The 112,967-nt window shown below is 24.7% G+C and overlaps 5 protein-coding genes across 6 annotated transcripts; 4 read left to right on the top strand and 1 right to left on the bottom strand.

Moving 5' to 3' along the window:
• Nucleotides 1–14,762: 14,762 nt before the first annotated feature.
• On the top strand, nt 14,763–18,869 carry LOC145838125 (uncharacterized). Its single transcript, XM_082945675.1, has 6 exons — nt 14,763–14,814; nt 15,426–15,587; nt 16,205–16,313; nt 17,293–17,685; nt 17,877–18,094; nt 18,775–18,869. The coding sequence occupies exons 2-6, from the start codon at nt 15,530–15,532 to the stop codon at nt 18,867–18,869; spliced, it is 873 nt and encodes a 290-aa protein (XP_082801801.1). The 5' UTR covers nt 14,763–14,814; nt 15,426–15,529.
• Nucleotides 18,870–32,235: 13,366 nt separating this feature from the next.
• LOC145848496 (high affinity cationic amino acid transporter 1-like) lies at nt 32,236–50,074 on the top strand. The gene is made up of 13 exons (XM_082953926.1): nt 32,236–32,372; nt 32,791–32,910; nt 33,016–33,144; nt 36,793–36,948; nt 37,900–38,004; nt 42,917–43,090; nt 43,736–43,958; nt 44,410–44,546; nt 45,777–45,905; nt 46,081–46,224; nt 47,469–47,629; nt 47,741–47,849; nt 49,269–50,074. Exons 1-13 carry the CDS (start codon nt 32,273–32,275, stop codon nt 49,436–49,438), a joined length of 1,857 nt encoding a protein of 618 aa, XP_082810052.1. The 5' UTR covers nt 32,236–32,272; the 3' UTR covers nt 49,439–50,074.
• Nucleotides 50,075–56,431: 6,357 nt separating this feature from the next.
• On the bottom strand, nt 56,432–70,716 carry LOC145838115 (uncharacterized). The gene is made up of 6 exons (XM_082945664.1): nt 70,701–70,716; nt 68,637–68,770; nt 66,867–67,011; nt 64,375–64,519; nt 59,670–59,852; nt 56,432–56,669 (listed from the first exon to the last, which is right to left on the bottom strand). Exons 1-6 carry the CDS (start codon nt 70,714–70,716, stop codon nt 56,432–56,434), a joined length of 861 nt encoding a protein of 286 aa, XP_082801790.1.
• A 7,147-nt stretch (nt 70,717–77,863) lies between these two features.
• Nucleotides 77,864–90,636, top strand: LOC145830410 (THO complex subunit 3-like). The gene is made up of 7 exons (XM_082938265.1): nt 77,864–78,076; nt 82,960–83,116; nt 83,185–83,312; nt 88,090–88,166; nt 88,770–88,931; nt 89,794–89,911; nt 90,172–90,636. Exons 1-7 carry the CDS (start codon nt 77,897–77,899, stop codon nt 90,310–90,312), a joined length of 963 nt encoding a protein of 320 aa, XP_082794391.1. The 5' UTR covers nt 77,864–77,896; the 3' UTR covers nt 90,313–90,636.
• A 7,605-nt stretch (nt 90,637–98,241) lies between these two features.
• LOC145832247 (uncharacterized) lies at nt 98,242–111,262 on the top strand. 2 transcript variants are annotated; one of them, XM_082939599.1, is made up of 16 exons: nt 98,242–98,370; nt 99,009–99,102; nt 99,232–99,254; nt 99,516–99,665; nt 99,829–99,959; nt 101,737–101,974; nt 102,398–102,476; nt 103,401–103,455; nt 103,686–103,754; nt 105,080–105,209; nt 106,295–106,500; nt 106,778–106,917; nt 107,025–107,096; nt 108,227–108,312; nt 109,096–109,282; nt 109,500–111,261. In XM_082939599.1, exons 1-16 carry the CDS (start codon nt 98,266–98,268, stop codon nt 110,489–110,491), a joined length of 2,757 nt encoding a protein of 918 aa, XP_082795725.1. In that variant the 5' UTR covers nt 98,242–98,265; the 3' UTR covers nt 110,492–111,261. The 2 variants fall into 2 exon arrangements, with proteins under 2 accessions (XP_082795725.1, XP_082795793.1); XM_082939667.1 differs by lacking the exon at nt 103,686–103,754 and having other exon boundaries at nt 109,500–111,262.
• The last annotated feature ends 1,705 nt before the right edge of the window (nt 111,263–112,967 follow it).

Raw genomic sequence — 112,967 nt, 5'->3', positions numbered from 1 at the left:
TTCTTGCACAAACCGGTGTTATTTCTAGAGTAGTGAAGAGGTAGCTGCAAGGCTAAATAAAATTTAATGATCATTTTAAAATCAATTAAAATCAAGTTCTTGAACTATATTTGTTATATAAAATAACAAAATATTCCAATAGAATCAACTAAATCTATCCTGAGATTTTAAAGAACCTTGAAACTATCTGACTTTTTGATAAAAAACAAAACTATTTTGAGTCAGTCTGAGTTCAAAAACAAATTCAAATTATCTTGAGTATGTTGAGTGAGAGACAACTCTAAAAAAAAATTAAAATGTATGAACTATAAGACAGTTTTGTTAGAATATAAAAATTTCAAATAATATTGAAATGTAGTCATTTTTGTCGATAGTCACCAGTACAAAACAATTTTTTTTCATTTTATATTTTCTTATAATTTTATAAAACTACTTAATAAGCATATGTTTTTTTGGTTTAATATCATTTCTAACTTGCTATCATTTCTAACCTGATCACTTCTAACCCGTTCATTTCTAACCCGATCACTTCTAACCCGATCACTTCTAACCCAATCATTTTTAATCCAATCATTTCTAACCTGATCATATCTAACATGACAATTATTAACTCGATTTGTATTAATATAACCTAAACATAAAATTCTAAAAAACTGTTTTTTTTAAATCGAATTTGGAAAATATAAACTATTATCAGAATTGTCACTTTTTAAATTAAAAAAACTGTCCTGATTCAAACTGAGCTTATTAAATTCTTTAAAAAAATAATTCTTTAAAATATAAAAATAAAGTTCAACAAAATAGGTTATATAACAACAAATATTTCAACTAAATCTCATTTAAAATCAACAAAAATTGTATTTGGATTTTTGAAAAATCTTAAAACACTCCCTAAGTTTTTAAAAATGTTCAAAATACCCTGAGTTATCCTGTGTGTGTGCAGGGTTGCCAAATGTTTTTGGCAAATTTGTTCCAGGTTTCCAAATTTCTTCCAGGTTTTTAAAATTACATATTTTTGGGTCTATCTTTAGTTTAAAGTTAAGTTTAAGGTAATAAACTGTATTAAGGGCATAGGGGGTTTAAACACTGTTTCACAATTTGATCTTATTTTATAAAGTTTTTACTAAGATACAAGATGCTTTTTACTGTTTAAAAATATTAAAAATAGTTTTTGAGATATAGCCGATCAAAGTCAGAGGCAACAATAGGTTTCTTAAGGGAGGCACAAACTAAAGCTGCAAATAAATAGAAATCACTAAAAATATATCTTCTCCTAGGGGTAAGGAGTACTAGGGTGATGTTTGCTTGACTTATGAGTACATTTGATTCCGATTTGTTTTTTCTTCATTAAGAAGGGTCTGAAAAAGAAATTTAAAAATTCAAAAAAAAAAGTTTGTGCCCAAAAAACTAATTTCACCCCCAAAAATAACAGTATCATAGTAAAGTGGGGTTGCCAGAGAAAAAGAATTCTTAAGAAATGATTATTTTAGATTAAAGATTTCATGGTTGAGTAATTTTTGTCAATAATTATTAAGGGCAACAATAGTAAAAGGTCTATAAGTTTATAAAGTGATAGTGAACAAGAACTCTACAAATTAAAATTAAATTGTAAAAAAATATATAAATCTTATGGCCTCAATAAGGATGGAAAGAAATAAAAAGTATATAAAATTAATTTTGGTTTTTGAAGTCAGTGATTTTAACTATAAAATAGGTAGTTGAGGGTCTTAATAACTTTGAAAACAGTAAGATTGAGACATCTCACCAAAACATATACAAAAATCATTCAAACACACTATATAATTTCTAATACAACAAACTTTGTTGAACACAAACTATCTATCTCAACAACCGTAAAAAAAAAATTGAGAACACTTATAACTATGATCATTTATAAGTATGGTATTCTTGCGTTGAAAAAGACCTTTTGGTGATTGAGCTATAAACCACTAATTTCAGAGTTGCCACTCTTTGAGTGAAAAAAGACTATCCTGAGTGGCCAAAAACTGTACTTGGTTACCCAAGGTTTTTTTCTAAACATAAAAAAATCAATTTTCTAAAATCAATAAAAATATAGTTATTCAAAAAATTGGTTATAAAATAGTAACATATGGTAAATAAATCTCATTTTAAATCTAGAAAAAAAAATGGCTTGAGATATTAAGAAATTAAAAAATTATCCTGAGTTTGTTAAAAAAACTAAACTAACTTAAGTCATCATGAGTTTATTTTTTAATTTTAAACTAGCCTTAGTTATTATGATATTTTCAAAAAATACAAATTGTCTTGAGTTAGGCCTTGCAACCCTGTCATTTGTTTCATTATTTTTAGCTATACACTGGGTTGCCAAAAATTTTTTGAACATTTATTCCAGGTTTTCAAAATCTTTTCAGGTTTTTTTAAAGTACAAGTTTTTTTTTTGATCTTTTTAAGTACAAATTTGTATTTTCTAAATACTATATAAACATTGAAAAAATACTGCAATGCTACTTAAAATGGGTTTTTGATAAATAAAACTTTCTTTTGTACATATTAAAATTATACTTATTATAAAACACAATTAAAGAAGCATTACAGTATATTATCAATATTACAATATTATTTCAAAGACACACAGTAAATTTTTCCAAAGTTATGTGTCATCAAGAGTTATTTAATTTTGAAAATATAGCTTTTTGTTTATTCTATTTTTGGTTAGTTAAAGGTTAATGTTAATAGGGAACACAAAATAACACACTTGCTATTGCCTAGAAAATGTTAATTGTTGCAAAGGTCTTTTTACCTTAAAAAAATTACAATTCAACCAATCTTTACACAACACACAACTAAAACAATCACTTTTTTTTTTTTATGGTAAAAAAACATCAGGTCTCAAACTCTACCCCTTGCAACAATAAACATTTTCTGGGGAATATTTAATAGAACTTGGAATTCTATTTACAAGTTGAAATTAAATATATATGTTGTCAATATACTTTTATGCAGCAAGAAAAACTACAGAAAATTGATTTACAAAACTTAGTATGTTCTGTGAAAAGTTAAAGAACTTTTAAATTCTGTCATGTAATACATTTAAACAACAAATAGTTGTAGTAATAGAAGAAAACTTTGTTATAATTTAAACAACTAATTTATTTTTACAACTTTACTTGTTTACTCATTTATTTTTACTTGTTTATCTATTTATCTTTTAAACTGTTGTATTTTTTTATTAAAACAAAGTAATTTAGAGTGTAAAATATTATCTAAGCAAAACTAAAAAATAAGTTTGTATGATTTCAGCTACAGGTACTCCCCCAGATCTAATATCATTCTTTAGTATTGACTAGACTAGAATAAGGTCAGCCGGTAGTCATATATAAGCCTATTTTACTTAAAAAAATTGCTCGCGGGCCACTTATATAAAAAATTTTCTATACAGGTATTTTTAATTTAACATAATTGAAGTAAAATTAAATACTTAATTACTATCCCAAACCAAAAATTAGTAAAAGAAATATTAATAGAGCACTAGTAAACATTAATTAATAATAAATAATGATAAGTTTATTTAACACAAATGAAAAAAAAAAGCAAAACTCTCAAAAAATAAAGATTTAAATACTTGGTGTACAAAAATACTTCTTTAATACACCATTGACAGCAGAAAAAACAGTTTTTAACAATCAAAACAAAAACTCTAGAAAAGCTCACAATAAAGAATTGAGAAATATACAAAGAACAAAAATAAATAGTTAAAATACGACTTTTAATATAATAACTAAGTTGCGGGAGTAAAACAGTACTGACTACTAACTACTGTTAAGTAAAAACTAATGAAAAAGAATATTCATATATATATATAAACGGTTAACAAATTATAAACAAAAATCTAAATGTAGATTCCAACAGTTACAAACCATGCGCTTAATAAACTTTAATATCAAAAAAAAATAATAGTAGATTAAAATTTTTTTTTTATAATCCTTAAAAATAACTATTAAAAAATTACTTAATGCCAAAAAAAATCTTTGATTACAGACAAAGAATAGAAGACATGTAATAATTTTATAAATTTGATTATAAGAAAAAAAAAACTAAAATAGACTAAAATAATTTAGATTATAGGTTTTATAAGCAAGTACAGCTATAATTAAATAATTTTTTACTTTAATAACTTTACATGACTAAAATAGAAATATATTTGAAAACAATACCTGTCTAAAAACAAAATATTAACCATAGTAAATTAGTTTTAATTATAGACCAATAGGTTTGAATAATTAAGTTTAAAACTAAACATTAAAAATAAATCTGCTTTAAACTATCAGTGTTGCAACAATAAATAACTATCTAAACAAAAAAGTAGTAAAAATATCATAGAAATAAAATGATTATCAAAAACTAATAATAATTTTACTTAAGATAAATAACACAAAAAATGTGTATTTGAATCTATACTTAAAAGTTTAATTATAGTTATTAATAAAATACCACTTGCAACTTAACAAAATATTTTTTTATATCGATTAATTGCTAAGTTAAAAGTGGTATTTGAAAACAATAAAATTACTTTAGTCAGACCACAAAACTAATGTTTAATGTTTTCAAATTTAACTATAAACCTTATCTTATCAGTAATCTCAGAAAAAATTCAACTAGTAAATTTTTCATTAGTTTTATATATAGTAAACATACATATGTTTAGAAATTTAAACTCAAACATAAACTTGTTTATTTCCTAAAATAAAACTGTAACATTTAAAAACTATGCTCAGCATAAAAAAAACTAAACCTTATTTAAAGCTATAAATTTTAAAAGTTTAGATAATAAATATCCAATTTTAACAATTCAACTATAACCAAAAAACATTGTAAACAGACACAAAGAACTTTTGTAACATTTAGTTTTCTTTCTAAAAAATAAGTTAACTTATTATTTATTTTACACTTTCTTGGTATTATCAGTCTATTTTTTAGTGTTTACGTTTTTTTATTAAAAAATCTGGAGCTTAATAACTTTATTTAATTATAATAAATGCTAGCTATTTATAAAATTCTATACTAACAAACAAAAAAACTATATAGAACATAAAATAAATTTTACAACCCAGATTCTAGACTCAACCAATGGCATTAAAACCCAATTAGTACACTTAAAAATCACTATTTTCAGGTATATAATAAGTAATTATACACTTCATATAGATATAAAAAAGTTATCCTTGTTCATCTTATTTATATTTCGTTTAACTATCTGATAAATTAATAAATAGTCCTTAAGTTTAACCTAAAAATTCTGAGATAGCTTTAGTTTTTTGTATTAATAGGTAGCTCTGTTAATAGCCTACAACTTTGATACTATATTTTTTTAAATGATAAAATCACGCTCAAAATATTTAGTGCTAGGACCTGGTGCACGAAGAACCTTTCGGTTATCGAGTCGTACACCACGGATACCTTTTAATGTCTTGTCCATGATATCCTGAATATCTTGTCCAGGATGTTTTGTCCAGGATGATAAGCTAGTGATTTATGAACATATTGATATTTAAATCTTGGTAATAATTTTTCTTAATGAGTACGTTGTTAAATAGTATTGTATTTTATTTATACTTTTAAAAACGAAACCTAAAACTAACTAATAGAAAATTATTTTAAACTAGTGCATATAAATATCCAAATCGTAATTAAATAAGTTTTGAACTTTAATATTTTTTGTTATTCTAAAGCTACTAGCACTTTTGTTAAAATTTTTGTTATAAATGAAGCCTTTTTTTAATTATTCTTTTAAACAGAAAACATTCTAAAATTTCGTGTTTTAAACTTTTCATTGTATTTTTCAATGTATAATTGTCATTGAACATATTTAAGGATAATGGTTTAAAAAATTAACATAAAAAAGTACATAAGCTACGCTTGTTTAGACTTTGCAATTCTTTTTTTTGTCTAAATTGTATATTATTTGAGTTTGTTTTGAATTTCAAAATATAAAAATTAAATGCATAAATTACTAAATATGTACTTTAAGCAGAAAAAAATGAAGCAAGTTTTCAAAACGACATAAATAAATTACTTTAAACTGGTGCTTTAAACAAAAGTAAATTACTTTTTAATTGTTAAACTTCTATATTTTGTCATTAATAACTTTTGATAAAATTTTCGGAAATTAAGAATATATAAGAGTCAATGAAGGCATTTTATTTATAAATAAAGCTTTGCATAAAATTAATTATAAAATAAAATCAAGCTATCCAGTAAAATTTAAAAATTATAAACATAACACATTTGCATAAGGTGAGGTTTTAATTTATATATGTTTTACAAACAATGTTATAATTATGTTGGGGACGGGTCAATTAACACAAAGGCACTTCTGCACGTGTCATCTCTCTTATACTTTAAGTTATATTTTATATAAAACTGCAAGATAATTAAACAAACACACAATTAACATTTAGATAAGTATTAATGATAAACTAAAATTACATAAAAAATAACAAAATTTGTAGTGTAATAACAAAAGAAGCGCCGTAACTAACTGACTTCGTGTAAAGATTTGACTCTTTTACATTTATAAACAACTACCAAATTACTTTATATCTAAAGATAGTTATTATTAAGTATGTTGATAAATTTCTAATGACAGTGATTTATATTTGATCAAGGTTTCCCAAACTAAACTTCTAAACGACCGTGTCAGTAATTAAGGAAATAAGTGTACCTATTTATTAGATATCCAACCTTTAATAGTTAACTACCCATTTTCTTTTTTACCGCCTGACAAATTAACACCCTTGATAGCCAAAATCTTTGTATTGCCCCCCACTTCACAATTAACCTTGGTCTTGATTGTAACAATTAGTTTTATAACTTCACCATACTTTAAACTAAAAAAATTATTTTAAGGATAAAATTTATTTTATGTAAGTAAATTTTCTAAATCCTTGATTTAACTACTTCATAAAACACTGTATATTGAACAAAACGAAGCGCTCAAAAAGTTTTGTCTAATCACCTGGTGTACTATAAAAACTTTCGGTTGTCATACTCAACGAATACAGTTTAATGTCTTGTCAAGGACGGAATAAGTTCATGACTGTTTCTATCAACCAAAAAGATTATCAAAAAGTAAAGCTGACAGCATGTTAGCTAACAACTATGTATAATTCTTTTGATATAGAAACTATTGTATTACACAATTTAAATGCTTTTTTATTCTGTGTCTGTTTAAACAGTTTATTTCGTTAGAGCAGGGGTCGGCAGTGAGTTGGTGCTCGCGGGCCAAATTTCAAGGTAGTTTCAGTGACATTTAAATAATCTTTTAGTTTTAGTCACACCAGAAAAAGTTTTACTTTTATCTATTTTATTGCTTCAAATGACTTTTAGCTACACATAGAATGCCTGTTTAAATAAAAAATATTTATCGGAATAACATTTACCTTGACCAATATATTAAGTCTTAACAATTTCTGTTTTTTTCTTAAACACTAAATAATCTAAACTTAATATATAAATTTTTATTTACAACCTAGATCTCTATAAAAACCGAGCTTGAAAAACATTTATAGGTCACTTTTATATGTTTTTTAAATTAATTATTAAGCACTTTTTCATGTATTAAAAAATACTAACTTTTAAAATAATTTTGTGTTTTAAATAGTTTGCACTCTTTAGAAAATTCAGTAATTAGTTAACTAAATAAAGTTAATGGGTAGCTGTCAAATTTAAAAGAGTAAATTTGAAATATAAGACGAGCTATAAGAATTTAAAAACTTTAGTTTAGAGTTATTGTGAGAAATAAATAAATCGCTTAAGTCAATTTTAACAAGGCACATGACTAACTTCAGTAACTGCAAACTGATCAGAAAAAAATGCTAAGGCAAGTTATAAATTTGTGGAATTTAAAATATATTATAGTTCAGACCAACACAGTGAATTGAACAAAACGTACATCATAAGTTTAATTTGCCACTCTTTAAAGCAAAACAGCCAGCCTAAGTGACAAAAAACTAGTTTAATATTTTAGTAAACAAAAAGCAATTCAAGCCAAAAACTGAAAAATGACTTTATTGGCCTTTGATTTGAAGTCTTCAAATAGTCATAGTCTGAGTGTGTAGCAACTTTTAGCTTGGATTTGAAATATTTTGATTAACAATGTACAAACTTAATAAATTTACCATCCCTTAATCTAGTTTGTATTAAATAGGTAGTTCCAAAAAACAGCATATGTGTATAGTTGTTTTAGCTGCAACGCATAAAAATTAACTTAGTTTGCCAAAAACATTGTTTAAAAAATGAAGAAATATACCTACCAATAACTGTTTTGATTTTTGTCATATATATTGTTTAAAATGTGTCTGGATCTGGACACACTTAGATATTACATGTAGAAACAACAATATTATAAAACTTTATCCTGATGTATGACTCGATAACCGAAAGGTTTTTTCGCACACCAGGTCCTTGGACCAATTTTTTGGGCGGTTTTTTTTCGTTCATATATAAAGTATCAAAAAAAAAGTGGTTTAAAATATGAGCATCTTTGTAGATTGGTGTGCATAGGAATTAATTTAAAGTGCAAAGAAAACTTCTAAAAATTCAAAATGTATCAAAACCAAAATAAAGTAAACTTTATTTCTCATTATTATGTTGTTTTAAATGTTTTTGTGCACACTAAAATATAATATCTAATAATAAAACATCTACAAAAGAAACTTAGGTATAAAATCATGTAAAAAAAACACGTACACCGTAAAGAAATGATATTTTAGTTAATTGCTGTGTATTACATTACTTTTGTACAACATTGAAAACATTCGCATTTAGTTTATTTACTAAATAGGTATTATATAACTAACTTAATAAATCCAATCATTCTTTACACTCTTTTTTCAGATAATAACTTGCTGTTGTAAGAAGAAAGTTATTATGAAACTGAGAAAAAACCCTTAGGGAATGCTAATATGTCTTTTTCACATTTTTAAGCTAAAAAGCTGAAGTCTTTTAATTGCTTTAAAACCTTATACAGGGACATAAAACGAAGTTAATCAAATGAAACCAAATTAGTTTAACTTTGAAAATATTTTTGCTCAGCCGGCCACATTTACATGCTCGCGGGCCCAAAATCTTCTTTCGCGGGCCGCATTTTGCACGCGAGCCGCAGTTTGTCGAGCCCTGTGTTAGGTTATAGTTTCTAGGTAATTGTAGTTATTAATAATTGTAAAGATTTAGTAGCTCAAAAGTAAAAAAATGTTTTTTTGTATGAACTTATATTTCAATGTTTACACTTTTCTTAATTTAAAAAAAGAATTTATAGCAGCTTAATACGCATGACTTTATTAATTTAGCAGTTTTATTCTACTTTTCAAACTTTTTGATTTTACTTTAAGTTATATGTCTTACTTTGTTTTGTTATTTATTCTTGTTCTTTAAAGAAAGTTTAAATTTCTAATAATAAAAAATTTTTCTACTAAGTTTAAAACATTTAAAGTAAATAAGTAGTGTGTAGTTTGATAATCATGATTCATGATGTTTTTCTATACATCATGTCCTTTAACTTTACTTTGAGTATTTTTTATCGTGTTCAACAAAAAACAAAGCTTTAAAAAATATATAATTATTTTATTTATAGAGTACGAATTTATTTGCTTTGACTATTATAACTTCAAGTTTTTTTTAACAAAAACGTAACTTTAGTTCATGTACTTAAAAATTTATATTTGCTGTTGTCTTAAAGCACTCAAATAAAAAAAACTTGTTTACATTTAAATTTAGGCTTACTTAATAATATAAATACATTAGTAGTTCAAGATAAGTTTATTAACCATTATAGCCTTTATCAAACTTTTAAATTCTAAATTTTATTCAAAATGCTTAAACATTTTATAAGAAGTAAAAGTGATTTCGACTAAGTTTTCCCTGTATATTTATTTGGTTAGAATACTAAATTTTGTTTTTAAAAAGTTCTGAAAAGTTTTAATGTATTTTAATAAGTAATTTCGCTTATCGAGTGGTGTACGATTCGATAACCGAAAGGTTCCTTTGTACACCAGATCCTTAGATCACACTTTTTGAGCACTTTTTTTATCGTTAAATAAACAATATTAATGCAACTTGAATTATTTAAACAATTAAATACTAGTTTTATTATTATTAAATTATTAAATAAATTCCTTAAAGATTATTCTTTTTTTTTTGTTTTACTGCATATAGATCTTGAAAATTTTTAGAACTACTGGCTCAATCTGATACAAAAATAAATTTTTATTACCAACGTCTAAGTTATTAAAAATATAACTTTTCTTTTAATAGTTGAAACGACTCTGAATTATTCTTTTTTTATTGTTAATAAGTTTTTATAACTAATTAAAATTTATTTCACGATGTAATGTTCTGATTAATAACAATATCTTAGCTAGTGTTTGTATAAAAAAAGAGTATCAGTTTGTTTATTAATAAAAACTCAAGTTTAACTTAACATTAAACTAAATATATTTATATTGGTTTAATACTCACTAATACACTGATAAAAAACTTTAGTGTTTGTTTTACTGTGTTAAAACAGTTTATACATCAACAATGAATGTTTTTAGAAGTATTTATAAATATATATTATCTCATAGTCCTAAAGAATATTTGCTTAAATAGGTAAACATCTAAAAAAAATAAAATTGACTTATTTTATGCTTAAATTTAAAAAAGGTATTTTCATTCAAATTTTTAGTTTAGTTCAAAACAAAATATTATGTTTCGCTAGCATTATTTCGTTATTTGTATTTAGAAAAAAATACTATTGTTAGTTATATACTTATAACATAAAAAAGAATCTTACTTAAATATGTTTATAGATTAATCTACTCAAGTTATGCATATATATTTTTATTTATTTAACAAACTAAATAGTTTATAATTTTTATTCTATTGTCAAGAGTTTTTAAATCATCATAAGAACTGACGAGCTATTTGAGCGAAACTTAGTTTGCCAGATTAACTTTTGAAAATCCTTTTTTTTCTTCATAAAATAAAGACCCCAAATATTTTCTTCAAAAGCTAAACGTATAATACTAGTCGAGTAATTCAATTTATTTTGTATTGAATCTTTAACAATTTTATTGTTGTATATATTTTTTATCAAATTACAAATAAATACAAGCTATTAAGTAACGATATTTAAGTAAACTATTTGAAAAGACACGTGTATAAAGTAACGTTTTATGTAACTATCTAGTTATACTGTAGGCACAAAATAAAGAAAAAATAAAAATATTAAAAAGTGTTGTACAATTAAAACTTTTAGGTTCAGCACCAAGTATACAACTACAACCGGAAGTAAGAATGTTGATTCATCAGTAAAACTAAGTCTAGCGATAAACAAAAACACATGTTTTTGTAAATTAGAATTATGTTTACGAGTTTTTTGTTTAATGCATTTCTAGAGGTAAATTTTACTCATAATATTGTTTAACACCACAACAACTTTAGTAGAATGAGTTTGTTTCTATATAAGCTTTTTTTTTCTACAATGTGATACAGTTAATAAGAACAAAAATGTAAAAATATTTCAGTAAAGTAGTACAATTAACAAACATTTTAAGTTTTTATTAGTATCCTACTTTAGTCAACAAAAGTCTTGAAAAATACTGTTGATGGGCGTGGGTTGCAGTTCAATGTAAATTGATTACTGTTTTACAAGTATTATCTTTTTAGTTTTCAACCTTTAATTACTATTACATCTAACATATACTTGAATTTAGTTTTTCAAAGTAAATATATTGATATTTTAGACAAATATTAAAAATTTTAAAAGCATTATCTTGAAAAAGCTTAAAAGTAGTTTCAACAACTGAAAAACTTTTTTTGTTGTAATTGCTAACTCTTTCCTTTATCAGTTTTTATATATTTAGTAAAAAGTTCCAATAGGACTGGAGCCTTACCTTTTTGTTCAGAAAAAAAAGTTTAAGTTATAACATTATATAGTTTTCATATAAACATAATAAATTTTTTCGACGTTACTAAAACGTAAAGTAGTGTTTACTAAAAAAATTATAATAAACTCTTTTTAGTTGAACCGCTAAAATAATTTTTTGGTTTCTTAAAAAATATTAATTGATAAACTATTAATACGTTTTAAACTTATAAGTAAAGTATTTACTTTTTTAGAAAGAACAGATAAACTAAATTTGTTCTGTTCCATATTTGTCTTTAGTATTTATAAAAATGTGAAATGGTTTCAATATTTCGACTCCCAAATTTAAGAACTAAACTACTAAGCTAAATATTTATTGAAGTGATTTTATTGTATCTTACCGGATATTGAGTCTTTAAAAACTTATAATGTGGTAAAAAAATTTCACTTAAATTTTAGTATGAAAAATTGTTTAGATACCTTACCAACCAATAGTACATTGTCAAAGTTTATGACGTTAAAAAAGGTTTACTCGTATAAAATATAAAAATGTAACTTGTTTCACATAAACAGGTTAAGTATAAATATTCAGGTTTAAAACTTTTAGTGTAATACTCCTAACTTACGAGTTTTTTTTAAGGGTACTTAAAATAAATTAATATAAAAATTACATTCGAAACAAAAGTCTGTTTTTTAAAGTTAACTTATCATTTTTTTATATATTATAGAACAACAAAACTAATTGAGTTATTTTTAGTTTTATTTTATAAGTCGAAACTTTTTGTTTATTTTCTATTTGTTCTGATATTACAATTCCCATTCTACAAAGTTTACAAGTCTAATTCTAGTCGTGTATTAAATTATAATTTAGTAGTTTTTTTTTAAATACTTCAAGTATAAATTTGATAAAAAATTTTAAATCAATTACTTAGCTATTCTGTTTTTTAGTTTTGTTTCGACTTAAAGTATTTTTAAATATTTTACTTTCTTTTGTTAAGAGTTAATTTTATAAGACGCCGTAAATTTTTAAACCAGACAAATATTTAATTTAAGTTTCTAACTTAAATTTAAAATTAGTAAATAGCTAAGACTTATATACTAATTTAATTTTTCATTTATCCTTATGTTTTTGTTGTTATATGTATAACTTTTGAGTTAACTAGTGTTTTGTGTCGGCGTCTAGCTAATGATTTTAATTTTTTGTAGTAGAAAAAAAAAACATTTTTAACTTAACAGCATTTAAAAAATAATATATAAAATTATTTAATGATTTGTACAATACTTTTTACGATAGTTTAATCTCAAAGGCTAACATTATCAAGTTAATTAACTTTTTTTTTCCATATGAAATTGTTAAAACAGTTGATGTCAAACAGTTTCAATAAGTAAAAAATAACACATTTAACATTAGTAAGTAGCAAGTATGAATGACTGTTTCTTACAAATTACAGTTACAATTAGTAATAGTGAAGTGAACAATAATATTAATGTAATCAATTTCATCAAATCAACTAAACATTTGTAAAAGAAAAACTAAATAATAATAAGATCTAAACTGCATCGTACGACCATCATTAACAGTCCACGCGACATTTTGCAACCTGATTTCTTTCTAATCAGGGAGTTACGATAAACCACTGTTTAAGTCTAACCAAGCTGTCTTTACTACATTAGTACTGAAGCATCCGTTTTTGGGTACAGTCAAAAAGTGGACGCAAATAAAATGTTCATAACTTAACGTCTTAGACAAATAAAGGTCGTACAATGTCGCGAGGATTGTTGTTAATGGTCGTACGGTGCAATTTAGTGCTTAATGTATAGAAAAAAAACATGTCAAGCTTTGCTGACCATAGCCAAACTAGCGCTACTATTTATTTTTTAATACAAGTAACAATGTACTATTACAGAGAAATAGACCAAAGGGTTTAAAAATTATACACTTTACTTTTTTATATGATAAAAATTTATTTTTAAAGCGTTATCATGAAGTATTGAAATTTCAAAATATATTTATTATATATTTTAAATATATCATTACAGTAGCGTTTTAGTTAACAAGTCTAAATTTTATAAATACTTTATTTATTTACAAAATGAATTTCTTCCAAATAAAACTTTAATAAGGGGAATGTTATTAACTTGTTTTCAAAGTATATTTTAAAAAGACTGAACTAATATGATTTTATAGAGAAAACGTAAACTGTTTATGACTTTTACAAAAAGTAATTCTATAAACTATTAAAAGCAAAAGGATTTTTTTTTCTAAAAGTTTTACAAAAAAAAAATTTGTATAATTCATTATAAAATGCAGTTGTCAAATAAATTTAAAAAGTGTTTCATTACGTTTATATAGGTTTGAAAGTATGTAAAAATTAGTATTAAAAATGATTATTTTTTTATTACAAACAAAAGTAGTATTAAAAAATAATAAAAAATTCCAATAATGAAAAGTTACAATTTGGCATGTATTACAAAGTTTTATATCGTTTTAAAAAGTTTTGCGTGATTTTTTTTTAATTTTAAAGTTTATTTGTTAAAAACTTACTCAAAGTGTTTAATAAAAATTGCTTACAGAAAAAAAATAATGAAAACATTCATGATTAGTTTTTTAAGCATAAATCATCATAAAATATCATATTATTAAAACTTAAACGTGCAAGCTTAGTCATATATTACACAAACATAATAATCAAACATATGCGTTAATTTGAAGTCAGTTTACATTTGTAAAGCGAAGTTACTTGTGGTATAAGCTATAAATAAATGCTAAAAGTCTAAAAAGTAAATTTTTTAAAGTATATGTGTATGAAGTGTTAACAATTTATTTTTTTCTGCAGCCGTGTAAAACTAAAAAAACATGCCGAGAAGACTTTCATTGACTTTTTTGTTTGCCTTTTTTAGTCTAGTACTGAAAACAAATGCCCAAGGTAAAACAATTAGTTTTATTAGCAAGACTAATCAAATAAAGAGTAAAACTTAATTGAAACGTAATACTAGCTAAATTTAGTTCTAACTGTTCAATTAGAACATCTTTTTGTTTTTACAATACTTATTTTATTTAAAAAGTTTTGTTGTCTGTGACAATTTTTGTAAGTATTTTAATTTTTGTAATAATTCATTCAATGAATACTAACAATTTGTGATTAAAATTTAATAGTAGTTTCAGACAAAACTAAACTCATATTTTTACTTTTTTAAAACGGTTGACTCAACTTTATAACATAGAACTAATTTTATGTAGTCGGACTGAATATCCGTCTAATCTTTGGATTTTTTTTGTAAACTATTTACTAAATCATTTTTAATTTAATTTATTTTTATAAATTGATTGTGTTGATAAAAATAAAAGAACTATAATTTTTTAAATTGTTAAATTGTATACAAAACAAAACTACTTTAAGTAAACAAATGGTACATATTTTTTCATAAGTTTTAACTTTAATGCTTTCAAAAAAGACTATTTAAGTCAAAGATATGTGTATTACACTATTAAAAAAAACTATTTTGGTAATCACAACTAAAATATCTGTAAATGCAGTAGGTAATGCCTCAACAGCCGCAAATGACATCTCAACAGCTGCAAATGACATCTCAACAGCCTCAAATGACATCTCAACAGACGCAAACAATAATTCTACAGATATGGACGACAAAAAGAAACCAATGTGTAAAGCTTTTGAAGATACAAATACTTTAGCGGGTTAGAAGCGCTTTAACTTTTAAAACTACATTTTAGAGTTAAAAAACTTCTTTTTAATATTGTTGTTATTATTGGAGTTTATTAAGCGAAGATGGACTCGGGCAAAGTTTTGATATTGAAATATTTACAAAATTTAAGTTTAGTAACAATGTTTAGTTGTATCGAAATAGTTTAATATATTTGCCTATAAATAGTCTATTTAGTTTAGAATACCTATCTAATTAATATTCATAAAAACAGTTTTATGATAAAAATCCTTTATAATAAAAACCAAATATTGATGATACGTTTACTCAATAAAAGAATTAGTAAATGTTAACTAAAATTTTTTCTTAGTTATGACTTATTGTAAAATCAAAAGTAACTTTTATAGAATAATATAAAGTTACGTTTTTACCTTAACTATATAATCGAGTACAAGTTAAGATATTTTTTTCAAAATAAATAGAAAAGTTAAAACGCTCAAATGTATATATACGATACAAACCAAAAATTGAAAGTACTTTGCCCGCTTTTCAGCATTTATAAACTTAATAATTAATACTTTTTTTTCTAAATAAAAACAATATTTGTAGATTTTAATTCAAAGGTTTACAAACTTAATAAAAAAAAAACAGAACTACAAGTGTTCCCAAGATGTAATGCAGAACAATTATCTGAAAAGATACTTAATACTCTAAGACGTTATTTTAATGCCTATCCGTTTGATGAACCTAAAATTTGCAGGTATGTAGAATAAAATAAAAAATTAAAAAATACTTTGTCATACAACTGGCCTTTAGTAATATGAAGAGATTTAACGTAAAATTGAAACATTTACTCATGGTATATTTCAAGAAAAGTTAAATTTGATTCAGAAAGGTTAAAAATAGACGAAAGGCTCAACATTGGCATTTTTAAAAATAATTAAAAAAAAAGAAAAGTTAAGCTTAGTTTTTTTAGGTTTAAAAGTGGTTTTTACTTATTTAACATTTGATAAAGTTGCTTATGTTTAAAAATGTTTGCAGTAGAGTAAAAAAAACTTGAAGTTATGCTCATACAAAATTTAAAATGTAAAGTTAAACTAACAGCTTAGAATAATTTAAAGTAAACATTTATAGCAGTGTAATTTTTTTTTTAATTAGCCTCGTGTAAAATGTAAAACTAAGTTTAGTGAATGTTGATTTTATTTTTAACAGTTATCATTGTACCTAATATTATATCTAAAAAGTATGTGTTTCAGACTATTACAAATATGTATATCGAAAACTTTTGTATTTACTTTTAGGATATTCAATTTAAAATGAAAAATGTGTTACTTAAAAAAAAAACTTACACTTAAAGAAAAATAATTAAGAGTTTTTATACAGTTAACATGTATGTCTTTTTCAACTTATTTGGACCATTATATTTGCATTAGAGACGTAAATACTGACTTGTAAGAAAGCTCGTAGTTTCCTTAAAAACTTGAGCACATTTTAAGTAAAAGTGAAAAAAAAAGTCTTTAACTACTAAAAAAAACCGTTTAGATCAAAAACCAACCCTGTTAATAAAAACATTGTGTATAATATCACTACATTAAACTTTTAGTCAATCCAATAACAGCTTAAAAAATTTCAAAAACTGTTTTTTTTATTAGCTTTATTTACTTGATATAAATTCTATACATAAAAAAAACAATTACGATACATTTAAAGCCTTATTTTAACTTTTTCAATTTACGCAGGAATGAAACCAGAAAACTTCTTCCTGAATTAGTGACCGATCTTTCAAGATGTTTAGTCGGTCCATGTAACGAAACGTTGTTTGACACCATCGTCAAAGAAGCCTTGGACCCTGAAGATTACGACGCCATTAAAATGTTAACTTATCCTCAAATACGGGCATTGCTTTTACCGGTCACTCGTGACATAACGGAAACCGTGATTGAGCCTCTTTTAAGTTCATTTTGCGTCGCTCGCGGTAAAAAGCCCCTTTTTCTTCTGCTGACCCCAGACGACTACACTTCAGAACAGTTCGCACAAGAATTTCTTCACCTCATTGAACAATTTGTAGATATTATATTTGATCGTGTAGTTGATGTTGATGACATGGTTCAGATAGACCCAGAAAAGTGCAAGTAATTAACTTTTATGACTTTTTGTTCTTTGTTGAAATTAAAGTTATGCGATGTTTTAGTACATTAAATTTTTATTCTTAAAAGGTACAGTTATTTAATCATTTATGAATCTGGCTGGTATATTTCATTGTTATAATTGTTTGTTCAAATAAAAAATAAATAAAAACAAATTTTTTAATTAATTTTATCAGCGAGTACTCGGACATGATAGAAGATGCCATCAGCAACCTTCCGCAGGCGTTCGGCACCCTAAGCAGTTTTGGTGCTTTCAGTACTTTGGACTCAAAAGCTACAAATGCAATGTTGGATATACTGCAGCAAGCACCAAAAACTATTGGTGAACAGCTAGCATCCGATAAAAAACTAAACGAAACTCTGTGCGCAAAAAGATCATCATTTCAATCAGCACGTTAGAATTTCTTTAAAATTTTGTTTACTTATTAAAACAGCATTTTTTAAGTGCTTTTAATAAAATAGTAAAGTTAGAAAAACCTAAAGGCACATTTGATTAAAGTTATTATTATTTACTTTTAAAAGTTAAATCGAATGGTTTAAAACAAACTGTTGTAACTATGAGGAGTTTATCTTACAGAAGCTATAGTTTATTTTTGGTTAAGGTCAACAAGACCTTTTGAATTTCAAGTTGAAGCTTTGAAAAAATATAGAAGTTATTTTCAGTTTCAGTTATAATCAGTTTTGTAACAACTTAAATGAAATAGTTTTATAAAATTAAGAATAGAAATGCAATTACGTCTTAAGTTTGATTTCAAATCATTTACTGTATATTTCAAACTTAAATTATTGTATAATAAAGTAACCTTTAATTTTCTATTTAAGTTATCTAAACGAACATTTATTTGTACCAGTAAAGATACGTAATACAGCATACTATCTATCTGCATTCTATAGTGGTTTAATATAATAAAACATTAGTTAAATCTATAACTTTAGATTGATAACAATTTTTTTTTGTTCTCATATAAACAAACTAATTAAAGAAATAAACACGATCTACGTAGTAAGTTAAATTTTCTAACAAAAAAAAAGAATTACTTAAAAGTTGTATTTGATTGATTATTTTATCAACAGAAAATATGGCAGAAATTTACAGCACTTCGATGAAAATGACTGCTTTTAGCGGAATAACCATGATTTCAGCACTTGTAGGATTTTATATGTTTTAAAATTTGTAAAAACTTGTTTTTAAATTTCAAAAACTATCGAGCTAATTTCTGATAAAAATTAAAATACTTTTTTTAAACAATTATACTTTAATGAGGTTTCAGCATTTGAGAAAACAGCTTATTAAATACATAAGTTCATAGTTTAACTAATTTGTTTTGTTGAAAATATACAACTATATCACGACTTTTAAAGTAAAAAAAAAATAGATCAAACAATTCAATAAAATACAACAGTTATCTAGTCTGAGATCTATGATTAAAGTTGAAATATTACTCAATTACTAAAAATGAATCATTCTTTTCAATAGAATCTTTACTTTCAAACTCCGATAAGTTATTAGTGAATTAAGTTTTGTACAGTTTATATTAATACTTTAATAGCTAGAAAAATACTTTAACAAAAACTTGTACTGTTACAGCTTAATTATTTTAATAGTTTATATATTTAAATTGTAACGCCAAGTTCTTATATATTAAAGAGAGAAAGAACCTCTGTGTTCTGTAGCAAAAAAGAATTTTTTTTAAATGTTTAAAGAATTAAAACAATTTTAAATATACATTATTGTTTTTTACATGTATTAAAGTGATCAATAATTATTAATAAATTTTAGTATACTTAATGTTCCTTTATTAAAAACTAATTTTAATTAAAAAATATTTGTCAATACAACAAAAATATGGTTTTATTTATAAAAAACAAGAAAATAAATCAAAAATAAACTTTTTAACAAAAAGTACTTTTATAAACTTTTATATGCAATTTTTAAACATAAACTTGTTTTGGTTAAATATAGGACACAAGATAAATCTTTTAAAAGCTTATTATAAAACTATTCAAATAATAGTAAGGCAAGCATAAAAACAGTCAAATGAAAACTTAAAAAGTTTATCAGGCATACTCTGGAATTCGGTGATTTTCATATTAAAAACTTTTTTAAATATGAGGTTTTTTTAAATTTATTAAACGATAACGCAAAAAAGCAATATTAAAAAAGATAGAAGTTTTTCATTACGATGAAACTATGCTTTGCTGCAGTGTTTTCAAGAGGAAAAAAAATCTTGGAGTATAAGGCAAAACTAAACACTATCAATTATTCGTTAACAGTTTTTTTTTTGAGCAAAAATTACTTTTTGTTTATCTTTACTTAAATTGTTTCGACAGTAGAATAAAAGTAAAAAAAAGCTGAAACTAAATTAGCAAACAAAGAAAATAATTAAGGAATCGAACATTTTCTTTGTTTTCATATGTTTTTAAAGTCTGATTTACTATAATAAAGTATCCAATATTAATAAAAAGTAAGATCAACTTTTTCTAATATGTATGAAAAATTTTTACATCGCGGAAGGTGTGTTAAAATTTTGAAATCATACATAGTAAGTAATAGAATAAACACATTTTTATTTATTTTTTTTTACTCTAGAATATTTATACAAAAAAAAAAAAAAAAAATCAATCTATCAGAAAAGACTCTTTATTAGCAATTCGATGTTTAATTTTTTATGAAACAGTTAGTAGAAAAATGTGCCGTAGACTAGTAATACTTAATAAGCTGTTTGAAAAATATAGTTTTTTAAACAATGTTAAAATAAAATATTGTAATTTTTAGACTAGTCGTACATTTTTAACTTATAATAATCTAATTTAATTTTTAGTTAAAAAAAAGTTTTTACATCTTAATAAAAGTTTATAAGCTTTAATAATTTTTTTTATTACTATCTATCTGCGCAGTTTTTTTTTTCAATATATTACTCTAAATTAATTTTTTGCCAAGTATCATTTAAGTCTGTTTTGAAAAACATTTTTTACTATTTTCAATTTAATTTAAAGTAAGTCACAAAGTACAAGCTTTTTCTTACTACGAGGAGTACAGTTTTACATGCAGGTAATTTTTTAGAAAACACTTAAAGAATAAAAAAGATACAACTGGTAATAAATAAAAAGTATGCATAAATTTTTACAACTTGGTTATAAATATTATTAAACTTAAAACTTGGATTCAAAATAAAGAATTGCAATTAATGAAATAAATGCATATGTAAATAGTTTATTGAGCGACTCAAAATATTTGGTCCTAGAACCTGGTGCACAAATAACCTTCCGGTTATCGAAAGTAAATAGACCGCACATTACTGCGTAGTTTAGGGTGAAAAATATAGAAAGTTATTTTTTTTGTACACGTTCAATTACATAAAGTGTATATTATTGATTGAAAAGTGAAAAAAATACTACAACTAAAAATAAGACTATTATCACTTTTAAACAGAAGAAACAACATAGATACATTATTACATCCTTGTTATTTTTTTACAGTTTAACACACATAGGGAGGTAAGTATACACCGGTTTAAGTGATGACTAAAAACGAGATAACTTTAGAAATTTTTCAATAAAAGTTTTTGTTTAGGTGCTCACGGTAATATCTTGTTCTGGACTAGACATTAAAAGGTATCCGTGGTGTACGACTCGATAATCGAAACGTTCTTTGTGCACCAGGTCCTAGGACCAAATATTTTGCGCGTTTTTTTATCGTTCAGTAAACTATAGTTTATAAAAAATGGATTACTAATTTAAGTAATGTATTATTTTAAAAGTGTATATTTGAAATTTTGTAATATTTTTGCTAGTTTATATTTGAAGTAATTAATGTTTTATGATTGTTATTAGTAAAAAAATTTATCATTATAATAAAAGTTTACCATTATAATAAATATGAAATAGAACTATTCCTATGATACAAATTTGTAATTGTTTGTACAAAAAAGTTTTTGCTTAAATTGAAAAAGTTGTTTCTTGTATAATCAAAATTTAAAAACTTATTTTCTTTTTTTTTATGTATGCTTTCTTTAGATGTTGTAATAGATTTTGTAAAGTTGAAACATAAATATCAAAAAAATCACTTAATATTATATAATTTTTTTAGATTAAAAAAGCGCATTATATTTTTTACAATGCAATATTCACACTAAAATCTCACTGTAAACGAATATAAAAAAATAATTAAATTTGTCTAAGTTAATTAATAAAAATATTTTTATTAAAGATTAAAAAAGAAGCTCATTTGAATATTTTTTTAATATATGGTTCGAGAACTAAGAAAACATAATAGGGTCTATAAGTGTTTCTTAGCTCTCGCACCATATTTTTAGAAAAAGATAACAAAAATGATTTTTAATATTTAGAAATGGTTAACAAAAAATCGTTATCAGTCAGCAAATTTGAAAAAAAAAAGACTAAGCAAGAAAGATCCTAATTAAAGACCAAAATTGAAAAAAAGGCTTATATCTCAAAAAAAAAAAAGTGTTTTATAAAAAACAAAGACACTTACTTATAAAGTTAATTCACTATTGAATATTAAAAATAGTAAAAAAAAAGTACTTTTTTAGATATGCTTCGCGGACTAAATAAGCCAAAATTTCCAACTTATTCTGTGAGCTCTAGCTCTAGCACCGACCCAATATATTGTTTATTGAACGATAAAAAAGTGCTCAAAAAGTTTGGTCTAAGGACCTGGTGTACAAAGGAACCTTTCGATTATCGAGTTGTACACCACATGCTTATAAAGTTTCATACGAGCTCTAACATTTAGTTTTTAGTAATAAAACAAAAAGTTAAACGAAATGGAAAATGAAAGAAAATATACAATAAACCCGAACTCAAAAAACATTATTTATTTAAGCTGTACCATTAAGTTTTAAACTAAGAATTTTTTGTGTTTTTAAAACTTTAAGTTAAAAAAAACTACTCAAATTTCCTTTTAGTTTAGAATGATTGTGTTAAGGTAACTTAGTTTTTTGTTTGTACACAATTACTAGCATCTATTTAAAATAACATAAAAATAAATATTGTAACTTCATTGAGATGAAAAAATGTTTAATGTAATATTTTATGATTTGTTATTTTTATCAAACTCCTACAGGTTCAAGAAACATTTTATACTTAATTTTGAACAGGTTTGGTGGATGATTCCAAGTTGTTTTTTTGTGTACTTTAAACTTTCTTAAGTTTAAGTGTTCAATTATTTAAAAAACTTTATTGAACATTTTACACAAAAAAAAAACAATACTTTATATAAAATGATCATTAATTGTCTTATGAAAACAATAAGTAATATATGTTTATAAAGAGTTAACATGTTTACTTACCACATCGAGTTGTTAATTTTCCAGTTTTGTTTTAAAATAATTGGACTATAAGGCTAAGAAATTATATATATATATATATATATATAATGCCAACCATAAAAAATCCTTTAAAGGTGGTGTATACGAAAATGAAACTGAGCTTTCGAAGTATGTTTGCGGCCGTAAGCGCAAAAACATTGATTTTAAATTAACTTGGGAGGTGATAACAAGAGCACAGCCAATAGCAGATGGTAACAACCCTGTTTGTAGGCTGTACTTAAAAGAATCTACAGCCGTTATGTATGCGTTAAAAAAGGAAGGTTGTTTAAATAAGAGGAGCGAATTTATACCGTCTTGTCGACATATGAAAAAGCTCCTATTAAAATACAACAAGTTTTGAAGTATTTTATAGTCAATTAACTGTTGTTTTCGTTATTTTTGGTTGTTTGATTAGTTAGATGGTAGATCGATTTTTGTACTGAATATTTGCAATGTACAATGTTCAATTATTACGTCATATTGTTTTTGTTTTTTTGTAAACTTGTGCATATTTGTTTACCAAAGTGCTTTTTATTTTAAATTTGAACTGGCTGAAGATTAGAGACAATCTTCTTTGTCTTAATGAAACATATATTCCAGAATTTTTAAAATCGCCATTTCAATAAATTATATATATATATATATATATATATATATACAAATGACTTTATAGTAGAAGCATTATATGAGCGGTTCTCAACCTTTTTTTTTATATTTTAGCCTTTTATGGAAGGTAATTACCAAGTTTATCTCAAAAGAAGACTTAGTAAGTTTTGAAAAAAAAAAATAACCTTAACCTTATTAAATATCTAAAATGTTGTAAAATATTTAAAGGTTTACTACAGTTATAAAAAATGTTTTTACTAACTTTTAAATTAAATATATAATTATTAAACATTTAAAACTTAATGTAAATTTACCCCAGGTTAAGAATCGCGTGAACGGGTCTAATATGCAAGAAGACATTTTTGCACGAAGGGACACTTTTACACAAAGACTTTTTTGCACGATGGAACATTTTTGCACGAAGACAATTTTGCACGAAGAGCCATTTTTACTCGTTAGTAAAAAAATTTAATAAAAAAAAAGATTAATTAATAAAATAAAACAAAAAATAAAGTTACCCACCGAGGGTAAGGGGTAACAGTGACTGTAAAAATAAAAATTAACAAAAAAAAAACTAGAAAAAGGTTAAGAAGTAATAAACTATTAAAAAAACGAAACAAAAAACGTTACCGAACAAGGGTAAGGGTTAGGGGTAACAGTGATAGGAAAAAAACTAATAAAAATTACTCAACAAAAAAAAAATGAAAAATTAATTATAAAAATATAATTATAAAAAAACAAAATTAAAAAATAATTATCGAATGAGGGTAAGGGTTAGTAGGGGAATAGTGATAGTAAAAAAATAAAATAAAAATAAATGTTATATTTTTCTCACAGTGCAAAAGTGTCTGCGTGCAAAAGCGTCTTCGTGCATATTAGACTTCTACCCGTATTTAACATACATGTATATGAGGCGCTTATAAAATAGCGACCTTTGAATTTTAGCTGGAAATATTTAAATAAGGCAAATATCACAAAAACGGGTAGCGTTAAATTTGCTCGAGGGGACAAAATTGCACGAAGATACTTTTGCACGAAAAAACTTTTGCACGAGCAGAAAATTTTTCACGGAGAGATTTTCGCACGGGTTAAATTTCTTTATTTTATTTTTATTTTACATTTTTTTTTCTTATTATCACTGTTACCCATAACCCTTACCCTCGGTCGGTAACTTAAAATTTTTATTTATTTTTATTTTTTTTTCTATCACAGTTACCCCTAACCCTTACCCTTGGTCGGTAGCTTTTTGTTTTCATTATTTTTTTTATTTTATTTAATAACTTTTACTAGTTATTTTTTTACTTTTACTATCACAGTTACCCCTAACCTTTACCCTCGGTCAGTAACTTATTTTTTAGTTTTTTTTCTGTTTTGTTATATAAATTTTTTTCTTTTTTTTTTTTACTCGCGTGCAAAATTAACTCTTGGTGCAAAATTGTCTTCGTGCAATTTTGTTCCCTCGTGCAATTTTGTGCCCTCGTGCAAAAGTATATTCGTGCAATTTTGTGCACTCGTGCAATTTTGTTCTTGTGCAATTTAGTCCACTCGTGCTATCTAGGAACCTTGTGAAATTTTGACCCGTTCCCCACAAAACACCCTGTGCAAAATTGAAGATAATCTCATGTTTTGTGTACGTATTTTTTCAAGGTTTTTAATTAATGCTTCGAAAAAGCTGACTAGCTAAGTTTAACTGATTTCCTGGATCCTGTGCGACACCTGAAAAATAATCCATATCATTATTTAGAATTAAATCCGGATCCAACCGGACCCTAATTTTACAGACACAGTTGATAACTATACTTAATATATCGTTTTAGTTCCTTCCAGTTTTTAATTAAGTTAGTTTTTAATTACTTAGAAAAATTTTTAGTGTTGTAATGCTATTGGAATTTTATCCTTTTCGAGAAAGCGTATTTGTATAAAAACTCACGCTACGCTCGAACTAGGCTTTTAGATTTGGCTGCGTAGCAGTTATCTTTAAGCCATTGCGGCTTTTCGCTGCACTTAGCTTATGAATGGTTTCGATCTTGTTTAAGCGAATTTAGTTCGCTTTTGTATTGCTTTATTGGTTTAGTTTAAACGAACACTTAGTTTTCAGCTTCTTTGATTCATGTACTTAAGTCTTTTAAAAGAATAGATAATTCTATTTACGTTTATTGTACGTAAATTAGTTTTATGTTGTACAGTATTTTTATCATCTTTTCGTTTCGCAATTTTATTGTAAATACATTTGATCACCAAAGACTCGAATTACGTTAAGTAGTATAAGTAATTCATTTATTAAACCTTTAGTAAATGGTAAGTAAATCATATAAGTTTATTTATCAAATAAAGTTCAAACATTAGCTTAAGTAACTATCAATGATACCGTTGTATTAGCTCATCAAGTCAGTAAATGCCAAGTCCGCGTTTAAACTTAGTAACAACGTCGTGTGACCGGTTCAGTGTAAAGGTGTTAAAACCTCTTTTGCGCTTTATCAGATGACAAAAAATAATTTTAGACTACATTTATCAGAGTTTAAAAATAGGAAAACTTTAACTTTTTTATAAATAAAGTCTCATACATTACACCATCTACTGTATAAATTTATTTTCTGAAGCTGGTAATTTGTACGAGCAAAAGTGTATTAGGTTACTCCCAAAGACCAGTGAAAAGCTTTTATTTTTCTACCACAAATTAAAAAAACTTGACACTTTTTTTAGTTTAAGATTGTAGAGAAACTTTTTGCAATTTTAGATCGTTTTATATATTTAAAAAGTGGTTAAAGTTAATATCCTTTTTTTTTCTGAAAAAAACTAAATGCTAGCTTTAATGTGAAAGATTTTTATTACAATTTTATGTTGTTTATATTTTGGGATTTCACTATAGTTGATAGTTTTATAGCTTGATACTATATTTCTTAATTATAATAAGTTCATGTTAGTATTAGCAGTTCTTTGTCTTATGTTTTTAAACAGTTGCAAAAGTTAATGTTCTATTTCGTTTTTTGTTATAGTAAAAGCTTAGTTTTAAAATGAAGATAAAAAGTTATAGCTTTTTTGTATTTCGTTTTCTATTTTAAGCGCTTACTAAGTCGAAAGTTCATTTTTTTCTTTAAGAGCATACCAAAACTAAAAATACATTTTTTGTAACTTTAGCTTGAAGAAATTTATCAAAAACGTTTAACTGAGGTCTTATGTATATACCTCGAGTTTTTTTCTTCTTAGCATAAGGTATGTTTACTTTACGTTTTTAAAATAAAGTGTTTTAACAATGTCAAATAACAATTATTCTATTTATTAACACATGAAAAATATTCTTTAAACTTCTTTTTCTAAATTAGTAGGGATATAATATTGAAATGCTACAAGTAAAATTGTATTCTGATTATAATAAAAACACTTAAGTTCTTCATGATTCATATTAACTTAGATCATAGTTTGAAAAAATATATGCATCCGGAAAATCCTAATTTAAAAAAAGATCCGGATTCCGGATCCAGTTGATAAGTAATTAAAACCCCTATTCCTAACCAATTTTACAAAAAAATTTAATTAACACCATATCCCCTAACTCATTTTACCCACACATATTACAAACAAAAACTAAAATTAAACTTATAATATATAAAACTTAAAATAAACTGAAATCAATTTTTAGGTAATCAGAGGCGCCTCTGGACTTTGCAGCTGAGCTGACAGCTACTTTTAAATACTACAACAGTAGAACCAAAACATGGGAAAGTCCCTACGTTAACTATGGTAGTGATATATTAAACTTTTGATACAATTAAGTGTTAGTTAAATTAAATGAACTTTATAACTTTTTCTCATTTTGAAGTAGACAAAATCACCAAACTGTTTAAAGTTTATTATTAATTTATATTATTCAATGTATATTAGTCAAGAAATTGTAATAGTCTAATTGTGCCTGAACTTGGTCTCAGATTTTATACATTATTAATGTTGTTTATTAAGCAACAAAATAAAAAGATAAAAATGCTCAAAATGTTTAGTCCAAGGACCTGGTGCACGAAAAAACCTTTTGGTTATGGTTATTGAGTCGCACACCATGGATACCTTTTAACGTTTTGTTTAGGACATAAACTAAAGTTAAAACTCTTCAACTTTATGACCTAAAATCCTAATTTAAGATATATGAATTCAAAAAACGTTTATCGTTGTAGAGGGGAGAGTGGGTTTCTTCTGATGTTTTTCTACCTTTAAAAGGCTTTAAAACTCTCTGAGTTTAAAATTTAAAGGTAAAAAACCAGTGGCTGACACATATAAAATAAACTATGTAACTGAATACTCAGTTTTTATTTTTCTTTATAAACATAGGTTAAAGATTTTTTTAAATATTTACAAAAACTCTTTTTTATAAACTGTTGTATTTTTGCAGGGTTGTCACAAAACTCATGGTACTCACTCAGTGAAACTCATGATATTTTGAAGTTTTAGAAAATCCCAGGGTAACTCAGGATAACTTTGGATATTTTGACTTTTGTTTAAACTCAGGATGACTCAGGACAGTTTTGATTTTTTATAAAAATCTCAGGAAAGTTTTAAGATTTTAAAAATCTCAGGGCTGATTTTTTTGTAGATTCAGAATAAGACTTAGTTGATCCAGTTTTGATATTTTGTTATTTTATATACCCATTTATGTTCAAGAACATTATCTTAATTGGTTTTGAAATGCTTATTTAAAATTTTTCATAAGCTCTTCACTTTTCTTAGAAATAACATCGTTTTTTAACAATTTGAAAAAAAAACTCAAGATGATTCAGGGCAGTTTAAGGTCCACTGAGTGCAGTTTTTGGTCACTCAGGATAGTTTTTTGACTCAAAGAAAAAAAACGGTTTTGATTTACTTTTGTTTAATTGCTTAAATCTATACATTTATTATTAGTTTGTGATAAGATTTATGTTTTAACTTTATATAAATTTATGGATTATAGTAAATATTTTTAAGCTTAGGATATTAGAATCTATAAGACTTTATGTTTTTGATCTTTAAGATTATGCTACAACTGGGGTCACTTAACTGTGGCCCAGAGGCATGTATTTTTTTAAATAAATTTGATGCAACCCACCAAAAATAAATCCGCTTCCTGCAAAAGAAAATTTTGAAACTTAAACTAGTATTTAAAAGTCTTTCATATAGTTGACAGAATGTTGAAATATTACATCAGATATTCTGTTGTCTAAAAATTTTAGACTTACATTTGGTATTCTGGTTTTGAAATAAACAAAAAATAAAGTAAAAAAATTGTTTGATCTATTTTTATGTTTGAAAATTTACACTAGATATTTAGGGTCTGTTATAAAATGTTATATTTACAACTTTTCAAATTAGATATACTCTTATACAAAAGCTTAAAGTATAGCCAGTTTTTATACAATAAAAAATTTTTAAAGAATTTTTGAGATATTGACGTTTTTGTAAAAAGTTTCCAATACAAACTTATGGACCATAACTTTTTATTGTCAATTTTCTCTGAATTTTGAAATTTCACTAAAAATCTATCTTCTCCTTCATTTTTTGAGCTTGAGACCTCAGATTTTCAAAAAATATTACTTTCATAATTTAAAGACTTTAAATGTTGCAATTTTAAAATAAAAATGTTAGATAAAAAAACATAAAATTATGTTGTTTTATTCATTTATTTTTTAAATTTTTTTGTAAAAAAAAAACCTAAATCAATTCAAATACTAGTTATGGACTTACTGTGAAATTTTGAAGAAGATTGGTTAAAAAATGATTAAAGATAGATTTTTAGTAAAATAGTCTTTTTAGTTTGCGTCCTCTATAAATAAGCTATTGAGGTCACTGACTTTGACCACTTATATCTCGAAAGTTACGTTGAACTTTGTTTAGCAGTAAGAAATGTCTGATAGTTTAGATAAAACTACCAAATTAGATCAGAACAAGGTAACAATTAAAAATCAAGGTAGACCCCCCATGCCCTTAAACCTATATTATCCTATAAAAAACAAAAAAATAAAGCTACTACATTAAGTCTTGTAGCTTTTGTACTAACAGGATTTTTTTTTGTTCATGTTGAAAAACAAATCAATATAGTTATTGACATTTAATTTTAACTTCAAAATATATTTTACAAATTTAATAGTTTTACAAAATTATAAAAAAAAGTATTTTTCAGTTTTGCATGATTTTTTTAAAAGAATAAAAATATTATTTTGAATATATAAACTATATAAATCTGTAAATTTTTATGGTTTAAGAAAATAATAAAGTTAAACAAAGTTTTACATTCTTTAACAGTTAGCTTGGTTTTCCTAATAGCATTTTTACTTGATGTTTAAGAGTTAATAACAATCTATAATGTTGTCTATGATGTAACTCATACAACCAGTAATTTTCTCATTCTTTTTTGCTTGAGAAAAAAATTCTCAGAAATTTTTACTTTATGACTATATTATTTTTATTCAAACATATGAGTTATACATTTATGTTTCATAAAATTATCTTACTCACATTTTTACAGAATTTTGTATACAAAGTTTCAAAATGTATTATTTATTTTTAAAAATATTGCTTTGAAGTATTTTCTAGAGTACTTCAAAAAAAATTATAGAAAGTTGTTTTGTTTTTTATATAAACTTTTGACAAAAATATAGCAAACTCTGTTTAATTTGTACAATAAAAAAATGGTTATGGAAAAAAGGAATTTTTAATATATATAAAGATAATCTTCTTTTAAATTTATTAATGTTATAAATAAAACCTTATTAATTACTGAAAATATGAAGTATTTCATATTTAAGAATTGATTGTGATTAAATTTGTTATCGCTTTTAAACAGACTGTTTTTAAAATATACATAAAATATTATCACAGATATAGAAATAATTTTTTCTAAATCTATTTGTATATATATTTAAGATGGTAGATAATTTACCTCAGCACCATATTAAGCAAGATTTTTGTGAAAGTAGACCTAAATATCGTCAAGGACATAAGCTTAAGGCTGTAAAGGTGTATACTATCAATGATGAATCTACATTTTTAATCATAAGCAGAGTTCAAGCTATTAAGCTGCAGGAAGAAGTTATTGCACTTGTCCAAAAATTTGGAAAAATAGACTTATTTAAAAAGTTAAATGAGTATCCATCTGAAGATTTTGAAGAAGCTTTTCTTGTTAAATACTCCAAAATTGAAAATTCTAAAAACGCTAAGAGAAAATTAGATGAAAGTGAATTTTTTGGCAGTACTTTGCATGTTTTTTATGCTCCAGAGTATGAATCACCAGATGATGTGCTACAAAAGCTTGTTTTCAGATCTTCTACTATTATAAGTAGAACTAGATGGCTCAAAAAACAATCAGATAGTTTTAAAAGAAGAAAACAAAATAAATTAAAAACTAACAGTGCAGATATTTCTTCGAAAGCATCCAGTTTTAGTTTCCAAAATGAGTCACTACAAAATTTAAGAAGTTGTATTAAAGAGTCCCACTATCATACTTTAGATAAAGATTACAGAATTGAAAAGCAAGTTGTTAAGTACAAATTTCCAAATAGCTGTACACAAAAGCCTAGTTCTAGTCTTAAATACAAAAAAAATAAAATTAAGGAAAATATATTGTTTAAAAAATCACCAAAATTAAAAAGTGTTAAAAGTAACATTTTAATAAAAGAAAAAAGTTCTATTGCAAACATAGTAAAACCCTCATCTTTTAGTTCAATTTCATTTATACCTAGATGCTTACAGACTAAAAATAAAAAATTATGAAGTAGTTGCAACATTTTATATAAAAAAAGTTATAACCTAAAACCATCATGTCTAATTGTGCTTTAAACTATTATCATAAGAATCATTCACAACTAAATATATTATTTTTTTACTCATATTGTTTTAATATGACAAATTTCTATGTATAATAAAATAAATAGTTTCTTAATAAATTGTATATTGCAGTATGTTAGATTTTTTAGACTGATTTTTTAAGCTGTCTATTCTTAACTTATAGAGAAATGCATCAGACAATCAAATTTTATCATAATGAAACAATTATTTTGTTTTTAGACCCTTGCTTGTCTGCTTGTCGCCATTTTTATGATTTCCACAAAGTAATGTATTAAATTACATTTGATAAAAATTATTATATTGTTTATTATATTATTATAAATGTTATTTATATTGTTTGTAGTCACACTAACTTTTTTAAGTACTCAACTTATAAAACTTAAATGTTTTCCTGAACAATCTAACAATGACAGATATAAATTGATTTAAATAAAAAAATTTAGTTTTTTATAAAAGTTTATTAAATGCAACATGAAACTAAAATGTTTATATTTTTGTTCAGTAGAAACTGCTTACTTACTGCAACAATTTTTATTTAGACACAACAATTTTGTTTATTTTCATTTTGTTACTTAATGAAGTAGTTTCGTTGTATACTTACTAACAGTAAAACATTTAAAATTATTTGTGTGGTATTTTGAACATTTTAAAAACCAAATAGTTTTAATTTGTTTTAAGAAATGTATGTTGTTAAGATTGTTAATTTTTGCGTAGTTAAGTTTGCTATGTAATGAGTTATTTTCAATTATTTAAGTTTTTTGAAACTAGTTTCAAATGATTGCATTATATTTTTAGTATTAGATTGATAACTTATCAAAGTATTGACTATAATGGGATTTACGCAAAAACTTCTAAGAAAAAAGGTAGTAGAAGAAGCTGAGTCTTCTGATTTAAACAGAATACTTGGAACTTTTGGATTGACTACTTTAGGTAAGTTTTTCACTATGTGTTCTTTTCAATGACGATACTTTTATAGTTATTAATTACAAAAGTCTTTCTACAGCTAATTAAATTCAACTCTATACAAGAATGACTCTATTAGACTATGCAATACAATCGAACAAATTTTTGTTTATTTCATACATTTTAAAAAACAATAATATCTGGGTTTTAATGCAGTTATTTTTGATTTTTATGAAGTTCTATCTAAAGTTTTTATGTACTACTTATAGCTTTTAATATCTTATTTTTTAGATTGTCAGTTCAATAATTTACAAATATTTAATAGTTTTTATACTTTTACTTAAAATTGAAATCTTGCCTGTAGGTATGTTTAACTTTTCAGTTTGTTTAGAAGAACTTAGTTGGTTTTTTGACACAAATTTTACAATAGAAAATTATTTTATAGGTGTTGGTTCCACATTAGGAACTGGAGTTTATGTGCTTACTGGTTCTGTTTCAAAAACAGTTGCTGGTCCTGCAATTATTATTTCCTTTGCTGTTGCTGGGTTATGCTCTTTACTAGCTGGTTAGCTAACCGAACTATTACTGATATGTTTATAATCGTTTTAATAAAAAGATTTTGCTTTAGTTATTACTTTTGTTTGTTACATTTGTCATAAAACTTTTATAGGATTTTGTTATGCCGAGCTCGGAGCAAGAGTACCAAAAGCTGGATCAGCTTACATTTACAGTTACGTCACTGTTGGTGAGATTTGGGGGTTTGTGATTGGCTGGAACCTTATACTTGAATATATAATTGGTATGTTTAATTAAGCTTAAATAATTTGTTTATATGCTCTAAACTATTTGAAAACTATAATATTCTAGTTTATATGTTTTTATGGTTTCATTGTATGTATTTGGAATACATATAAGATTAATAGTCTGATAAAAGAATGGAAAACAAATGTTGTATATTTTTAAGTTTTATTAGTAACTTTATATTATGATAAAACTTCAAATAAAGTTCTAAATTAAACTTAAATCAAGTTTAAGTATTTTTTATTGTTTTCTTTAAGTTGTCTATTTATGTTGTCTAAATGTTAGTACTTGAAAAATAAGCTCAAGTAAAGTAGTTTAGTGTCTAAATTACTTTATAATCATTTTAGTTTTGGTTTCATTTCTACTAAACAGTATTTAAAAGTTCAACAGACAATTTTCAATAGTTTTTTTCTTTAATTTTCAATAATAAATTTACAACATTATGTCTGATATTTAGCTTATATACAGTTTAAAAAGTTGTTACCTGAATTTTTACTAAACTGTCAGCCTTTGTTTGTGATAATAAACAGATACACAAATGCTTTAGTACTCATGTTTATTTTCTACGTATTGAAATTAAATACCAAACAACAGTGGCGTTGCGTGGTATTTTTGTTAGGGGGTGCTACAGATTGACATTGTCTAGTTAAAAATCCCCTAGTTTGAAACATTTAGATAAAAATTATAAAGGTAATATAAAGAATTAACCATAATTTTAAGCAAAATAAAACTTTAACATATATATTAGATAAAATGCAAATTAAATCGAATATAAGAAATGAATATACTAAAAAATATGCGAACGGGTCAAAATTCCACGAAGACAAAAGTGCACAAGGTTACTAAATTGCACAAAGACAAATTTGCACGAGAGTAAAAAAACAGAAAAAAAAAATTAAAAAAACAGAAAAAACAAACTAAAAGATAAATTAAAATAAAAAAAAGTGACTAACCAAGGGTAAGGGTTAGGGGTATACAGTGATAGTAAAAAAAAATTCAAGTGGTGCAAAAATGTCTTCTTGTAATTTTATCTTCGTACAAATTTGACAGCTATTCAAAAAATATATCTAACACCTTAATATATCATTACACTTTCTTTACAACTATGGCTACTTTTTTAGATTTTAAATAGGTATTTGCACAATCATAAACTTGCTAACTTAAAATTAATAATTATTTCAAAAATAATCAACAACAGTTTATTTATATAAACTTTAAAGCAAATGAATTGAAAATAATAACAAGGTTATTAAAAAAAACAAAACAAAAAAATACTCATCGAAATAGCTATTTTTTTATAAGTTGCAGAATGAAATGTAAAGTTTATTAAGACTTATCATAAAAGTTGTAAAACAACCTATAAGTAATAATAAAGAATATTTAATTATTTAAAAATGTAAGTATTTAGATAAAACATCTAAGTATTTAAAAAACTGATAAAAAACCAAAAAGCAAAGTTTAGTTAGATTAAGCTTTAAATCCACAGGTATAACAAATAAAGAAAAATTATGTGTAAGTTCCTTCTTTGCAAACTAATAAAACCAAAATTTTTAAAATTAACCATAGCTATTAATTTAAAATAATAAAAAATAACTACCTAAAACTTTACTAATTTTTTTTAAACATCTTTTTTTTAAACACAAAACCAAAGTTTAGTCAGACTTAGCTTTTAAAACACAAAAATAAAAAATAAAGCAAATTTTATATTAATATTTCTATTTGCAAACTAACAAAACTAAAAGTTGTAAAATAACCTATAAACATTAATATCTAATTTCAAGAAATATTTTCTAGAAATAATATCTACATTTTTTTTAAGTTGCAAGGAAAAAAAAAAGTTCTATGCGTTAACAACATAGAAAAAGTTAAGTAAGTGTAGATTATACAAAACTTTTAAAATATTACTACAAAAGTTTTGTTTTTTTATTTGTATTATAAACTTTTCGCATAAGTTTTAGTATTTCACAATTTTTTCCAACTTGTTTATCACTTAAACAAAAACTTAAATTTAATAAGGATTTTAAAGAAGATCCAATGTTAATGTCATAGAAAGAGGGTAAGACGCAGTTTTTAATTTTGATACATTTTTTAGGGTTTTAACAAGGCTACAAGTTGCTTTTAACAATTAAAACTCAAGCAAAATTTTAAGATGTGACTGGTCAAAGTTGGGGATTGCGGCAAGTTAGTTATGGAAGGTGTTGAACAGCAAAAAAAGACTATTTCACTAAAATTTATCTTTTCCTTCATTTTAGGCAAAAATTTACAAAGTGTTTTCAGCAAAATCCATAAAATTTTAAAGATTTTGTAGGGAAAGAGATTATTTTTTTGGAGTATTTTATTTTTAGTTAATTTTTTTTTGACACAACTTTTTTTTCTTAATATTTTCAAATTATTTCAAGACAAATAGTTTTAAATCATGCTAGGATCCTGAAATTTTTAGATTACTAGCTTAAGTAATAAAAGAAGAGATAGATTTTAATGATAATTTTAATTTTACTGTTTTGTGTGTTTTCCTCCAACAGGAGATCTATGGTAGTCTCTTACTTTTACTAGCCTTATCTAAAAGGATAATTCTTAAACTTAGGAAAATGAACTTGTATCCTAGATAAAGCTATAAAAAATAAATTCAAAAAATAAAAATTCATTACCCATGGACCTTACTTGATATAAGGTTGTGGATCTCACCTTAGTTAAAATTTAAAAATTTTTATTGCATAAAGTTTAATCTACTGTGAATGTTTAACTTATTTATAATGAATATTTTACACTAAGAAAATATATAAAATTTACACTATGAACAAGGCAAACTTGTTAGCTACATAATTTCTTTTTTAATTAGTAAAAATTATCAAAAAACAAAATTAATTAAATTTTAGAAAAATCCAACTGTGATAAGTAGATAAGATAGGTAGCCTTAATTTTCTCTAAATACTTTTAGGTATCGTTAAATAGAAAAAATAATGATAACTGAAGTAGATGTATTTTTATTCTATGAACAATTACTAAAAGAATTGTCAATGAAAAAAATATAAAGTTTTGTAATTGTTAAAAATTTTGCTATTTCAGAATTTGTTATAATTTTTGGTATAAAAAGTTTTTATTATATGTGTATGTGTTGACCACTGGGTTTTGATCTTGCAACATTCAACTCAGAGAGTAAACTCTACATTTAGTATATTCAGTTTATTTTCATTCAGTACATTTTTTAATGTATAATGTTCAAAAACTAAGTTTTTATTTCACTTGTTGCTGCAATTCTTCCAGCTCCAAAATTAAGCTTTTCATGAACTTTTTGTTTTCAATAGGTGGAAGAACAGCTCCAGTGTGCCAACAACTATTTTATTGTATTAGTTTTACCTTTTTATCTTATATGAATAAAACTATTGGTAGAATTTTGTAAGTATTTGATGTTTCAACTACAAATATTTACTTAGTGTTATTAAATTTTTGTCAAATACTTCACTTATAGTATATATTAGGTCCATAAATATTTTAATTAAGCTTCCAAGAAATAGCTTTTTAAGCACAAATAATTATCTAATTTAAATTTTAAAAACATGGTTTTTACTCAATTAAATATAATATGTACATTTTTTATGTGTAATAAGAATTAGTTATAAATGTTGCAAAATTTTGTATTCTTCAGGAGTATCAAGCGTTGCTCGGGGTTTTACTGCAAATTTAGATGCGCTGGTAGATGGTAAAATATCTAAATTTATGACCTCAGCAATTCCAATGCACATTACTGGGCTTGCTCCTTACCCAGATTTCATTGCTGTCGCTATAATTTTATTAGTTACTAGTTAGTTTTAGTTTTTGAGTTTTCAAAAGTATAAGTAAATGTGAATATCATATTTTAAGTAGCTTTCTTGGTTTAAATAGGTATTACTAGTTTATTATACTTTTACTTAATGCTAAATAAATTCTTCCAATGTTTTATAGTTGACTTAATATATTTTTGATTTGCTTTCAATACATGCAATAAATTTATTTATCTAGGTAGTATTTTTACTCAAGTGAGTACAATATAATAACAAAATCAGTTAATCTTAAGTAATTTATATTAGTTTAGTTATTATAAATTGGGGTTTCACAGAACTTGTGTAAATCAAGTTTCTTTTCAATCATTATTAATCATTTTTTTAATCAATACTCGCCTACCAAAAACTACTATATGTAATAGTTAAACATAATTGAAACACTTACTGGCTGAGAATCTAGAATAGATGTTTTTATCTATTTAATTGTGTACTTTTTACTTTATAGATAACAATAAAAGTTCTCGACTTAAATATAAGGAGAATGATCAATTCAGAGTTTTAAATTTTGTTAACAATATAATGTTTCACTCGCTTGAACCTTATCAAACGAGATCATTAGTTGAATAAAATCTGTAAATTTTATTTTTACATAAACACGCAAGAAGATATTAGGCCTAATGTCTTCTTGCATGTATATGTAAAAAAAATTACAGATTTTTTTCGACTGATGATCTTGTTTAATTAGGTTCAAGCGAGTGAAACATTGTATTGTAAACAAAATTCAAAATTTGAATTGTATCTACTTAAAGCAATTTGTGCATCTACTTAATACATACAGTTACATAAGTTGCCACTTGATTTTTTTTCTTCTCAGTTTATTCAAACTTGTAACGACTTATTTTTGCAATTAATAATATGCCTTATCGCAACATATAATTAAAAATTACATAGAATAAACCATATATCCTAATATTAAAACCTTTAATTTCTAGTTCTACTCGTCTGTGGAATGTCAACTTCTGCTAAATTGATGTCAATTTTTACTGTTTTGAACATAGTCGTTTTACTAGTAACTAGTGTTTCCGGATTTATTAAAGGTTTGTTTTGCTTAAAAAAATTATGTTGACTAATAACAAAACTTATTGTTACTAGTTGGTAAAATTATCACATGATTAGAAACTAGTTTTCGTTGTTGTATGAAAAACTTCTTATTGCACAGTGGGCTGGCAAGTGGCCATCGACCATTTTAGTGACTTAAAAGTTATACCAAGAGATTTACTTAGTTGTTTAAAGCTGGGGTTCCTCTTTTAAAAACTGGGTTTGGTTCTATTCTGCTTTAAGTATATTAAATGTTATGTAAGCTTAAATGAAGCAATTTTTTGGTATTTTGAAATATAAAAATAAGTTGAAAAGACCACAAATTTATGACAAATTTAAAGCCTACAGCAACTGCTAAAAACTACCTTAAAAGCTTTTAGACATATATTTTTTAGGTTTTTTCTTTTCCTTGGTTAAGTGTTAAATTTAAAAAAGTTAAAGGTTTTTTTTTTCAATTTGCATTTAAAAAACCGCTATTCTTTCGAAAATTTCATAATTTTAATTAGGGAAATATAGGGTATTTTTAAGAAAGAATGTCTTAATTGCCTAGTGCTGAAACATCTATCATTAGGCATATAACTATTTTACACTAATTTATTGTTTGAATTGTACTGCATTACGCCGTTTCCCTACAAAGCAGTTCATCAAAAACAAACAAAAGCTGTAAAACAAAAATACAGAGCGATAAACTAATATAAAAAAATATATAAAAAATTGACATATAACTATTTTTCAGGTTTATATAAGCAATATTTTGATACCTATTTGTTCTGTTTAAAAAAAACAATCTTTAAAAACAAAAAAAAAGTTTGAAAACTTTTTAAATAACTTATTGTATTTTCCGATACAAATAAATTTAATTTAAGAAAAATGGTTAAAAGAAATTTTTAAATAAGCCTTACAGGTATTTTTTTATAACTTTCTGCAAGCTATTTTTGGAAAAAAAAACTATGATGAATTTTAAGTAATTTTTAAACTATAAAAGGCAAAAACTGGTTGGATTTAAATTTACATAGCTTTTTCAATACTTGAAGCAGAAAAGTAAAAAAACCAATTTTGAAACAAAGAAGTCAAGTTCAGTCTAACTATTCAGACATATTTAGACCTTTTAATGAAATTAAGTACCATTTTACTACAAGACAAACAAATTTTTTCATTATAAACTTTATTAAAAACTTAAGCGCTTTCGGAATGTCCAAATTCCCTTATCAAAATGCTAAACACTCCCTAGTTAAACAAACACAAAATAAATTGAGTGAAATTATATCATTTGTAACAAACACAACTAATTAAAACGACAAGTAATTGACAAAAATGGATTTTTATAAACAATTAAGACAAAATGGATTATTTAAATATATTAATAGTTACTCTTGATCCTTTATCAGGACCAAGCTGATTATTCAAATTTGGCTGGAATTTTTTAATTAGTAGAGCTTCTGAATATAATAATTCATTATACGATGTGCACGTTTTAATAACTTTGAAACAATTATAAATGTTTTTACAATTAGTACAAAATACAAAATTTTCAATATGTTTAAACACCGCACTGTTGGTTGGAGTCACATGTTCTTTAATTCTGACGAAAAGTTGTCTTTCTGTCTCACCAATGTACTGGTTGTTCAGATCACCTGGACACGTAAATTTATAGACAATACAACTTTGATACAAGCGACTTATTGAATCCTTTAGTGAGAAATATTTCCCTACTTTTTCTAATCTATAAGTAATGCAGACTTTTACCCCGATGCTTTCAAATACTGCTTTTATGTTCTTGGCGAATTTCTCTGACGTCTTTTTAGCATATGGTATTGTAATGTATTGTTTCTTATCATCTTTATTTTCAATTAATTCTGTCTCAAAGGTGTCTTTCTTTTGTTTTTGTTCATCGATAAACTTGGCCGGAAATAAGTTTTTCATCAACAGCTCTTTTACCTTTTGCCACTCGTCAATTTGTAGATCTTCTGTAACAAGATTTTTGATTCTGTGATTCAGGTTTTTTACTAAATTTCTCTTCCACGACTGCGGTACACACGAGTTAAAATTCATGAGCACGCCCGTGCTTGTTGGTTTTCTGAATATTGATGTTATAAACTTGTTGTTTTTTATTGTCACCTGTGTATCGAGATATGGTAGTTTACCTTCTTGGCAAGTCTGGATTACAAATTTCATGTCTTGATGCATATTGTTGAGTTTTTTATCAAACTGATCTATTTGTTCTTTATTTTGGAAAATGCAGAAAATGTCGTCAACATATCTGCAATACATTCTAGGCCTTGCAGTTTTGTTGAGCAGCTCTGTCTCTAATTGACTGACAAACCAGTTGGCCAGTAAAGGGGCAAGAGGTGAGCCCATTGATAAACCGTTTGTTTGTTGATATATGGTCCCATTGAACATAAAGATGCTTTGTGAGCATGCTCTTAGAAGATTTTTAAATACTGTTTGAGTCATTTTTGATCGAGCAAATATTGAACTAGGATTGTCTATGTATACTACTTTTGTAACTTTATTAATAGTCTCCTCCAACGGGGCGTTGGTATACAAACTCTTGATATCAAATGTGACACAAATGTCTGTGTTCAATGGTCGATAGTCTTTCAATTTTTCAACAAACTCAAAGCTGGAGTTAGTAATCCAGTCACTTTTTAAGTATGGTTTAAGTTCTATCTCTAGCCATTTACATAAGACGTATTCTGGGGTTTTTATTGCTGATAGTACTGGTCTAAGAGGACAATTAGTTTTATGGTTTTTAGCAAAACGGTACATTTTTCCAGGTTGTGTTTCTTTGGGTATTAACTTATAGTACACTTTGTCAGTGACTAATGGTTTAATGTATTTGTATACAAGTCTGTATATAGTTTTTTCTTTCAAGTACCAAGGTGCTCTGCTGTAGTTGTTTGAGTTTGGTTCAAAGTTAAGTTTTTTGAACTTACTGCCATCTTCTAGTCTAGAATCTTATTCATTTTATCATTGTAATCTTTTGTGTTCATTATCACAACTCCGTTTCCTTTGTCCATATTTAGGCTCTTAATGTTTTTATTCCTAGCAAGGTTTATTAGTGTTCTGTGTATTGCCTTGTTTTTGTTGGTTACACATGCTTTGTTACTCTCAGAAATAAACTTTGTGTTACTGTTTCTTAGACTTTCTAGCATGTCATAATTCAGAGTTTTGTTTTCGTTTGAACAAACTTTTTTGGTTTGACTCTCAATAGAAGCTTTAGTTTTTACTTCATCAATATGTTTAGGCATAATGCTTCGTTTGAAACCAAACATCAATGCTGATTTTTCACTTAGTGACAACTTGTAGGAACTTAAATTGATTACACAGTCTGGCGTTTTACTTTTTCTTTGTTTGTTCCACAAGTTGAAGAGCTTCTTTTGGTGTGTTTTACTCTTATCCAACACCATTCATTTGATACTGTGATCTCTGATCTGCTCTGTGGTTGTCTAACTATGTTTAACACTTAGTATAATTTTCAGCAAAACTATTTTATTATAGTCAATGGCCGCTTGAACCCTGTTTTCAGCCCACTATGTACTGAAGCTTATAGGAATTAACTTTGTTTTTAACAATTATTTACATAAATATTTTTGCTCTTAAATTATTTTAGTTTGTATTTGATAAGAAGTTTCTATCATTACATACACAGAAGTGAAAAAACACATTTGATATTTTATTATTAAAACAACAGTTACGACAAAATACTTAATTTATTTAAACAAACGACAATTTTTGTGCTAATTTAATAACACAGTTCTACGGAGTCTAGTATAAGGTTTTTAACATACGCTAATTTTATTAAACAAAACATATATCACAACGTATACATTTTAAACTAAAATTTTGTAAACAGTATTACGTAATTAAACTAATCATTTTTGAAGTAGGCACGTTAAAATAACATAAACATAAACAAAATATAAACAAAAAAATTTTAGAAAAGTTGTTGGCATTTACTGTAAAATTGTTTTATTTAAGCTAGGCTTTTACATCCGTTCTTTAAGTTTAATATATTTTTGTCTATGCGAAAAATTTTTCAGCTAACGTTAAAATCAAATTTTAGATTTTTTAAATATCAAGTACACTTTTAAAAACTGGTTTTAAGTTTGAATTTACTATAATAAAAGTATATTTATTTCTAATGTGACTAATCTTATCAATGAATAAATCCGATAGACTAACGTATTTCTTAATGTTCTTATTTATTACAACTGTTTATCTTTAGACGACATTTGTTAGTAAAAAATTGCAATCGACAATTCTTTGCGGCAATGTACGGTTTAGTTTTTTTTTTTAAGATCAAGGTGAATTGGTTTATTATATCGACTTGTGAATTAACTGTATTTTAAAAAATTTTGCATTTTACCATATAAAGTCTTTACCGGCACCTACAACGGAGAGCCGATATACTTTGATGCTTACTTAACAAAAAGAAGAAATAATTTATACTTGGTATTGACATCAATAATGTACGCACTTAATCTCGAAAACTAGTGATTTCTTTATTTACCCGCCAATGTTTGTAAAATTCAATTAGAATCCGGCCCGTGAGCGTATAAATCTGACTCGCTCAACCAAATTTTGAAACGTACACTAGATATTTTGGTATTTTAAATTAGGAGCAAAAAAAATTAGGAAAATTTAGAGATTTGAAAATTACATTAGGTTTATTAAAAATGTTTTTATTTAGTCATAAATATAATCATAGAATTAGTATTTAGTCAAAATTAATTGGATGACTGATTACTTTTCAATAATTAAATTATATTGAAATGCTCCGGCCCGTCAAGGACAATTTTTTTTTACATCTTGGTCGCCGACCAAAAACGTTTCCCATCCCTAATATAGCCCTTTTGTTTAGCCAAACCAGCATATTTCGTTAATTCTTATAATTACCCAACCTTGCAGCTGACCCTCACAACTGGAGTTTGAACCAAACAGAGATATTTGAAGTGTGTAACAGCAGTGATATTGGTGAGGTCGGTGTCGGTGGATTCCTACCATTCGGATTTTCCAACATGATGCAGGGCGCTGCTACTTGCTTCTTCGCTTTTGTCGGTTTCGATGTCATTGCCTGCTTGGGTTAGTGACTAATAAATAAACTTGTATTTTGAACAAAAACTTTTGATGAAAAAAGATGAAGATTAAAATTCAAAGATGTTATTGTCTAAAAATATTATTTAGATTTTAATATTTTTAAAAAGATAACTTTGTCTAGTAAAAAATAGTTTGAATTTTTTAGTTTAGATAATTTAAAAACTCTTTACATAATTTCGTTGTAGTATTTTTTTAATATTTGTTGGCTTCCCGACTTTAATGAAATATTTTTGCTATCTACATGGTAAAAAAATTTGAGCTTTGTAATTAAATGTAAAAACTTTAGAAAATTACCCGAACTAGTTTAAATACTAATTTTTAAAAACTTACTTTTTTAGTCCTACTTTTTTTACCTTAGATTAATATGCAAAAATATCTTAAACAAAATAACTTGACTATTGAAAATTAACTATTGCATATATAAGCTATTAAATTTTACAAATTTTTTCATATTTTAAGATGTTGTTTTAGTTAGTGAAATACTTTTCAGTACAGTTATTTCTTCTTAAATTTTCATAGCGACCATTATCAATTGGTTAGCATTTTTTTAAAGTAGACTATTTCATAAACGAACCGGTTAATTATCTGATTGCTAATTACGTTAACAACAAGCTACCTAAATAACAACAGGGGAAGAGGCAAAAAACCCATCAAAGTCAATTCCCAGGTCTATCATGCTGACCCTGATTATCTGCTTTGTTGCATACGCGCTAGTGTCCAGCGTATTGACACTGATGGAGCCATATTGTCTGATGGACGTCAATGCGCCCATCCCTGCTGCGTTCAAGTATGTCGGCTTCAGCTGGGCCGCCATTCCACTGGCACTAGGATCCATGGTGGCTCTGCTTGCTAGGTTATATTCAATTGTTTTTCTACTGCAATCCCTGCTTTTTAGTGTTTTTCAGTTGTAGTTTGCGTATTTCTAACACGTATCAACAATGTATTAACATATTTTTTTTGTAGTTGTTGATCATATTCTGTTAGAGTTAATACATGTAAATCGTAAACATTATGATTGGTTTTGTATTCAAAGTTAATTTTTTTTTTGTAAAACATTTATAGATGAAAAATTATTTTATGATCAAATAGTTTTAAAAAATTAACTTAAACTATTAAGCAATATTAAGAATGTACGAGAATAGAAAGTTAATACATAGGAGTTTGTTATACTTTTACAGTCTTTGAATAATAATAATAATTACAGTATACAGTTTTTAATATATTGCATTAAATAATGTTATTTAAAAAGTTTTTTTTTGTTTATTTATGTAAAGTTGTAACAACAAACATTTGTACTCAATTAGCTTGCTTGGAGGTGCAGTTGGAATGCCGAGAATCGTGTTCAGCATGGCGAGAGATGGACTTATATTCAAATACTTTGCCAACGTCAACAGCTCAGGCACTCCCGTTAGAGCTACTGTTGCATCTGGAATATTTTCCTGTTAGCAAGTTTAAGTCTATTTAATTTATTTGTAGTGTGGCGTAGTTTAAAAAAGTTTATTAAGTATTCAAAAATTAAGTATCACAGGGTTGTCAAAAGACTTCAAATCCTTGAAAAACCTAGAGTTTGACAATTAAAGTTAAAAAAAAGTCTGGAAAAACATAGAACTTTAAACTATGTTAACACGTAAAATATTAAAAATTCGATTAGATACAAAAATCTTATCATATAGATAGTTTTTTTGTAATATTTTTATTTTATCAATAACACACTTAAAGTATGTTTTCAATGTTGTTATACTATTTTAGACAGTTTTTTACCTTAAACTTAGTTTTATATTAGAAATAGACCAAAAACTTGTTCTTTTAAAACCTGGAAATAATTTATAAAACTTGAAAAAATATTTCAAAACACATTTGGCAACCCTGATCAACTAATATAATTCTTGTTCTATCAAATAAAACAAATTAAAGTTTTGATGAATTATATACCGGTTAAAACTATAGCAAACTTAAGCAAATATATCTTTTTCTTTAAATGTGTAGCAAAAATTTCTTTAGTAGGTATATAGTTTTATCATGCACGAATTAAAATCATCATGCAAGCATAAAAATTTGTGTTTTGATTATATTAGAAATTGTAAAAAGAAATCTTTATAAGTACTAAATGCACTAATATATTTGGTTTTAAACATACTACCAACAAAAAAGTATTTATAAAATATTTGACGATTCTCGATACTTTTTTTTAGTTTGATAGAAAAAGTGGTCGATTTTGTTTTTGTTTTGTTTTCAAAGGTGACGCGTAGTAGTTTTGTTAGAGGGTACGGAAACTTTACAAGTTTAAAAAAAAATCCATTTATTTTATATTATTAAGATAATTTAGTAAGATAAAAATACTACAATTACAACAAATCGTTTGTAAACAAAAGTTTATTTGATTATTAGTTAATAATAAACTTTTTATAATATTAAATTTTTTTTTGATTAAATAGGTAGAGCATCTGCACCAATTTTTTATAGTTTATTAAAGAAACTTCAGCTATTTTTTTATTATCAAAAGTTTATCTATTTTTTAACATTGCAAAGCTATTTGTGATAACAAGTAAGATAAATAAATGTGTTCAAGAACGTTTTTAGCTCTACGTGTTGTAAATTTAAACTGTCGTGTACTGGACTAACAGATTAAAAATAATTTAGGTGAACCAATTTTCATATTTATTACATACAGCACTACTAGCGATGATATTTGATTTGGAAGCTCTTGTAAATATGATGTCAATCGGAACGTTGATGGCTTACACATTAGTTGCTGCATCTGTTCTCAAATTACGGTATTCCCCTACGAAAGCTGACTCTTGTTAGTTTTTGTTTTAGTGTATTCTATGTTTTATTACTATCTTTTAACTCAGTGCATTTAATTTTAAGTTTAGTATGATTTAGTTTAATGGTTTTAATGTTAAACTAATAAAATAAGTTTGTACAATAGATATTTAACTCATGGTCTATCTGAGTTTCAATTTTTTTTTTCCTAGTATTAACAAATGAGATCGACACTTCGAGCGAACATGAGTTTAAAGCAGTTGCAGCAATGGAAAGATTAAAAAGAAAATACGAACTTAACTCCCCTTGTAACAATCGAACTTCAAGCAGAGTTAATTTGTACACTATTTTTGTAGGTTGGTTAGATTGATAACATTTTAGAAGTTCTATTTCTAAAAATATTTAAAATATAAACTACGATAATGAAACAGAGTTTACAAATATAAAAATATAAATTTAATATTCTGCATTAAATGTACCCACATGAAGCAAGAAAAAATTAAGTTAAAATTTTGTTTTTAATGTTCAGCTGCAGATTAAATTTTTTGTTCTTTAAGTTTAATGTGTTTTAAGTTTCAGCTAAGGTGTTAGAAGAAGTACTTAAAATACTTAAAAAACTAGTTTTAAATTTATTCTTTTTTAATCTAAAGTTAAATCATATTGTCATCATAAACTGATAACAAAGTTTTTAAAAGTTAAACCATTCTTTAAATCTAAAACGAATATTATTGTTAAATTTTGTTTACAATATGCACATTTACACCATATATTGTTTTATATTAAGATTTTTTATTATTAATAACTAAGGTTAAGTTTGTTTTAACTTTATAAGACAATTTAAATATTCTTTCTAATTTAAGTTTTACAATTACTGTTATTGTCTATATTTACAAAGGTAATCCTTCGCTTTATGTTTTTAGATTAAATAATTCATCAATGAAAAATGAAACCATTTCGACTTAACATAATACTTTTAAAATATTAAGAGTTATACTGGTATAACTCGTAGAACTAAACAAACTTGCACTGCAGTTAGACGATGACTTTTTTTGATTATTCAGACCTGTATATTTGTAAATCCTGAAAAATTTGGTAAGGTAGATAAAAAAAGAATAATTGGTACGATTTGTGCAAATATTTGTTTGTATATTTGTCAGATAAAAATTTATATGAATATTTTGAAGGATAGTTTTTCAGAAATCTATTATTGTCATTTAATTGATACATATGATGATATTCTTTTATGTATTCATCAAAATTTTAAATATGCATTTTTAAAGAAATTACACCCTGGAGTTATTTAAGTTTTTTTTAAACGTTTTTTTTTCGAATTGTTTTAAATTAAGCTATACTTATTTATACTAATTACTTATTTCCGTATAGCTAAGTTTACTATGTTAACATTACAAACTTTTATTGGAGTTTTCAGTAAGTGTATATGGTAGTACTGATATATTTTTTATCCGTGAAACACTACAGCTGATAAGAATTGCTTATTTAAGAAGGATAATTAACTTAAGGATAATAGAATTATTTTTACTAAATGTTTTTAAACTTATTCAGCAACGCTGAACATTTTATGTTATAAATATTTTTGCAGTGATACTGATGGTGGTGTTATGCTGTTTGCTGGTGTTTTGCAAGGAATGCGTGCGAGTTTGGTGGGGTTACACGCTCATTTCGTTGCTGATGACTTTCATTGTTGGAGCTATCTTAATAATAAACATCCACCCTGAATCAAAACAACAACTCAATTTTAAAGTTGGTAGTTTTTTTACATTGAAAAAAATAAAGTATCAAAAGTTAATTAGATGCACAAATGAAAGGTTGTAAATAAAGTTAAATGTAATTAATTAAATATTGATGAAATAGACGCCACTAGTTCCATGGGTGCCTTTCATCAGCATGTTTGTAAATTTATATCTAATGTTGAAGCTTCCTACTGGAACATGGATTAGATTTGCTGTATGGATGGTTATTGGTCAGTTTTGTTATAAATATTCTTTTGAAGTTATTATCAGTGCTTATATTTAAATAAGAATAGAGTTTTTAAAATTTACACTGTAACCAAACTTTACGTCAGTTGGTATGTTTGTTGAAAGTTTTAGTAAAGTTTTATCATTTGTTTGTTATATTTAGTCATCTAACAAAAAAAAATTGTTAGAGTAACTGTTTCAGTATTAATAGATTGTCAATACTTACGAATTTTAGTCATCTCTGTAGCTCACCTTTATGAAAAGTTTATGAAAGAGCTCGATATGTTTTTCAAACTTTTTCTATTAGTTTTCGGGTAAAAAAAAGGAAATTATTTCTGAACTTCTTTTTTTTTCATGAGAAAGTTTTTGCTTTTTTATTTATTTCTCAGGTCAACTTAACAATTGTTCTACGTTTTTAATTTTAATCAAATAAAGAACAGTAAGATTTAACCCTTTGAAAGTTTATTTGTTTCACATTTTAAATATTTTCTTCTGAATTTGAATCACTCTAATTTTTTAAATTAATAAATCGATTAGTTGTATACTGTTATCCCAAACAAAAATACTGTTTTAACTTTTGTAATTTACACCCTAGCAACTTATAGTCTAGTTGAAAAAAAAACTTATAGACTACCTCTTGGTTTTAAATTTTAGTCGATGTATGTTAGAGGTAAAGGTATAAAAAGTAAACAAATATTATTCAATATGGGCAAGTTTAAAATATGTGTTTGCTAGATTTACAGTTGTTCTAACACAATTAATAAAGAACTTGTTCTTTTTTGTTGTTGCAAAATTTTAACTTATATAATAAAATAAATAACGGGAATAAAACAGTTTGTGCTCACTGTTGTTAAAAACAAGTGGGGAAAGCTAAGTATTTAAAAAAAAAAAAATAAGTGGGGTAGTTTTCACACTTTATAATTCTTGAGGAAAACTTTGCATGTGCTCTTGATATTTTCAATGTATAACACAAGCAAAACTCATGTAGCAGTTTAAACTATTGAAAATTAACAGTCACTCAAGATTAATTCCTTGTTATTTATTTAAATTTCTTTTAACGATGAGCAATCAAAAAAAAAACCGAGTGTAAATACAAATATATTAAAATGAGTTGCATGTTTCATAAATTTAAACTTTTTAGTTACACTTTGATATTTTAAATCTATTGAAATCTTGAAATGTTTCTTCAACAACTGTTAGTAGTTTTTTCTTGTTTAAGAACTATTTTAGAAGTAGGACTTAAGTAAAAAATAATTTACTGAATAAAAAGCCCATAAACTCAGCTTGTGTTTGAAAATAGTGTTAAATTAGAAAAATATTTTTATACATGTATACATATAGTTATATTTAATTATACAATAATAATTGGATAATCGATATTGTATTTATTTTACACATTGTTTAAAATTCTATTTTTGTTACAGGTTTTGCAGTTTACTTTTTTTACGGCATAAAAAACAGTGTGGAAGGATTGTCTGGAATAAACAATCCAAATATAGATTATGAAAATTTTGAAAACGAAGATATCCAAAACAGGCAAAGCATTAATAACAAAACAAATTCGTATGGTAGTATAACAGATAGTCAATCCTAGATTCTTATATTTTGTTATTGTAATATATATATCGTTGTGATTTCTCAGTACTTTTAGTCATTTCACAGTTTCTGCCAGCTTTTTAAGGTAGTTTAATTTTATATGTAAAGTTTTATTTAAATCTTATCATCTTTATTTGACTGTTTGCTGTTTTTTTTCCAATTAGGTATAGATTTGTCCAAAGTCTTTGACGAGCAAAATTTTAAGATTGACAAAACTAACCGGAGAATTATGAAAACAACATATTTATGCATCTTATTTTTAAAATTGCCTTACTAATGTACTAGATGCCAAAAAATCTGATATTGAGTCTAAATCTTAGTTTATATCCATTGTTTCACTGTCTTTCTTTACTTTTCTTGAGCATTATTATTTTAAACAAACTAAGCTGCATTTGTAACGGAAAGATACATCATTGTTTATATTTATAAAAGTAAATTTCGAAATAACCTAGTGGCTGTTAAAGTTAAATTAAGCAATGATTAATTAATTCTTCACTAACTATATTTCGTTATGTAAGTTTTCATCTTTAACTCTTAGTAATTTTTGTCATTATAATCAAAAAACATCATAGTACTTTTCCAATCCTTTTCCTTTTTCAATCATTTATTGTCTTACGATTTTATGCTTGATAACAGTTTTTTGTGTGTTATAAAGTAAATTAAAGTATTTTCATAAAACCTGCTTCATATATTATGATCAAATACGCTAAGTGAATTAGTTATTTAAAATTTATATACAAAATAAGTTATTTTCATGAGTCAAATGAACTTTAAAAAAGCAAAAGAAACTAGTAAATTTTTTATCTAATGTGGTTATAATAACAAAAAAGTTTGATATAAAAGGTTTATTCAAGTATAAAATAACGTTTTAGTACTAAAATTTATATAAAAACTTGAGACACAAGCAATTCAAAAACTTTTATTGAACAAAAAAGTTTAAGGTATAAAACAGCTAACCCTTTTCAGTTATCACTGTTAGCAAATATTTAAAATGAAAATTTTTAGCAAGTAAACAGTTTTAGTTTTCATCAGAAAATACACAATTAGAAAACTAAACACAATTATTTAGAGATAGATTACCTATTTATAATTATAAATCAATTAGTAATTTAGCCAAGATAAGCATACATACACAAAAATAAAATTAGCGACACACTATACAAATCATCTTGAACTATTTATAGAGATTAGATTTTATATACGTCCTGTTGCTTGCTAATTTAGATCTACGTTAGGGGTGGACAAAGTACTGGTCAGATCCGGCCCGCGGAGTGAAAACAACAGGTCCCTGACCGTTTTCTAAATTTCAAAGGACTCCGGCCCGCGAGCAAAGTGACAGGCCCTCAAATGTCAATATTAAAAGATTTTGTATCATATTTTTATAAAAAAAAACTGTAAGAGAACATGTTTATTAATGGCTTTTAAATTTTATGTGTACTGATAAAAACAGCATTTTGTCATAATATTTTGTGTTGTTCTAACTTAATTGGAATATCCTTTTGTCAAATTACCCCAAGCAAAGTGTTTATTAAAATCTGATATTTTACATTTCTACCTTTGTCAATTCTATGTATAGACATTATATAAACATCTGACATGTCTCAATTTACATCTTAAGTTGGCACACTTTAGATTTTTTATGAATTAGAAGGATTCAAAAAAGTGATCAACCGTATTTATAAAATTACATTCCGGCCGGATCCGGATCTAGATTTAAAATTAGTACCCAGTCGGATCTGGATAGTATTTTAAAATTAGGATCTGGCCGGATCCGGATTTAAAAAGGCATTGTCCTTTTTATATCACTAAATCGAAATGCTCCGGCCCGCCAAAGACTAAATTTTTCCTGATCCGGCCCGGCAATTAAATTCGTTACACTTACTGTTATCCTAGGCTAAACTTACTGTTGCTTGCATGAATTAAGTCTAAACGTTTTTATAAATACATTAAATATAATTGTTTATAAAAACGTCTAAACCTAAGTTATGCAAAAGCAATAGCACGTTTATAAATCTAATCTCTATAAGTTGCTACAATTGTGTTGTCTAATTTGTCGCTTTTTTTTTTTGTTTCATTTTTGTACGTTTGCATATCTTAGCTAAATTACTAGTTAGTTTATAATTATGTATTTATAAACACTTAATCTATTTCTAAATAACTTTGCTTATTTGTTAATTTTGTACTTTCTGATAAAACCTAAAACTGTTTACTTGGTCAAAATTTAATTGTAAAATTAGTTGCTAACAGTAGTAATTGAAATTGGTTAGCCGAAATATAGCTTAAACATGTTTGCTCATTAAAACTTTTTTTAATTAATTGTGTCTAAAGTTTTTGAATAAAGTTTGAAAATATTATATGTTCAAAATTTAACTTAAAACGCATTTGCAGATATTTTGTTTGTAAATTTATGTTTGACCTTAAAATAATTGTATTGTAACATTTGCATATAATTTTGTAGTTACTTTTTTTCAGTTGCAACAATTTTTATTAATAAAATCAAAAAAAAGTATGAAAAAGATGTGTTAAATCGGAAACATTTAAAAGAAAACACGTGGTCTTTTACCAAAAAGAATTACTTGTAAATTTAAAGTGTAGGCTACAAACTTAAGTAAATTTAAGATAATTTAATTAAAGTTTTTACAAACTCACTTGAACTAAGCTATAAAATACACTTACTACTATTTGAATTTTTAGCTTAACAAGACCTCTACAGTTTATAAGTTGGTAAAACACCATTGTTTTTTAATATTTAATTTTTCAAGATTAGCTTAGAAACAACTCTAAAGAAAAAAAACGGACGAAATGTTTCGTTTTCTCAAACCTTACTGATAATTGTGTTAAATACAATGGAATATTCTGTTTTAAAAAAGATATTTATTACTCTCTATATCAAGGGTCGATAGGCATTTGGTTATTGCGGGACAAATTAAAAAAAAGAAAATCTTTGCGGGCTGCAGTTCCAAGTTTAGTTACAACGTTATCTTTTTTACTCTTCATAACACACCCCGAAATCTCTAATGTAGTTTTTTAATCTCCTGTAAGTTTTATCTGATATTTTTAAATCTTTTTTCAAACTGTAAAACATTTAGTGTAAGTTTTTTAAATTTCTAAGCTGGTCAGATTTTCATCTTCGCGGGCTGAAGTCTTACTTTTCACGGGTCTTATTTTAGTTAATATGTATTCATGCTCGCGGATCACACAATTACCCTTTGTATCCAAACTTACTTTTCCACTTCTCTTCCTTGTTACAATCATTTATTGTCTGACGATTTTATGGTTGATGAAATTTTTAGTATGTTGTACTTTTAATAAACAAATATACATTTAATGCCAACTTTGTATGTTTTAAAGTAAATTAAACTAAATCAATATGACATACTTTAAGTATTATGATCAAATACGCGAAGTAAACTAATTATTTTTAAAACAGAAATTCATGAAACTTTTATTAAATATTTGTTATTTATTTATGCAAAAGGTATTTGTAATTTAGTTTATTTTAGTTAATCGAGTTATTTACGTTTTTATTTAATAGACAACAAATTGTTTAATGTTCTTTTTCATATTCCTGATAAAAATCATTTAAATATTTATTAGTTAGTTATTTAATTGTATAGGTATTAATTTTTAACGTATGTCTTAACTTGTTTTAGCTAAATTTTATCGGTTTTATAGGTTTTTTTGTGTAGCTATTTGTTTATTTATTAGATTGAAAAATTTGAAAGTAAGTATAAAACAAAAACAATTTAAAATGTTTATTTTTACAATTTACCATTCTATTTCTCAACTTTATTATATTTTTATATGATATTAAGTAGTTTACTTTGTTAAAGTGTTCTTATAGTTAAAATTATATAGTTTTATAGGAGGATACGATTATACTTGGTAGAGCTGTTTTTATGCTTTAGTTAAAATAAATTGTAACCTTAACAATAAGCTATTTGTTAAAATATAATTTGAAAAAGGTTATTGTTTTTATTAGTTAACTACTAGTTTAATATTTCAAACAAAAAAATTATCTTTGAAAAGATTGTTAAAAATTTGAGGAGTGTAGTAGAAATTTTTTTTTCAAATCATATTAAAGATCAATCAACTATTTTTTATATATACATTGTTTTTAAATCGTTGTAATCTATGATTTTATTTTATCACTCAGCTGGATTAGTAGAATGTTAGCATTTTTCTACATTGTTGAAATGCTAGTTATTATTTTTTAAACAAATATACAATTATGTAAAAATTGCGACAAAAAATAAACAAAACTTCTTACAAAAACAAACAGCGTTGTTTCAACAAATAGAAAAATCTAACGTCCACAAACAGACTCTGAAGTTATTGTAAGTAAAAGACATAAGAACCCAAATTGTTAATTTAAATTTATAGTACAAAAAAAAAGTATTTCTAAATTAAACAACAAAAAAATAAGCACTTAAAAATTTGGTCCAAAGATCTGATGTACATAAAAGTATTTTGGTTATCGAGTCCTACACCATGGATAAAGTTTAATGTCGTGTCCAGGATTTATTGGTTATAAGTGACATATAAGTCCTATATTTACAAACTATTTTTATCTAAATTAATCCTGCATAAAGTATTTTCAATTTCTTTAGTATCAAAGTCTAAAGATAACTCGTTTAGAACATGTAGTACTATTGCCTTAAAAAGCTGTTGTATTTATTTTGGTCTTTAACTTAAAATTCAACAACCAGTTTATCAGATGAAATGATCGAGTGTTTAAAAAGCGAAAAACATCATACATTTACAAATAGCTAGACTTTATAAAAAAACTAGCGAAATTATTTTAAAAAGAAACGGTTATATAAGCATTTTAATAAAAGCTTTATATTCACTTTATTCAAATGTTACACTTATCAATAAAAATAGTACAATAGTATTGTATAAATTTACAAAACTTTACATTCAAAGATCCCATAATCTAATAAAAGTTTAGTGTTTATAATATACAAAAGCTTTTAATTATTAAAAGAAAACTATAAATAAACACAAGCTTAAGTCATACAACTCTTGTTTTAGCTTAATATTATTTATTATTAATTCATTATGATAAAACATTACATATGAGACTAGCAAAATAATAAGAGGTTGATTATAAGTCTAAAATTCAATTAATTAAATTTCAAACTGGTAGTTAAGAAAAAATAATTATAAGTAGTCTTAAATAAACATCACTAAAATATTGTTTAACTATAACATTTTATATTAAAGTAGTGGTAGTTTTTTTTTTTCTTAGTACTGTTTAAACTCTTAACGTAAGCCTTAAACGGTATAGAAAAAAGTAAAAACATTTTTAATAAAACTTGAATTAGTTTTACATAATTTTTATGCACGTTATTTTTACGATAGAAATTAACTAGTCAAGATAAAGTATTTATAAAGTTATTATTTTTTAATTAAAACTAGTTAAAAAATTACTTAAAGAATTATTTTAACGTTTTTATGTAAGTATGAGAAGGATAAAAATTTTGATTAAAAACTTAAACATTATCTTGTAACTAATAATCACTGTAGTTGTTTTAATAACGTTTCAAAAAAGTATCCGGTAAGTAAACTGCATCTGGATCATTGTCTTCTTTTGTAAGGTAATGAAAAATGTAAGGTAATAAAATAGATTAAACAAAATTAAAAAGTGTAGTTTGATTACTATTTCAAACTACTTTTTCTATTACTTTTTTTCAATGAGAAACCATTTAGCTGTAAAATACTTTGAACATAAGCTTATGTATGATAATTTAAATAAAATTGTATTAATTACAAATGTTTTTAGGAAGTTTGAGTTAATTTCAAAATAATCGAAAAAATTAAACTTATACTCTACATACTTACTTATAAGAAAAATTAAAAAACAAATACAGTCACCTCTTACAATCTACGCACTCGTTTGGTTACGCACTCTCGTTTAGTTACGCTTTGAAGATTTATCAAAAAAACCATATATATACGATAGATCTTTCATATCTTGTTTAAATTTTATTGTTTTACATGATAAAATTGTTCAAAGTTTAAGGGTTTTTATAAATTTCTCAAATTTAAGGTTCTACCAGTTATTTTGCTTAAATTTTCAAACTTCAGGTATTTTTAGCATTTTTCAGGATTTTACGTATACTGCAACAAAAATAAAAGGGATATTTTAAAGAAAGTTTAAAGTAAATATTTATTTAAATATAGGATATTGATTTTTATAAAATTAAGATTTTTGAATTTTCAGTTATTGCCTTCCATAAGGAACCTCAAGAAATTTAAGACTTTTCTTTTTATATTAAATTTTGTCTTAATCCCCTGTATACCTAAAACTAAATATATAAACAAGATAAAATGTTTGAAATCTCACAATATTTATAGATTAGGGTTTTATTTTAACTAAACAAATCTATTATTTTTAGCTAATTTGTTCCTTGCCACATAAGATTAAGCCTGTCTTGCATGGTGTTAGAGAAAGAGTCTAGTAGGTATATTTGCTAACTCTCGTCTAGTTACATTCTCTCGTTTAGTTACGAACATTTGCTGTGAAAAAAATGTGCGTAGATTCGCGAGAGGTGACTGTATTATTAACCTTACGACCAGAACCTTACGACAAAAACTATCTTAAACATATTATGCTAGTTAAAGACTTACTAAATTAATCTCAAAACATTCGAAACTTTTGAAAATATTCATCATAATTTAATTTTACTTTTAACTTAACGTTCAGTGTAGTATGGTTTATTGAACAAAAAAAATAAGGGCTCAAAAAGTTTGGTCCAAGGTTCTGGTGTATGAAAAAACCTTTCGGTTATCGAGCCATACACTACGGATACAGTTTAATGTCTATTCCAGGATTGTGTTGTAGCACGTTATTATTAAAACATTCAAAGTTTAACGACACTTTTGTACAAACTAATATAATTTAAAGTCATAGACTAAAGTTTAAAAAAAAACATAGTTTTAATCAATTTTACCTAAAAATTATGAGCTTTAAGTTATAGAAATAATTTCATCGTTTGCTGTAAAACTTTTCCTTTAGATTTTGAAACCACTTAACAACTGATCTTTCACCATTATTTACAGTTTGTTTGTTTGTAGTTTCAATAAAGCTTGACACTTTTCTGTAACCTAGGTTAACAACAAATTCATCGTTCTCCTCAATTTCTGATGATGGTAAAAGTGGCTCTGAAAGTTTTCTTCTGTTTTTCTTTAAGTAGCGAGCAGAATCAGTAAAAGCTCGAAAAAATCTGTGCGTATTTTATTTTGTTTACATAAGTAAATTATTACACAAAAATTTTAGACATGCAAAAACTTTAAAGCTTGTAATGCATTAAAACAACTTAAGTAAATGAATACAGATATTAAATAATACTAAACAAGCTGTTTTAGAATTAATATATATAATTTAGACAACTTTATTTCTTACATAAATATTGTACTGTGAAAATTTAATAAAACATATTGTTATTATGAAAAAAAGTTTTTTAATTATTTTAGAGTTATACGACCATTTAAAATAGATTATTTGGCATTTAATTATTAGAAAACAAATATCTCTCTATAAACATAAATTTTTTGTGACTTTAGTAATTTTTTTTAACTGACAAGAATTTTATTTTCATTGCTGATTTTTTTTGTTGCGTTAAAAATTAAAACTGAAAAACTGTCGCTGATTTCTAAACTATATAATTTGTTACTTTTTTCGTCAATAATTACAAAATTAATTTGATTACTAATTAATTATTCTCTAAGTTATTTTAAACAAATGAAGAAGTGAAAACTAATTTTAAGTTACTTATAGTGAAAAGACTCAACTGATTCCAAAAACTCTCATACTTGTAAGATGCACCAACGCACCAAGATAACTACAGAATCGGTTTAAAATATTTATTTATATTAAAATTCACAGAGAAAAAAATATTATGATATAAATATAAAAAGTCTTTAGTTGTAATAGTTGTGTAATCAGGTAATTATCTAGTATATTTTGCTTCAAATTTTACTTTTTGATGACATTTAAGTATTTTTTAAAAGCATTGCTTAAAAAAAATATTTATGTTCTTCATTTTATAACTAATTTAAAGTTTCGAATTTAATATAAGCATAATATTTTATTTACTTTTTAAATAGCATTCAAGTTTGAATAGTTCTAATTATCAAAAACTAATATACATGAAGCAAATTTAAATATTTTATAAATACAGAAGTTATATTCAATCACAAGGTTTCCCAAACTCATTTTCATAATCGCCTTTTTTGTATAAATTTATAAAATGGTAAATATTATTAGATATCGCCACTTAACAAGATAGTTACTCGTTAAAGTTTTAGTCCCTTTACTATTTATTGCCCCTATAGTCAAAATCGCCCCTAATGGTGATATCGCCTACATGCATGTTTTATATTTTCTGTAAGCTTTCTTTACGTTACTACTGATAGATGTAAACAACAAAACTGATCAATTGACTTGAACAGTTTTATCTTAAACCTTTTGAATAAACTTCTAAAGCAAAAAATATATGTATTGTTAGTTTAGATTAATACAAGGTTTATCATATATAAAAATTTGAAAATGCTTTAAAATATATTTTTTTCTTTTCATATATAATACACTTTTTTCTAAAGTTTAATATTAGTTTGATGATTTTTGTTTTTCAGTTGTATGCTTTTTGAACTTTTGAACAACTTTTGAACAATAAACTAATTTAGTCTTGAAAATTAATTTAAGCTCAAAAAAGTTATAAAAAATAGTTAGTGTGTAGTTTGATGACCTAGAGATCTTTTTATAAACCAGATCATTTGACCTGATTACTTGGGGTCAATTTAAATTCGGCAGTTTTATAAAAATAACACAATTATCAGTAGAAATTTTTTATTAAGATAAAATGTTTAGAGCAATGATATCGAACCAGCGGCTTTTAACTGAATAACTAAGTTTATTATTACAACTATTTATTAACATTATTCTTACAATACAGTAATAACATATATTGTGTTTTAATTTTGTTATAAGTTTTTGGTTCATTAATTAATTTTATTAGTATATAGCGTAAAAATAATAAGTTTGTTGAACACAAACGAAAAGTAGACGAAAATTATCAAAAAAATCTAAGGACCTGGTGTACGAGAAGACCTCTCGGTCATCGAGTTGTACACTAATTGTTTGTAATAATTGTTTTTTATTATTAAGATTAGCTATGAGATGGTTTTGTAGTTTAAACAGATATTTATGCTCGAAAAGTGGCTAAAAGTTTTGGACATTTCTGGTTTATAGTAAGTTACTTCTATTATAACATTATTATGATAAATATTTAAATCCTCAAGTATTGATGTTCTGCTAGTCAAATAAGTATCTATTAAAAATTACATTTAGTAATGATTTTCTGATCTAAAAAACTGATATACTTTAAAACATTAAAGTAGTTAAAGTATTAGTTAAAATGAAAAACAGTATGGAAAAAAGGTTTTTACGTAAAATGTTAATTTACAGATGTTTTGTATATAATTTAGCTTAATTAAAAACTAACATGCAAGATATACATGGAGATACTAAAAACAGTAATACAGAATACTACAGACAAAAATAGTTTTGATTTTTCTCAAAAATATCAAATAAGAGAATAAACAGTAAAAATGATTACGTGTACAAATTTTAGCATTGGTTTTGTTTAATTCTTGTTTTTGCTTAAAGCTAACTTCTTTAAAGCACATAAGACTACTAACTGTTTTTAGCCTTAATAATTTTTATGTAATTTACAGTCCTATCAACATATAACATTATTGTACTTTTATTTACTTGCTATTATTCTTTTTAGAGTACCTATGACTGATAGAGAAATTTTAGATCTTTTTAATGATTTTATGTAAAAACATCACAAAATAATATTTCTAAGATCCCAATTCTGTTAAGTAAAGAATAGTATACAATAAGCCAACACTCAATAGTAATGTATCTAAATATACTATTTACAGTTTTTTAAAAACTTTTACGTAAACTTTAAATAATAGTCGATGTTCTACAAAGTTTAAATTTTCTTGTTAGTTCGGCACACATATATCATTAGATAACCAAATTGTCTTTTTAAGATTTGAAATGTTAAAAGTTTATTTGTTTCTACGTAACAGGCAAAAAAATATAGGTTTATAAAGTATATGAAAAGAATAAACTTTTAAAACTATTTTGAAATTTTTAGAAAATTTGGAGGTATATAGTTTTAATTGTTATCTTTGATTTTTATACACATCACCTGTTGACTTTTCCAGAATAAGACCTGTGCCGCACGTTTGACTTGTGAAATTGAGTCGCTTTAGCGTAACGATGAAATTGGTTCCGAAAAAATTTGTCTATTTTTTTCCAGCTTTCCTTGAAATTGACTTTACTGTAGTCCAGGGGCGTCGCGTGGGGTGGCACACTGGAGCTGCAGTCCCAACTGTTCAAAAAAAAAGGAGAAAAAAGAAAATTTTTCTTATACTTAAGTTTTCCTGCTTTTTTTCATTCAACTTAACGATAAATTTGTTAGTTTTTCAAATTTTACATTCAGTTTTCAAATATTCGTTAAATGGCTGGCGCTGCAAGCTAAAACTGTGTGTGCTGCATTTTAAACATATATAAATATCCTATACAAAAAGTTGTTGAAAAGCTTATTTTTAGAGCTGCATTCATTGCAGCGCTGTGTGAATTAAACTGAATATAAAGAATATAGTGAATATGAATATACTGTTAATTAGTTTTTGAACATTATACATTGAAAAAACTACTAAATGTAAACAACTTGAATACAGTGAAAGTAAAGTTTAGATTTTGAGGTGAAAGTTGCAAGATCAAAACCCAGTGGTCAACACATATACAAAAAAAAACTATATCAGCCAAAATTCTAACAAGTTTTTAAAGGATATTATTAAAAAAAATTCAAAACTCAATAAATTTTTGTGTGTTTTAATGATAATTCTTTAAAAAATGTTCATTAAGTTTTTTTTATATATCATAATTTTTTATTTCAGATTACCCTAAGGCAAAAGAAAACAAAAACTACCTATCTTATTTACTTAAAATAATGAATTTCTTTTAAATATAATTAACTTTGTTTTTTGATAATTTTTAGTATTGAAATAAGCAATATGTAGCTAACAAGTTACATGCAAGTTTTAAATGTAACTTCCTAATTATTGATAGTAAAATTTGTGTAAAAAATATAAATTTTAAAGTTGAGATCTACAACCTAAAGTTTTCTCAACTTAATGTAAAAGTATTTAGAACTAGATTATGATGAAAGATGTTAAAAAAAAATATTTTAAACTAAATAATACTCAAAAATTAAAAACTCTACTCTTAAAAAATTTAAGAAAATCTTAATTATTTTGCTAAAAAACTTTGTTAACAATTGCTGAAAATAAAGGAAAAGGTAAGATATAGTGAAATAGATTTTTTTTGTTTAAAATTCCTTACATAAAGAACCTATTGTTGTCCTAGATTTTTTTAAAGCATTTATTTGATTCTGATCAAAAAAACAAAAAAAACTTTAAAGAACTCTGATACCACTCCATGATTTTTGTATGGTTTGACATGAAATTTAAATTGATATTAAAGCATTTATAAAATAAGTTAATACAGCTTGAGCTTACTTTGTAGACTTTTAAGTAAACTATAAATTGTTTTAAATTGATCTTTGAATTGAATTTTGACAGTTAATTAAAGTTGGAGAGCACTATAATTTTATAAAGAGAGGAAAGTACAAACTGACTTAACAAAAGACAACCTAATTGTTTTTCTTCAATTTGATTTTTTAGGCAAATACATTAAAGATTTTTGATATACTTACTTACACAACAAAAGACAGTTCTCATAGTTAAACTTATATCAACCTTAACAAAAAATTACAAGTTTCATCTATTTAATTTAAATGAAAAAGTTGTCTAATATAATGGACATAGAGGGTCTATCATATTTTTATAACAAAAATTAGCATTAGAAATTGTATTAAAGCGTTACTTATATATTACAAGATACTTTTCACATTAAAAAAAATATTAGCTTTGAAATATAAGTACCGTTTGAAAATTTTCACAAATAGTTCAACACAAGCATAATTATTTTTTTAGGTTATTTTAAAAAATAACAACATGCAAACTACAAATTATAGTGAATGGACTGTGGATCAGCTTAAACGCCTTGATATAAATGCTTTGTCTGAGGTTGAAAAGCTCAAGTTAAAAAACAGCAGACCAACACCAGATATTTCAATTACCCAAAAGTGTACATCAAGAGGTTTGAAGTTTATCATATGACTAAGCTAAAAGTTTGAACTATACGAAAAAATGTAATTATATTTTATATATGTGTTTGTTACTTTAAAAAGAAAATATATTATGAGGAAAAAGTTATTATGTTTACAAAGATTATTGCAGTTTTAACTAAAATATTAGCTTTATAACATAAAGTCTTTAGAGCTAAGGTATATTTGAAACATTGTTTTATCCTAATATATTTTTTAGCTGAGATTAATTAAGATTATTTTGTTTTGATTATTAATATTAAATAATAAGTATTAAAGTCTATATGTTACTTTCAAACTTTTAATTTTTATAGTTTGCAAATAGTGAACTACTAAAAATATTTTATTTTATATTTAATTCTGTCTACTGAATGCTACTTTTGACTAAACTTTATATTTTATTTTTTTTCAGATACTGTTTTTAGTTAGTATTTCATTAATTAGATGCTAATGCTTGTGGGTTATTTTACAATTTTTTTTTTTTAGTCAACAAATTGTGAACTATCACATAGATTTTGCTTTGTTTGTTAATTTTGTATATGAAAACTAATTCTGACTTAACTTTAATTATGTTTTTAGTAAAAGTAAGTTGTTTTAGATAATTTTTTTTTTGATCCTAGATATAAATTTAAAGGTTATTTTACAACTTGTAGTTATTTAATTTGCAAACAAAGACCTTTTAAACAAATTTTGCTTTATTTGTTTATTATCTACATTGAAAGCTTATTCTGACTAAATTTTGCTTTTTAGTTTTTTATAAGTGATATTAAAATTATATATGTTTATGTAGAATTTTATTTAATTTTTTAGTGTGTAAAACTATTTTAAGAATAAAGTCAATTTTTTTTTACTGCTGTAATATTTATAACTTTTCAAGACCTTTGTGTTGCATTGTAAAAGTTTTAAAAGAAAACTCCTTCTCTGTGATTTTTTTTCAATTATAATGTTATTTTTTACTAGTGAAAAATAAGTAAGTAACTCAAAAGATCCAAAGTTACTGTTTAAAGCAATTTGTTTTTAATTGCTTTAAAAGTTACTTTACTTTTTGAGATAACTTTATAATCTACAAAAAGTTATTAATGAAATTTTTTGATCCTTAATTTTAATTTTTTAACAATTTTTTCTATTTTTTGTTTATAAAAGCATTGATGCTTAAATAGTTAAATACGTAGTTTTAAAATCTTTTTTAAAGTTGTATTGTAAGAATTTATATAAACAAGAAAAATAAATAATTTTTTAATCTATAAAAAAAAAACTTATTTTGCTCTTATAATTAAGTTATGTTAATACATACAAACTTTTTATCAATATATGATATATTGTAAATTTATGTACTGTTTTGTAATAAAAATTTTTAGCAACATAGTAATCTATTTCCTTCATTAAGTAATTTAAACAAATTTCTCGTATACTTGAAATTAAGTATATAAGTATAAAATATATATTTTTAAGTATATCATGTTTTTTTTATATCAATATTAAGAAGTATTTAAGCTAATATCTTAAAGACTTTTAGCTTAGAAATTTCCCTATTTCTCTCTAACTCCTTGTGTTTTATTTTTGTGTTTCAAATTAGGGGATTTTTTTAAGTTGACAACTCAATCTGCAGCACCCCCTAACAAAAATACCACGCGACGCCACTGCTGTAGTCCACTCCTGGTCTTACTCTTTTCAGTGGTTCAAAAAAACTACTGGATCTTTCAAATAAACATTATTTATTTATAGAAAATTATTAAACAGCAATGCCGTATAAAGTTAGGTTGATATTTTTTTCCAAAAAGTTTCTAAGAATAATATTTTGATACAAAATTAGTATTAAACTGTTTACTTAAATTAAAAGTCTACTTTAGCAGTAGCACAAAATAAGTTTATATGTTTATTCCTGAAAATGATAATTAAAATAACTATGTTGTTTATCCAATTAATTCGTTAAATGTAAGTATTTCGTAAGAAGTTTAATTAAAAAATAGTATTAATGATTATGTAATGTAATACAATTAAATGAAAAGTGTATATAAAATACACGGTAAGCCTTTTTTGTTTTTTTTTTATTATAAAAAATTAAGAAATTTAGCTCAGGCTCCATGGACTTAAAGTTTTGTATTTTTTTAACTTTAAAATACATTTCAAATATTCAAAAAAAAAAGTTTTAACATTTCATTTTATAAAATTTGAAAAAAAAAAGCTTTAAAATTTTGTAATAGTTTTATAAAAAACATTTACTTAATTTTTCTTTTAAGACTTTAATTAATTTTACATGTAATAAAGATTATCATGTCTTCAGTACGAATGCAGAATTGTTAAAAAAACAGAACTTAAACAGACTGATTATACCAAACGTTTGAACTTTTAAGTTGCATAGTTTTTTTTTAGTTTTCTGATTAATTCGTCGTTTGCAAATTTTTTGTTAATTAAAATAAAAGTAAGTTTTTAGTGAGTGTATTCATACCACCATAAGTCAATAAGTAAACTAAAAAAATAATTTGTATATAAAATTTAGGTATTCTAAAATTGAGTAGTTCGATTGTTGCAAATAATATATATAATTTTTGTTTAGTTGATCTACAAAAATGCTTTAAAATTGTTTACAAGCTCTATTTGCTTTAAGATAAGTATTTAAGCTTTTTTTATAATGCAAAGTAATGACAAAATTAATTTATTTAATGCGAAAATTACATACCTTAGCTTACTACTAGTTTGTCGACTACTTTTACTCAAATTTGAGTTTATCGTTCTTTTTGCCCTCGTAGAACCGAGTTGAGAACACAACCAAGTCATAGCTTCATATAAACCATTGCTGTTTAGTCCCGAAGTTTCGAATACTCCTGTTTCAGATAAGTTTGAATACAGAAAAACATAAAATAACTCTTATCATCTGATTTGCTCAAACTAACTTAGAATATTTTAAAAGCATTTTACTCGTAGATAGTTATAAACTATTAAAAAACTAAGCTAAATTTAAAACTTGAGTTCTTTATTCAAATTATTTTTATGTAAACTACAAAACTAATGATTGGAATAACTATTTGAACCATATTTTTTGTAAATTCAAATCTAATGCCTTAGACTATCTTTTCTGTTCAAGTAGTTTAAATTTTATTTCGAATACCAAATTGTTAAACAAACTTAAATGCTTGCTTCAAAAAGTTTTATTAGTTTAAATCTTATTTTTATAATCAGATACAATTTAAAAAAAGCACTTTATACAGTAAAAAACATACTATCATTATAGCATTTTTATATTAGCATCATTTATAGCTTTTAGTTAGAAATTTTTTGTAAATTTTATTTAATATTAGTTTATACAATGACCGCAGCGTTTTTTGTTTTCATGTAAAATACTTACTGAGTCTTTTATATTTTACTTGTGTTTAGTTAATATTAAAAGAATAATTAAAAAAACTATTTTAAAGAGACACACATTGCAAATTTATAGTTTATTAGACGCCGTTTCGAATTTTCATCAGTCGTATCAATAATAAAAACTGTGCAAAATAACTAAAAACTAGTGTTAAACAACTAAATATATAAGAAAAACTAAGTAATAAGATATATATAAAATATATAATTTTTCAGTATAATAAGAAATTGTTCTCATAAATAGATGGTGTAAGTATGGGAAACTTGTTAGCTCCTACTATAGCAAATTACTTTATGGGAACTTTGGAAAAGAATCTGTTTAACACTAAAGATGAAAATTAAAGTGATATACCTCCGATATGTGGATGATATATTCTGATTTTTCAAAAAAATATTTCATTTAAAAGCTTCCACAAAAAATTAAACAAACTTCATAAACCAATAAAATTCACTTATGAATTAGGTGGAAACGAACTCCCATGTTAGGATATCAAAATCAAACTAACGACAGAAAAAGTAATAACAAAGGTACATGAAAAATAAATTGATACAGATGTTATTTTAAATTTTAGTGCAATGACACCATTTAAATAGAAAGGGCTTTAATATTATGGTTTTTGAATAGAGCAAAAATTATAGCTTTTACTGATACAATTTACAAACAAGAAGTCACGAACTTAAAAGAAAAGTTCATAAATAATGGTTATCCAAGGAAATTTGTTGATGACGTAATAGAAAGATCTATCAACGACAATAAAGAGAACACTAATAAAAAACTAAATAGTTCAAACTTCAAAAACACCCTAAAAGTACCTTACATAGGAAAACCAAGTAGTGATTATAAAAAAAAACTAGAAAAACTATTAAACAAATATACTGAAGACTTAAAAGGTATTTTTACAACAAATAAAGTAGGTAATTACTTCAGCAACAAAGACAAGACATCTCACGAATTGAAATCCAACGTAATTTACGATTATAAGTGCTTTAATAATAAGAGCATCCAATATATTTGATTTACTTCGAGATCATTAACAGAAAGAGTCAAAAAACATTTAAAAGGTAAAACAGCTGTATCTGACCACATTAGTAATTGTAATAATTGTAAAAGTTAAGAATAACTGTTAACGATGTTGGTATTTTAAAAGAATGTAGAAATAAACTTGAGACTCTGATCAACGTTATAATTTAATTTTAAACTAACAAATAATTAAACCGTGTATTACCCACACATTAAGAATTTTTAGTAAGTTGTATATATATTTTTTACCATGTACAAACATTTATGTAACCATTAATTTTACTATAGTTTATGATTTTAATATACAACTGTTTATATATATATATATATATATCTTATTACTTAGTTTTTCTTATATAATTAGTTGTTTAACAACAGTTTTTAGTTCTTTGCACAGTTTTTTATTGATAAGACTGATGAAAAGTCGAAACGGCGTCTAACAAACTATAAATTTGCAATGTGTATCTCTTTAATATGGTTTTTAAATCTGAAATATCCCCTCCTGTATTTAAAAGAAGAATAATTTACTTTAAAAAAAAAATAAACTTAAGGGTTTATGAAGAATAATTTAATTTATTTATGTAGAAAAAATAAACGGTACAGTTAAACTAACTGTATAAAACTCTTTAATAAAAGCTCTAAATTATATATTCTACACTAAATTGTAGTGACAAATGTTAAACTGAAATTATTTAGTATAGTATTCAAAATGAAGTTAGTATTGTTATGTTAGTATTCAAAATTTTTAAAACAAGTATAGTAGTCATATGTTTACACTAATCAAAGCTAACCAGTATTTTTGTGAAATGAAGGTAGCTTTTTTTTCAATGTTATATGATCCGAAGAAAGGGCTTGGTAAATATTAATCAAGATATCATTTTTGTTTAGCAACACTACAACTGGTATGTCAATTATTTCGTTTAACAAACATAAGCTCTGCCAAAAAAAGCTACTTGTTTTCTAATCATGAACAGCAAACTTTAACTATTTAAATTTAGAGTTTTTCACCTTTATCATCTTACTCTTTGGATTTTAGACATAATTACTTAGGAATTAAAAACTCTAACTTTAAATTATTGCTCCTTTTCTTTAAAATTTTTCTATTACTATCTTACTTAACTTTTTGATTTTAAATAACTTTTAATAAAATGAATGACTTTTATAAATATTTAAAACTAAACTAACTTATATGTAACACTTTTTAAATTATATTAACTGCATTGGCTTTTATTAAGCAGTATTTTTTTTCGTTTTGTTCGATAGTAAGAAATTTATTTTTTAGTTAGATTTTCATTAAGATTAATTTTATTGAATAAGACAAAAATATAGACTTTTATAAACTTGAAAAAAAATCAATATTTTTTTTCCTATATCATGTACATTGTTTGTTTGACTTTTTACAGACTTATGAGAATAACATATGTAATAAATATTTTTCTACTATGTGTTACTAAAATAGTAAAACTTATTATCAACTTGTAATTTGTTATAATATTTATTATCATTTCTAGCATTAGTTTTTTATTAACATAGTTTAAATATTAGTGGAAATAAATTTACATTTAGCGTTTTTAAAGTTAGTTTATTAATTTTTTCTTACTTTTATAAAGTAAACTACTAAGTATTATGACTTGTGTTTTTACTTGTAAAACGAATAATAGAGTCTTTTAATACATTAAATGTTGGAACACTAAAAACGATAAACAAATTTACTCAGAAAAATTGTTTAATTATTATAAGAATTGTTAAAATAAACAACATCAAACGGAAAATCTTAGCTATTAATAAAAATAGTTTTTAATAACGTAGATTTAATGTACAAAAATCTTATAGGGTAAAATATTTCTTCTGAGTAACTTAAGTTTACAAAAATAACTTTAAATGTTATGTTATTTGTATATAACATGTTCTTCATTTTCAAAAAAAAAAAAATTAGACTTTATTTATTTGACCAATTTGGTTATACAACTAACATTTACTATTTAAGAAAACGAAAAGCTTAGTAAAGCTGGGAAGAGACTTGTTTTAGGTTCACAAAACATATGTTTAACCTAGTATAAAATGTATAAACTGTCATTTTACAAGAATTGTATTAAGTTTGTATTTTACCTTAAAACAAACTGAAATATTAGACTTAAAACGCTAACTTTTTATTTTCTTGTTAACTAATTTTTAGCGTTACCTTTCCAGTGAAAATGTATTTGTAAAAAAAAATCGAAAATCACAAATATTCTAAGAATTTTCTTGTGTAAATTACGTTATAAAAAATTTTTAACTACACTTAAGTTGACCTAGGTAATACAGCTTTATTTGGATTTTTAAAGTTTAAATTAACAAATATCATATTTGTTTCAATACTATAAGTAATATATAAAGCAATAGCTTGCAAAAACTCTTCATACTACTTTTAACATTGTAATTTACACGACATGTAATTTCCATGCAGGCCAAATTAATACTAGCTTGCTAATAAATATTGAAGTCTTAATAACAAAGTTTAAAAACTTTTATTTATACTAATCTCGCCAAGTTTATATTTTTCTTATAGCAACACAACAAACCTGGAGCTGTTCAAAAGATTCCTCAAACCTAGCTTCATCTAAAGAATCAATAACATACACCAAAGCCCTGATCTCATCACAATAATGAGGCCACAATGGGATTAGCTTTTTACTACCTCCTACATCAGTTATATCTAAATATAATCCATGAAGCTCAATTGTTTCCTTATTGAAACCTTAAAAGAAACTAAAAGTAAGATGTAACACCAAGTAAAGATTTTTTTTAGGTTAACTTTTTTTAATTTCAAATAGTTAACTTAACTTACTAACATTACTTCAATTTCAAAATGGTATAATTTTAGAAATATTAGGCTCAGTTTTAACTCAATAATCGAGATAATATTTTGTTGTTATATATCTCATTTTAAGTATCAAATTAAAAAAATTAGTAGTTTAGTGTTTTTTATTGCAATAAAATGACTTTTTTTCAATAAAAACACACTTTTTAGCATTTAGTTTAGCTAAAATTTAGAGTTTAAAAGACTTATAATTAATTTAAGTATTTCAAAAACATCTTTTGAAACACAACATCTATTTAAAACTGTAAATGCTTAAACATTTTAAACTTAAACTTAATTTTTATTAAACTGTTGAAATTTTTAGAAACAAACTTAGAAAATTTTGAGTTAAGTGTACATAAACACATAAAAAAATATTAAAATTTTTGTATAAAAAAGAATATTAATACCGATCAGTGAAAACTATTTTATAAACCAGTTCAAATAAAACTTTGCTTGTAATTTTGGGTACTTAATATTATAATAGTTATAAATAAAGAAAACAATAAACAAGTTAAGAAAGTAAAATGATAATTTTTATATCAGTCTTAGTCACATTTAGTATACAGAAAAAAAAGTTAAGAAATGTAAAATCTTTACTGATTTTATTTAGTGAATTTAAAGCTATTAAGAAAACCTTACCAAACGTAGATTCTGGCCTATAAAACTTTTTTTTGACGAGTTGGTAAAACAAGGTCGTCTTTCCAGATCCACTTAATCCTGTAAATAGAATAAAAACTTTATTTCTTGTACTAATATAAAAAAACATCAGCGGTAAAATTTGCTTATTTAAAAAAATTTACTTTATATATACGATAAAGTTTTGTTAAAACGCAAACTAATAAAAGTAAGGCATAGGTTTTTTCTATATGTTTATATAAGTTGCTTTCTTTGTTAAACTAGTTACAAATGATGAAGCAACTAGATTTTTTTAAGTTAGAAAATTAAAATTTATTTAGAATTAAGAAACAGCTGATTTGTGTTAAAAATAATACGTTAGCCTAGTATTTAATTTTTGGTTATGTGAAAACTCAGTTATTAAAAATACATGTTTAGTTTAATAAACTACGCAGTTTTAATCTACTAAGTTTTTAGTTTATAAAAGTTTGTTTCTTAACGAAACTAGTTTGCGAGATAACTAATGTATACACGTTTGATTGAATGGCAATATTTGTTAGAACTTGTAAAAAAAAAAATTGTAAAAACTTTTGGTTAACCCAACTAATTGTAACAAATAAAATTATATATGTATACTGATAATATGTAACATTTCTAAAACAGTATGAACAGTAGATATAATTTTACAATATAATACTTACTTATTTGTAAGTTATAAAAAAAAGAGTCAATGAAAAGAGCTACTATATTCAGGTTTTTAAGCATAAAACCGCAACCAAAGCATCTATAATAATGAAAACAAATTTATCAAAATCACAATTTAGAGTTGTTGATAAAAGTGTTATAAATCTGTTTATATATGAAAAAAAAATTAAAACTAAACAGTTTTTACTTAACGTCTTGTTCTTTTTAAACTTCAATTTATCATTTAACTTGTCTTTTTAATAGACTTTTTTTACAAATTTTTTTAATAGAATTTTAGACAGTAATCATCTTTAGTATAAAAAAATAATCAACTACTTGTGGTAAAGTCTATTTAATTTAGCATGTTTAAAACAAACCTAGTATAACAACTTTACGATTATTTTGAAAAAATCGATTTATGACTTTCTTTAACATAGCTTTTTAACCTAAAAAAGCATTCCAAAATAATTTCAACCCTAACAACTTTTCACGTAATACATTTTGTGACATGATTCATAAAAATGACGTATTAATACCAGAATTTCAGGCACAGATGCTCTTTAGAATTAGTATATAGTTAAAATAAGTAACTATAGAAAAGTATTTATGACTGAAAAATTATAGATTAAAAAATAAATAAATAAAAAATGAATTTCTATTTTTTTGGTCAACTATTTATTTAAACTTTTGTATAAAATTGAAAAAAAAAGTTTTTGAGGTAAATAGAAAATAAGAATACTAGTTATCTTAGTTTTATATACTTTATAGGATTAATTATAATCACATATTCACATTTAGTTATAATAAACATTAAAAAAAATTCTCTTATTAACTTCTACATTAAAACTTGTAATGATTAGTACATGGTCAAAATTAAAAACAATTTTTGCTTACAAATACTAACTTTAATGAAAAGTGTACACATTTTTTCGTTTACTTGGCTTAAAAGTTATGGTTTATATTATTCTATAACTATTTCCTCAAAATATTTCTTAGATACTGTTAACGTTTTACTTTCAATTCAAATTCGTAATAAAAATGTATAAACCTTTTTATTAAATTTTTGGTTTACATATCATGATAACCTTAGAAAACTATAAGTACAAAGTATTAAAAATTTAACAAAAACTAATAATGCTAATATTTATTAATAATTTTTAAGTAATATACTTTTAGTCTCATATTTGTTTGCTAAAGCTTATAAGCGATATTTAATTTGGATATAGTGATGGAGCAAGATAATTTTAAAAATTTAGTAGATTTAGATAATAGGTTGTGTTATAAAAAAACTATTTTGGTAGAGATAATAAGATCATTAGGGTAATATTTAAACAAAAGTGTAGTTTTTCTTATTATACTGTCTGAAGTTTTTAACTAAAAAACAAAACTATTGTAGACAAAAAAAATCAACTAGAAAACAGGCAAAGTTGGGTTGTTGGTATTATTTAAAAATATTTAACTTAAAAATGAGGTGTTTAAAAAAAGTAATAATGATAATAAATTAAATTTGATAAAATAAATCACAGAAAAAATATGAGATGTTATATTTTCTACTGAAGGCAAGACTATTTGCTATTAAATATAGCTTAGCATAAAGATAAATGTTTTCTTTAAACCAAACTTATAAAATATTTGAGGTAAAAATTTTGAAAGAAGAGATTATTCAACACAAAACAAACAAATGGACGGAAATGGTTGTCGCATTTACGTAATTTAAGTTTAAAATAGATACTTTATTTTGAAAAAATTGTCGATTTAAGTTAAATATTTTAAAAGTTTGTCTTATTTTTTGCAGATAACTGGAGTTTTTCTGAATTACCTTCCTGAAACAGAAAAAAATACAATAGCAATTTAAGCAATACACAAGAAAATTAAAACAAAAAAAGGTTTAAAGTTGCAACGTCTTTTCCAAGCTTAAAAAAAAATTTTTAAATACTATGGAACTATAAAAATTATTAACAACTTTATAAAAGTTATGATAAGCAGATGATTTATATAAGCAAAACAAAAAAGGTCACACAATATTCCTTCCAATTTTAAAGACACATACTTTATTAAGCTAATAAAAAATCGTTAACATCGAAATAAAAAGACTTTTATTATTATTTTTGTTATAAATTACATCTAAATGTTGTGCGATTTTGTTACTTTATCTTAGTGTTTTTTACATTATTTTTGCACTCAATTTGTTTGTCCCAAAATAGACATAAGTTGTAATTAATTGAAAAACTGAACTCTTTCAATTGTTAATTTAGTTTTTATATAGATATTTGTTTTTTGTAAATCAATATTTTTAGTTTATCTTAAATCAGTACTGAAAACAAAATTAATCAATCTAAAATGATACGAAAAATTCAAAACAAAGTTTATAATTATAAACTGATCAAAATTATAAAAAATTTCCAAAACCTGCGTAATACCTGATTTTAAACCTTTGTTAAACCTCACAGTTCACATCCACATCGACACAATTTTTTCTCAAATTTTCTACCCACTGCAATTTTATCACTTAAAGTAGAACTTTTGTGTAAGAAAAGTTCCATAAATCTTGCGTATTTAAAAATTATATACTTCTTAAATATATGCAAGACGCATGGTAATTTAAATGTAAAAGTTTGCATAATTAGTATTAAAATTGAAAAATCATTTAATTATCAAAAGTTTGCTGTAAGTCTTAATTAATATTATTAAGAATAAAGTTGTGCTTATTTATAGACAAGGTAATCTAAACGTTTTTGATCATTACAAAACGAAACATCAACATTCTACAACTTACTATGAAGCAAAAGGAAAAATTATTTTCTTAAAAACACTTTAACTAACTTTATAATTCTAACAAATACTGTATATAAGTAAATTTATGTTTAAAGTCGCCAAGTAGAGTTTTAAACTAGTTTAAATTATTATTGCTTCCTAATCACTCAATAGAAAAATATCTAAATAAACTTGTACGTTTTTTTTACTACTACTTAAAATATTTTTTTAACAAAAACTTGTAGTTATAAGACTTATCTGTAAAACTATTACTAATCCTTTTTCAAACTGTAAACACGTTTTAATTTATCAACTTGGTTATAATAAGACAAAAATTTCGGTATTCTAATTTGCGGATACTAAGTTTTAAATTTTCAATATTCTTAAATAAAACTGTATAAACACATTTAAATTAGAAAAATTAAAACTATTTAAAGCTTTTAGCTTAAGAATTATAAAAGCTATGTAGTTAAACTATTAAATAAATCATGTTAGTTTTGTTTTGTTACTGTTTATAAACATTTTATTTAATAAAAATATCATTCTTTTTTTTGTTTTATATTAACGTAAACAAACTTACTACTTACATTTAGTTAAAAATTAAAAGCTTGAACATTTTAATTTATTATCAGTGTAAATAAGTTTTTTTTTTGTTGAGTAAGTTTTATTTTTTTTTGTTTAAAACTTGCCATTTTGAGCTGTTAAATTCATATAAATCACTTGAGAATGAAATTTCAAATTAAAATATACAAGACTTTTATATTGAAAGCTCTTTATACTAGCAAACCTATAAGGGAGTGTACAAACTAATTAAAAAAACTATTTTTTCTTTTTAGAATGCATTAATGTATACTGTGTTTTACACATTATTTTTTCATTAAAGAACAACACCAGTTTAATTAATAATGAATTAAAACTTAAAAATGTTCTGTTCGTGTTAAAATTTGGTTTATATTAAATATACATATATACTATAATTAGTTAAAATATACAGGAAATTAACAAAGTATTAAACAAAACTGAATTGTAAAACTAACATAATAGTAAACCATAACGAAGTAGCTTATATTTCATACTGTTTTTCTGGACAAGACATTAAAAGGTATGAAAAGGTTTTTGACTCTATAACCGAAAATTTTTTACGAACACAAGGTCTTAGGACCAAATATTTTGAGCGTTTTTACTTTGTCGTTCAATAAACAATAATATTAAATACAAGTCTTTTTCATAGTAAAAAAAAAACCATGTTTAAACTATTAAAATATAGATAGATTTTCATTCAAATTTGAAGATACGAACGAACAAGGAGAAGAAATACATTTAAAGATTGGAAATAACTTGATAACATAACAATACGTGCAATTTATGCAAACTAGAAAAATATAAAATTTAGTAGTTAAAAAAGATTAGCTCTATTCCGTATAAATGCTGGTGATATGCAAAGTGATTTCCAGGAGTTCAAAACTTTCAGGAGCCGGGATAATTCCGTATCTTCTATGGGAGAGTTCGATTAAATACTACATTAACGATGTTTATTCCTAAATTTAGTTAAATAAACTAAGTTATAATGCAATGCACTAATGGCTACTTATATTCACACCTAATAAACTAATACTCTTTTTTGTATGTAACAACAGAGTCTCGTCAATCGAGCATAAATTAGTCATAGTTCTGTAAAGATTAAAAACTAAATAAACGTCGTTAGAAACTTTTGTATTGTCTCTGAAAACTCAAAATAATTTTAATTACTAAGTTATTCTATCAAAAGTATCTTTAAAGACAAAACATTTCCTTATATTTTTATTATAAATAAAACTAGAGGATAAACCTAAAATAAATCAAGTCATTTTGTTTCTAGTGCAAATACAAACAGCTCAAAATTAACACAAAGAGGTACTATAAGCTTAATTTTTTACACAAAGGGTACAAAAAGGTTTGTAATTTAAAAATTCAGAATAAAATCAGAAAACATCAGTAAAATTTCTAAAAAAAAACAAATTTTACATGGAATAAAGTTATAATACTTGAGTTTGTATAACTGTTATGTATACATAAAGTTTTAGCAAAAACAAAAAGTACTTTATGTATAATCAGAATGGCACATACTCAGGACATTTTGAAGTTTTTGAAAATCTCAGGAAGATTCAGTATAAATTAGGATAATTCAAGATAGTTTTTAGTTTAGTTTTTTTAATGAAAAACCAGGATAACTTTAAGATTTCTGAAAATCTCAAGCTATTTCTTTTCTAGGTTTTAATAAAGTTTATTTATTTAATTACAATATTTTTTATTACTATTGATTTTTTTGATAACCAATTTTCTTAAAGATATTTTTTTTTATTGATATTAAAAAGTTTTAAATTTTTTTAAAAGGTTTAAAAAATTTCAGTATAACTTGGACAGTTTTTTTGGCTCAAAGAGTGGCAACCCTGATTAATTTTTTGGTCAAAATTTTAAAACTAAAATTTAACTAACTATATATTTTTGTTAACTGTTCAAAAATATATTTTTGATTTAAGTGTTTCTTAGCAAAAGATCCTAAAAAACAAGTTCACTGGAATATATAATAATAACGAATTATACAGTATCCTTTTTTTATTACACTAAAACATGTTTCTGTGTATTAAGGCATTAAAACACTTCAACGGAGCTCTGTTTGTAAAAAATAAGTATTGTAAGAAATTTTGTTGTTTATGATTTGATTGTTGTTTATTTATGATTTTTTATTTTACTTTGTATTTTTATTTTAATTTATTAAATTTACACTTGAAGATTACAAATACTATATAATCTTATAACAGTCGGACTTAACATTACATATTTTATCTATTATTAACAATTAATCTATAAAAACCAATAGCAATTATTTTTACTTTTAATGGACGCATGTATATACCTACCTACTTTAGCTTCTATTATTTCCTTACAGTATTTATTTTTTATAGAGCACTGTTGAAGTGTGTTAATCTGTTAATACTCAGAAACATGTGTTAGTGTAGTAAAGGAAGGATACTGTATGATATGTTATTATTACTTTTAACACCTTTACTTTAACTACCTTAACTTTTAACAAACTTTTATAATTGAATCACTAGTATATTTTACTAATCAATAAGTTTTTTTTTAATATTTTTTGATGACCAAGATGTTTTTCTCCACTAACTGTTTTTGTTGAATAGAGTTGTAAATGTTCACTTTTTTTTCTTATTAAGTATTAAAAGATGTATAATAATTTTGCTATCAATCTTTTCTGGGCGGTATTTTTGAGAGGTACTTTTGCTTCAATTTTCACAATTTTAGAGTTTTAATGTGCACTATTTTCTCGATAGTCTTACACTTGATCTCCTTAATACTATTAAATCTTGTACATCTTAACAAGTTCTCTTGGATACTTTTTGTTTTTTTCTAAAACCTCTTTTTTATGGTATCACACTTAAAGCCCCAAAACTTACTGTTCAAAGTAAGTTTGGAAAAAGGTGCACTGTTTTCTCAGCCTTTATACACTGGATCGCCTTAAAACTTTGTATTTTTTTTTGTCTAGACAAATTCTCCATTGTTTAATTGTTATACTTTTCCTAGATATCGAAGTTATTTTGTTATTATTGTGATATTTTACATTTTCAAGCTTGATTAACTTTTTTTATCCATCACAGTTTCAAGTTGTCTCAGACTAGTTAGATGTAATTCAAACTAGCTTTTGGTCACTGGAAACTAAAATGTTTTAAAATACATTTGATATAATATAATTAATATATAATTATTAATTAATATCTTATACTTATATAATTTAAAACTCTTGAAATAATTTTTGACTTATTTATATACATTATACTATTATAGATTATAAAAAATATATAAATACAAGAAAAAATATACTTATTATAAAAATATCATTAAAATTTGTAGTTATTTTTTAAATTAAGTTGTTTAATCATTACCTTTGTCAGAATGTACTTAAAACATAATAAATTGCAAATTGTTTTTTTTTGTTTGACTATAGTTAATAATGGACTATAAAGGTGTCATTATACAAAATTAATTGTTTTTTTTAGGTTTCAGAAAAGCTCAACTTATTTATTACAGATTTATAAAACCAATTTTATAAATAGTTATTTGTTATTTTATAATTTAGTTGAAAAAAAATTAATATTTTGTGTTTATGAGGTAAGAAGTGTGTATTTTTTTATTTTAACTAATTAAATAAAAGTGTCCTTTTTTGCATCGATGTGTAAAGTGGACCTATTTAAAAAAACAAAATGTTTATTAGGTAATTAATTAGGATGATTTTATACCAATATCAACTGAAATTGTATTCATATTCATTTAATTTAGTAGGCCTTAAGTTTAAACTCTATTTTAACTATAGAGCCTAAATTAAATGAATGTCAATATAATTTCAGTTCCATATTAGTGTGACATCATCCTAGTTAATTACTATTTATTTTAAGACTATGTTTAACCTAATTGAAATATCAGTAAATTTTTAAACTTATTTTTAAAACAATCTTTTTCTAAATTAGTAAGTTAATATAGAATATAATATGATCTGAATAACAAAAAAGATGCTCAAAATATTTGGTTCTAGGACCTGGTGCACAAAAAAAACCTTTTGGTTATGGAGTCGCACACCATGGATACCTTTTAACGTCTTGTCCAGTATTTTATTTATATATATATATCTTTTAGTAATTTTATACTTTTTAAAATGAGTATCAACAAGTGTAATGAAATAAAATATCTTTGTTTTCTTGCTTTGAGTCTATAACTTGGCGGTACTACACATGAGTAATACCTATTAGTTGAAAATAGTATCAGTATAACATTTAAATTTATTTTGAAAGTGTTAATAAAATTATGTTTGTAGTATCAATACAACAAATATTTTAGGTTTTTATTATCATTAAAATAGTATTACTAAAAATAAAAATGAGCAAGTCTTATTTGGAACAAATGCAGAAGCATTTTAAAAATAATAACAAGAGTAAAGAATACTCAGCACACAGTGGTAAAGTTCATACAATTGGTTGGAGTAAAGATGGGAAGAGACTAGCTTCTGGATCTTATGATCAAACTGTCTGTGTCTTTTCTTTAGATAGAGATAAGCTGGTATGTTTAAATTATTTTTACTGTTTTGTTTTGTTGTTTTTCGCAAACAAATTGAATATTATAGTAGATTTAATTAAATTTTCCAACTTATAATTACAATCAATAGATTTTAAAATAACTCTGTAATTAGTTTAAACTTTTTTTCTAAAGTATTTTTGTTATCTAGATTGTTTGTTTTGAATGTATTGGTATTAGTTGTTATAAATATTTGTAGTCAAAAATATTGGCTGTGAAATTATATTATTTTTTTTGTCTAAAAAATTAAAAGATTATATTTAACATTTGACAATTGTTGCTCATACTTTTGTTCAAGTTTAGTCTTTTACTTAAGTTTATGGGAAACTCACTACTCCTTAAAACTACTAAGGCTAATTCTGTTTAGTAAAAGCATATTTTCATAATCATTCCAGTTGAAAATGTATTTAAATCTCAAGCAAACCTTTGGTAGTCTCAACATTTTTGAAGTATTAAAAATATGTAGGTTATTATTTCTTAGATATAGTAAGATTAAGTAGATAATTCTACTTAGATGTTTAGTTTCTAATTTATTTGTTGTTAGTTGTTATACCTACCACTTACGTTTTATACACCATAACATATCTGATATAAACTGGTTATAATCATTTTTTGACACCAAACAATCAATTTTTACTTTACCTCAATATAAATACATCACATTTGTTTTATTTGCCTGAAAAAGCAGTTTACTCTGTACTACAGGGTTGCCACACACTCAGGAAACTCAGGGAATTTTCAAACTGTAGAAAATCTCAGGGAAACTCAGGGAATTTTGGCATTTTTCTTTTAACTCAGGGAAACTCAGGGAAGTTTTGATTTTTTCTCTAAATATCAGGGAAGTTTTTGAAAATCTCAGGGATTTTTTTTTCTAGATCTAGAATGAGGTTTAGTTAATCCAGTTTCAATAGTTTGTTCAAAAGTAGTAATTTTTATTATTTAAATGGTTATTTAGAATTTTTTTAGCCTTGCGGCTAGTTCTTCAATATTCTTAGTATTAACATTGTAGTTTTTTAAGTTTTAAATTTATATTTACTTAAGTAAAATCAAACAGTTTAGAGAAATAAAAGCTGTTGTTAACTATTCATTGAAAAGTTCTAATAAACTTTTTATTTTTAGTTACTTATGTAGTTTAAAAAACACTATGTTGTACTATTAGTTCTTATTTTTTAAATAATAAAGTTATTTCTTATTTGTTTACAACTACTTGTTTTCAGTAAAAAAAATTAAAATGAATACAGATTAGTGTTGTATTACTTTTGTTAAAAAAATAGAGGTTAAATTTTTGTTTATAAATAATAATTTCAAAAGTAGTAGCAGTAATGGTAATTAATTTTTTAGTGTGAATGTTTTAATATACTTTACAACTTTTTTGCAGATTTATTTTAAAAGCTTTTTTAAGTATTATGAGTAAAGTACAGTTTAAAACCTTGTTTAAAAAAAGTTGGCTTAACCATGAAGACTTCAAAGATTGGTTACTTGAGGATGTAGACAAAGAGAAGTTTAAATGTAAGTGGTGTGGTGATGATACACCAATGGCCTTATCCAACATGGGTATAAGGGCATTGAAATCGCACAGTATGTTGAAAAAAACATCTTAAATTGAAAGCCTCTAAGAGTAAAAATAATGCAATTACTTCTTATTTTGGTGGCCCTAATAGTTCTACTAGTATATCAGCTGCAACTTCTTCAACAGCTGCTGAAATTTATTGGGCTCTCAAGTGTACCAAAGAAAGCTGGTCAGGAAACTCTTGCGATAATAATAACACTTTATTCACTTCCATGTTTCCTGATAGTGAAATTGCAAAAAAGTTCTGCATGAATAGAACCAAATATTCATATATAACAGACTTTGGTATAGCCCCTTTTTTTAAAGATGTCTTAAAAAAAACAGTTTTGTGCTCGTCTTTTTATTCCATTTCATTTGATGAGTGTTTCAATAAAGTCTTGCAAAAAACTCAACTATATTTGGTGGTGAGATGCATGAAGAAAAAAAAAGTACACTGTCAATATTTTACTTCAGCATTTTTAGGTCACTGTACTGCAGATAATTTAAACAAAGCCCTATTGACCGAAATTCAAGTTCTATTTTAATTTTAAGTTTTATTTACTGCATTCAGAACTGTTGCTAGGAAAGACATACAAGTCATAATGAAGTTATTATGTATGCATTTAAGTGAGTTCTTCATGTGAAATTATTATTATAGTATACTTAAATTTTGTCAATTAAAATGTCAAACAAATTAAACTTTATTCTTTTATGTAGAAAGTTAACTAACAAGTTTACACAAAGTTGTGCAAAAATTTAGTTTTTAATTTTTAATTGGTTTAAACCTTTTAAGATTGAGTTTTTGAAAACAGTTTTTTTCATAAATTTAATGCAAAAGCATACACATACAACCTTCCTTTTATTATTAAAGAAGAAAAATGAGAATGAGGTATTAATAATTTGTGTTAGAAGAGAATTTTTTTTTTTTAAGATTTGAAAAATACTCAGGGAAACTCAGGGAAATTTAAGGTTACTCAGGGAAATTTTTGGTCACTCAGGGAAGATTTTTTGGCTCAAAGAGTGGCAACCCTGGTACTAGTAATCATACCATTAAAAAATCCTTTTAAATAAAAGAGTTTATGTTGTTGTTTAGTATACTATTTTATCATAGTAACAGGGTTTGTGCGCGTCAGGCTAAATCAGGCTTAATCAGGCTATATCAGTTTTTTTGAAAAAAGTTGAAAAACGTCAGGCTAAATCAGTTTTTTTGTTTAAAAAATTGAGAATCTCAGTTTTTCTCAGTTCAAATGCTTGAAAATGTTTGATTAAACAAAACTGAGAAATCTTTTTAAGATCAAATTGAGATGTAAATTTATTTCTAAATAAAGATTTAGTTATTAAAGACAAAATTAGTCAGTATTTGTAAAAATAAATGCTTAAAACCTTTTGTTGAATCTCTAAAAAAAAATTTAAGAATCATCATTATTTTGTTTTGAGTAGATTATATACATCATATTTATGAAAGTTCATAAAAAAAATACAGTTTAAACATTACAGTTTAGTTAAACAACTTAGCTGTTTGCTTGAATTTTAATACCTGTGTAAGCGTTTCATTTAAATTTTAATAAAACACGACAATGCACGTTGTTTTATTATAAATCTTCTGGTTATAATGTTTTTATTTTACTTAGTGCTTAATTAAATTGAACATTTGTGTTTAGTAATATATTTTAAATTTTTACCCTAGTAATAGATTAGATATAACACTTAATCACTAAACTTGTTATGTTAAGGGCATATGGGGGAGGGGGGTCAATCACCTTTTTCACAATTTAGTCTTATTTTATTGAGTTGTAACTGAGCTATGAGTTGCTTTTTGCAGATTTTTAAATCTCAAAACATTTTTGAGATAAAGCTGGTTGAAGTCGTAGACTACAATAGTACCCCCAATACCTAAAATGACTTCCAAAGGGGATTTTCCTTATTTTAAAAAAATGTCAGGCTAAATTGGTCTCAGTCAGGCTAAATGAAAAAAGTTTTGCGCACGAACCCTGTAGTAACCACATGCTTTTGCTACAATTGCCCTGAATATTCCTTTAAAGAAATGAACTTTGAAAGCATATATCTTTGTCAATATTGTAAATGCTTTGAAAGGATTTTTGAAATATAGAATGTTGTACTTATTATTTTCTGGCAACAATGATGTGTATAATCAATGAGTAAAATAAAAAGCTTCTACAAATTTTCCTTAGACTTATATAATTTTGTTTCATTTGTTTCAAATTGGACATACCTTTTTTATTTGTTGTGCTAAGCGTTGTGCTAGATAGGGTAGGTGTCAAGTATGTAGAAATACACTTTTGCATGGCTTCACTTTTGCTCCAAAACACTTTTGCACAAATGGTCACTTAAACACGAAACTAACAGTGTGTTTTAAAAACTAAGATATGCACTAAAACCACAAAATTAATGCAAATTTTGGCTTTACCCAAAAACTCAGGCTGTCACTAGCTAGTTTTGATGGTTGAAGTGGTTTTTACCTCGAAAGTTTACCCTAATATAGCTTGCATGTGTAAATTTCAAAAGGTGTTTGAGTATATTGCATCACTATATTGTACAGGGTTCCCATTTCCCTATAAATTTGAAATATTCTGTAAAATCTATAAATCTCTAAAAAAAGATTGAAAATATGTGAAAATCCATATAAACTACGTTTTTTTGCTTGGTGATTGAAATTTGAAAGCCAAAACAGCAGCTTTGCATTATAAAAAAAAACACATTAAAAAAAACTATTATTCTGTAATAAAAATATTTGCAATCTCAGTACAAAACTGTGACTCTATTGTGACAGCAGATAAAACATTACCACTTTTGTATTAAATACAATTTATCTAAAGTTTGCTTATTTAACTAAAATTAGAGCTTAAAAGTTCTCGAACTTTTGTTAATTTATGATTAAGACTGTGCTTATAAACGATTAGTGACATATTTTATTTTATGTACCTTAAAAATATGTTCGCGGCATTTGAAATATTTTGTTTTTTATTGATAATTTCCCTATAAATTTGCTGTATTATATGGATCTTCCTATAAATATTTTTTGAAAATTTAGTGGTAACCCTGATTGTAAGGTGATTGTAAGGATTTATTTAAGAAAGGTTTAAAGTAGTTTTATTTTGATAGAAAATATAAAAACACAATAACTATTGAGTTTAAAATTTACTTCCTAATTTAGTAATTGATAACTATTTTCTCTTTCAAATTTTGTTTAAATATTATTTTAGTTGACTTTATTTTTTTACTACACAAAAATAAATAAACTTATGTTTTTTATCTAAGTATGAGTCTATCAAATTTTTAAAAGTATTTATTTTCATAGACAAAAGAATTTGTTTGCAAAGGACACAGTGACAGTGTTGATCAACTCTGTTGGAGCCCCACAAATTCTGATGTTTTTGCCACTGCTTCAGGAGATAGAACTGTTAGACTCTGGGATGCAAGAGCTGGTAAATCAACTTCAACAATTTCTACAAAAGGTTAGTATTTATTTATTAAGTATTGATCTAGTTTTGAAAATGCTGTGCATTCGTTTGAATAATCCCAGGTGAAAACATCAATATCAGCTGGCAACCAAATGGAAAGTGCATTGCAGTGGGAAATAAAGAAGATTTAGTTTCTTTTATTGATCCAAGGTCAATGAAAATTAGATCAAATCAGCAGTTTAAAGTGGAAGTTAGTTTTTAATTAGCTTTATTTGATGATGAAAACTACTACAAATTTTTAAACTCTAAAATATATCTAATGCTTTGATAATTGTCGTGTTTTGTACATTATTAATTTTGAAATGACTTAAAATTTATTTATTGGAAAAAATTATTAAGTTGTATGTGTTTCATAGACATTAGATTAATTATAAAACTTATATAGTCAAAAAAATTCTTATGTTTTTAATAATAAGTATGGTCTCCTTATTTTTTTGACATTTTCAATAATAAATAGGTCTTAAAATGCTACAGGCAAAAAAGTCCGTTTAGAGACAGTTTAACTTTTTTTTAGTAAAGGATATTGTTTAAAAGTCTACTGTTCTCTTTTATTTTTCTCCAATTATAAAGCATGCACACTTCATGTCTTAAAAAGCACTAATTTATTAAATTTGTATATAATATTTTAATTTCTGAGCATGTTTGCACATATACTTTGTTTTTTAAAAGATTCAATAACTAATACTTGAAATATAATTAAGTATTAAAGACTAGTAGCTATTCTTACAAGTTTCCCACAATGTCAGTACAAAAAATCTACGTATATATTTTTTAAATTGAACTAGCTGATGATTAAAGCGTTTAGTTTATGAAACATATGTACTTACATTTTTAAAATCGTATTTTTCCAATAAATTATTTAAAAGTCCTTCAAGTGGGCTCTGTAGAAGGTGTTCAAGTTTGAATAATAACCTTATTATATGTATATATATATATATATATACAATAAGGTGATTATATGTATATATATATATATAGAATTAAGTTATTTAACTTAATAAATTAAATTTTTCACACTGAGCCCACCTTGAGGGCTTTGTTAATAAAAAGGTTTATTCAAAGATGCAAAACTCGAAGAACTCAAGTTTCGTGATTACTCACTCATCAGCTTCAAAACAAGTTTAAAATAAAGCACAAAACAAAATCACTAATGAAGGTAAAAAATTTTTTGCATAAATAGATTATGACGTAATTTTGAAACTATCAAAAATCGTGCAAAACGGCTTGTGCAAAAACTAATCTACCAACAGACAATAAACTAGCGAAAATTCATATAACCTCAGTGAGTAACTACATATTAGGACAGATAATTGGAAGAGATAAAGATAAAATTAAGATGCAAATTGAAATTTAGGTTATTTTAAGATGAAATTAAAACTTGTTAAACTTTAAAAGCGACTTTTTTATATGTCTACAAGACGATACAAACTCGTTTCTTTTGTTCAAACATCTTTTGTCTTTCAGTGCATATACAACGGCTGATGCTTCTTTGAGACACAGCCTACATATCGGGCTATTGCCGTCGGCTATAGGCTGTGCTCTTTTTATAACTTCCCAGGATATTTCGTAGTCAATGCCGCTGCGCTTTAAGCCACAAACATACTTCGAAAGTTCAGTGTCATTTTCATATATGCCGCCTTTAAAAGATTTTTTATGATTGGCAACCCATGTGTTAAAACTTTATTCCGACTAACGGCGTTTCACTGCTCTCAAATAAATTTAAGAACAGATCTACGGAGTCTATAAAATATTAACACACATTAGAAATAAAGCATGTATAATTATGTATAATATTTATGTGAGTAGTAACTATAAACGAACTTTATGGTTTAAAAACAAAGTTTGGAATAAAAACATAAAAGTATAAAATTGTCTACAAAAACTACAAATTTAAAAAAAGCATGTACTAACCTCAAAAAAGCTCTAAGAATAGGCAAGTTTTTTAAAAAGGAACATAAATTAAGTTGTGCAGAAATGTTATGTCATGATAAATATAACAAATTAATCAATAAGTTTTTCAGCTTAAAAACAAACTATGCAGTAAAATATTTACTAAAAATTTAAACTAAATTTAAAATATTTATACAGTACAATATACACGGTATATAGTAATATAGAGGAAACATGTAGTATTAAACTTAATGTTTGTAATTGTATATGAAAATGTTGTGAAATAAATAAGTGCATAAGTCGACAGAGTTATTTAAAGTAGAATTGTCGGTTGTGAGGACAAATATTCGATAAATCTTGTCACTTGTTCTGAAGTAGGTCTTTATCTTCTGCTGCAATTACTGCTCTTTCTGTATTGCAAGTTGGGCGAATTCTACATACTTCGATGGATGTATGTTTGATCTTTGAAACAATACTCCACTCCATGTTTGGCCTTTTACTGTACCAGTGAAAAAAGCTCCATATATAATCCGATAAACGCGTGCTTTGTTTTTTATTTATATTTTTAAAAGTATGTTTATGGTTAGCATATCTATCTTTGAAACTACCTGCTGTACTTCCGATATAAATTTTATCAGGGCCTTTACTTTCAACTTTAACTTTATAAATTACATTTTTAATTTAACAATTATCTTTTAATGGGCAGTTATCTTTATTTATTTTACGGCAATTACATTAATAAATTTCCCCAACTTGCAATACAGAAAGAGCAGTAATTTCAGCAGAAGATAAAAACCTACTTCTAAACAAGTGACAAGATTTATCAAACATTTGTCTTCACAACCGACGATTTTACTTTTAATAACTCTGTCTAATTATGCGATTATTTATTTCACAACATTTTCATATACTATTACAAACATTAAGTTTAGTACTACATGTTTCCTTTATATTATTATATACCGTGTATATTGTACTGTATAAATATTTTAAATTTAGTTTAAATTTTTAGTAGACATTTTACTGCATAGTTTGTTTTTAATCTGAAAAACTTATTTATTAATTTGTTATATTTATCATGACATAACATTTCTGCACAACTTAATTTATGTTCCTTTTTAAAAAACTTGCCTATTCTTAGAGCTTTTTTGAGGTTAGTACATGCTTTTATTAAATTTGTATTTTTTGTAGACAATTTTGTATTTTTATATTTTTATTTATGTAGCTTTACTTGTGTATAGAATTTTAAAGTTAAGTTTACAGTTCTGAGTCGTAGCATACAGAGATTTCTAGTCATTAATTTCTAAAGGAATAATCAACTTTTTTTCTGAGTTACTGGCCCAAAATGAGTCAGTTACATACAGAGTTGCCACACGGTCAGGAAAAGTCAGGAAATACTAAAAAATATTACAAAAGTCAGGAAAAAATGGGGGTTTTTGAAAAAAAAAGTCAAGAAATTTGACAAAATTTAAAAAAAGTCAGATTTTGTCTGTTTAGTTTTACAAAATTCCTTATTTTCCAAAGCCTTTAAGTGGTAAAAAATTGATTGAAAATCTTTTAAAGTCATAAAAAAGTTGAAAATTTTCCTAAAAATTTACAAAATTAGATAATTTCAAATGCCTTCATCTGGTATAAATTAATTAAATATCCTTCAAAAACTGCAAAATTTTTCTATTAACATATTGAACTAGTACCGTACTTGAACAAGCAGTTTTTGTAAGCTTTTTAGTATTGATGATCTGTAGCAAGGACACTTCCATAGTGAAACTGTGATATACACACAATAGTTTATCTAGCATAATTTTAGAATCAAAGTGTTTATTGTTTAAGTAAATAATTGAGTTCTTTATAATTAAGCATTAACTTTGTATTTTATGTAACAAGTTAATGTGTATACTTTACCTCTTTGTAGTTTTTTCAAAGTAGTTTAAATTTGTAAAGTAAATTATAAGAAAGGTATATACAATATCTTCATTAGATGAAGACTTTGAAGTATACACATCAACTTGTTACATAAAATACAAAGTAAATCCATCAGCTAATAAAAAAAAGAAAATAAATTTAAGTACATATATTAAAAAAAAAAACAGTGTTTGATTAAGTTCTTTATTGTTTTTAGGTTTTGTTTGTAATAGTTCGTTTTTTTTAAGGTTTTAGTTGTGAAAGTTAGTTATTAATTTAAGGTTTTAATTGTAAAAGTTCCTTATATGTCGTTTCGTTTATCAGATACATTTATGTTAGGAAATGCTAAAAAATGATGTCTTTTTCCAGACAAGCTGTGTTTATAAAGTAATAATAGTACAAGTATTTTGATGAAAGAGCTGTTTATACATCAATCATACACAAATGCTACAAGTGATGTAATGGAAGTTTGATGGTTGAATTCAGCAAAAAAATCTGTTTAACCTGTATTAAAATTAGATTGATAGCTTTATATAGTTTCAAGTGCTAGATTATGTATTTTAGAATAAGTTTAAATTAGAGTTTGATTTAGAAAAGTTAGGAAAATTTTATTAAAAAGTCAGGAAAATTTTATTAAAAAGTCAGGAAAAGTCAGGAAATTTACCTCAGCTTGACCTGTGTCAACCATGAACATAACAGAAATCCGTGAGAATCTTATGCTCAGTTTCATGTATAAACTATCCAATTTTAGTATAAGAGATTTAAAAGTGTTTGTATCTACTTGTGTATATCCTAAGTAGACTGAAAAGTTTTTGTTTTTTGTGAAGTTATACACAATTTTTCTATACGCTTGACACTATTTTCGTTTACCTAATTTTGTGCATAAACAATTTAAGTACATAGTCAAAGAAAGTAATCTAAATTTACTCTAAATACTTTTGTTATGATATAGATAATAAATAAACTATGATTTTGTTTGGAGTTTTAAAGAGATATAAATTGTTTTAGAAACCTTTTATTTTTGTAACAGACGAAAATTTAAACTAAAATTTAAATACTCGTATATAGATTTTGTTAGACTCAAATAAATTTATTTCTATATATTTATTTATTCATCAATTTTTATGAAAAAAAGGTTAGTTATAATTTCATTAATTATGTTAAGTTTTGTTAAGGTCAATGAAATTTGTTGGAATAATTCAAGTGATCAGTTTTATGTCACCACTGGCCAAGGTTCTGTTATGGTTCACAGGTTAGTTAAAATAAATGCATGTTTATAAGTATTGATATAGCAGTTTATAAGTATTTTTAGTGTTAAATATAACTAAAAAGTGCGTTTTAGGAAGTTAGGTAATATTTTTTTCAAACAAATAAAGTGTTGTCAAATTAATATTAAAACTTACTAAGTTGAATTTTAAATTCTTTAACTACCATTTATATCAGGGTTTTTTAAAGTGGACAAAGTCCTCTTTTTAGGGGCGTTTTTGGCTGCCATGGGCATTAATTAAGGCAGAAAAAAGTAAATGATTAATTAAGTAGTAAATGGGTAATATCTAATAAATAGGGGTGATCATTTTTTGAATTTCTGCCAAGGGGAGTTTATAAAAATCAGTTTAGTAAACCTAATTTATATCTGACAAAGGATTATTACAAATACTTTTAATTACAATGAATTATTACAAATATTAAATGTTGGCAAGAATTAAATGTCAGTAATTTTAAAATTTAGATAATAGAAATTTTATTTTTAAAACAATAAATACTTTTTTGTTTCAATAGTATCTTAAGTTATACGGTTTTATCATTTATTGTTAAATGTTTCATGAATAAACAAAATTTTTGTATTATTTAACAGTTATCCGGACATGAATTTGTTAGATATTTTGCAAGGTCACACAGCTAACTGTTTGTGCATCGAATTTGAGAGCAGTGGTAAATATTTTGCTACTGGAAGTGCTGATGCTATAGTTAACATTTGGGATACAACAAATTTGGTGGCAGTTAACACATTGTCTAGGTTATTTTAAATTTTTAGAAAATAATCATTTTGTAAAATAATCGTTATTCGGTATAAAAAGTATTTATAGTTTACTCATTAATCAAATAATAAAAGTAAGCTATTGTTGAAACACTGACAATATCTGTTAAGAAAATTAAATTTATTACAGTAAGTGTTTTGTTTGGGATTAGAAAAATGTTTAATTATTTTGTTTTAACTCTTTTGATATGCACTTTTTAACACTTGAAATCAATATTTTTTGCAATCTTATATGTTTAATTTTTTTTTTTTTATAATAGTGAAATATATGCGTTAACTATAGCTAGTCTAAAAAGTCAAAACAAACTTTTTATTTCTTTCTAAAATTTTTACTAAGATTAAAAAGTGAAATCCATTACACTTTAGTTTACATTTCATATCTTAAGTCTTAATGTAAAGAATTTGTACCACATTGTTCTCAATTTAAATGACTTATCTGCCTAAAAATAGAAGCTAACAAGCCTTATCATGAAAGCATAATTTTTCAGTTAAAATAAATTAAATCGATTTGTTCAAAACTCTGACTTTATTTAAGTTATGGAAAAAGTTTAAATTGAAGTTTTAAAATTTTGTACTATAATGCTATTTAAATAGTTTTATTGGAATATATATATAGTGTTTATATAAATAAAGCACTAAGCTTACTAATGCGTATATTTCAGTGTTCCGTGTAACAGAACAGTTCTTCGGTCAATATGTTAAAACATTAGTTGAAATGCCTATGAAATTAAGCATTATAGTGTTTATATAAGTAAAGAACCATCTAGACTAGAGAAACATTTATCTTTTTTTGCAAATGTGAACAAGTAAAATTATATTTTAATTCTTTGGTGTTGTTTAGACTTGACTGGCCGGTGAGAACAATAAGTTTCAGCTCAGATGGTAGGATGATAGCATCTGCATCTGAAGACCATTTTATAGACATTGCTTGCGTTGAAAGTACTGAAAAAATTTATCAGGTAAAATTAATTATTTTATTCATTTACATCAATTTTCTGTGTTCCCTGGTAAATATTTTTTTAAGTTTCTAAATATTGTGATTTAAGTATCCAGTATATTTAGTAGTTTTGTTTGATGTATACACTATTATTAGATTATTTTTTTTTTAATTTTTGTTTAATTAATTAATTTTTCAAGTCATAATTTTATACTCTTTTTACCTTTTATTTTTTACGAAATTTGATTTAAAAATACGCTACGTAATAACTTCACGAATCAGGTGCAATGTAACTCTTCAACGTTCTGTGTGAAATGGCATCCTAAATACAAGTTGCTCGCTTACGCTTGCGATGACAAGGAACGTAGCAGTAGAGATCAGCAGGGATATGTTAGATTGTTTGGTATCCCTGAATCTTCCTGAAACCTAAGAACTGAAGTTTTAGATTATTTGTTCGTTTTCACATTAGCTAAATATCTATGGACTTTTTTTGAAAGATAAATGTGATCTATCAGTACTGTTCGAGTAAAATATATATTTTTAAGGTTTTTGTTATGTAACCGAATTTAGAAGTTTAGTTAAATTATATGAGTTTTAGTTTTTTGGTAAAAAAGTGTTTTAAACCTTAAAACTTTTGTTTTATGAACTCTTTTTTTAGATAATTAATCTTTCCACTAGTATAGTTATATTGCTTATTTTCTTTTGTTTTACTGATTACATAACTTTTTTTATAAAAATAAAGTATTTCTAGAATTATAAAGTTATTTATATAGTTTTAAAGACTTTTCATGGTAAAATTTTTATAACATTGAATCATTTTGTTTTAATTTTTGTATTAATAGGAATTTAATACTTTTTATAGCTCTTTAGTATGTCTTAAAAAACTGATAATAATTTTTAGTACATGTCATAGAAATGTTTTAAATTTTAAATAATAAAAAACTTATTTTTACATGCTAATAATAAAAAAATATACTAAGTCAAATTTTAGCGTTTCTATAAACCTAAAAAGTCTTTAATACATAGGGTTTTTTGAATTTTATAAAATTATTATTTCTGGCATTTATAGTAACTAAACTACAATATTTAAAAATATTTATTGCTTTTTTTGTTATAGTTTTGCAGTGTTTAATCTAAAGTATAACCCTAACTAAGTTTAGCTGTTTAGCTTAAATCTTATTTTTTTTATTTGTATGCGATTATAGTCAAAACTGTTAATTTAATTTTTTAATTTATAGTTAAACTTGATTCTTAAAACCGTTTTTGTTAAAAATTTAAACAAAGCATCTAGGTTGTTTAGTTATACTGAACAACTTTATAATTACCAATATATATACAATACACTAAAATATTTTTGGTTCAGAATGTTGTACATACAATGTACCATTTTATGATCCGCCCATGAATGGTTAAAGTGCTTAAGGGGAATATTTTTGGCGATAACTAGTGAGACTGCTAAGTTACACTAGATATTCTTGGGTTTGTAATGAGGATTGGCAAACTTTAAAAAAATCTTTTTTGAAAAAGTTGCGATTATTAAAATGAGTTTGGCAAGCCTTGTCGTAGAGCTTACTTTTAAAAACAAAAAGCCTGGAACTTTAAACAATTTTTATATTTTAAGTAGTAATATGTGTTGATTTGGCACGAAAAACCTATCATATAAATAAAAAAAATGTTATTATCAAATATTTTATTATTAAATATCACATTTAAAGTAGCCAAACAGTATCTTTTCAATGTTGTTATACTACTTCGCACAATTTTTAAACTTAGAATAAACCCAAAAACGTGTAATTTCAAAAACCTGGAAGAATTTTCTCAAAAACCAGTGGCCACCCTGAATCTTTAAACAACCTGTAATTTTGAAGATTTTAGATAGTGAAATTTAGATTTGACACCAAAAATCTTTTGTATAGATAATTTTTGGTAATCATCAAAAAAATTTCTTTTAAACACATTTTGTAGTAAATTTATAGTAGCTTTACAGTATGTTTTCAATATTGTTATACTATTAAAGCTTTTTTATTTTAAACTAAAAACTTGTTGTTTTGACTGGAAGAAATTTTTATATGGTCAAGTATAAATGCACACACAGTTAGGTAAGTTAGACTTTTCAAACAGAACAACCAATAACTTTGGTTAAAACCTAAGTAATAATAATAACTTAAATGAAAATTTAATTTATAACATCGTGAACAAAAAAAACAAAATACTCCATAGATTGCCTATGTGTTTAAAATGAAAGTAGCAAGTTTTTTAAAATTAAAAGACTTTGTAAAACTTTGGTTTATGTTTTTATGGATATAGCTTCATAAATAAAAATTATCTTAATAGACATTTTAATTTATATGTTGTTTAATTGTGTTAATTCAAAATTTATTCTGTAACATTTTTTTAATAACAACCAAAATACTTGGCATTAAAATATTCTTAATTACAGAGACTTATTGTTTCAAAAATGTAGCTGTATTCACAACAAAATAGCTTATATTTTTGATGTCTAACATGTGAAGTTCTTTAGCAGTTTTTTTGATAAGCTTTCCAACAGTGAAAAAGTTGCCAAAATAAAAACATTTTTAAGAATACTGTTATTTTATAACAAAGGTATTAAAACTTTGATTTTAGTTCGATAAGTCACTTAAAAACAAAATTTTAACTATAACTACTACTTTATTTTTTGTAAAATACAGGTTATATTTTAATAAAATTTTCTTTGTTTCGACCGAATAAATTCTTGAATAAACATGTAATAACTACCTTTTTAACCAAAACACACTCAATACTCATGTGTAAAAAAAGTTCGAAGTTTTACATATAAAGTAACCCGTCGGTTGAGTCCGCAATGCCGGTTGATTACGCTTTTTTTTGTGTGTAAGGTTGTGTTAACTTTCTACTTTGAATATCAGAAAAGACTTAACTAAAAGTAAATCTATTAAAAAATTGTATATTAATTTTTTTTTATAAAATTTTATTAAAAAAGAAAATAATGAAATCAAAAAAAAGTTATGAACTCACAAATTGTACATTTAGTCCAATGTTTAAAACAAATACGTTATAGTTTATCTAATTAACGTAATAATAGACAGTAAAGTTGACATTTGGATACACACTATGATAAAGAATATAAATTATGAAATAAATTGAAACTATAATTTAGATAAACTAGAATAGAGAACACAAAATTTGAAACTTACAAACCTACAGTTAAAATTAGAATTTACCTTAACTAAACAATAATATTTTAAACAATAATGAACTATGCATTTAAAATTTATCTATATTTAGGTTAGCTTTAAAACATGTCTGTTAAGTAGCTTGTCGTTTGGATCTAATAGAGACTTTTTATTATTCGCAAGATTAAAAAAAAAAAAATAAATAAAAGCAAAATTGAACTTTCCATAGTTATTTTTACCACCAGTTTCCTGAATTTCTGCCAAAGACAGCTCTCCTTCTAAAATAGAGGTGGGCGAAATTTTAGTAAGTCAGCTAAATGTGAAGAAATTTAATTCTTTGCGGGCCGTAAGCATTTAGTTTACAAAAAAGACTCAGTTATCTGATTTATTTCAACAAAGCGACTTTTTTTACAACTTTTAGTTTCCAATCTCCCGTAATTCGTACAAAGTTTTTTTTTGATCTTCATCATGGTACCCGAAATATCTAGTGAAAGTTTATAAAATTTGTTTAGCGGTCCGGGTACTACTTGAACTTGGTAAAAATTGGCACGCCGTACGTCGCCTACCTCTCTTTTAAAATAACAAACTCTGTTTAAACATTATCAGAGTATTAGTAGCTTATAAACTTTGACTATTGCTACCAACATCTGTTGGCTCATTCTAATCTGATGTATTATTGTTTATGTACTGCTTTTGGTACTTCAAAAAAAGTGATTTGCTTCTTTTAATATTTCTTCTTGAATCTTTTTTACTACTTTCATCATCAACGCCTACATATACAGCAAAACTTTAATGTGTTGCATTAATGTTGAAATTCTTAAAAAACTCTAAAAGTTCATTGTTAACAAAGGTCTTTGTGACAGCTTTTTAAAACTTATTCTTAAGTCTACATTTGTATAGTCATTTTAAATAGTTACTTATTTACTTTCTTTCATTTTTGGGGATTTTGTTTTGTAAAAGTCATATTTAAACCATAGTGGCTATAAATATGCTTGTATTAAGTTAAATGCAGGTAAATAAGTACCAAGATATCTTGATAACGCACTTTTGCGTTGTGTTCGCACTTCAAGCTTAATTGGAAGGTTACTGTACATAAAAATAAAATATTTAATACATCTTGTTCCAAACTAGTAAATTTATTGTAAACAACTATCAAAAAAGTCTCCCCGGTACAATATTTTAGTAAATTTAAACGAAGGTAAATTACATTTAAAGCACAAGATTTTAAACTCAAGCTTAAAAAATGCTTTTATTTGAAAATAATTATTTTGTAATATAACTTAACTAAAAATGTTAAGAACATTACTATTGACTGCTTATAGAATACAAACTATAGTAAAGCAAATAGCGACTTGCAGAATTACATTTTTTTCTGAACTTATACAATAAAACAACTATTAAATAAAGCATTGTAATATATCGGTTTATTACAGATATTGTAAAAGTATTGTCTAATAAACATTTTTTTTTTTAATTTTCATTAAGCGGGACTAAATAATTGTATACATAAAGGTGTATCATCTATAAGTTTAGTTATTATTTTGATTACGTGTAAAAATAAAAAAATAACTTAAAAAATAATACACATGTACTGAAAATCCTAGAAAGTTATATTAAAAAAAGTCTATTGGAACAATCTAAAAAAAAAAAGATTGGTTAACACTTAATCGACTATTTCAAGTCATCTTCAAGGGGATATTAAATAAGTTTAAGGATAAAAATTTTTATATTTCAATGTACGTTTTAAACTATTTTTGGCTAAATGTTCTGAATACATCGTTTTAGACGTAGGAAATAGACTTATTTTTTTCTACCATTAAAAATAGTTAGACCGGAAATTAGTTATCTAGTTTCGTTTAGTTAATAGCTAGTAAGACATATTTTGAGGAAATAAACAAACTAAACTGTTTTGATTTGAGTACTATTTACTGTTTAGAAAATTTTAGTTTGTCCGGAATCTGGATCCAGCCTGATATAGAACTAAAAATATAATTAGAATACAAATAGAATCTAATAATTTGAACAAATTACATTTATCATAACATTAGTAATGACACCGTAGTGATTTTTAAAACAGTGCAATAAGAATTAAATAAATTTATATCTATAAAAAATATTTCAATTTAAATTAAATAGTTTTGACTATTAACTTGTTAGCTTTTATTGCTGGGTGTGTTTCAGTATAATTAGCTAAGTTTTAATTACTACGTACTTTAATTTATTTGAATATTGTTGTATACCTTTTTATTCAAGAGTTAAAATTTTTAATAAGATGAACTAGGAAAAAAGGTATTATAGCACTACTGTTACGATTTATTAGTACTATTCTTTATTTCGATAAAAAACATTTAGAAGCAATTTTAAGTTCGAATGATTCGCTTTATTGGTATTTTAACAAGTCTACTTCAGGTTTTATGGTACCAAATTGTTCTTTTTTCTGTAGATTAAAAATGTTTTAGTATATATGGCAGGCTAAATTTACAAGTAGATTAATGTATGTACTACTTGATAACCGAAAGGTTCCTTTGTACACTAGGTCCTGAGACCGAACTTTTTGAGCGTTTTTCTTAAATGTTCAACAAACAATACAAATATACCCCGAACTTTGCTCTGATGATGAAAAAAAGTTAATGAGACAAAATAGTATTTAAAACCATCATGTGATTCTTAAAAAGAAGCTACAGTAAACTATATATTGATAAAAAGTTATTTAATATTGTTACATGACAATTCAAATTCGGACAACTCAAATTTGGACAACTCAAATTCCAACAATTCAAATTCATAAAAAATAATATTTAATTGACTATATCTCAATAAGTAATATAAATTTGAAATAAATAAATATGTCGATCTTATTAATATCTACAAGCCACTTTTTTCTTTTTTTTCAAAGTTTGAAATACTTTTACGATATTTTAAAATTACTAAAAATAACTATGTTTTTTACTTTATTTAAGCTATATCTCAAAAAATATTTAATGTTCTACAAAAAGAAAAAAATGACTTGTTGATATTAATATGACCTACGTATGTATTTTTTATATTTGACAAATATGCATGCTAATTTTAAATTTGTGACTGTTTAATTTTTTTTTTAGAATTTGAAATGTCCGAATTTGAATAGTCGTGCACCCATTTATTATGGCTGTAGTACATTGTTGCAAAATAAATTTTTGAGAAAATAAAAACTTACTTCCATGAAGTAGAGGGCTTTAATCGTTTTTAAGAAACAAATCTATAGTAGGACTGTAATACATATACTTGGTTCTGATAAAAATATTCAAGAATAATCTTTTTTTTTTGCTTAATTAAGAATACAAGAGTACTTCTTTAATAAAAAGTTTCTTCTTTCTAAGCCAATGTGAATGAAAGTTGGTATTTGTATCATAAGGTTTGTTTATAAAATTTTAAATGTGTAAGTAATTTTTGTTCAGCAACAAAGTATTATACAGTAGTTATGAAAGTTAATATAACATTGACCATTTGGGTGCTTTTAAATGCAGTGACCTTTTAGTTTTCAGCTATAAAGTTTTCTACACTTGACAAATACCACAAACCACCCTGTACAAAATTTTAGATGATTTGAAGAAGCTTTTTTTGGGTCCCATACAGCTTTCATTGACAGGTTTTCAGAAAATTGAATTCTGCCAAATAAAAGTTTTTTTAAATCATCAATTTTTTTTTACATTTTTTGTGATACTTGCCAAATGTAAAAAAAATTATAGCTGAAAACTCAATACTCACAGTATTTATAAGCACCCTATTTACCATAGTTGTGAGTGTTCACATTTTTTTAATATGTTTTAACTGTTCTTAAACATGATGATAAAAAATACCATGATTTAATATTGATTAAGTTTTTTTAAAGATTATTCAGTTATATCTTAATAGTATTTAAACTTATTTTAGGTATGAAATATTATTTACTAGATATCTTTTTATGATAACTTATATTCTTATCAAACATGTAACTTATAATTTGGTTAGTTTTAAAAACCAAAATTTTTTTTTCTATAAAAACAATGATTGGGTATTAAAAGCTGTTTGAAATGTGTATAACAGAAAAATATTAATGTTCTAAACTATGTTCAATGGAATCATGTAGAGAAAGACATAGTCTTATGTTGGAATGACAGTTAGAAAGCCATAAATTTTGTTTGAAAAAGGTTCTGCATTTTTAGAAATGAAATTAGTACACTTACTATTGATGACCTGAAGAATAGTATTTTAAATTTTTAGCATGTGCACTCTCTAATAATGACACCAAAACAAACATTCTATGAGAATTTGTTAAATACTTCAAGTATATTTAAAAAATTACAATCTAAAATCTCTAGCTACCATCTTAAAAGAAGGCTATGTAGAAAGACCTTTTCATCATCAAGCTGCATAACATACATAATCGTACTGTAATTGACTAGAAGAAGTTAAATATAGAATAAATTCTTAAAAAATGGACCATTAAACAAAAGTGCTATTTTATATGTCATTGTTTTCTGAATAGCCTTACTCCAATAACTTGTTTAAAAATTCTATATTTATAGTTTTAATACAAGTAGTGTTTATCTCAAAAATAGTATCAAAAATTAACTTTTTTGACAAAAGACAAGCAAAAATTGACATTTTTGTTGACTAGTATTTTAACTTTAGATTGTCATAAATCAACAATACTTTTTGCAAAAAAAATTGTACCATTATTCTAGAGTCTAGACCATAGTATCTCATAATTGATTAAATGCTAAATTTGATTACTAAAACAACAACATCTAAACTGATATAGTGCGAGTAAAACACATTAAGTGTTTATTAAAAATAAAACATTTATACCAAAACATCTATATTACTCTTAATACTTAGAGTTGATAAGCTGTTATTATTGTTTATTAAATTATTAGGTAATTAGATGCAGTAAAATAATTAGAAAAAAAGTTAAATACAGTTCAGAAAAATGTTTATATCATGTATATCTAAGCTTTAAAAGTATATGAAAAATAATATTAATAAAAAATTTAAAACATCAAAAAACATAAGCTTTGAATTGGATTTAGTGAAAATATGTAATAATAAAAACCATTATTATTTATTCAGCAAATTTTATAGAAAACGCAATTGTAATTTTTATACTTATTTTTTTTACAAAATGTACAATATTTGAAAACTCTTGTAAAAATATAACAGATATATATTTTAAACATAAAGAATGACGAACAATGACAAGACATATGTTCTTGATGTAAAATATAATGATGAAAACGAAATATTTAAACTTTCTTTTCAAACTAAATGGGATGATATCTCTCTTATGGTAAGTGAAAAAACATATTTAAAAACATCTTATAAGAAAAATAAGTAATAAGATATTTTGATTACTAGAAAAATTTTATTTATGATAAAACTAAACTAATTTTTATATCTTTTGATATATTTTAACAATTTTCAAAGTATGAACATTTTTTAAATATTTATTTTGGATATAAACTAAAAAAAAATACAGCACTTAGTTTTAGATATGTCAAACTAAATATTACTAGTTTGTTTAATACAGTCTAGTTTTTAACTTAACCAAATTTAAATAAGATTGATTACCTTTAAAAAAAAAAAAGACTTTAAAAGAATATTTTCAGCTTAAAGCCTAACAGAGGAAATTTCATTATCAATACTTGCTAAAATTTTTATTTTTGAAGAAGCATAAAAAAGCTTTTATAAAGCATTTAGTTACTGTTCAGAACTGTAATAAAATAAACTAATAATTCATAACTTGTGTTTTCATGTAAGAGTCAATTTTAACTTTTATAAAAAGTATTGTGACCTATCTATGTCCTTAAGTTTTATTTTATAACAGAACTTTTACTTTGGTATTATTATTAATAATGATTAGAAATTTATCATAAAGTAAATAAAACTTTTTTCGTTTTTATCTACTCAAACTGTATATTTATGCAGCTACTTCTGAAGTATGATTGTAATGTTGAAAACTTTTGGTTTTCTTACACTGATAAAGATAACAATGATGAAATTAAAAAGATAGAAAATCAAAGTAAGTGAATAAAAAGCATACATTTTGATCCACATGTATATACTAATAATTGTTTTTTGTCTTAAACTTATAAATATTGTTTATCATAAAAAGTAATTATTGATTTTTAATTTATTTATTTTTCTGCAGATGATTTTGAAGATGCTCTGCAAGTAAGTATAGTTGTTCAAATATTAAAATAATTACTTTATGCACAACAGGTTGAAAATCTAAGTTGATACATAGATATTTAATTTAGTTAAAATAAAAGTTTTCTATAAAAAAATTATATGGTTTAATGTAAGTATATTAATTAGATTGTATTAAGATAACTTAGTTATTTGTAGGTTTAAGTATTTGATATGTTTTAATTTATGATATATATGATATAAAACCAATAATAATAATGTTTTATAATTATGTTATTTTTGAAGGTTTGTTCTAACAATTACAACGTTTTGTATATGCAAATATGGTCAAGTGATGTTTTGTTATCGCAACTAAACAAAAATAGTAGTTATAATACTAATGGGCAGCTAAAACAGTCACAAGGATCTAATTCAAAAAATGGACAATATCTATATGTAGGTTTTAGTTGTAAATTTTATACATATTTTATATTCATATTAAATAAAATAAAGATGCTTAATTTTATTTAGACTTAAAAAATTTTAAACTTTAATTTACTTCTATGTGCTATGCTTTAATAATTCTTTTACTAATTTTGAAAATTGACTTTTATTTTAGGTTGCTGGTGAAGCTATAAAACAAACAATAAAATCAGCAACTGGTGTTGTAAAAACTGCTACAAGTGCTGTAAAAAGAGAAATTGATAGGCAAATATCACAATCTGCTGCTGAAACCAGTGATGTAGTTCAGTAAGTTTGCAAAGTCATATATTTATAGAGAAAATATGTTCAACTTTTGTAAAGAGTTCAGCAAGTGTGTAAAGATATTTGTCAAGACACCATTATGTATAAACGTTTTTTTTTAAAGATTCTTTAAATAGTAGATGATTTTGATACTTACAGTTTCAGAATACAAATTTCGAATTTTAAACATTCAGTTTTAACGTTTTTAATATTGTATATACTAATTTAATAAGATCTCTCACAGAAAACAGAGCAGTTATAACTTACTTGTCTCAAGTTTTTTGCTCCATGTTTGATGTTTTACTCAGTAAAGTATGAGTATGAATTCAGTATAGTATCTATGTTATGAGAATTACTAACCACTGGTAATTGTCTAAAATTTTTCAAAATCTATACACAGTAAATTGATATTGATAAAACTCTATACACACTAGAAAACTTAATATATACAATTTGTTTTATTACTGATAATAATATTGCTACTTATTGCAATTAAAAATTTGAAACTTGTTAATAAGCATTCTGTTAAATGATTTGAATTTGTATTAACTTAATAATATTTTATGAGTATAATATATGAATATATATGATTAAAATATATCAAAATTCTATCTATAGTAAAATGAGTTCTATGCATATCACTGCGCAGTACACTCTCGCTTACTATAAGACTCACTCGACCACATAGTGAATGAAGTTATATTAAAATTTAGGCCTTAAGCTTTTTACAGTTAAAATTTTTGTTTAAAGTTTTAACTTTTGCAGCTTTGAATTACTAACTTTTATAGCCAAAAATATTACTAAACATTTTGCCAAGTAAAGCAAGGATTTATTTTTTAAAGAGTTTCCAAAAAAAAGTTCTTTAAATCTACTCATTAATTAAATTCTTCTATGATTAAACACTACAAAATGTATTAATTTAACTAGAGTTGATTATTTTTTTAAAATATAAAACTAAACCATTACAACAGTTTCAACAAAAGTTTTCTTACTCAAATTATTATTGCATAATTTTTCATCAAATCTCGAAACTTTTACAATAAGTATAAATACACAATTTAAAAGATTCATTTAATAATAATACTATCCAACTTATGAAAATTCCGTAGAGCCCTGTTATTAATTTAACAAAGAGAAATATTTTTTGTTTTAGTTAAATGAGTAGATTCTCAACTTTTTGTTCTTATACTCTAATGAAATTATTTCGTTTGGATCTTGAATTACTAATCTTAACTAACAATTAACAATTTTTTAATATTTCAAGTAAATGAAAATAAATATGTTAACAATAAAATCATTAAAAAATTTAAACAAAAATTAAGCACTTTTAAACTTAAACGCACTTAAAAAAATAATTTATCTGTAGTACTTGAAATGAAAAGTTAAAAATTGAAATAGCACTTAATTAAGAAAAAATAGAATTCTGTCCAAAAAAAGATTTGGTATATAGAATATCCTGAATAAATATGTTAGTATACTTATTTTACAAACTGGGTTCAAACAAAAATAATTAAAATTTATATTTAAACCTGTATTGGATTTGTAATCCTAATCTTAAAAATGTATCATTAAAGTTTTCTCTTTTCAAAATGTTCCTACTAAATACGATAAAATTTATTAAATATTCTAATAATTGCAGTTTCATGAGTTTTTAAGCTTCAGACGAGTTAGTTCAAAAACTAAATAAATGTTTTTGAATTTAAAAAGAACAAGTTATTTTTTTTAATATCTACTGTATATATTTGTTTCATACCTTCTTTAAATCTAATCTTTCTCAAAACAGAAAACCTTCAACGAGTTCAGCTGTAGATAAAGGTGATCATTCAGAAGTAAAAACTACAAATTCTACTCATCGCACAAATGATTACCAATCAGATGAAGTAACATCTACTGTGAAAGATCAACCCAATATTTTTAATATTTCGAGTGGACAGCAACCAGAAAAAGAAACAAAAATGACTGAAAGCTCGCAGTCTAGTAGTGCTTACTGTCAAAAACAGCTTATAAAAATCATCAAAGAAGTAAGTGAAAAATTAAATTTCTTTCCAATTTTTAATAAAATTGTTATGTTCAGTAGGGAAATTGTACAGTAATGTACGCATTATATCTTTAAAATTGATGAAATTAAAAAAAAATTATGATATTTTATTGTACAAATGTAATTAAATGACCAAAAACTTGACTTCAATATGCTTAATTCAAATACAAAAAGATTTTTGAATAAATCTACTCTATCTAAAATAAACTAGAAAAGACAGTATTCTATTAATAATGAATAGATGTTAGCTTATGTTGGTTTGAGAAGGATAAAATTTTATTAAGATTGTAATTTACGCATTTTTTTCCTGGGTTCAAGATGCATATATTCTTACCGTATATTTCATATAAAAAGTCTCGTAAATCAGAAAAGAAAAATATTAATCTAAAGCAATTTCTTATTTTAGGAAGTACGACTTGCTGTTAAAGAAGAAATGAAAAATATGAAAGATGATATAAAACAACTTTTGGCTAATCACAATCAACGTAAGTCTAGTATAGACATTGTACAACATTTTAGATGTTAATTTCTTTAAGATAAATACAAAGTATTGAAGTTTCTTAAACTTTAAATTTATTAATGTATTTTTAATTTTAAAGGACCATTTTTTAAACAATGACAAACATTTTATGTAAGAATTTCTTTTGTTTAGGAAAGCAACAATATAAAATTGCACTTTAAATCTTTCTTTTTAATTTTAAAACATTATTATAAGCTACAAGATATCTTTATAGCTTAATAAGCCCCAAAATAGTTTTCAAAAAATAAGAAGTGAAATTTTAATACGTCCTGGTAGAGGAGTAAAAATATTTAAATAGAAAAATAATTCTAATTAAAGCTTTAAAGCAATATGATTTAAGTGTTACGCTTAGTTAAGCTTTTTTTAAACCAATGATGTGTAGGTTTTGACGAATTTTGAGAAAAAATTCCGTTGTTAGAAAAACGGGGGTTTTTGTCGGGAATTTTATTCATAATTTTTTTTTTTAATTTTTTTTAATCTTTTATAACTTGCAATTTATAGTTTCTAATAAAACTGACTTGAGTAAATATATGTCATACGTTTGTACATAATGTTTTTGCAAAACTCATATCTCAAAAATTTAGTTAGTTATTTTTGATTTTTTTAAAATATAACTTATAGTTCATTCGATACTTTAAGCTGTTATTAAAGAACCTTTTTTTTAGAAAAATTCTTGGTCTCCTAATATGGCCTATATTGTAATTTTTACATGAAAATTAAACATAGTTTTATTAAAATAAATACTATAATACGTATTAATAATGTGAATGTATTGTTTATAAAAACCTTATTAAAGCATTATAACAGCGTATTTTTTTTAAATTTTAATCATTATTGTTTTGTTACGAATTTTTACTGTATTCAAAACTAAAATATACTTTTATTTTAGTTACTTCCTCAATATCTGAATCTGAACAGTTTCAAAAACTAAGAAAAGAAATTAAGTAAGTTTAAATATTCAAAATAATACAATGTTTTTGTTATAAGTTTAAAAGTCTTCACATTTATAAGTTTTATTTTTTAGTAATACAAAAGTGTCACATTTTAATAAATGAATTTCTACTAACTCATTTTACTAATTTAATATTTTTTTGCTGATAAGATTATTACTACTTAGATGTTTTTTGATCATTTTTTATGTGTTTTGTGTGTTTTTATTTTGATTTTGAATTAGATCACTTACACAAAGCATGGCTTCGTCTGTGGTGCAACACAATAACGAATCACCTAGTATTATGAATAGGTGAGCAAAAATATTTACTACAAGTATTTAAATTATTTTGTATTAGAGTGAAAAACTTTTTAATTAACCTAATAATATGAAGTTAAAAATTCTTCAAAGTTAGTTTAATTATTAGAAGTTTATAAGTTGGATAAAACCATTGTTAGTTTTTTAATATTTTAAACTATAATTACTGCATTGTACTAAATATTCAAGTATAACAAATTAAAAGTTAATAAATTTGAGAAAAATAATAAAATACACAAATTTTTGGTAAGTAATGATTTATGTTTAGTTTCATAAATTCTTTAGTTTTACTTGTAATGAAGCGTTTAAAAACGAGTATTCTTAGTCTTAATATCTTTATAAAAATTCTTGAATACGTTCCGTTTGTTTTATTAAACTAGTGTTCTTATAGACAAAATAAGGATTATTCAGTTATTTTAAAAAATAAACTCAAAAACTCTGATCAAGAACTACTAAATTAAGACATGTTATGAATGTAAAATCAGTTTTATCTTTGAATTTTAGTTTGTTAAATGTTACACGCACTTTAACTGTATATAAAATTAAAGAAAATATTTTTTTTTATAAATAAACTTTTTTCATAATTAAAAAAAGTACATGTAAATTGTTTTAAAAGCAGCTTTTGTTGTAAAACATATGCTTATATAATATTAAAAGTTTGTTTAATTTTAAGACAAAGCTTTTTAGCGTTTCGTCTAAAGTTTAATCGTTTTTATCTTTAGCACTTTTTGTTAGTTTGTAGTCTTTGAAATACGCTAGGCAATATTTTTTGTTTGTACTTGTGTTTCATATTCTAAAGACATACGAAATTATGATTTTTTTAAGTTAGACTCACTTGATTTACTTGTTTTTTTTTTCTAAATATCTTAGTACTATTCGTTCTATATTTAAAATTTTTGTTTTTATAGTTAATTATGCTAATTTCTCTTCAGCTTGTTTTAGAATTTAAAGGTTGTTAAGTATTCAGTTGTAGGTTTACGATAACATAAATAGTATTTTATTTGTGTCTGTTTGAATAATTTTATCATTCCAGAACTGGAAAGTCAAAGTTTTCAAAAATTTATGAACAATAAAAAAATATGAGTTAAGGTAACGCAAAACATTCAAAAACTGATTATAAATAATTTTTTTGTAATGAAACATTTAAATAATATCTTTATTTTGAAAATTTCTAATTAATAAAGAATGCTTTAACGTTTTTGATAAAAAAAACATATGTGTTTTGTTCCTTAAGAAGACCTAAAATTAAAAAAAAAGTTATTTGAAAAGTTGCATGATTTCAAAAGTACAATAGTCTAACAACTAGACTGTATTTTCAGAGTAATGAAGGTAGGAGTTCTATGTGAAAATTTACCTTCACCAGCTAATGTAGTAAGTGTATCAAGCTCCTTTGAAAAGTGTTGGGTGCTCAAAAATACGGGCACGAGGAATTGGTGCACCGGAATAGTTGTTAGTTTTTTGGTTATGGTTTTATTGTTTTCATACTCACACAAGTTATATATACTTAGACTAAAATCCACTACCTACAGGCTTACTTACTGAACCTGGAATCCTGAAAAAACCTGGAATTTGACAATTTAGGCTAAAAAAACCTGGAATTTGAGAAATTTTGAAAAAAATCTGAAAGATTCTGGAATTTAAAATAAAATAACTGAATTTTAGAATCTGCTAGTTTTTTTTTTCAAAATTACCTGGAATAATAACCTGGAATTATAAACATTTTTTACATGTTATGTAGTAAAATTATAATACAATACAAAAAATCTATCATACAGATAATTTTTTCTTGTTATCATCACTTTTTTTTTTATTAAAAAACAATTTTAAAGTAGCTTTACAGTATCTTTTTAATGTTGTTATACCAGGGTTGCCATAAAGTCAGGAAAAAGTTGGGGTTTTTCAAAAAAAGTCAGGAAATTTGATTTAGACATGCTCTAAATAAGAAAGTTTATCATTACTAAAAACTGCATTTTGCTAATGATATTTTCTAAAAAATTTTGCTTTTGCAATTTATCTATTTTTAAGAGTCTAATTGAATTTTAAAAATAGATTAATATGATTAAAGTCTTTTGGTTATGTATTTTTGAATCGGTTTTAATTATGAATAAGATTTAGAAAAGTCCGGAAGTTTTTTACATCTCGGTCTGTGGCAGTCCTTTATAGTATTTAACATATTTTTTCACCTTAAACGTAATTTTAAACTAAAAATAGACCATAAAACAAGTACTTTCAAAAAACTGAAAGAAGAGAAAATTTGTCAAAAACCAGTGACCACCCTACTACTTACTTATGTAGTTGAAAACACTACTAATTAAAGTTCATAAAAATTATATATGTTTAACAAATGATATAGTTTGAGTGTATTTTTAATTTATATTTGAATAAAAATCTTTTAAATTTAAAAATAAATCCCAGAAAACCAGAAAAAAGTGCAACAGTATGTGTAGTTTAACCTTCAATAATATAAATGTCAACTTTAAATAAATATTTTAGTAAACAGAAATCAAACATTTAATAAAACCAACAAACCACAGTTGAAAATGATCCATGAAGATCCAGACACGAGATTTTCGTCTGAGGAAGAAGAAACAGGTGGGTTGTGGAAGAAGGTGGTGGAAATCCAGCCACTTAAGGTGGGAGGAATACAAGCAATCAGCATTCAGCACCAGGCACCAAGCTACAACTGCACTTACTCCACAACATGGTCGCTTTGCATCGGCTCTGACCTGTTCGGACCTCTGTTAGTTTTTATTATATAGAATCGTGTTTTTTTTTTTGTTTGCGTATAATACAGTTTTATTTGTTTTAAAAGTACTGAGTGCGTACTGTAAAAGTTAGTTTAAATTAATTGGAAATTTTTTTTAATTTTGTATAACTGAGCCTTTAGTTTGTGTTTTTTTCTATTTTTGACTTTCTATGTTTACTGGGTCAAACGTAGAAAATATTTTAAAAAATAACTAATTTTTTTCAACGTTCAATAAACATGTAAAACTAAACAATTAACAAACTAACTTCAGATTGTGTTGCAAAGTTGAAGTTGGTGGCGAACTTACCACATCAGAACTTGCTGACGATAACATCAGCATAACAGGGAGTTCCCCTAACACGGAGGCATCTCACTTCACACTGTGCGACCAAATCGACGATTGCGAACAAAGTTTGTTGCTATCATATAATCTTGCTTTGAGACATTGAATAAAGCTGTTTTTTTTTCATTAGCTGTTAAGTTTAGTTATTCTATTTTACTTATTGAATGCTCTTCAGGTTTAACGCCAGTAGCAAGTAGTCAGACTGCACAAAACACAAGTTCATTTAAACTGACTTCTGTGCCTATATGTAAGCAGTTTTTGTACACTTTCTTAAGTTTAAGTTAATTCAAAAATAAAGTATGCTTTTATTTGTTAGAGTTGACTTTTTATTTTACATACAAAAATTACTTATAAAATTTAGTTCAAGCACTAAATAGTGTAAAATTTGATTTAGTAATTTATTACTCTTTCCGTCTTGAATTTTTAAGTTAAATTAAAGTTTTAAATTAGTTATCTAAAAAGTAAAAATTTAAATAAAATTTATTAAAAGTAAAAATCCTTATTCAAATTTAGTTTTAAATGACTAAGTTTAGTTTAAAAAAAGCTGTTTATATGTATAGCTTATAATAATCATAAACTAATTCAAAATTGTACTGCTTTGAAATTTTCTCATAATAATAATAATTAAAACAATATTTATATTTCACAAAACTATTACACTTTTACTTCTAGTTTATGATATTTTAGTAGATTTTTACATGTCTTTAAAATTCAAAAAAATATTTAAAATAAGTTAATGTAAATTTTATGTTAAATAAAAAAGAAAAATAAATAAGACTTTTTCAAGTTAAATATATTCGCAGAAATCTTTAAATTAGTACTTTAAATATTTTATCTGTAAAACTTTCAATTTGTGTGAATAGTACTGCTTTTTTAAACACTAAACGTTCTTGAAACTTGTGATATTTTAATTTTTTTTGTAAAAACGTAAACTATGAAATTAGACCGCAACGTTTTTAAAAAAAAAGGTAGTTTAGGAAACAAGTTTGAAACCAGTATAAAACATACTAAGTAGCTTTCTCACTCTCTTCAAACAAAACTTATGGAAACAGACATTAAATGACGTAATGTTTAATTAACGTTGCTCTATAGACTGTTTTACATTAAATCATTTACTAAAATTGTTTTATGTTTACTTAATGATATGTCAGTTTTTATTAGCTGAGTTCTTAATTATTAATCAACTTTACAATGGTAAGAACACTATAAGTTAATAAATTGAGTATTTTAATAGACTGTAATAAATAAATCTCAAAGTACAAGCCAAGCATTAATTTAATCTTTAAAAAATGTTGAGTTTTCACAATTACAAGAGTTTTCTTAATGTATTTTTTAACCTTTTATTTTAAAAATATTATGATTAGTAAATATACACAGCTTCGCACAACTTCGTTAGTTCAAACAATACTTCATATAAAAGTAGTTGGGCACAACCATTTCAAAGTTCTAGTGATGAAAATAAGGTATGTGAAATTTTATTTTTACATTTAATTTATAATTAAAAAAAATTTAAATATATTTTTTTTTATAAGATAAGGATAGTTTAATAATCTTAATGCCCTTATAATAAAAACAAGACCGATTTTAGTAATAAAAAAGTGTTTTAAATTTTCTTGGCAAACACTAACTTCAAACTTTGTTTACTTTGAATTTATCAACGTAAATTAAACAACTCACGTATTTTTTTGTTATGTTTTGTTAGATGTGCAAAACTTTATTTACATCTTTTTTATTTACATTTATTTTTTATTTATATCTTACACTATTTTAAAATCAATGCTAATATTTTTCTTATCTAATTTTTGAATTTTTTTTTTTAAAGTATATTTAAAATGAAATTGTTTAGTACAAGTTTTGTTATGTAAAAATAAATACAAAACCTTTTATTTTATACTTTTTTGAGTTTTAAACATTTAATATTATAATGTTTCATAGTAGTGTTAACATTTTATATGTATATATTTATATTGTTATATATACTTAACTATACATTATATGTACTTATGAAATTTTAAAAACTATTCATCAAAAATTTTTTTTTAGAACTAAGTTTATTTGTACTTTCTCTACTAATTACTAAAAAAGAGCAATTTTATTGAATTGATAAATTCTTCATAAATTTTTTATGACAAAATTTTATTAAAATAGTAAACTGTAGAATTTATCTCAAAACTCTAATATTTTTTTTTTATTTTGATTAGCCTGATTAGCGTAAACACGACTTAAAACAACAACTATTTTTTTAGGTTGGGAATTTGGTAAATAAATCTTCAGAAAATAACTCCCAGAATTTTGAAGAAAAAAGCAAAGCTGAAGAAAAAACAACAGACGATGATATTTCCAGCAATAGCGACTACGAAGTTTTACCAAATCCTTCAAATTTTGATGATTTGATAAACCAACAAGAAATCGAAGCCGAGAATCATTTATCGGGTAACTTTTTATATACATTGTTAACAAATAGTTGCTTAATAAATAAATCTGTTTTTTAGTTAAACTCCATTTTTTTGTCACAAATAATTTATCTTTTTAGTAGTTTTTTTTTTATTATATGCCTAAAGATCTCTCAAGCTAAAAACTTAAAATAATTTGTTAGTTTACTCTGTATAATAAAATTGATTAAACTAACCTAAAAAATTTTAATTGTTAGAAAAACAGCCAGTTTCGTTGTCCAGTGGAAAACTGCACTCCGTTGCATCCTTCGTTGAACCTGTGAGCGGGGAGTTAAGAATAAACAGTGCTGAATCCCAGCAAAGTCTTATGACGTCACAACAGCTCCACAGCCAAGTTTCAAGCGGCTCTCTCGTAGATGCTGACTTCAGCGCGACAAATTTAGCTCAAGTTTGCGACGAGGTCGGCGGCACAGATCATTTTGAGTCTTTCGCCGTTCTGTCGATGCCCCATTCTACTATGACGTCAGTAGTGACGCCATCTTCTTCGGTAGCAAATCAATTTGAAATATTTGCCCCTCCACCCACTCTTACTTCAGTTGCGTCACAATCCAGCGCACCAATTAATCTCACTTCGTATCAGCCAAGCCAAAATGAAACGGAAGAAAAAGCGCAAAAGAAACAGAAAATTCAAAATCAATCAACATCAGGTGGAGAGTCTCGTAGAAGTTTCTATGGACATTTAAATGGTCAAAACGCTGAACTTTCAAAAGTTGCATTACTTCCTGATAATCTGAGCTCTCAAACAAAGAGTAACAGCTCAGAGGTTCATTCAAACGCATCCGATCACAATGATTTGATTAACAAGAAGCTACAAAAAGATGACGTTTTAAAGACCGTTAAGACGCCGAAGAGTATCTTGAAAAAACCTGGCACTAGTAAAGCAGTAGCAGAACAAAAACCGACTACCAGCCGTAAAAAACTTCAAAAGATACCATCACGGCCTTTGCACGGCAATCAGGTTTCCGAAGCATACTCAGGTGCCAGTGTCGTAGCGAAGAAAAATATCACTACAACCGATTCGCCAAAAGAGAAGTACCCTGTAAAAATGCGCCAGCTGGTAGAAATGGGTTTCAATAAAACCAAGTTGAATAGAAGCTTGCTGGAAGAATTCGATGGCAACTTGAACGGCGTGGTGAACGCTTTGGTCACTCACCTGGCAACTAATGATGACGGACATTTTCATGCGTGAACTAAAGTTTTTAATTGAAGAAAAAAGTTCGATTTGTAACCATTATTTCTTCATTTGCAACTTAAAGAGTTTTACTATTTGTGAAATTTTATAAAATCGAGTTAAAAATTTGTTATATTCTATAAAGTAATTTTTTTTTCACTGCTTACTACTTTCACAGCGAAGACCTTCACCAAAAATATCTATTTAAACAATTTATAGATTATAAACTGAAATTAAGCAATATTTTAATCTCACTATTTTAATATTTCTACGTTTTTAAAATATAATTTATTCGTTGAATATTGGTTAAGGGAGTATAATCATTTTTTTAATTTGAATAATTATCATTAATACACTAAAAGATAACATTAGCTTATTATGATACTTAATTGACAGCTATTATTTACAATTCAACTTAAGATATTATTTAACTCAAACTAAAAGAATTTTTAGAACAATTATTTGTAAAATGTTTATATAGACTATTATTTTTAATTAATTTTTACTTCTTAAACCTAGATTTTAATAAAATCATTTCCATTGAACTATCATCAGATATTTTAATATTTACTTAATTAAAATTTTTTCTAGTCAAAAACTCAGGCTTAAATATTATTTCATTGTACATCAGATTTTTTTCTTTACGTTTTGTTTAGTTTCTTTATTCTTTATAAAAAACGTTATATTTATAAACAAAACGACTATTTGTAGATTTATTTGTGCAGTTTTTTTAATTTTAAGTTTTAAAAAACTCTATTTTTATCTAAAATACAAATTGTAAATGTTAATATTTTTTTATCATTATGCATTAGAAAAAATTAGCAGAATATACACCTACTTTTGTTTTAAAATTTCCGAACTTCATCGTTAATAAAAGTTGATTAATAAAAACTTTTGTTTTAGTCACAGAAAATTTATGTCTACATCTTTCATATACACTTTTATTTAAACTAAATGTTGCCATAATAAAATTCAACTAACTTCTCAGGTATTAGAGTAGGGGTGAGCAACGAACGGCCCGCAGAGGTATAATGACTTGCCGTCAATGATTATAAAAATTTTAAAAAAATCCGGCCTGCAAGCTTGTGAGTTCGGTCTGCTAAACCAACTTTTTATGCTTACACTTTATCAGGGATTCCAAAGGGGCTGTGAGTAGAAAGGGGCGAAAATTTAAAACTTACACTAGATATTCTGGAGTTGCTGATGAGGAACATAAAAAAGTATCTGGCGTATTTAACGGTAGTTTTTGAGAGGGGGCCGTAGCTTTTTAATACTCTTCAAAGAGGACTTATGAAAAAAATTAGGAAAGCAAGCACTAGATATTACGGGATTTCAAATGAAGAGCTAAAAGTGTCTTTGGTGCAACTTGCGGGATATTTTAAACATATTTAATAATTAAAAGGGCTTATTGAGTAAGTATTTTGTCGAAATGTGTTGGGCAATTAGGTAATTTTCGTCATTTAAATAAAATTGAAACTCCCAAGGACTAAACAGTTTTACATCTGGCTTGCCGACTAAAAACGTTGCCTACCCTATACAAGAATTTATACATAAATGTTTCTTAAGTTTGTATAACATTTGTATATATAAACAAGTATTTTTAAGACTTCTAGCTTCAATTCGTGCTTGATAAAGATAACTTTTATTCCATTTTATAAAATGTAAAACATTGTTAAATGACTAAAATTTCAACAGTAAAAATAAGTAATGTAACCTCTCGCATATTTACGCACTCGTGACGTTACGCACTATCGTTTAGTTACGCATTAAAGAACTCTAAAAATTCAAAAATAAAAGTTTTATTTTTGTTAATATTGCACAAAATAGGTTTATTGTATATTTTTTATTTAAAATATGCTTTTAAATGCTAACTCACCTCTCTATATCTTTAGACTTTTTAAAGTTATGTTTCTTGACTTATTGATAAACATTTAGTTAATATATCTTTAATACAATGCAAGACAAGTTTATCCTTATGTGGGCAAACGTCTAAATAAAAAAGTTTTTAACATAAACAATTTTTATTAAATATTTTTCTTATATTTTATATATTTTTGTTCAAAATAAAGAAATCCATTATAGTACCAAACGCATATTTTTGTAAAAGACTATAGAAACATATTTTAATATAGACACAACATCATTTCTTAATTGTAAACAAGTGCTTAATTATAAATTGAATTCGCTAAGTAGAATAGTATTTAATGTTAAGTATCAAATAAGTCACATATAAATAAAGAAAAATCTATTTATTATTAAAATTAGTAAAACTTTTCTACAAGTATTATTATTTTATATAAATTTAAATCCTTTTTTTAATATATGTATAGTTTTATCTTTTTCATATTTATAAATAAAGTAGGCAAATTGTTAAAAGTGGGTAAGTCCCCAGTCTGCTTTTAACTAGAAGCAATATCATAAAACAGCCATTATAGTAAGTATATTTGGTACCTCTCGTATCTTTACGATCTCTCATATCTTTAAGCATTTTTTT

The sequence above is a fragment of the Thalia democratica genome, chromosome 1 (genome assembly GCF_965202585.1).
Source record: "Thalia democratica chromosome 1, ktThaDemo2.hap1.1, whole genome shotgun sequence".
Classification (NCBI taxonomy): domain Eukaryota; kingdom Metazoa; phylum Chordata; class Thaliacea; order Salpida; family Salpidae; genus Thalia; species Thalia democratica.
Note: the sequence above shows the minus strand (reverse complement) of the source record. Positions and strands in the feature narration are given on the sequence as shown.

Bases quoted from the DNA above. Each gene is read 5' to 3' on its own strand.
- LOC145838115 (XM_082945664.1), bottom strand. The intron at 64,520-66,866 runs GTTAGCTTTGAT...TATCTGAAACAG, and splicing joins TTCATTTCACAAAAATACTG to GAGTATTCGAAACTTCGGGA. The intron at 59,853-64,374 runs GTATGTAATTTT...TTTTTTGAACAG, and splicing joins CAAACTAGTAGTAAGCTAAG to TTGGGACTGCAGCTCCAGTG.
- LOC145848496 (XM_082953926.1), top strand. From the start codon at position 32,273: ATGGGATTTACGCAAAAACTTCTAAGAAAAAAGGTAGTAGAAGAAGCT. The intron at 43,959-44,409 runs GTTATATTCAAT...GTACTCAATTAG, and splicing joins ATGGTGGCTCTGCTTGCTAG to CTTGCTTGGAGGTGCAGTTG. The intron at 44,547-45,776 runs GTTAGCAAGTTT...TATTACATACAG, and splicing joins TGCATCTGGAATATTTTCCT to CACTACTAGCGATGATATTT.
- LOC145838125 (XM_082945675.1), top strand. From the start codon at position 15,530: ATGGACGACAAAAAGAAACCAATGTGTAAAGCTTTTGAAGATACAAAT. The intron at 15,588-16,204 runs GTTAGAAGCGCT...AAAAAAAAACAG, and splicing joins AGATACAAATACTTTAGCGG to AACTACAAGTGTTCCCAAGA. The intron at 16,314-17,292 runs GTATGTAGAATA...CAATTTACGCAG, and splicing joins GATGAACCTAAAATTTGCAG to GAATGAAACCAGAAAACTTC.
- LOC145832247 (XM_082939599.1), top strand. From the start codon at position 98,266: ATGACGAACAATGACAAGACATATGTTCTTGATGTAAAATATAATGAT. The intron at 99,255-99,515 runs GTAAGTATAGTT...TTATTTTTGAAG, and splicing joins ATTTTGAAGATGCTCTGCAA to GTTTGTTCTAACAATTACAA. The intron at 105,210-106,294 runs GTTAGTTTTTTG...AACAAACCACAG, and splicing joins ATTGGTGCACCGGAATAGTT to TTGAAAATGATCCATGAAGA.
- LOC145830410 (XM_082938265.1), top strand. From the start codon at position 77,897: ATGAGCAAGTCTTATTTGGAACAAATGCAGAAGCATTTTAAAAATAAT. The intron at 78,077-82,959 runs GTATGTTTAAAT...TTATTTTCATAG, and splicing joins CTTTAGATAGAGATAAGCTG to ACAAAAGAATTTGTTTGCAA. The intron at 88,932-89,793 runs GTTATTTTAAAT...GGTGTTGTTTAG, and splicing joins GCAGTTAACACATTGTCTAG to ACTTGACTGGCCGGTGAGAA.